Below are 144,179 nucleotides of genomic sequence, written 5' to 3'. Positions count from 1 at the left end.
GGCACAGTCATTTTCAAATAGGAACGTCACCAAAAATAAAAAATGGCATAACAAAACGATTTGAATGAGTGTAGATAGGGTGGGAGTTGCTTTGGATTATACACTGCAGCAAAAAAAAAAAAAGACGCTTTAAGACAAACGCTAACGATTGATAATAAATCGAGTCAGTGCAAAACATTCGAAACCATGTCGTCTGGCTTGACATTCACTTTCATGGGAGGATACCTACTTTACTGGAAATTCTTGCATGTATTTATAGACTGTCATGGCATGCTGATTCTATTCAAAAGTTTTGAATTCTTAGAATGTCAACGAAAGTAAGTTAGAGTGAAATTTCAGTTTACTGAACTTGCTGCAATTTATTGTTATAGTAATGACATGTCTAACCACAATCATGTAATAACTGGAAATTAAAGGTCGTTCTCTGAAAACATAATCGAATATGAGTTAATCATTATTATTATTACAGCAAGTGATTCGGCAAGTCAATTCATAGAACAAAAAGTACAGAACGTTTATATTTCCTGGTTAATTTTCGGCAATTATTGGAGCGTAAAATGTAAAAGCGAAAATTGAGAAGCAATGCACTACTCCATGCTCACTAAATACAATCGAATTCAGTAAACAAAATGGTGTCAGTTATACATCAGATCGGCCCAAAGTAAAAGAGCGGAATTGAAATTTTGCAGTTTCAACTGCAACATTGACGTTAGACCTAATGATAATGTCATCACCTCACCATAAATTCTCCCGCTGGATATACACGAAATGTTTCTGATCATACACTAGTCGTTCAGGCTGAGTTGACGCCGACCCTCGAAAGTCAGTCGCATTTCCAGGCGCTCGATATTGGTCTTTACTCGTAAATTTTTTACTTGCACGTAAAAACAAAAATATGGTACAATAGTTGTTGCATTAGTTAGACAGCATCCTATCACAGTAGATCAATACAGAAAGTGAACGGGGGGAAAAGCAAAATCAATCAGCAATAAGGTCTGGAATAAGGTACGATTCCATACAATATCATTATTCAAGTTGGCTTTGATAAAGAAAAAAATCAAATTCTGTACGGTAAAGGTCTTATCAAAATCGGAACTAAAATGAAAAAGTTTGGAAAGTGTTAAAAGTTTAACATGTTTTAAGGAACCGGAGATTTTCATGTATTTGCATATTTGTGTATTTGCATACTTTGTAGCAACAATTAAAATATGCAAAAAATGGTGATGTCACGGTCTTACACAATCTTCCCTATTTTTTTTTTAAACATGAAATTAAAAAGTAAAAACTCGTATCAAATTACTCAAATACGTGAGTTGTGTTGCAGCAATTACGTAATGATGACTGCCATAGGGAAAGTGTTGTCATTGTGGGAACAGATGAATTAAAGTATTAGCATTTCTATTTCTATTTAATAACTTTGTTCAATTGACTTTGTGTTCCATTCTCGCATTCAATTCAACTCAAATAATTTTATTTCCATATAAAGTAATACGATACAAGGTAATGTACATATTACCTTATTTACATGAGTAAGGAATTTCAAATCACACATATTTCAATAATACATAATACAGTCATAATAATATTGTCTTTACATTTCCATATATTAACAATTAAGCAGCTAAAATTACATTTTAACTGTACATGGAAAAGAGAAATCAACAAGAAAAGCAAAGCTTGTAAAGTTTGTGAATTGCTGTAGAAGATAAGGGCATCTCAGGGTCAGTCGAGGACTCAATGTATGGAAATCTTGACATCATGACGTCAGAAAAAAACGGACGGAGAGGAAAGACCAGTAACAAGAGCAAGAACGAAAACAAGGGCGGAAAGGTATGACAAGGAATGCACACATGATTTAATATCAAATCATATCAAATTTAATCAAAAAAATCATAGAGGGAAACCAAAACATGCTGTGTGGTGATGACATCCGCTTATTTTGCAAAATGCAGTTGCAACCAGTATCGCTGTTCAGTGAAAATATCATTACGAATTTTGTACTCCTTATCTAAAGTGTTTATATATCCGATGTTGATAAGGCCTTGACCATTGCGTTCTTCTGATTATATTAGACTTAGTTTATTCAAATTCGTCCCTTAGAATACGGGCTGGAATCGCACTTTATGAAAAAAAAGCTATAAGCTAGATAGAGACAGATGGCAGACCGGATGAGCTCTGTATCTCACTAGCAGGGCGATCGTTTCTATCACAATGCAATGTCAACATCAAGATAATCAGTCAGATCTGTATCACTGAAAAAAATAAAGATTCCGAGAAATAAAAATGATGCAAACACATAAACAAAGACAGTAGTTGAATCTGTAAAAAGGGAAATAACATTGCATCCCTGGAAATGTGCCTGAAAGACATGTGACCAGCATTAACCACTTTTTAGAAGGCGCGATCTTAATCTAAGGGACAAGTTCATCTTCATTTAGTCATGTGGATTGAGTGAATGCAGCAATATCAGTAGAACACAGCGGTGAAAGTTTGAGAAAAATTAGACAATCCCTTAAAAAATTATGAATTTTTAACGGGTTTTTTCCCAGTCACTGCCGGATGAGAAGACTACTACAGTTTAGGATGTCACATGCGAAGAACGATATAACGAAAACATAAAGAGAATTTCACTTAATTTCATTTTTTTAAAGTACACTTTCCCTCGATTTGCCACTGACATATGTTAAGGATAATGTTATTCCCCCTGCCTTCTGAAAGAGGCAAGTCAAGCTCTTTTTTTATCATGTGAGAAAAGTGAAAATATGTTAACTTTTCTTTACATTTTCTTTATATCATTCTACATACATGACGTCACAAACTGTAGTAATGTTCTCATCCAGTGATGGGGGCACTGAAACTTCAAAAATGCATAACTTTTGAACGGATTGTCCGATTTTTCTCAAACTTTCACTGATGTGTTCTATCAATATTGCTGCATTCTCTCAATTATCATGGATATGAAGGTGAACTTGTCCTGAGTTTCATTCAAATAGTAACAAAAAAAAAAAACGAGACCTTGATTGGTAAGTGATAAAGAAGTATCAAATTGCTTCTTTTGCCAAGGAATTTTGCGCTCTGGAGTCAGAGGACGCAGAAACATATAATGTTAATGCTTTTTGTTCTTGTTTTGATGTTTCTACGTCCTGGGGCATATTTATCATATAGGTATCATTTGTAGCAGCCGTCGCATATACTCTACATTTTTTTTTCTTTTTTTTGGGGGGGGGGGTGGGTCAATTTTCAAGATGGAGACAACCTCTAGGCCCTTCCTCCGCTTGTCTCCAACAACGTTTATGCAGGAAGACAATCAAACTTAGAGTTTAGTTTTGCCGGAGGTTGACTTTCTAATCATCTCCTCACTCGTTCTGTGACATTTCATCTATTTCTTACTTTAGACATTGGTCCTTGCATGTGGTGTGCAAGATTGTCATCGTCATGATAAAGAATTTAAATCTAAAAAAAATGCACGATCACTAACGACGATTATGTTCGCAACTAATTGTACCCAAATAAAGACCGGTGGTTAATGCAATAACGACATTTGAATAATCGGAGGAAAAATCGAATAGAAACTTACAATAAACAGAGTTCGAGCAGCAACTATAGGCGCTTGAATCATCGTTCTTTATCTGGAGGGAAATGTTTCCTGATTCAATTTTCTCCTGAAATGAGATGAGTGAGTGCGATACTCGGATCCATGTTATCTGCCTCGTAACAGACCTCATTTCTACTTATTTTTACTTTCTTCGTCTTCTCCTCTCTCCGCGTGACTGAATAGCAATAGCGTAAAACAAGGGACAAACAAACAAAAAGAAAATGATCGTAAATTGGCAATCCTCCTCCGACAGTGGACACAATGTCAGTGACAGCGTTAGGTGTGCTATATTCCCAGGCGACACACACGGTTGTCATTCCAATTTGGCGCTCCTTGTATTTGCCCATGGCGATGCCAAAGAGATTAATGGTTCGGGAGATAATTTTTCGAGAAATCTGGTCTCAGAAATCTTTGGCTGATAATAGAATGTCACTGTATGACGACGTTCGAGGTCAGTTTTCATAGTCGCTCCGAAAAGTATTATTTTCGAATAGTTAAGCGTGCTACCCACGGAGCATTACTCAATTAACCCATTCTATCCCTTGACCGGTGCTGCTTCGGATTTGTTTTTTAATGATGAAGACGTAATTTTTTATTTGATATAGGGTTACAACAGCTCATTCTATATGAGATAACTAAAATCGGACACAAGGTTCGACTCCACAGATGCTTAGTGTGCATAGGACTGATTTTCTTCATTCACTTAATTACTTTATGTACTTTGTATTTTGTTTTAAAATGCGACAGCAGTAATTGACCACTTCAGGCGAGCAGCATAATGATTACCACAGGAACGAGATCATTGCTCCCCATGCTGAGGGCAGACAATCACCTCGCAGATGGGCGCTAAACGTGATAGCAATGCGATACCAAGGTCATGATATCTTCCATTCCAATCTTTTTTTCAATGCGATCAGGACATTGTCTTATTTTGGTGCGTGATGTGGCTTTTGATATCTCTCTTTGCGTATGTAAGTGGCGATAAGAATGTGATAAGACGATAAGATCAGATGACAACATTTGCCTCCCTATCTCGCTTTCAGGGTCAGAATCTGCTGTCATTTGGTGTTACTTACTAGAAAGAAATGTGGATGACAGTGATACCTCGCTCGGTAGTCAAAGTTACTGTCAAATGTACGGGGTAGTCTGCACAAAAGCAAATTCAAAATTAGGAAACACAGTCACGTGACGAGAGTTAAAAATGAATGCATTTTGTGTGACTAAAGTCGAGCTGCATCACACGCTACTATAAAGACAATTAAGTTACATTTCAATACTTTGACAGCTCGTACTCATGGATTCAATACCAATTTTACATAAGTGCATCCAACGTGAACGATCTCTTTCGGTATAGACGAAATGGACTTATACAATTCCTTCCATCCCAATAAACTTCAAATAAGGGTTTTTTTTTTTTCGACGAAGGGGGGGGGGGGAGGAGGGACGGACGGAATTGCTCCATGTCTCTTTGCCCCCTTATTTTTTATCATTAGATTTTATCTGAAGTATTTTGTATTCAGCATTTAGAATCACTGTCATAATGTTGTTCTTCATTTATGAAATGATAACCCCTGAAACGACTACCCCTGAAGATACCGGAGGGGCAGCTGCTCCTCGTGCTCCTCCCCTATGTAGTCCCTACTGCCCTGACCGTCCTCGAGTGTATATGTGTGTGTTTGTCTGTCTGTCTGTCACCTTGCTTGTTTTATTTACATTTACATAATATGATAATATAATAATATAATAATATGATTATGTAATATAATAATTTATCTCGCCCTTATCATATCTTTACCGAATCATGTGTGTTTATATAACTTGCAATACTTTATTCGTCCCCGTGCTCGAATTTCTATCCCCACACCTCCCCCCACCCCCATCGGCTTTCTCCCCCTTCACCCCTGCCCCAAAAGGCAAGCCCGACATCGCCACCTCCCCGGGCGGCAGACCAAGCGCCAAATCTGCCTCGGAACTCGTTGCATCCGTGCTTGCCGACAGCTCCGCGGTCGGCTGCAACGATGCTGGCGGACGGTAAAAAAAGTGACGTATTATCAGTATAGCAATAAGGCCCACTCTCCTTCCTCCTCCTGTGAACAGGGACCAACAACGGGTATCAATTTACCGGGAGGAAGACTCCAAGATGTCAGGGGACGACAGCTCCCGGAGGAGAGAAGGAAATTTCGCATCAAAAGCGATTCGCCGAGAGCCTTCCTGAGTGGCTGGCAGCAAGCGATAAACCATGAACTTGTCTCCCTCGTCATTGGCAAAGAGGTTTGTCTACACTCGTCTTCTAAATCCCTTTTGTTTTTAGGCGTGCGTGCGTATCTGTGTGCAAGCGTGCTCATTAGGGCATTGTGTGTGTATCTTCTTAATACGTGTGAGTGCGCGTGTGTCAATTCATTTGGCATTGTGTTTCTCCGTGTTTCAAACAATATCTCTGAGCATGCTCTGACTTATTTTTTCCGACAGGTATTAAGCGGCCGATATTATCGGCTGGATCGACCGCGAGATAGCCATCGGCACTGTCGATATTTCCCGTCCCCAGACTGCTGCCGCACATTGATAACTGTGTGGCCTAATCAGAAGTGTTTACCCTTGGGAATCGTCTCAATCCACTTTTCTTTTTTCAATTTTTTTTGTGTTTATTTCTTGATTTTTTTAAGATGTTTTACTCTTGATTAATGACATGAAATGCAGCACGTGAATCAATATAATACCATACATTCTCAACCGTGAACCAGTGAATTATACGATCAATCCTGAATACTAGTAGTTGACTTTGATGAAAAGATGGAAGCAAATTAAAAATTAAACCACAAAAAACTTGAGAAAAATCATTCTTAGATTTTATAGAGGCAAAGACGAGAAGTACACAAACGAAATTCATCGATAAAAACGCCTAGATTAGACTTCATTAATTACAGAACGTGTATCAGTGTTAAATGGGTCTGCACTTCGATGGGAAGATAACCCTACCCCTCTCCCCGAAAAAAAAAATGAATGAATTAGAATGAATGAAAATGAAACAAAGTAACGAAAAGACCGAAAATTAGGCATACTAGATTTACGAAGACAGATTCGAACTATTGAGACGTAAACTGAATTTTAATTTTAAAAAAGAGTGAGATTTACCGACCAAACGACGCGCTTACAGTTATGGAAACAACGAAAGAAATGATTTACGTGTAATATACACGTTCAATATATATGATTATATATATATATATTTATCAATTCAATTCAATTCAATTCAATCATAGTTTATTTCCAATCAACGAAAATCAAAACATAGTACAAACTATACATGACATGAAATAATATTGTTCAAACATTTGCAAAAGATTCATAAAGGATCCGAGATAGATAACAACATATATATAATGAGCTATATAATAATTAGGAGGAACAATACATATCTACTTTGTGACCGTGCGGAAAATAGATTCGATTAAAGAAAATAGTGATCCACTAAAAAGCAAAGCTTGTGGGACGTGGATCGCTAGATAAATAATGAGTAAATAATATATATATATATATATATGTATATATACTGTGATGAACCCGCCTTCTCGTCGTGAGTGTATTTGACTGTTTGTACAAATGTCTCCGCGAGCCGTGTCAGGATGGCCGAGTAGGCGGGGTTCGTTTTGTTGCAGTTTACAACGATCCCTTTAAATTATTAAAACTACTAGTCTGTACACAACTACCATGTATTATGTTGTGTCAGAAGCAGCTCACTAATACAAGCGGCACACCATACCAAGTTCAGCATCACTTAAAGTATGTCACTCCCAAGCGTCACTTGTAGAGGATGTTAACTTGGTACACTTATTTTGTTACCAACTTTTACTACCACCTCTTGCTACCAAGTTCTGCTACCAAGTTTTGTTACCAACTTTTGCTACCAACTTTTGCTACCAACTAAGTCACGCTAACGTGGAACACCTTTCACAACCATATGGTGGCACAGTTATCGTTGATGGCACGGGGTAAAGTGCTATATCGCACCGTTACCAACTTCCTCAGGCGACGACTGGAACTTGGATTGGGCATGGACTATGCGACAAGTCACATTACCATTATACCCGAAATCCAATGACGACGACTGGAACTTGGATTGGGCACGGACTATGCGTCAAGTCACATTACCAATATACCCGAAATCCAATGACTTGCTAGTTGGTCTTCTCAGGAACATGTACCACTCCTCTCCGAGCTGTTGTATCGTGGTAGAACACTCAAGAAGACACAGTGAAGTCAGCATTACAGGAACACATGTACAGTTTATTACATATACATGTAGTAGCAAACAATAACAACACATTGGAAATGTATCATACACGGGCTGCTTTTGTTGCGGACTAAGTCACACAACGGTCAATTTATATGCCTCTCCTCCTATCGCGGAATGAGGAGGCAATCCCGCACGACCGTAGGGAATGTGGAAAATACCCGCAGTAGTGGTTCAAATTATTTACAATGTTGGCGTGGTTACAAAATTCGTACAACGATCATACATTTTAGCAGTATCTCTTGTACATGGTTTCTATAATTCGGCATGTATCATCGGTCTAAACCGGAGTTGGTATTGAAATAATCCAAACTTGCCCATGACAAACAAGTAACCACATATTTAATAATAAATGTTAAAACTCACAATAATGCACTACCACATTAAAACGTTTGTCCAACGTTTCGATATTGTGCCCCTTTCTATCCCCTTTTGTTTTAAAGACACTACAGACACTATCGATCATAACAAATAATAATCGAACAGTTAAATCGAATCGGTTCCACCGAATTTCGTTACAATACATATATATATTATATATATATATTTCGTCGAGAGAATTATTCCACATTTGAGATTTTACAAATGAATAATCATTTCTAATACAAGTGTAATCACGAAAAGTTTGTATTCTGCGTTTATTTCACCGATATAAATTGAAGTTATACTTGCCTGGGCCAATCAATAATGTGTAAAATCACAAATCGAAAAAAAAATCAAAATACAAAAAAAAAACAAAAAAAAAACGGGCCGTTCATAGAATCAACCAGGCAGGTTTTTATTCTCGTACTGATATCTAAAATAAAAAAGAATGAATTCCTTAAAATTGCTGATTTGTTTGATATTACTTCTGCTCATTATTTTCGTATCAATAAATCCGCCGACTTGCCTGATATAGTTAATCATGAATTTCAGGAAAAAAAAAATGCAATCCATGCTTATACCTCACGAGACAAAAATATTCGTTTCACCCTCCACTTACTCGTACACTTTTAGATATGATTAATTGTTCCCCTTTGGTTTTCAACAAGAAAAAAAGTGACAATAAAAGTTTTTAAAGTACTTGAAAAAAAACGGTAACATGACAGAATGCAATGAATTTCACCGTTGGCCGTTGAACGTTGCGTATGTAAGCATGACGTATTCAGGTTGGGAAATTCCTTCAGATCTAAATGCGACATAAATAGAAAGCACATCGATCACGAACCTGGGATTAATCGTCATTTTAAAGCCAAACTTATGGAAACATCGTCATCCAATTGTCGTTTGAACCCTGTCGCCCAGGTCGTACATCTTGCCTTCTTAATTCAGCGATAAAATCAAGGACCATGGAACATTGATGACTTTAATAAGAGAGAAATTATTAGTAGAAAAGAGATTTTTTCTTCCCAAAAGAAAAATTAACAAAATGCCCCTTTACTTTGTCAAAAGACAAATAATTAATTCCTTTTTCATGCGAGTTACGGCTGGTTTCACAATGATAACTCTATCTGATCATAATTCACTTTTCTTAGATCTTTTTCTGTAGAGTCACACGTCTACCCCAACCCCTCTCTCCCCCTCTCTCTGTCTGTCTATGGATCGCCATCTTTTTCTCTCTCCTTCTGATTTTTTTTTTCCCTCAGATAACAGGAAGAGATAAGTGCGGGCTACTTAACGTGCACCTTTCCGGACCGAAAATCATACGAACTTCTGAAACGTGACGACCTGTTCCGATCACTTGCTCACGGTGCATGAGAGGTGTGAATCTTAACCTAATATTTATTCGGCGACTCATCGAACACGTCCGACTGTGAACAAGTGAAATGATTACTCGTTGAGATAAGCAAACCATCCCCTTCTTAATCCAGGGGAAAAGGGGGGAGTAAGGAGAGGAGAGGAAGAAGAGGGGGCGAGGATGAAGGTGAGCAGAATGGAAGAGCTCAGATTTCACAGCCAGGATGGAAGCGGGAAATTGTAGAAATCTTAGTTTGTGGTATTTTCGTAACGCCCCCTGTCAGGAACAATTACAGATGAAACTCGGAATTGGTCGTTTCTGCTCTACTCTCGCAAGCAGTGACGTAGCGATTTTCTTACAATTGTAATAATTGTGAATTACTTTGTTTTTCTGTCTGACAAACTTTTGAAGTGTTTTCTCCGTCTGTCTTTCTCTTCGTGATATTTAGTCAAATCAACTGACATGTATAATCATGAATGAACATGACTGTTACCAAGGTAAGCTAATGATGTCCCATACGGCGATTAGAGAGGAGGAGTGTGCGATAGACTGTAATCTGCCTAAAACTTAGAGATTTGATGGCTGTATATGTAAATAAGAAAGTCGTCTTTCCTGTCTGTCCAAAGTTAATCTTTTAGAACTTTGATTTAAACAAACACAAATCTCCAGTATACATTATATAGGTTGTTTAAAAAAACACCTACATGTATAGTACTTAAAGGTTCATTTCCTACAAACATTCAATTCAGTTCAGCTTTATGATTTTCCATTCAACTACAAAGGTATAATAAAAATGTAAAGTATGCAAAGTCATATAGTAAATCACATTGCTGACACTTAATGGGAAACCATAAAGTTAAATACCAAATAATATGAGCAAATGGAAGAATGTCTTCGTCTGAAATTTAAACCTATAGATTTTCTTGGAAATACTTAGCAGGATACCACTTTTTGAAGGTTTCTATAGGGTAGATATTTTTAGATTGAAGAGGGGGAAGTTTATTTTGGAAAACTTATTATAGAAACGGGACAATTCAGAAATGCCACAATTAGGTAATCTATTTTTTAGGCAATTCATCAATGCTCCCGTTATGACTGGTCAAAGCGCATCATACATGCACACAGTCAGTGCAATTATACTCTATCATTTTTATAAAACACCGATAGCTGGTAGTCACGTGCAAAACCCATTCAACCATAAAAGAATGTAACTGCGGTTTCAAATGGCTGTGTATTGCACACAATACAATTTGTGGGAAGTGCATCCCGAGGGAGTTTAATGAGAAATCGATTCGTAATTTCCTGACAGTCTACACAATAAATTTTGATTGTTCATCTGTTCTATCTGTTCATCAGACTCGGGCTTTGAATTCTAAGGCAGTTAACAAGCAAGTCAGGTAAATCCAGTCCAAACATAAGTTAGTCTGATAAAAAAGAGTAATATCTTACGAGTTCAACGGTGAAATATTTGACTGAAATCGGATGAAAAATAAGGAAGTTATGACATTTTGAAGTTTTGCTAATTTCTGCAAAACAGTTCTTGTACAGTAGATAAGAATGTGCAAATGAGTGAGCTAACCATGTCATACCCTCACAATCTTCCATTGATCATGTACACACAAAAAAATGACGAAAATTCAATGTTTCTGTCATTGAAGTCTGAAACATATTGTTATTCCTGGTTGAATAACTTCAGAATAGTGATCAGCTACAGTTAGATATACGAGGATTTGAGCCTCGGCCTTAATTGCGTTTGAATGAAAAACTGGAAATTTCAAAATTTAATGTGCAAACTATATGGTAAGTTGTGAGAGAATGACATGCTCACTTTGTCATTTGCATATTCATATTGACTGTTCAAGAACTGTTTCCCTTAAAAATAGCGAAACTTCAAAATGTCATAACTTCCTTATTTTTCATCCGATTTTGATCAAAATTATACCGTTGAACTCGTAATATTTTACCCTTTCTTATCAGACTAACTTATATTTGGACTGAATTTTCCCCTTAAAGAGTGTCAAGTGAAAGTGACTAAACGAAGCTTTCTAAAACATGTATATTCGCTTCGATGTTTTATTGTCGATCTCCCAGCTCTACTCTGCGCTGCGAACTTAATCTTGGATAGGGGCTGATCGAGAGAGGGCGCCGGGAGGGGGGAGGGGGCTGTGAATCTAAGATTTGAGTAGATAATGATACTTTTATATTCTAGATTTTAGAGGTTTTTTTTTTCTTTATGGTTCTTTTCTTTTTGCTAGATGGGCTGTGAGTGTCCCCCCCCCCCCGCGTTTCCTTTGCACATTGCATGAGTGCATGAGTTCTGTTGACCCAGCAAGTTTAAATTAGTAGACATTATTATAACATCATCACATTATTCAGTCCGAAACATACATGACATCGCTCTGAAACATAACTGACAACTGGTGGTCTACACTTTGCGCAAGGATCGTGCATGAAAACTCAAAAGCCAATCGCATTACCGAATCCGAATGACCTCAATGGTGAGATGTCTAGGAATTCAAGAGCATTTTTTTTTTGGGGGGGGGGTGGGGGTGGGTGGGGTGGGGGAAGGGGTAGAGGTCGAATAGGAGAAACCTCTGGTAGTCAGCGACAATTTGTACAAAAATATCTCGCTCCGCATAGGGATCTTCGTCATCACGTTTCTATGGAAATGAGTCATGGAAAAGCCCTGCTTTCAAACTTATTTTTGACCCCTAAATCATGCTGATAGGGGAAAACAGTTTAGTGATATACTTGTTGAGCTTTGAATACGTGTCAAATACCCATGTATGAGCCGTATGACGTCTAAAGTGATCTATCAACGCCATGTAACGGTTTAACAGAATCCGTAGATAAACATCCTTTACAGTTCGCGACATTCTGAAATTGTGTTACCATGACAATATCTTTATTTCGTTTAGATAACATGAAACAGAACTGTTTTTCTTTGGCTTTTTGACCGTTGTAAAAAAAAATAAATGCAAGGTAAGCAAGCGGCTGACCTTGTTTTCTTCGATTATTTCCTTTTTGTACTGGTTCAACGGGTTAAGGGGTGAGTTTGTGTGGTGGTATTGCCACGGTAAAGACTAGTTAGGGAAGTCGCTTCCGCGTGATTGACGTCAAAAGTAGATCCGGTATTCTTTGGCTGGTTTCCGATGTCTTAAACCTGTGATCTCGAGGATAGGGAAGAATGAACATTGTTTTTTATTTTGTTTCACATCTTTTTGGTTTTGTACAGAGGCACTTGTTCACAGGACAACTGCACTTGTAATTTTTGGCACTTCCCTGGGAAGTTTACGGGAAGGCATGCATGAAAGGGGGAGAGAGAGAGAGAGAGAGAGAGAGATGGAGGGATGAAGAAAAAATGGGGAATTTCATGCAATCAAATGCACAAAACGGATTCATCAAACAGAGCTCACGTTCATAGCAAATACAGATGCAGATGATTTTCACTACTGTCTGTCATACGATAATTAAAGCCGAATCACACTTAGAGCCGATCGAACCAACGAATGTCGAACGAATTTGAATAATTGGAGATAAGCTCACATTCGTTGCTTGTCGTTCGTGACACGTTTGACGTTCGCTGTGTTTGTTAGCTGTTCGTAAAGGTTCGCAGAGATTCGCCGGAGCCAAAGTTTGATTCCGGACATGTCCAAAATCTTGAGCGGATGGCTTGGCGTATGACAATACGCTTTGTCTTGCATTGAACTTTCGCTGTTCGAACGTTTTGCTCGCTGTGTGTCTGTTTCATATTCGTCCGCCGTTCGTCCAAATTCGCCCAATCCATCTAAAACTTTGCTGAACGAATGTATAATGCATATCAAGCGTTACAATAACCAGGGAGGTGTGAGACAAGAAAAAGAATCAAGAATCTCTCCTTTGTACGCCGAGAAGTTGCCCACTCTATCACAGGTGCTTTGACAAAAGACAGCATTTCTGTTAAGGTATGCACCATTCCTCAATCACAACAAACCGAGCCAACAGCAGTTCTCTGTCCCTTTCAACGTTTTCGGCAGCAATTATTTAGTGTGTAGAGAACAGGACTTACGAACAAATTCATTGACAATTGTAAATCTTTAACTGTAGAATTCCACTTAACACTACTTAACCAATCATATATTCCGAAAGATTTTACGTTTAGATACTTAACTTGGCGAACAAAATTATGCAAAAATGTGCGCAAGATAGTTAATTGCTAACTTTGTGTAGTAAGATACTAATATTTTTTTTTTCTTCAGTCCTGTTGTATAGATAACCAAAGGATTTAAAGAAAAACTGAAATGATTTATTCCATAGCAGATTACCAGAGATTTTCAACAATTCCTCTGAAATGCAACTTAATTGTTAAAATCAAGAACCTCTTCTTTGATCTCCAAGTCAAAAATCTATGGAAGAGCGGCTTGGAGCATGGAACACCGAATCCAGTGGAATACTAAGCATTCAATTGTCATAGTACCTATACGCATAAATTTGCAGAAATTGGAAAGAGATTCCACTCCTTCTGCATCACCTCCCTGGTGTAAAAAATAATTATGGAATAGTCCAACGAATACACAATATAGTCTACTACTTCGACGTTCACAAGACGTTCATCTGACGTGCCTGACGCTGGTCAACCGATAGAGTAACGCTCGAGTGTGCACAGTACAGGTAGGGGTTTTAGATGCCAGTAGCTCCTAGAGTTCAGCACCTAGAACAAGCTTGAATTTGATTTATTCAATATATACCTACTGATGGGAGACTTTGTCACTTCAGATGCTTAAATAATAAACCACTTTGGGTTATAAAGTAGAGCATAAAGACTATAGTGCCATTATAAACATAGTCGAATGACTGTATTATGCTATGCATAATGTTGTGTAATCGCTGGTCATTCGTTTCATACGCTCAGCATCTGTTTGATGAACGCTACGCATGCGCTTTCTTCGTTACCTTGTTCGCTAGTAATGCGGTTAATATACACTCATCATTCGGAGGCGAATATCTGAAAACCAGATTATACCTGAGAATTCGAGCATATTCGAGCATATCTGGACTTTGCCAAATTTCGCCCCACCCCCCCCCCCCCAAAAAAAAAATGGTGTTCGCTAGATATCGGCTCCCTACGCTTATAACCTATAATGTGACGGGGCCTATTATTTCACACTCTTCGTTTCCTCTAACATCGGCCCACGAGTGTAGTACTGCTCTCGAGTCACACAGCCCACAAGACAGGCATCATGTGAACAAGTCCCATTAGTGTCTAGCTCATGCACGGCCTGTTTTTCTTGGTGTCTAGGCCGTGGACTGTTTGACTCGTGGGCTGTCCAATGAATTGTATGTGTGTATTAACTCCTTGACATTTTTCTTTTCAAATGTCTAGCCCGTGGACCGTATGACTCGTGGGTGTCTAACACGTGGGATGACCCAGGAAATATGCAGGGGTGATGATAATGGTATAGGGTCCTCTGGAAGAAAAGAGCTAACACTGAACAGGCTACCCTTTGTAAAAAGGAAATTAACACAAAAGTCGAACACGGAGTGTTTTTTTTTTTTACTTTTGACAATGGTTGTCTCATTTTAAATGTGTAAGTTTACGTTATGATTCAAAATCACTGCACTTGTCATTCTTTACCTTTGAGTTTGGAAATTTGTATTCAATTTGTATTTGGTTGAATGCGGAAATAAATCAAATCAAACAAACAAGAAAAAAATGAAGCGGGACAACATCGCACAGCTCTAAATTTAATACAATCAAGACTAACATGTAACACGGCATTCTCAGTTCCCAACTCAACTCATGTCAATGATGTCACCACACTAAAGAGTATCCTTTATCTCTTAAAGGCTTTGATTCAGTTTATTCCTGCAGAAAATGTACGCAGTAAAGGCCTAGTTGGAAACATTGGAAGAATTGAGGGGCTAAATGATATGGAGATAAAGTTAGTATTCTTTATTTTCAACAGATTAAGATGTTCGAAAAGTTTGGATCAAAATGTCCTTCTACTAGAGCTGGTGGAAGTTAGTACTTGCGAAGCATTAAAATTTTGTATCAATAATGTCCTTCCTCTAGAGTAGTCTTACCGTATTATTATGACATCATGATTATGATTATTATTAATTACTGTGTCTCAATGGACATGATTATAACCAAATATCTTTTCACCTTTGTCGTCCATGATATGGGAGTCTAATATTGGAATGAACTGTGCACAGGAAACACTCTTGTTAAGTTCTATATCTTTCTCTATATATAGATATCTTTCCCTTATCGAACCTTAAAACTTTCATAAATTGGTTATTTGGGCCACAAACTTCCGGGGCACTCGCGTTTCCTGTTGAACAAATAATAAAGAACTCAAACTAGCAAGGGTAAAGGAAAATAAAAGAGTGATTACGTATAACTTTTCAATATATACCACAATGGGGAAAAATATCAAAAATTGCAGTAATTAGGGAATGCCACTTTGAAGCGTTTTATCTTTTGTTGTTTTTTTTTTCTTTTTTTTTCTTCCCTTGTAAGAGGGATGGGGATTTTGATATTTCTTCGAAAATGGTAAGGGTTTTCCGAGTGGAATTAGTGTGAATATATCAGAAGAAAAGGAGACAAGGAAGAAGAGAGAAAAAGAGAGGGGGGCGGAAAGCTGCAGTGTAGTTCTATTTAGAGCTCTTTACGACAGTAAATGAATTAACAAAGACAGCAATAATTATTGTAACTAGCTAGGTGCATTCCCCTGTTAGAAATTCTCAGAAACAGTCAACTTTCACTCTTTGTCTGAAATTCTAGAGCGATGCATTCGCAAAGCTCTTGCCTTCGGATCCACGTTTATGTTTACTTTCACTTTTGTTCGTAAGTGTGCATATTTCGACACGTGCACATTAATGTAGATGCTTAATCAATAAGTTATATATATGTATGTATATATATATATATATATATATATATATATATATACATACATCATATATATATATGTATATATATATATATATATATATATATATATGTAATCACATTTTAACATACAAGAATACGAATATATTTATACGTAGAGATTTGTAAACAGGGCCTGAGTGACCTGTTATAACAGCGAAAGATTAGATTAAAAAGTTAAAAATTGTTATACCGAAAAAGTCTTCAGTTAAGGCGATTTCGACGAAAGTAGGCAACTTCGTAGCTTATAAATCAGAAATGTTTACTGGTACCCTTAACCACCTTATCTACAGAATTTTTAAGTATGACAATTTAAGATGACAAGAATCAATTTTGTTCAGCAAGGTGATATTGTTCTTCTAAAGTCTGAGTGGCAATACCGGTGATAAAGTATAAGATCGTGTTAAGAAACCCCGTATGAACTATTCGCAAGTTAAATCAAAAGAATGCAACCTGTCACCACAAAGCTTTTAGGAAATAACGAAAGTAATGCTTTTTTATTTCATTTTCCATAACCCCCCCCCCCCAAAAAAAAAAGATAATTTGTCCCTCTTTACGTCCAAAACAGAGCCTCAGAAGCGGACTCCAAACACAGTGTAAGGAAAACTGGCGAAGAAGAAGTTGAATGCAATGAAACAGGTATATAGGGGATTTGGCTTCGAAGAACGCAGTAGCAGTAAGTCAACTCAAATTGTGGAAAAATATTAAGGTTTCTTACGATTGGAATTTGAAACGGAGATACTTCATATACCAAACGTTCAAGTTGTGAGCAAAAAGATTACATTTCAAATATAATTTTTGTTCAACCAAATCGTACCAGTTTGTAGTTTGCTCGGGTATAGTGCCTTACAATGTCATATCATGGTGAAGGGTCATAGATATTTTGGGAAATTCAATCAAAACTTCAAGTGAATTGATTTTCGAAAGCTCATGAAACGCTCCATAATAATCGAGGACATTAATTTCCACAATTCAGTCATAATATCTGATCATTCATTGGAAGCAACATTTCAGAAATCGGGAGTTCGTGGCAAGAGTGGCATCGACATAGAAATAGTAAAATATCGAGAAAAATAGATAGCTGATGTAATGAAATCGTATATACAATAGCTGCAGACAAACAAGAAACGGGGCCTCAATCGCTGCATATATCAGGTCGGCTGTAGCAGCATCGTTCATGACTTTGTAGAAATATTTAATTCGTTCGTTTCATTTTATTTCATTTCCGACGAAAGTATACAATAATTATGACATTTGCGTATAAACAAAGTAAAGTACAATGTGACTTTTGCGTATTCAAATGAGATTTAAACGCACGTCATTTGTTTGCAATGAGACAGAACATACTTTAGATGAAGAAATGCATGGACAAACTGTAACTGAATCGTAACAAAGAAAAAAAAAGTCGAAAATGGAGGGGAATGCTAAAAAGCCTAGCTTGTAGAATGCAGTCCCCTCGTGAGTAGTAAAATGTAGCACATGTTAAATCAAACGAAACGATAAGACATATAGAAATATACTTGTGTATGCATGTGTGACAATCTTTCTCGCCATGGATCACATGTTGCGTGTCTCTGGTCTATTGGAGTGACATGGCGCTCTCTTTCTCCTAGGTACGCTTGCCTGCTGCTTTATTAGGTCTTCCTCTGCGCTGTCAGTCTTGAAATGAAATGCTGATTCGGGATACGGACGAACAGTGTTACAGAACATTAATGAGTAGACGGCATGCATACACACAGACACAAAAAAGCACGTTATAACAGGCCTTTGACAGTATATATACTTGATATGAATATATATATATTATATATATATATATATATATATATATATATATATATATATAATACAAAGTAAGAGTAAATTGATTATCAAGATGGAGACATGAAATCATATTCGCTTTAATTCATCATAATCTCAGACATGTCAGACAGAATAACCCACTAATTTCTCTAAGCACCAGTGGTAGTGAAACAGTTATCAATTAAATATCTTATAATCCTCGACATGACATATTCTTCTCTTTAACGGAAGAATGAGTAACCATTTAAAATGGATAAATCCCTGTTCAACCCTTCACCTTGAAAGCTCTTACTCTTTACGATTACTCGTAACTCGGCGAGTTTTCTTTCCTCTGCTGATGTGTAACCTCCTCCGAAAATGCACACTCTGACATCCGTCAGTGAGTGGACGGGGAGGTTGAAGTGTTTGGCAACGGGGAGGTCGTTCCTATTTTTCAGGATGGACGATTTATGATTATTAAAGCGCATCCGGAATTTGGTGCTGGTCTCACCAATATAGACAGCGTGAGGGCATTTTGCACACATTAGACAGTACAGTACATTACTGGAATCGCAGGTAAGTCTCTGTGGACGGAGGGTGACATTGTTGGAGATTTTCACCCTGGTGTCAGTAATAAGGTGTTTTCACACTGTCATCCTAATTCTCATATATATATATATATATATATATATATATATATATATATATATAAGTTAACGAATCAGTAGAAGAAGAACGCCGTACAAAAAAAAAAAAATATAAATAAATCCCAGATCTTGAAGATCTTAAAAACGGAGCATAGCTCTCAAATACTGAAAGGCAAGGTCACACTCTTTATCAGTGCCCATGGTGTGACAAAAGATCTTAATCAAACCCGTTTCTGAAACAGACATGAAAACACGTCTGATATATATATATATATATATATATATATATATATATATACATGTGGGTGCGTGTGAGCTTATGCTTGTGCATATCTTATACATGATGTATTTTCACAGTAACACCGTTGGAGGTGAGACGATCAACCTCCCTGGTTGTGTGTATGTGTGTGTGTGTGTGTGTGTGTGTAAGTGTGTGTGTGTGTACGTGTGTGTGAACATCATGACCTGTGCTATCAGTTGAAACATCTCGACATGTTTGCCCTCAAATGTTCTCCCATATATTATCATTTTGTCACCAATTTCAATCCGTGTATGTTGTAACCAGGAAGGAAGCAGTACAGGTCACGACTCTGGCTAGATTTCAGCATGATTTTTTGTACTCTTTAGCCTTTGATTTGGTTCTGCAATCACACGAACTCGTGCGGAACACAGGCATTAACTATACACCTCGACGAGTTCTTGCACGAGCTTGCAATAATTATTTTGAGTTAGCATACATATCCTGCAAAAACGGTGTATTTGCATGAAGTACTCCTCAAAGAGTCATCGCGTATAATACTAATGGGTGACTAATTGTTTTCCTGATCGGCTATAGCTCAGAGATGTGACAGTGAATCGCAAAGAAAATAAGACTAGACTTGTCGTCAATACGTTTACGTCGCGTTGTTTTGTTAAACAAGCGTGTATCAAATCGTAGCATTCAGCTGATGGTCAGTAATTACAGTATGCATAGGTTATACCTCATCAACACCATCGAACTCACTGGCAGGTACTTCATGTTATTTAAAGTGTCATGGGAACTACAGTGTGTATAGTTACAAACACTTTGTGACAGAAACTCGTACGATCACTGACTCTGTCCAACATATTGCGTCGTTGACCCTCTACTAGCTAGTATTTTGAGCCATATCCGAGAGCTTCAATTCCTTCCACATTTGTAACTGTATCAATAAATCAATTTTTTACCAAAGAGCAATGCGATTCAAATAAAAGAAGAACATGTGTATGTGACTGAAAGATAAAATCTTGTAAATTTTAAAGGTATGAAAGGTCCTGTTTCCCTTTGGGAGCAGTGATTTAAAAAAATGTTCAAGGTATCACTTTTGATGCATATGTGTAGGTCAGTAGTATCACAAAACATCCTACTTTGCTATAAACCCTAAAATATAGGGAAATATCACTGTTTTCATCATTAAACCATAACTGTAGACAGTTTAGTCGTGGAACATTTTTATTATAACTGTTGTTGACATTTTTGTATATTTTACAATACTTAACATCGATTTCACTTGTTGACATATCTACATTGGTTGTTTCTATCCTTAACTCACATTTTAAACCTATTTTGAAGCACTAATGCTGGGTTTTTGTTTCATCTGCGAATGGTAAATGCCTTTTTAACGCTTCTTCCCACAACCAACAAGCTCATAGTATCCACGACTTGACCGTATAACCCGACTTTGCTATCCGTATTAAATAGGACCATCCCTGGGCAAAAGCTCTGGGTATGACGTCAGTCTCCTGGCTTTGTCGTTTGTCGAGTCTGCGGAAACCGACAGATCATCGCGCTGAAGATCTGTAGTCGACATCGGAAATGGCAATGGTCAAAAACTGACCATTTGGTTCCCACGATTTGATGAGAAACGGCTTGCTTTGCTGGAGATTCATGATGAGTGTACATACGTGTAGCTTGTTTGGCCTTTCTATTGTAGCGATGTGTCATTATAGGTGGTGATTTTCGTAGCAAAGAGAGTAGGCCCTATACCGCATATCCCCCCCCCCCAAAAAAAAAAAAAAATACAATGGTACCCTCCGCAACGATAACTTAAAAAACAGTGAATCAATCCAAATACAATATGAAACTGTAACTCATTACCCACGTCTTACAGAAAGCCCCATTCGATTTGCTTCAGTGGTCAAAGAGAAATGAGGAATTTTGTAGAGCATATCAGGAATCTCCCTCCAAGTTCTGTCTATTGTGTTCACACATAAATATGCAGTTCCACCAGTTCCAAGAGCATCCAAGTGCTAAACTTGGAAGAATCAGGCTCATGACATGCTTTACAACAATCCACATTTCTCTGTGACCGCTGAACCAAATTGAATGGGGTTTTCTGCAAAATAGAGCTAAGATGTTTTATTTTAAGACCCTGAAGTAGCATTTAGACGGTTTAATCATATTGGGTGTTATCGTGGCTATCAATGCAAAAATCCGATTGTATTTTTTTTTTTTTTTGGGGGGGGGGGGACGTACTGTATATACGTGGCGGGGATCACGTGGCTCGTTGGCGTGTTAATCTTATTTTGCAACACCACACCACATGCAAGTAGTATTCAAGAAATGAAAAGTCAGAGTATAAAATCCGACAAGAAGATAGATTACAACGATTTTATCTTCGGTTATAGACTGGAAATGTATATTGTACGAAGCCACAAATAAACTCCTCAAGGTGACGATATTACCTTATAATTCTTTTTGTGGATTGTGCACATAAGTGTAATGATGACACTGGTTACAAATGAATATCAAGATCAGCTTCGCTTTCCAAAATAAAATTTACAATTTTATACAGCTTTCTCCGGACTCATACAATCCATTCATAACCAAGTTTGTTTAGAAATGTTGAGAATTTGGCATCACTGTGGAGCACTGTACATTATTGTGCAATGCTCCGTTTGAATGTGAGCAGGCAACGTGTGGATCGCTGATGTAAATTAAGCTGAGATCTTCTTTATTCCGTCTCTCCTTTTGTGTAACAAACTTAAAAAAAAGACATTCATTACGTCGTGAAGTAGGCCTATGTTACACATGTAGTCCCTGCTTAACAAAATCCCTGAGTTAATCGAAGCTTGAACGTAGAAGGCTAATGTAGTTGATCTGTCATTGGTATAATTACGAAATATAGACCTCTTTAACCGCTCTGATGTTGTTTTCTCATTCTGCCCTGGATAGCGGAAACTAACGCATAGGTTCATGACCTACGGATGTGGTCCACATACCAAAGAGCTATAATAGATGTTGAAAACAAATTCGTGAAATACACATGTGGGATCATGCGTTACAGTCACACGACGCGAAGTAGCATGTTGAAGTAATTATGTTGAGATTATTCGTAATCGTATTAAAATCTCACAAACTTTTGCGGAGCAAAATATATACACTCAGCAAAACAGAATGTAAACACTTTTTCAAGTTTAAATTTCTCATGCAAGTTTTGGCTAAATGTCAATGTATTATATTTAATTGGCTATTAAGTGAGTAAGTCAGAAGAACGGGAAACTTTACGCATAAGTGAACACCCTTGTTTTGCTCTTCCAAGGCACAAAAGTTAAATTGCAAAAATGAACAAGTTGTCATACATTTGTAAGTGCTCTTCGATGTAACAATAAGAACAAAAAAAACAAAACAAATTTAAGGCAATAAAAAACATGTATTCAGTTGCAAAAATATACCCATGATCTCTATAATATCTTTGAAGCCCAAAAGATCAATAAAGGCTGAAAATATAATGAAGGATGATAAAGAATTTTCTGTCAAATCCAAATTCAAATGAAATGAGAGAAGAAGCAATGTTATGAAAAATGGTAGGATTTGAATCGATTTCTCAAATTATGAAAATTGTAGATTATATTTGGTTCTTCAATTTATCACATGAATTCTTTAATAACCAAATTGAATGAATGAAATAAAGATATTTTGTTCATTTAATCATCTTTATGCCCTTACTCCCTATGTCATTTGAAGTTTGAGTTGACAGAAAATTCTTATTCCCCCCCCCCAAGTTTCCCACTTTGATATTTTTTGAGGTTGTAAAGACACAAGGAGAACGAAAACTTATTTTTGCTATTTAATTAATGTCTTAAACTGGTCTTTTGTTATCACTATTATAAAGGGTTTTTGCAAATGAAAGACAATATGTCAATTTTTGCAATTTTACTTTTGTGCCTTGAGAGACAAAAACAAACGTGTTCACTCATGCGTAAGGTTTCTCTTTATATTGTGACCTATTTGGTTGATAGCCAATTAAATTATCTTTGATATGGTATATAATACATTGGTTTTCATCACAATCTTCTATGAAAATTGTGAACTTGAAAAGGTGTTTACTTTCCTTTTTTGCTGAGTGTATCATACCTTTATAAGGTCTATGAGTACGACAATCTATAATGACTACATGTGAACTTTTGATTCATGGGAACATAAGTTGTTAGATTGATAAAAACATAGGAGATGCAAATTACATAATTCCAATTTCATTTTCATTTCATTATTTCCACTTTCATAATTACAAAATTTGCATAACAAACAAACAAACAAACAAACAAACAAGAGTGCGTGGTATCAAATATGATAGTGGCGGAATCATGAAAAGCACAAAGTAAGCTTATTGAAAATGATCCCTGAACAAATATCATGATGTAAATGTGTTTGATCATTTATTATCATTTGCAATTAGATTGAAACAAATAAAAAGCATTATAACCGACCAATAGTTTTGGACAATCAAAAATTCTCCTAGGTTACGAGTGCGTGGTCGACGGGTCGTTGGATGATGATGAAAGAGCTGTGTCGTGCACCATCTAGTTCAGAACAAACCTCCTACCCTCAAATCGAACCCGTCTTGAGTTTGTGTTTTGTGTGAGCCTAGTTCCTGAGCACCGAGTATATTTCAAGATTCAGCCATTGTTAAAGGTACTGTTTACCATTGGGTGCAGTGATTTAAAACATTTTAAACTTTTTTGATGCATTTGTGTAGGTCAGTTTTATCCCAAAACATCCTACCATGTAAAAATTTCGCAATAAAGCATAAACTTAAGGAGATATCACTGTTTTTCTCGATAAACCATAACTGCAGACGGTTTGATCTACAATCATTTTTTCAATAACTTTTGTTCACATTTTGTTATGTAACAGTACTGATCATTAATTATATTGAATCAGATTAAAATTTCTCCATTGGTTGCTTCTATCCCTAACTCACATTTTATAACTTTTTTTAAAGCATTAAAGCCGGTTTTTGTTTCATCAGCAAATGGTAAATTATGCCTTTAATACGGTATGTACACAAAAATGCGTTACCTTGGTCTTTTCATGTGACTTCTGAACTTTATGCAACCCCTGCGCATTGCAGAGTACGACAGCTATAGCTTAGCCTTGTCTGTGCCCACGCCCCTACTCCCACATGGGGCCGGACCGTGTTCTATGTTTCGTAATGATTGCTAGAAGCTTATAGACGAAGTAAATGTTATCACAACATCTAAAAGAGATATTGACAAGAAAGTTTAACATTGAATTTTCAGGAAGAAAACATGGAAATCCTTGAACAGCTCAACAGTGGGGTCAACACATGCTGAGTGATTCCCTCCGTAAACAGATTCATTCTTTTTTTTCTTTTGTGGGTTCCTGTTTTGATCAAAATTTTATGAATGAGATGTATTTTTAGGCTTGCTAAATTCGTCGCCCAGTCATAGAGTGAGGCTTTTCCGTTGTCCTGACGAATCGTCGGTCATGCCGCACTAGGTGAAAAAAAAAACCCTACCATGCAACAAAACACAAACTATGGACTGCTGCCTACACATAGCAGGTGTAGCCCAACAGGTGTTCAAACATGATCCCAGCTCATCCACACACCGCCATCTCGGTATAGACAATACCTGACTATCATAAATGGATTTTTAAATGAAATGAAATGAAATGAAATGAAAAGTTTTTTTTTCCGAAATAGCATATTATCATATAAAATCGTTATATAATCATATCTGCATACAATTCGTTATTGTTTATGGAGTAAGGTTCGCCTTATGTGTGACTTAAATGTTTTGGGGATTTTTTTTTCTGTGTGTTTTGTTCCTAAACCTCCTGGATCTTCAAGTTCAGTGTGAACCCCTTAGCAGCGATGTAATCCTATGTTGTTGTTAAAGAATTTCATGGAAATTTGTCAGCTGTGAAACTTAACATTACTTTTTTGATGATTTGTAGATATTGATGTCATTTCAAAACTACATATCAGGTTAAAGATACCACAAAGAGATGAAATACCAGACCTCCAATTACTCATTATGAAAAAAGAAACAAGAAACCACACCCATTTTTGATAAGCCCACAACATAGTTATTAAAACGTATTTTCAAGGTATGTCTTTTTTTTGTTCCTCCCCCCGTTAGTCAATCCTATCTAATTTTCCCAATATCTCTCTCTCTCTCTAACTCCCTCTTTTTCAGTCATCCATCCTCTCTTTTCTCCCCCACGTTCTTTCTCTTTCTCTCTCTCTCTCTCTCTCTCTCTCACACACATACACACACGCACATTCTCTCTCTTTCTTTATTTCTTCTCAATCTACCTCGATCTGGAGGGCATTTCATGAAGCGTTTTGGTTGGATACTTTTTCTGACAAACTGTTACAAGCTACAGAAATCCTTACATCTGAATGGCTGAGAGCAAATTTGTCCGACAACTTTGTCGGACAAAATGCTTCATGAAATTCCCCCTGGCGTCCAACAGGTATGACAGAGAACACCGCTAGTCCAAAGCAGTCAGAAAGACATCGATTTGAGTCATGCCATGTTTTTCACGTCGGGCGCCCTGGACTCGTTTGACGTCACACAAAAACAGCGGTGAGTCAGGGAGGAAAGATGAGTCAGTGTGAACAGGGCTTCCCCGGACTATCATAGCCCTGTTTACGTGAGTCACGCTGGTCCAGACGGTGGGTATCTATGGCGTCAGGAATTGTTTGTCACTTTTATTTTCCCAAAAAAGATGAGTTACTAATGACAATGCCATTCCTCAAAAAAAGGTGGTGAACCTATACCAAAGTCACGTGGGGGTTACATGAATCAGACATGATTTTGCCCGATGATAGCTAATTACTGGAAGTGTCGATTTGGGCAGAATAAAGTGGTTTTGTTTCTCAGCAACAAAGATGCACATTCCATTAACAAAAAAAAAAAAATCAACCGCAATGACACTCTGATGACGGAAAATCATAAAGGCAACACAGTGACCTACAAATTGTAGGTCCAGCACTGAGAACGTTTGAGATTTCCCTCTGAACAAGACACACACAAAAAGATTACTTTCGTAACATAAAAAGGAGCATTTTAGACTTATGCAAGTTACTTGAAAGCTAAACTGTATTGTGAGTTTAGTCAGCTCATCAATAAAGGTGTACGAGGTATGGGGAGGGGGATACGACTGGCAAACAACTTTGCTTAAAATGGAGAGGACCAACACCTTGTTCGAGCTTACCTTCACTTTACCTTCATAGCGGAATGTAACCAAAACATACATATTTTTGAGTAACTGCGACGATCTTTGTAGAGCATATCAGTGAAGTTTGAGGAAAATCTGATGAATCGTTTAGAGGTTATAGATTCACAGGATACATGGGAAGGTTACAACAGTTCGTGACGACATCCGTGGACAAAGATATAAAGAAAATGTAAAGAGAATTCCACAAAATCTCATTTCTTATGAAAACTACTCATTCCTTCTTCTTGATTCTGACATTAACGGTATGATGATTATTCCCCCTGTTTTCTGAAAGAGTTGGGTCATGTTGTTTTTCCTTTAGCAAGAAAAATGAAAATATATTGAATTCTCTGTATATTTTCTATAATATCGCGGTTCATGCGTAATTTCCAAAATGTTTCAGAGTGTAGTCTCCTCATCCAGCGATGTCGGCACCGAAACATTTAATACCCATAATTAATTGTCCGATTTTCCTCAAACTTTCACTGATGCGTTCTGCTACACATTGTTGCATTCACTCAATCCACATTATAATTATCTGAGTTTCATTCTCCTTTGAATATTCTAAGCCATGCTCTGGTTTTTCTACAATTCATTTATTCTGTCGTGCAGTATATTGTGTTCCAAATGTGTTAAAAATCTCCTTACCAGTACAAGTGTAATTACGGTCGGAATTGATTAAAAAAAAGGCACGCTGCAAACAGACCGAAACAGCCTTGTCGTAAATGCTTCGGAATCATTCGTCCCATGGCTATAGGTCATGAAGGTATAATGTGATGAATTGCAATGATGATGAGATCAGCCCACCACAGAGCGATCAAGGAAAAACTTCGGAATACTTTAGACAGGAAAAAAAAAAGCAAAGGTTAGCCGAAATCCTTCTCCATTAATTTTGTCATGTTGAATTTACTGGCGCTATAGTCCGATGACACATGATATCCGCAAATGTTGTCCCGACAAAAGATTGCAACCGTAATAGCATAATCAGCTGATAATCACACTAACAAGTATACCTGCCAAAAAAAAAAAAAAAAATCAAAGGACGATCTCTCACTACCAACTCCCCCTTCTCTCTTTCTTTCTCTCTCTTTGTTTCTCAGTCAATGACAAAGACCACTCCTTTCTATCCAGCGAACAACAAAACACACACACATAACACATACATACACACACACAGACACACACACACACACACACACACAATGGAAGTTAACTCACCACGGAGACAGAATAATCGTTCGCGGGGATGGGCTAACGCTAATCCGACTGGAAATGATGCTATGACAACATCAAACATGACCAATGAATATTATAGATGAATGAATAAACACCATGTAAACACATGAATATATACGTCAAGATGACACCAACTGTTGTCATGAATAAAAAGGTATGTCTTGTAAATGTCTTAATCATAATCTGACAGCAGTGACTATTTTTGATAGAAGAAGAGCAGACGATTATTCTTACTGCAAGGAAAGGATTATTGCCACTGGCCCGCTCAATTCATGACTGAACAACGCCTGTGCATTACACGCGAAATCATATGTAACAATATACTTTACTTTCACAACAGAGCGTTTGTCTATGTATGTACAGTTTTCAAGACTTCAAACTTTCAGAATAAAATTGTGCATGGGCTGTTCAACAGGGACCACCAACCTTTCTTTTTTTTCAGTCTGCGCGTGTATGTGTGTGTCGGGGGGGGGGGGGGGGCGTGGCTGGGATGCAGGCCAATGGCCGATTTCTGACAAGGACTCGTATAAATCGGTGTGTTGAGATAAAAGTATGATCTCCGTTTACATTCATTCACGTTTGCCGACAAGGGGTAGACGCACTATTTCGTGCTTTACATGACTGTATGCCATCGAAACGAAGATAGATCTCAACGAGGCGAGAACAAAAACACACATTTTCCCCAAAGTATTTGGTGTAAGAAATGTTTCCGAAACTCAGTAGGTAAATGGTGGTCATGGTAGGGGGGGGGGGGGAGGGTATGTGGGTGAAAACTTACTTCCTTTAAAGCATAGTGCCTACATGTGTAAAGCGGCCACGTTGTTCGAACGGAAATTGGTGTAGTCAGGATCACTGGTAGATTGTTTTGGATAAGAGAGTAGGGAACCCCATGTCTTATCTGCTAACACTGAGTAAACACTGCTTTTGGCCGATAATAAAATTTGATGACACTTCAGATAGATCATGGTAAGGTCCTACGCGAGAGATTCTATGCTAGGGTCGATGTGCTGCCCTGGTGTTGCCATGACAACTGGTGATGTCGCTGTTCAATAGACCCAGATCCAACTGGACAACTCGTTGAACAATTAACGTACGGCAACACTCAATCTCGAGAGCACTTAAAACGCATTCGTTTTGTGGGTCTGGAGCACATAGTACATAGGTTATCATTATGTCTGCACTTGCACCAAAAAAAAAAAAAGGGGGGGAGGGATGATCAGGAAAAAATTATACGTTTTCTGACGAGTATCCAAACGTCTCGAGTAATGAATATCAGTAGTTCGATTAATCACTGTGTATTACGGCGTTAAAAACGTGGCGACGATGTGCCAACGAAGCGGCTGTACATCTTATATGATTTTCAGTATTCATTTATTTCTATATTATCCATTTATTCAGTACAATACGTATTAAAGAACAGCGTGTTCCTACACAGCTTCCCCAATAGAGAAAGTGATAAATACTTTCAGGTAGATTTATGAAAATGTGAAAGATATTTTTACCTCAAAGTAATCAAGAGCCGATAGGTAAGAAAAATCTAAGTCGGTATGACAAAGACGTGTAATTTGAACGTCAGCAAGGCGCATACTGAATAATTTGTTGGCCTATACGGCGATTCCCCTTTCCAACCGTATGCCAAGATTGCGCTTTCGATGTTATTCCAGTGTAAGTTGGATCAAAATCGGATATTATACAAAGAATGAAGTTGTAAAATGTTTTCACTAAACAGTTCTTAAACAGTCAGTATGAATATGCAAACAGCGAAATGATGATGCCGTCCCCTCACAATTCGCAATATGTAGGCATACAGTATGTACATGAAATCATGAAATTTCTAGTTTTTTTTTTTTAATCAAAAGCAATTATGCCCTCGTCTCAAATCCTGATATATCTGACTAATCATTATTTTAAAGTTATTCAACCAGAAGTAACATTATGTTTTATCTTTAAGACAAGAAAATTTTAATTTTTCCATTATTTTTTCTCTTCACAGAAAATTGTGAAATGATGACATCATAGGCTCACTTATATACATTTTCATATCAACTGTATAAGAAATGTTATACAAAAAGTAACAACTCTATGGACTTCCTTATTCTTAATCCGATTTTGATCAAATTTTTACTTTTGTACTTGTGTATTTTACACTTTCTTCTTGAAATGAAATAAAGCCCCTCGAACGAGGATAAAGAACAAAAACATTAATATTGAGCATCATTAAGTCATTGAGAGCCTGTGCTGCTAATATCTAAAAGATATTTATAAGACCATATCTTGTTAATTGTAAAAACTACATGTATACATAGTTATTAAGGTATATTAATATTTGAAATCTTTGATATCACTATCATAACATTCAGAATCACTTTGCATACAAGAATACACAGCTGATTTTATTCGTTAAAGTAGCGGGTGAAACTTTGGTAGGAAACTTATGGAGAACAGTATCGCAGTTCAATTTATTTAATGCTAACAAAATTACGTTGGGGTAAAATGGTTCTCTATAGGAACGTTTGACGGAGTAAGTACAAAGTTGTTATGAATTTTTTAATGATCAAGTGATTATTACTAAACAATTGCCCAAAGGCTTGCTTACGTGACTATGACGTGGTGAGATTGAAAAAGAAAAGGTCAGAAAAGCAAGCAAAGAATTTAATGAAATGGTAAAAATTAATCATCTTAATTTCCTGAACATAATTTGTCAAAAATGAAGAGACAAGACACCTGCAGGGGGTTTCATGATGTAAGTGACATGATTATTATTATTGCAACCCTGCTGTGATATTGGTGGAGATTATTCCACTGCTTTTGTGGCGGTTTTATGACAAAAATGTCGCGACATCCGAGTATACGTTGCAGTTGTTATCATTTTATGCAAATTCTAATATTCTGGTTGTCACGGGCAAAGACAGGGCTACAATTTGTCCGAAGCGGTTATTGGTATATACCCACTGGGAACACCGATTTCTCATTTGACGAGTTGTTGGGTACGCCTCGTGAAATTTTATGGGTGTATGGAGACGTTATCTGCTGAGAAGCATTTCCGCTTCCCCGTGTGCATCTTTGTGAGATTTTTATTTTTTTTGTTTGTGTTCGTTTCAGAGGAGAGGGGACAACAAGGTCACGATGTACTTCACATTACTGATATTCAATAGGTCAAGAAAATAGGCGTTATACCGTTCCCCACTCTCCATTATGGGGCCGATATCTGGAATAGCTATTTAAAAGTAGGCCCACTACATGATCAGTGTCAAATTTTTAGTTGATTATCCGATTTATGATGATGGCAAAACTTTTTGGGTGCTTGGCGTGGCAAGGTACACAGTTGTGTGAAAACGAGCATTTATATCATCACATCAACTGTTTATATAATTCTTTAAAAAGATAGTGTTTACAAAACTTGCTTCAAGGACTGATGATTCAATGATTGGTCAATCGACTGATCTATTGATTGAAAGATGATTAATTTACCGATTGCTTGATTAAATGACTACGAATTATTTTTACTGGGTAGCAATATCAATATTGTTTAACTTTTTAACTCCTGTCTTAAATCAATCACGATGCTCATAATCAGAAAGATTTCGATATGAAGAAAGTAGATTGAAAGTCGAATCAAATCTCTTAGGAAACAAATCCCAGCACCAGTGTAGACTGATATTCAACAGTGTTTACAATGTTTGAGTTCCCTGAATCTTTCTTTGTCTTTCTGAAGCACTGTTGCTATGTAGATATTTTTTCTGCTATTTAATCATGTCTTCGGTACTGTTTTTGTTTTGTTTGCTTTTCAATTTGGTTAAGTATACGAAATGAATTACACAGAGTCTTAATACTTGCAGTTTCAAATGTTTCAGAGTAACCAGTCGCAGCCAGACATGAAAATTAGATGAAAGTACCCCATTGGCTACCATGGAAATCTTCATTTGACAGGAACTAATTTTTTATGTCTCAAATGAATTATATCAATTGTATTATAACTATATAAGTATTAATCAAAATTGAGATGTAACATGCTTTCTTTCCAAAGTGTTGCATATACCTATACATGAATATAATAATATTATATTCATGTATAGGTATATGCAACACTTTGGAAAGAATACAATATAATATGTATATATGTATATACATATATAAACATATATATATATATATATATATATATATATATATATATATGTATGTCTTATTTCCTCTTAAGTATTATATGCGAATACACATCATGTCTGACTTTAATGAATAGTATTATCCAATGTTGTGCTACGTCTGATTGGCAGTTACATACAATATCTCGCCTTGTTCATTAAGTTGTTTTATTTTAATTCATTACGGCTTTGTAAGCAATAAACATTTTGACGCATGTAAGACATTCATAACATTTGTATAATACTGATCAGGGAATTCATTAGTTGCTCTTTTCTGTGCAGAATAGAGATAACTGAATAAAGATATAAATGAGTAAATATCTAATAAGTCAATTTTATATGTATTTCCTTTTTTATAGTTAATGAATAAAGTAATAAACATGTATGTTCATAAATGGCTATGTGAATAACCTGACTAATAGGAAAGCTTACATTTGGCAAGGAACTAACAAAATCAATGAAATTGTATGGCATTATGTAAAAAAACAAAATCTCATCACTTAGTATGCAGACTGCATTGTCTTTCCGTTTTTGCTGTTCATGTGACATGTTGGCAGCAACAGTTTAAGTCCGTTAGAATCTTCTATCTGTCCTGAAATGCAATATTAAACGTGCCTTTTTAAAAAGTACACATCTGTATACCACGTTAATAGTTAGCTAGTCAATTATTGATACCGGAGAAAAGGGCACAAGCAACACGATTCATTCTGTTCAATGTGTCACGTCAGTTGAAGCTTCTGCACCTGTATAGGCCTATGCTTCCGTGCAGTGTTTACTCTGGGTATATTGCACACATGAATATTTTCTTGTTGGTCTGTTCTCATATACCGTAATTACCTTCATTTTCCAATATGCTAACTATATCCCAATGAGGCAATTTATCTCCGGCTTGATGATGATCAAATGACTTTTGCTTGTTTGTTTGTTTGTTTGTTTGTTTGTTTGTTTGTTTGTTCTGCTTCCACGATGATATCATGAGTGATTGATCGACAATGAACTCCCGTGACACATTCGATGTACATGCTAATTTTTTCTAACATGGCTACCAGATAGATGCAAGTTTTTAGAAATAGCACAAACCTGACGATGTGACCAATAGCGTACGTGCTTTGAAATAATGTTTTGTCCGTCGACGGTCAAGGTAATTTGTGTGGTCGGTAGAGAGGAGGACTAGCTGGAATAACGTTCATGGTGCGAATCGGTTTGCATGGCTCTGATCCTATTTCTGCGTTAGCAATCAATGAACAGATATAATATCGATTACAGGTTCGCAACAATGCCAACGGACCTTGGGCTTGAACTCGCAGCGATCATGAACCAGATTTTAATTGCTGATGTAATTATGACATTTCGGACTTTTATCGGTGTTGTAGTGGTTAGCTGATTCCCCCTTCAGACCTGTGGTGTTATTTTACTATGCGTTTGTGCTCACGTGCTGTTTGTCCGTCAATTTATGTACATACGTCTCTGTTTCTCTGTTCAGTGGAATGAAATTCTCAGAAAAGTTTCTCAATGATAATGTGTTAAAACAAACATACACCCACACACATACCTTGGCATATTTTCTTTTTCTTAAAAAAAAAAGAATATCTCTGGCATTCCCGTAATACAAACCATATTTTTAACTCACGTTTAGACGAGCGAGATCATCTTTTTAAGAAAAATCTTTCAATCTACGAGGATGATATTGATAATGATAATGAAAATGTCTGTAACCACTTTGACTATTCATTTTTCTTCATATCAAATCGGCAAGCTTGTTTTGAAATCTTTAAAGCTATCAATTTGAAAAGACATATATGAAAAGATGTATCCATTATATGCACATACATATAATCGGTTTGAAAGGTTGAAAGGTTGGTCCGTCGGGTAATCATGGTAATCGAGCTTGGGTCTGCCTGAACCGCTATATGACGTCTCCGTGGCCGAGCGGTTTAAGGCGTTGGCGTTCCATGCCAAAGACCTGGGTTCGATTCCCGGCGGAGACCTTTTCCGAAAAGGAGGAACAGTAATATATACAGTGCGTATCCAAAAAAAAAAAAAAAAAAAAACGCAACAAGATTTAATTTCAAATTTGTGGAGATTGTATTAACTTTACACCAAAGTGAGTAGCAACATCTTAAAGCCACATATCTCCTCTTTCCAATGGTATCTTATTTATTCTTACACGGTCATGGATGGCTGATTAATCATTCTTTTTGGACAATGGGTCAAATTGGACTTGGGACCAAGTTTCAGTTTCTGCATTTAACTATGACGTCGATTCTCGTAGAGAAAAGCTGAATGTCTGGGCTGGACTTTGTGGAAACGGTTTGCTCCTAGGGCCCTTCTTCTTCAAAAACAACATGAATGGAAATGGATACTTACAAACTTTAAATGAAAATGGGATTCCTGATTTAGGCCTAATGGAAAATTTTTCTGTGCAACAAAGGGATGTGTTCAGATGCCTATGGTGGGCACAGGATGGCGCACCAGCCTATCGACTAGTTGCAGTAAGAAACAGATTGGCTGAAGTATTTGGAAATTGGGTGATTGCCTTGTATCATGATGTGGAGTGGCCACCATGATCTCCCGATCTGACTTGTGACTTTTTTCTTTGGGGTTATCTCAAGAGCAAAGTGTTCATTACCCCTCCACCTGACATTGCAACTTCGAGAAAAAGAATCACTGTTGAGTTTGAAGCTCGACGCCACCAAGCCCCAATAATTCGCAGGGCTGTGCGTGAGATGGTGAAAAGAGCTAATCTCTGTGTGGAAAGGAATGGTGCCCATGTTGAGGGGCATGGGATGTAATGTTAAAAAGAGATACTAGTATCCGAAAGAAGATAATGGTAAGTTGCGATCATTAATTTCATCAATTTCACTAAAATTACTTTCATTATTCCATTTGTTTAGTTAATTTCTAATAAGGTGCATTGATTATTGCAGTATCTAAACTTGGTCCCAAGTCCAATTTGACCCATTGTCCAAAAAGAATGATTACTCAGCCATCCATGACCGCGTATGAATAGATAAGATATCATTGGAAAGAGGAGATATGTGGTTTTAAGATGATGCTACTCAATTTGGTGTAAAGTTAACACAATCTTCACAAATTTGAAATCGAATCTTGTTGCGTTTTTTTTTTTATACGCACTGTATAGTATATCATATCATTATATACATATTTGTAGTACGTCTATTAGAGCCTTTTACTCGATCCAATAACGCGATCATTGTTGCTTCAGTTTTGCACTTCACGTGTGTGTGCTCGTCTTGCACGGACAATAACGTATTCGATTTTCCAAGTTTTCGAGACACCCTGTTTCCACGTACATTACAGTTACTATCGGGCAATAATTCGCATTAGATAAACATACGTAGAGGTGATACTGTTCGAAATAAAATACAACGTCGGCAGATATGTGTAAGCTAAGTGTTTAAGTATTTCCTTTCGAAACAACGAAACTTCCGTGTACTTGCATACTGCACATGCACACGGCAGTCACTACCAAAATGAGTTGTGCTCTGCCAGAAATTATATGTCGACATTACTATAGGGCAGGTAATGGTGTGGGAAATTTTGTCTATAGACTTGTAGCTGCCAACGGCCAGTTCATTAATTCGATGCCATCACGAAGTCAACAGAAAATTTCAATTCTTTTTTTTTTACGATGTAATAACCTTGCCAGAGGCTGTGGGAAAATTCTTTTGACTTTCTGCCACGATCCTATCCTTTAACGTTTCAAAACTTCAGGCATACCGCAGCCAAGCAAAACAAGGAAAAGTAGAAATTACGCGGTGCGTAATATATGTCCCCGCCGGAAGTAGCATTTTGTAACAAAATGTACAATACAGGTCAAAAAATCAAGGTCAAAGGTCAAAGAAGTCAAAGGTCAAAATTCTGTGTAGAAGTGTTGAAGCCCTCACCTAGTGCCATCACATAAAGCAAACGGCATCGAAATCGGGTTAGAAATGGCGAAGGAGCAGCATTTTGTAGCAAAATGTACAATATAGGTCAAAAAATCAAGGTCAAAGGTCAAAGAAGTCAAAGGTCAAAATTCTGTGTAGAAGTTTTGAAGCCCTCACCTAGTGCCATCACATAAAGCAAACGGAATCGAAATCGGGTTAGAAATGGCGAAGGAGTAGCATTTTGTAGCCAAATGTACAATACAGGTCAAAAATCAAGGTCAAAGTTCAAAGAAGTCAAAGGTCAAAATTCTGTGTAGAAGTTTTGAAGCCCTCACCTAGTGCCATCACATAAAGCAAACGGAATCGAAATCGGGTTAGAAATGGCGAAGGAGTAGCATTTTGTAGCAAAATGTACAATATAGGTCAAAGGTCAAGGTCAAAGGTCACGACTGAAATTCTGCGTAGAAGTTTCAAAGCTCCCATGTAGTGCTATCATATAAAGCAAACAGAATCAAAATTGGCTCATAAATGACAGAGAAGTAGCAAATTGAAGATTTTGATCACACACGGACGCACACACGGACGCACACACGGACACACGGACGGACGGACGGACACACGGACACACACACGTACGGAGCCCGTTTCATAGTCCCCTGCTCGAACTCGTTCGGCGGGGACAATGAAGGCAGGTAAAGAGTAATGTTCCCAAATTATTCTTTCGTATATGTTTCGATTAATGTTAGTGTAAACAATTGTCTCTTGAAAGATTACCACAACCAATCTCTAATGCTCCTCGTTTCCTGTCTAATGGAAGAAGAACCGACGTCAAACAAACAATCTTTTTTTTTTTTTTGTACCTGTCGTACCTTTTTAATAATCGCAAGCATAGATTCAGCGCAATTATACATGATGACAGTACTGCAACATTTCCAACACTTCCTTGAAACTGAGGACTAAAGAAAATGTAACATTTACATCATTGTAAATTTTGTTCATCGTTGAGTTACAACTTGATTTCTCTAATTTACGTAAGTATTCTTCGCAAAATAAAGTTTGTAGCACATGGAAAATGCAAGAGCAATGGAGTATAAGGCTATCCACTACCGAACAAAATATGTACAAGTATTTGTGATAACTGTATCACACCTTCACTGTGCAGATAATATGCCATGGGTTTACAGCACGCCACTTAGATGAAAAAACATTTACATAGGATGAAATAATGTTGAAACGTACGTCACGTACTTATTTTCAATGAGAACAAAAAACATATATCTAACATATCTAAAATTCTTTAATTTCATCATACACAGGCATTTGTGTCTATTGTAAGACGCATGTGATTTGTGTGTGTGTGTGTGTGTGTGTGTGTTATACACAAAATTAATCTGAGTCGACTTATCGATTTATGTCACCAATGACCGATCCGCTTGCCGTATTCTCGCTGATAGCTGTGATTAAAAATAACGATTTTGTAATGTTGTAATGTGTGCTATGCATTTTTGTTGTAATGTGTTCTATGCATTTTTGAAAGAATTCACAAATTACAGTACAGATGCACTCACATAATCAACAAATAAGAACAGAGTAATCTATATACACATGTTTACATTACAGTATTATAGAGATATTTCGGCTATTTCTTAGACGTTTAAACAAAGTTTTTTTTTTTTAAATCTGTATCTGCCTCTACACATCATCTCTGAGTATTCAACAAGTTTATGTGCCAGCATTTATTGTCAGCGTTTCTGAGGTATGGCGCCTGGCCGGGGTCGCTATGTGCTACAACTGACGCCTCTGATCATGTTCTGATTGTCTCTCATCTACTTGAATTATACATGTTATTACAATAATACACGAGTTTCCTCCTTACCTGGCCTGTGTTGCCGAGCTTCAAAGAACAACTAGTCTTCAACTGTAAATATACAATAACTCAGTACAGAAAGTGAGACCACTATAAAACACCTTCGCTTGTACACTTCTATCTGGAAATGTAAATACTTTAACAGTATCATAGAGCTGTATACCTTTCATGCTTACTCTTCCATCATGTCTATATCCCGTGCAGTATCTTTGAGTCAGTATTGGTCCAACCGATCTGCGTAGTCTTGTAATAATTATGAATGATTTACTTGGACCTGGAATCAAACAAATTGCTCTTATGAAAGCTCCTCGTCATAATATTTCTTCCCTTGGTACCTCAGCAAAAAAGCGTCACTGACCATTTGTTTTTAACCATCGACCCTTTGTACGAGTATCTATATAGTACATCATTTCGATGTAGCGTCATGTGAGAATTAGGGAAAAAAATGAAAGGAAGTGTACATGGATTAGGAACACATTGTCCAGCTATCTTCCTCATGATAAATTGTCCTTTTGCCGCTAGTGATGCACACATTACCTCTAGCTCTGATTATTGCTTGGTGTCTTTCATGGCATATGATAAAAATTCAGACAGTCACATTCCTTTCAACCTCTTCAACTGTTTTAAATGTGAGCCAATGTTAAATCTATATCCTGACACCAGAAGACACCAAAACAAATAAAATCAGCGTAGAAGGGCTTTCAGCAAAGTTCGAAATTCCATCCATGATGCCAGGGTAATAGAAGGCATCCACAAAAGTGAAAGGGCGGCGTCAAAAAAACGGTCTTCCTTTTCTCAATCCCTCATCCCGCTGCCTGATGCCTGATCCTGGCTAGTCTGCCTGAATCTTATTCAACGCCGACATCAGAACGACGGCTAGTATGATGGTGGCCATGCAGAAGAGGAGGAGGCCGAGCCGGTCGAAGGCGTGGGCGATGTTCTTCCACTCGTCGTTGATGGTGGCGCGCTCGTCGTCATCCTGTTTGTCCTCGACCATCGAGTGAAGGTCCTCCGAGATGGAGCCGAGGTGCCGTTTGATGGCGCCGTTGCACGTAGGGCAAGTGATCAACACTGCAGGCCCGGTCGAGTTCTCCACGGTGTTTCCGCTCCCTGCCTGTGTAAAGTGGCGCGGCAAGATTGTGGCTTTACATAAAGAGTTAGGTTACTTAAATATTTGCCATAAACCCGACTGTCTCGCCAAGTTTTACATTAAACGTAATCATATTTGCCCTACTGACCTTTCCACACGTTTTGTCGAAACTATATTTGTTTTAGTGTAAGGTTTTTCAATGTCTTTTTACTCCTATATAGGTTAAATGCTGTCAGTTTAAGTGAATGAAAGAATGAAGGACAGTACAGTGGTGGCCACGTTCATTATGATGATAAAAAATATAAAAATACTGTTCTTTATCATTCTAAATTTTCATTATCTTTTGTATCATTGACAATTAATCAATGACTATCGTAATATTTTTTTTTTTTGCTAAGTAGACCATTCCCCCACGCCCCGGGGCTTAATGCTCATTCGAGCTTCAAGACAAATTCAAGACAAACAATTTTAGTACGAACTGATTTGCAATGACAAGTTGTTCACAGTATTTATGCATTCTTTTCACAGGCCGCCATCAAAATCAAGCTTCCGCTTTACATGGCGATCTCCTGTTTTTTCTTGAAATAATTTCATTTATAAATCATTTTTTGATTTATAAATTTATGAATATTTATTTCATTTATGAATATACGAATGATTTTACAACTGTGTTGTATCGTACTATATTGATTATGATTCATGTACATACTATTTTCAATGTATAATTACTTTTGAAAAAAATTCTGTTTTTTTTTTTTGGTGAAAAATGCAGAAATCAAAATCAAAATGAAATGTAACTTTGATGCAACGTCTTCATCATGCCCTTTGTTGAGATTATGTCATCAACTTATTAGACTAAAGGTCAACCACTTTCCCGACCTCGCAGGTATGTAAATTGCATTACATGTATTCTCTACCTACAAGACCATCTACATACATAATTAATCTGTCATAAAATAGGTAGAAAAAAAGATACTATTTGAACACCACGTGAATAACTCTACACTTCCTGCTTTAAAGACAGATTGACTGCCAATTATAAATCTGACCAATACGCGTTTTTAAAAAGGATGTCATCAATGGGAGCCATCTAAACCATATGAACAACAGAGTAACACACATCCCTGATTTTGTCCAGGATAACCGTTGAAAATAAGTATTGAAAAAAGGTCCATTTACAGCTTTTTTCCGTTTTGTTTTGTTATGCTTTTGTCGTTCCTTCTATTTTGAAGTCCAAATATTCCTATTTAACTATCTTAACTGCATTCGTCAACGCATTTTGATGCGTATCATTTTGGTGCGCTTGGTTGTACGTGTTATCACCGTGATCACAGAGTTAACGTCGACACTTGTAAACCTTCATCTTGACTTTGTGGTTTATCATGTTTCGTATCTCCGTTATGTTTCGTGCAAACAATTCATATCTCCGTGATAATGAGGAATGTTTCATATAGTTACCTGCCAATTCTGTGTTGCAGCACAGCTCTCGTAGTGACTAGCGAGACGTCGGGTAGCCGCCGCCGGCAGCTTCGGACTGGGAGGCGCCTGATGGTAGTGGTTGGAGGGGACTCTCATTGGGCCGACAATGTCCCCATTACAGTCCATGATTCTACGCAAATCGGCACCGCCTCTATTTTCACCTAGTAGAAACGGAGGAAAAGAATATTAAGTTGATTTCGTCACACATTCAAATCAGTGACTAAAACGTCTTTCAGCGGCATTTACATTCAGACAAAATGATGTTATTGGAAAAGTGCAGTTTTCATGTTTCAGATTTCTACATTTGGTTCTTGTATTCATTTTCGTTTCATGGGTTAGGATGGCGGGTAGTGATAGAAAAAGCTAGAAGTGATAAAATGTAAATTAATATGCTTGCTTCATATATTCACAAATACATGAAAAGTCAATACACATAACTGTTGATACATCAAGCGCAAATCTCAACTTTCGGACAATCTTCAGGTCACACATACAGCACCTAAATGCCTTCAGTAGAACACCAAGAAAAAAAAAATCTTCACGTCATAGGTATCACTGCATTTTTTTTTTCTTTCCATTCAACACATTAATGTGTGTGCATATCTCGTTTAGAATTTGATGTAGCACACACGCATACACACAAACACAAACACGCACACATGCGTGAGTGTCTGTGTGTTTTTACAATGTATATAAATATATAATTGTTATCATTAACATTATTATTATTATTAGCATTGTTATTATTACCATTATTTGTATATGTATTATCAAATTTAAATCTGGCCAGAACAATGAAGAGAAAACATACAAAATGAAATAATGTTGTTGGTTTTTTTTTTGTTGCTAAAAACACACTTATTTATGTAGGCCCAAATTATTGGAATTCTTTGAATCATGACATAAAAAACGCCCCATCCATATATTCTTTCAAGAGGAGACTGAAGTCTTTTTATTGCAATCGGTATGATTGAACTAGCCATTTGGCCTTCTTTCTTACATACTGACCTATTCAGTTTGTCCCCTCTTCGAAGAATTAATGGTATTTTTTTTTCCTGGATGTTTGTTGTCATCTATGCCATTTTGCCTAAAGCGTCTAGGAGTTGAATTTCCGTATGTTACTCCTGTTCATACGTCCCTCTATTTCCTTGACCTTTTTTTCAGGCGTTAAAATATCACTTTTTCCCCCAAAACTATTATCTGTTTCTTTTGGCATGCTTCTGCCGAAGATCGCTGTCTCTGTTGTGCATTTTTGTCTGCTATTTTGTCTTCTGTTTGTCAGTCTTGTCCATCCCGTTTTGTCCCGTACAGCCTTTTCTTCAGTAGTTGTTTTGTTGTCTAGTCTTGTTTCCTGTTTGTTCGCGTCTATGAAACTTAAAGTGTATTTATCTGTTAATCTAATTTTCAGTGGGCTTCCAGACTTCTTCCTCTTGTTTTTTGTTTTTGTATTTACGATGCTTCAATGTATCTTTCCATCGATGTTCTTTTCCAGAGGGGCCCACATTCTACAAGCTCTGTCTTTTTGTGGGTCCCTCCATTTTTCGCACTTCAAGGAACGGTATATATACATTTCTGTTTCTTTTTTACTATACAATGTATAATTACTATAGGTCCTCAATTGTTGTACAGTCTTTTCATTTCACAATGTTCTGTTTACCTTATTCTCTGTTATCAGAGGAAGTGAAACATATATGTTTTGTCGAAAAATGAAATAAACTTTGAAATTGAAAAAAAAAATGTAACAAAACACTCAAATAGTAAAACAAACTCTGTAAAATTAACAGGTGTTTCAATTACTAAGTATTACTGTGGCTAAGAAGTAATAAAATGAATGATATAAATAAGATGATTTCCCAAAAAACATACCAAAGACTATAAACCCTGACATTTATGTGAAAAGTATGATAAAGGGTTTTGAATACTACGTACTGCAACTCCGTTTACAAAAGTAATAAATTCACAAATTGAATAGAGGCATAAACATAATTTTCACTTCTCTACGTATTTATGAAATGATTATATCTAACATAGGGGTACACCAACTTATGATATTGAAGAGCTAAAATATGACTGTGAAATTTGGCCGAGAGAACAAAATGGTTTGGCCAAAACTGCCATTAAAAATAAACTGAGTTCGGCGGTGAAGACTAGAGGTGATTGGACAAACCTGGTCGCGGCGGTTTACTGAAATGAGAGCAATTATCAAGCAAAACATATCATTTCCTGAAAAGTGGCGGTCCGAAATCTAGTTCTGGTAGCCCCGAGCCAACGGGCCACCAGTTATGTCGAGGCTTGTATAAAGATTATGACTGTGTATTTATTTTGAATATGGAGTAACATGAACTATAATTTATTATAAATTCAAATGTTTTCGCAACAAAGTTGAACGGAAGAGATGGACGTCTTCAAATATTTTTTAAAAAACACTTTTAATTTGTTTCTTTCAGCCAAAGGCGAGGGATCCTTGGCTCTGATGTCCATGATTTTGGTGATAGAGCTAGATAAAGTGTTTATTTTTCTCAATAGATCACACTAATTAATCTTATGTATAAGACTGCAATAAACCTAAAATCACCAGTGCTACAAGGAAGGGAATGGGGCAGAGGGGAAGGAGACCCTTCTGTTTAAGTTCCCTAAGCTGTTTGTATTTGTTTTGTTTTGTACTAAAAACTATGTGTCGATATACTGTTTGTCATAAATGACTTACACAATCATATCTGATGTAAGGGAACTAAGCAGAAATAAATCAAATCAAATCAAATCAAAGTGACGAATATGCACACCCGCTGTGATCACCAGGCAGACGAAAAATTGACGGATGAAATTTACTGACGTGATTTCAATTTCATTACTTCGTGTTAACAGCAAACAACCGTGTTAATCGATTTCAGCTTTTTCCTCTCACCAGCTTTTTGTCTCCGATAACCTAGTTCTTCTTGTTGGCAATCAAAGCTGATTCACGGGCATACATAAACTATATTTTACATAACATCATATACACCATTCGAATGTGCTTGCAGATCTAGATATCTAGATCTCAAGTCCAAGTGTTTTATCAGCCGAGTTAGCTGCTCTCAGGCTGGCTCTAGCATCAAGACGGTCGTTTCATAAAACTATACTTCGGGTGTTTGTTGCTTCCTGGAATTGTTAGCAACCTTGCGACCTTCACGTTTTTGGATATCACTGTCTTTTGTCTCTTTCATATGAACAAATCCTACACAATATTGATTCGCTTTGTGGAATCTAAAAATGCTGTCATCTTGCCCTTGTTTTTAAGTTTTTTTTACCTGCCCAAAATGAAATTATCCTAAGTATTTTATGCACTGGCAATTGGACAAGCCCTGGCGTCGATCCCCCATGTATATATATATATATATATATATATATATATATATATATATATATATAGAAACGTAATAAGAAAATTGGTCTGCTCGGCATCTTGATGATAATAAGTTAACGAATCAGTAGAAGAAGAACGCCGTAAAAAATATAAAAATAGAAATAAATAAATAAATAAATAAATAAATCCTAGATCTTGAAGATCTTAAAAACGGAGCATAGCTCTCAAATACTGAAAGGCAAGGTCACACTCTTCATCAGTGCCCATGGTGTGAAAGGTGAGTTTCAAAATCCGTCTGCCCATGATCAGACGTGTTTTCATGTCTGTTTCAGAAACGGGTTTGATTAAGATCTTTTGTCACACCATGGGCACTGATGAAGAGTGTGACCTTGCCTTTCAGTATTTGAGAGCTATGCTCCGTTTTTAAGATCTTCAAGATCTAGGATTTATTTATTTATTTATTTATTTTTATTTTTTTTACGGCGTTCTTCTTCTACTGATTCGTTACCTTATATATATATATATATATATATATATATATATATATTTATATGTATAATATATATACGTGTACATGTGTGTATATATATTATATATCATAATGTATATATATATATATATATATATATATATTATATTCATTACATAAACTGCGTGTATATACGTGCATACATCCGTACCTAGTATAGATACATACGACAAATAAGACACCGAGGAAAAGCAGAACAACAAGAAGATCTATTGTAAAGCTGGAGGGAATGAGCGATATCAAGTTATCAAGTTTAGATTGGCAATTTCGACAAAGTTTCGAAGTAGGTGGCTTACTGCTAGGCCGCCTCAAGTAGCACAGACCACACACACACACACACACACACACACACACAAAAGAAAGAATGAAAAATGAAAACCTTTCTGTGGCCAGGAACTGGGGTCGATGACAACAGCGAAATCTTACCACTTCCTGTCGTTAAAGAAGTTTACGATGTTATAAACATAATATTACACAAAGTAAGATATAATATTTCTTGAGGAGATGTGAGATTGTACAGTGTCTACCTCATTTACTAGTATTCATTTATACACACACAAACACACACACACGCATATGATTATACATTTTTCACTCTCCGATTACCCAATTGCTGTTGTATTCGCAGTTAAAGTTATATATGATCCGCGAAACAAACGAAAAAAAAAAGCTGTAAGATTTTACATTTTCACGTCTTGATAAGACAGTAAGGTAAGCTTCTGGCAATTCTTTCTCTAAATCATCGATTAATTCGCTGATGAGACAACAGGTACTGGGGAAAGATTAAGAAGAATCTAAACTTTTTTTAAGCAACAATCCCCATATATTGATAATGAATGTATGTGAATAAATAGACGTGTGGGCGAATGAATGAATTGATGTATATTCGCTGAAATGTTTTCACAAACCATCGTATTTACACGAATTTTGTTTCAGATGATGAAAACCTCACAGTGCGCGTATATTAACATCATAACCGTTAAGCTGGCGGTATCAAAATAGCAATAATAACCAAAGTACATTTATAATGAGAGCTCGTAAGATGCAACACATATACTGTGTACACATAAACAGTTAATATTTAGTACAAATTTTCAACTCCAATCCATATCCCATGTTACATAAAAAATACTCATAAGTACATACTGTATGTATGTTGTTTGTATGTATGTGTGCGGTCGTGATACAACACAAAATGTCAGTTTTCGTGATTGTTATTTTTTTCATAAAGTTTCACCTATACTGACTTTAATTAACTTTGATCACAGTCTATTCAAGATCTATCTGTTGATTTTGTGCTGTGTTCATATTACATTTCCACGAGTTGCTTTGCGGAAGTCAAAGTTTGTGAATTCCCGCACGTTTGCACGTTATCAAAGAAGTTGTATGAAGTAAAGACTTATAGAACCCCACGTGTCCTTCAGCCCAACACTAGGACTCTTTTGTCTTGAACACTCCAATGGTAGTTTTCGAAACTAGAAATGGGTCGCCAATAGAATTTCTCTTTCGATGTATAATTAATAACAGGATAGAGATTGATATTCACGTCCACCATTAGAACCAATTATTATAAGACACACCCACCACCCCCTCCAACACACGCACACACACATACACACAGACATACACACACACAAAGAAAAAAAAAGAAATGAATAGGTATCAAGGATCGGCTGCCTCTTTCACCAGTCCGTGGAAGAAAGCCATTAATTAATAAAGTGCATCCAATGATTGACGTATATGGAATAACATCGTCTTTCTCCACGAACAATTGATGGTCTGGTTTAGTTTTTAAATGATGAGTTTCTCTTTCGAGTTGTGATGAGAATTTCCTCCTATTTACTTCCGTGAGCGGTTTGACCCTATACCTTACAAGAGAAGGGGAAAATCATATGCAGTGACAAACTTTTTTTTTTCATTAAAGCAAATACGCTGTACAAGGCTGACAAAGAAATATCGATAAATGTATGTTTAAGCTTTTCGTAATTTACTAAACATACTAGTGTCTTATCTAAACAAGTTTGTTTGGATAAACCATATATATATATATATATATATATATATATATTTCTCCGCTTGTACAAATGAAATCATTATAACACATCAACAACGTAACAGCAAAATCTAGAGAGTACTTAATAGAGAATACTTAAATGAAATAGATATAATTACGTATACATGTTGAGGACTGTAATCAATAATGGCTATGGTATTCAAAGTAACAAAACAAACACACGCACAACACACACATATACACACAAATAAAAACTTGAACCTCATGTACATTCAACAGCATCAATCCAAGGAGGACAACGCAAAGGGAACATAATTATAATCCAACTGAGACGAACAAGATAAAATGAAGAAATGTCGTGATCCATAATACATGTATAATGCCTGAAGTATTTCCATGAAAATACCAATGGCATGTCCTCTTTCACAAAGAGATTTAACACTTCTATGTCATTATTGAATGAGAGCGTAATCAGTTGAGTGTCAGTTTGTAAGCCAAAACTGAAAAGGACTAGTTGTGCCTTATCATTAAAAACAATTATGAGTATTATCTCTTCCAAGACTTTAGATAAGGCATGAATTAGTGAAGAAATTGGACAATAATTCTTTTTCTACGTCTAGTCGTCTTGGCTGTAGATTGGTATAGCCTTACCAACTTTTAGTGAGTCGTGATGTTGACTTGGTAAAAGAGATTAATCTAAAATGTGAGACAATTGGTCAGCTACGTAATAAATCAAATATACACACATATTGTTTGGGGAAAAAAGAAAAGAAAGATTATCATGTTTTACTCTGTCCTGTCCGAATTGACATTTTTCAAACAACGAAGATTGCCGTTTCTAAATCATGTTGCTTTGCAATCTTGATCAGTTGAATAAATAGGATCATAACATGACGGTTTCTGAGTGCATCAAAATATAATACAAGCCTTATTTAAATGTAATATTACAATCAAGGAAATTACATAAAACAAGTTATAATTCTCGTTCTGTAATCACGGGAAAGATGGCACGTAAACGACGCAATAAAATGACTGTTGACGACAGTACGTTTTCCAACAATTCATTTCTGCTCTCTTTTCTACCTACCTGCCTGATGTTTTGCCTGACCGTGCCTGTAAATTACACTAAAAAGTAATGTTGTCAAATCACGTATGTTACCAATTTGCTGGATTTTAAAACACGTAAGATAAGATGGAATCACATTGACCACTCGTAGGCACGAGTCTTAAGAAGTATGAGTTATCAAACACGCGCACACACACATATAATCATGTATGATTTATAGTTTATATGTATATTTTTTGTGTATATACATATGTTTGCATAGAGTTTGTGCTGCTAAGCACATCACACACCCCTGACACACGCACACACACATACACACAAACATATATATATATATATATATATATATATATATATATTTATATTTATACATAATTATAACGTGCGCTTAGAAACATCCGTATTAAGCGCCTGATTAAATGTATTGTATCATTATTATCATTATACATAAATAATAATTTTGTACAAAGAAAGTGATACATACACATCTTTAATGTGATGTACATAGGGCCTATACATAGGTTCTACTAATCATGGACACATACTGAAAAAGGACTATTTCAGAATGAAAGTCTTTTTTTTGGGGGGGGGGGGGTATGGAACAAGAAATGAGACGATTTAATAGTCATATGGGATTAGGGAGTGAAACATTGGATGTTAAAACGGCAATTAACAGAAACAGAATATTAACAAACCCCTTCCCCAATAAAATGAAACAAATTTTTGCTACTTTTAAAAAGTGGCTATTTATTTTTCTTTGATGTGTGCTCACTCATGCATGGCTGAACAGATCAATCTCATTTTCATTTAGAAGTTCAATTAGTCAATAAGTGCAGAAGTACCCCTGCCAAATTATTTTGCTCAAAACGTATTCGTTCAAAAGTTAAGCCATTTTTAAAAGGGGGTACTTTTTAATGTGTGTAAAGTATTATGCATGATCTCATGATCTCAAGGCCTTGTTGAATAAAAAGGTCAAACATAGGTCAGGCATCAGCCAATCACAACTGAGTACTCAGGGATTAACGATTGATTTTCTGACCTATGTTTGATCACAACTTTTGTGCAACAAGGCCCAGATTGCAGATGATGGTTTTTGTCGGTACACAACCAAAATATATCCGAATCCAAAATAACCGAAAAGTGAAAATAAAGTTTGAATTTGAATTTGAATCTAAAATACATTCTTAGTAGAAAATAATGCTCGGTGTAACATTGCCGTCTAGGCAATTTGTACTCAATCAGAGCCTAAGTATTACATTATTGTTTTCTTTCTGCCAGATGCTAATAGTCTTTTATGAAGACCAAGAAGAAAAATAAATTAAGAAAGAGGCCTTTTGGTCCCGCAGCATATTTCCATAGAAATCTGTTTCCGTTTTTGTTTTGTTTTGTTTTTTGTTTCCAAAGAGGGTGAAGTATCTCTGAAGAAGTTTTCTATCATGTTAACTTTTCTGCTACTACAAAACCTCTTGGACATTTAGAAAGATATATGGCTTGTATGGGCATGATTTCGAATGAGAACATACTTATCCAGCGTAGGGTATCATGATCCGCGCAGTTAAGGATTAAACCGTTGTGGAGTCTGATCATTTTACAGGGTCTAGGGCAATTACCCCCTGGGCAAGTAGCCTACCCCGGACCCTCCTCGTGGCCCTAATCGTAATTCTAATCCTGAACCTAATCGTAACCCTAACCCATACTCCTAACCCTAATCCTAACCCTAACCCTAATCTTTACTCTAACCTTACCATTAACCAGTATAGCCGGGGGTAATTGTCCTTGGGGGGGGGGGGGTAATTGCCCGGATATGCATTTTGCATTATACGAATGTGCGCTTAGAGTTTTGTGACAAAAACCCTTCAATACGGGACTCGCAAGATGATGTATTGAAATTTCAGCCGTGTCATGATATCAACACTCCGTGTCAGTGTCCCTGCTGAAGGCCACTCTTTATTTGATTTGATTTAAATTCAATTTGATTTGATCTATTCTCCGTATGCATCAATTTTCTATAATTTCATTAACACTGCATATACAAATGTGGTATTGCACAGTAATAGGGTTATTTTTTTAAATAATTTCAACAATTTTCGCTATATTTATCATATATGAACTGTAATATAATTACATTGGGTACATCTTACTTTCCACACAGAAGGATTGCCAATTATGCGAAATGTAGGAAATCTTTGAAGATCCCATTCCCAAACACGTAGATAGTTAAGTTTTACACATGTGATACCAATGTTCTAACTTTAAAGAGTCAGTGGGAATATTTAAGAATGAGCATGCATGCTTACAGAGTGGCTACAGCCTTGCCTTTAAATAGCATTTTAAATGACATAAACTCGTCTGACATTGCTGCCATACTGGAAATAGAGGCCGTGATCAGTCCCCGTAGACATTAGTGAAACTGTTTACCCATGAATCAGCGTTGTAGGCATACATGTCTAAATCTCCATTCGAGGGGCACTTTCACTTAAACCTTCCCTCTCTCTCTCCAGTCCCCCCCCCCCCTCAACTCGCGATCCTTTTTTTTTTTTTTTTTTTTTTTGGTAAATTTTAGATTCTTACACATTTTTCCACGACAGCGCAGTCACTTCAATACCCACGAGAGCGTATGCTTTATCATACCTAACACTCTCTCTTAAACTGTATGGTACACGTCTGGCACATTTACTTTGTATTCATTGTCACACACAGTTCATTCTTGTAGAAGTATCCTCGCTTCACACGAATACATAAATGTGAATGTTTGCGACATTTCATACGAGCGAATACATGGATGAAAAAATAATAAATCACACAGAAGCATGCAGCCTTCAGCTCATACTTATGATTGTAAAACTCTCTGGTGACGGAATTGTGAACTGCCTTGCGAATGAAGTAGTTGTATGCACTACAATTTGAAATACGTGGGACTTCATTCTGTTCTCTCCGTCAGTCTTTCTATTTCCATTGCAATTCATCTTAGTCTTACACATAATTACACATTTTTCGTATATTTTTCACATATCTTTGCTAAACAGTGAAAAGGAGAAGAATAAAACAATCATAATCTCCACGGTAAAACACCTTCCGCCTCTGCATTATGTCGCAAGTTTCAACGGATTTGCTGGGTTTGGCAAGATTCAATGGCTTAAGTTGAAACTCCCTATTACCAAACCCGGTTTGAGAACTCAACGCTTTGACACCCGAATCGCTCAAAAGCAACATGCGGAAGGGGAAGCGGCATGCTAAGTCTCGCCAGCTTCGTTGCCAAATTACCGGTTATACTTTAACTGCTATAAGATTATCAGTCTCACAATAGACAGAACGTATCCTTCAATGACGCTGAAATATGCGATATGTGTAAATGTTCGGTCATGATCTCTTGCAAAACTCCGAGAAAAAAAAAATGTTTTTAAGGGTGAGAACAATAATAGTTGAATAGTTGAATGATAGTTCGTTGCATTCAAACAGAGATAAAGCTTGAAGTTTGGCGGAGAGCAGATGCATGACATTTTTTGTGTGTGTGTGTGTGTGTGACATATTTCGGGATACACCTTATAACATATTCAAAGAGCATTGCGACGCATAATCTATATAAACATCACGGTGGTAAAGCGCGGCACTACGCATCATAAACGCACTTTGATACAGCACAAGACATGAAAAGGAGCACTGTAAGGTAGTTTCAATCAAAAAGCCCATCTATGTAGTTTGTCTTTTTAGTTTTGTTACCAAACCCTCTTCCTTAGATTATTCAGAAAGGTGTAGATGTCTAATCCTGCCACATTCGATGAAACTTTTGCGTTTATAAACAATTCCAATGATTGCTCGTCAACACCAATCTTAATTTTCCGAAACTTGCGAGGAATAAAGCCCCACTGCCCTAAAGTGGAGAAGGATATTGACCAAATAACTAAAAACCAAAAAGAAAAGACAATTTTAAGTGTAAAAGCACTCAGGTATATCGCTGTTGCGTAGCCAAAGAACCAGAGAATTCGTTCCGATGCGAGAGAAATTAATGGTGCTACAATTAAACGACGCTGTACTTCCCGTTTGAATAAGTATGCCCCCCAAAACGCGATTTCGTATAAAATAACTTAATCGGGCTGTTTGATGTGTTGGTTCTTTCGGTCGGGGAAGTGAGGAGCCATTTATTATCTTGTCTCTAATGTTTTCAGTGTCTAAATCTCTCAAAGAGAACTTAAAATGCAGTGTCACACCTCCAAAGTAGCTTTAGAAACGGCGAGTAAAAGCTCATCAAATTCCATCAATGGAGTTTATGCAGCTGATAAATCTAAGTATTCCTTACATATCACTGTTCCCTACTTTTGTAGTATCGGAGATTTTAGTAACTTTGAAAAGCGATTTGATACTTTTTAAGAGAATCCCAAAGGATGTTGATTAGTAGGTACTGATAAATTTGTTTAGCTTTTGTTTCATGAATAATAAGTTTTTTTTTTCCTTACTTGTATTTACGGTTTTTTTTTCTTTTTTATCAGAAATAATTTGAAATTTAACTTAGATAATGAGCTAATGCTCTTTACATACCTATATTGTTGGCTTGTCTCTTTCGCCAATTCTTTTTATTGATAATTTTGCTTTGTTCCTTCAGTTTGTTTTTACTGTTTTATGTCTATAATTTGGTATAATTATTTCTTAAGTCTTAATTGATACATGTTCACATCTGCATTTTTGTAATGTCTGCATATGTCTTTATATCTTTATATGTCTTTTTATTAATTTATATGAATTGGAATTGAAGAAAATAGTAAAGTAAGCCAGTTACGAACCTCTGTTGTACTTTTTTTTTCAGGAAACATTGATGTAAGCTGCAATGTTATCTTCATCTAAGCCGTCCCTTGCATCAAGAACAAGTTGTACAATGTATTAATGCGATAATGACCACTTCTTGGGAGAAAGGGGTTGACGAAACCAACATATCAACCCTAAAACGTGACTTTTTTATATTCTGGTGTATAATGGTGATGTTCGTCGCAATTACTTATTCAAACTGACTTGAATATGGCATGGTATGTACTTTTCCCGATAGGCGTGCAACAGTACATACAAAAACAAACAGATTAAATCGTTCTTTGTTTTTTTTTTTTAATTTCAACTCGACACAGACAGCATGACGAATACGTGCTTTCCTGTAAAGAACACATAAACAAATAGACAAGCAAACAAGACCAAAAAAAGGTCATTCTATACTGCTAATCTGACAAACTGACGTAACTCTGATCATATACTCACCACACAGTCTATGCAGTGGAAAGAGAACAGGAGTCAGGTTTTTGAGGAAGAGGTTCCGCAACCAGGACGGCGCACGGGGAGAGCCCGGCGGGCGATGAAAGAAGTTAAGCGATATGACAGCCACCACGACTGAAATCGACACGAGCACGATGGTTGCGGTGTAGAACTGGCCTATTAGAAATATAAATGTTTTAAAAAAGAGGACTCCATGACTCTTCCAATGTAAGGAGAATTAATACATGCCTACACATGAGTCCATACGTGAGGTCTTCAAAATGTTATTCACTTTCTATGTGATATCGCACTAAATACCAAGTCCAATTCACTCAGTTTATTTTGTAATATTTACTTGTTAGACAAACGAAAGACTAAAATTATATGAGTGACAGAAAACAATAGCAAACAAAACTCAAGTGAGCACTCGTAGGAAGTTAATGTGGAAGAATGATTTAAAGCTTTTTAATCTCTCTCTCTCTCTCTCTCTCTCTCTCTCTTATTTTGACTGTAGTCCACATTTTGGATAACCTTATAAGCCTAGGAATTTATGTAAGCAATATTTCGGGAAATAAAACAAGTGAGTGAATATTTATATTTGACAATACGTGCATTTAACGTTAAGTGATGTTTGCTATACTAAACATAACTGCGAGATCTCTTGTTTCCAATTTCTACTCGATTGCCTTGAAAGCAAATGTGATATCTTTTTGTTTGTTGTTTTCACTATGCAACCCTCTTACGAGATACTTGAACGACTTTAAAGTTAACTACATTTCCGGAAATGCCAAGAAGACCTTCAAAATAGGGTCACCTCACATCTGTATTAACATTTGCAAAAACGCTACTTTCATCTTGACATAAGTGGGAGCATTTACAAAATAGTCATTAAATACTTCTCTTGAAAAAGAAGTGTCAAATTTAGGGCTGTCTGCCCAATGATGACCTTACTTATGATAATGTAGTGATTAGAAATATTTCGTTTCTGTCTTTTTGAGATTGAATGAAGGAATGAGCCGTGTGTGATGATACGTTGACGCGGAACACACACTTGATACAACAATAACTAAATATGCAAATGCAAATGCTTCCCCAAAGTCCGTCCCCCCCCCCCCCTCTCTCTCTCTCCGAGTTCATTAGGAGTCATTGACAATGTTTACCAGGAACATAAAATTCGATCATCCCTCAGAATGAACACATTATCATCATGACATCATGACAACATCATGACAAGTTTCATGAATTGCTTGATTTCGATGAAATTGTCTTAAATTGATAAAAACTGTTTCCTCGGGCAAATCGTCGTCAGTTTAACTAAAATTCAATCAGGATTATAAAATAAAAAGAATGATAAATCAATGAAGATCTAAGCTTTCAAATAATCTTCCAAGTTGTGCAGAATTAAAGACATCTTGCTCATCTGCCTCTTGGAACAGAACCCCATAACATAAATGCGTTTAGACTTAGCCGCACGCGTCCAAGATCTCTTAGTAAAGAGAGGCCTGCACTGAATAAACATAGGTCATCAGACGGCGAGAAATAAATATTTGAGTTTGCTGCCGTTTACGCGGGCAATTAAGGCAAGGCATTTAATCTCCCTATATATATACCTACTTAAATCCCTTGGAAGCAAATTACAGAGTAGTTCTGTTGAATCAACATGCTTGAGGGAACAACAAGGGTCGAAATCTAGTTATATGTGCTATCGTTGTTACAATTCAAATACAGTACCGTGTATTTATGTTGAGACAGCAAGTCAGTCAGTCTGGTTTTGCTGTTTCCTATATCATTTGTAAGTTTTAAGTGAAGTCTAGTCTACAAAGTATCTTGACATTCACTTGACCGTTAAAGTGTGTTTGTTTCGCGCTGGCTGACACGAACTGTTTGATAATGATTATGATTCTGATGATGATGAATATCATTATATTATTGTTATTATTGATATTCAATTCATTATTATTATTATTATCATTATTATCATTATCTGTATTATTATCATTATTATCATTATTTTCATTATTATTACTATTATTATTACTATTATTATTATTCATTAATTCAGCCAGACTAAACATCACAATCACATTGAGATATGATACATTCACAAAGAAATGACACAGTTAGCACGTGATAAGTCATAATTTATGAAATGGTTAATGATGCACCACATGGGCTAGGGCCCACAAAAGTGATTGCATGTATTTTACTACTACCCTTAGACATGAGAGCCCTCATGCAATACATTCCCGTACATACGCTTACATAATATTGTAAATACAAGTATTGATATTCCTCAGACGAATGTAATAATTTTGATTATTTTGAAGAGAACTGCATTGTTGTACCACATTAACTCATCCGTCAGTATTACGCACTCCTTTGTCAACGTATCTATATGTACATATATCTATCTGTATCAATATCTAAAATGCATTTGTATATGTTTGTGTGTGTGTGCGTGTGTTAATATTCACATTAATTCATATATATATATATATATATATATATATATATATGTGTGTGTGTGTGTGTGTGATATGGGTAAGTTACCATTTAATACGATACCCAATTGAAACCGCATATCCTACAGCTGAAAAACTGAAAACAATGCAAGCTGATTTGGTTGACATCTAACATGAATACTGATATTATTCCAGGCATCAAAAGAGTCGCAGTTGAATCACAATATCTAAAATACTGACATCCCAAGAGATTTTGAAATACTACAATTTCCTGCTGTGTTTTTTTTTTCTCCCAGAAACACGTTCTCGTTTGTACTCTTCTTCAGAAAGTCTAAAAAAGAAGTTGATCATTATTTTGACAAGTAAAAAAGGCAGACGTGCCTAGAGCAAAATTACCTGACAAATTTAATGAAAATTGAAACGGGAAGAACATTTCTCACTTGTTATGTTCTAAATCAAACAACCATGTGAAACTAGCAGAAAAAACCTCCTCACATCTGATAGGGTACGAAGAATCCATAAAGATATAAATCATTTTTTATCTATGAAATCATAAAATCAAGAGAATGGTACTTAAAGGCATGGACCGGTTTTAGAGAACAGATATTTCTAAAAATGTATACTTAGTCCTCGTGCCAATCATTAAATATATTCTTCGTTCGTGCCACTACATAATAAGTAATTCAACCTTTTAATTTCATCAAAATTGAACATGAAATAGGAATAGTATTGGTAGGCATACAGTAGATATTTGTGTTGCAGTAATGGTCTTATTAATAACATTGTGCGTGTGTGTGTGTGTGTGTGTGTGTGTGAGTGTATGTGTGTGTGTGTGTGTGTACGTGTTTCTTTTTCTCTTCTTTTTTAAGGCAATTTACCTTAGTTTTTTTTTTAAGTTAGTTTAGTAATTTGTTGTCCACGAGGAGACTGCAAAATACAAGCTTTGCCTTTCCGGCAGTTTCATCTATTTCCAACAATTTGATCATAATTTGGTATAATCAGAAAGGTCAACGTATTTATTGTCAGTTCAAAGTATTTTTCTTTGTTACAATATCATTGTACTGATTTGCACTATATGTGTATGTAAATATGTTGTGTTGATGGGAATGGCATAACATTGAATGAACCATGCGTTGTTGTATACGATGAAGCTAGGACTACCAACCTCTGCAAATACGAAAAGAAAAAAGAAGAAGAAAAAATCTGATGCAAAGTACGAGCATATTCTAAAAGCACACATTCTTTCTCTTTTTTAAGCAAGGAGAATCAAGCTTTAAGGAAACGTATGATAGAGAATAATTAAAGAACATTTTTTTTGTTATGATACTTGAATTACAAGATCCAGCAGTTTGATTTGATCATTTGCTAGTTGTTTTTCTTAAGGGATTGCAATAAGCGTTCTGTGATGTATTCAAAGCCCTAATGTAATAATGGTTCATAAAGACAGTCTTTATAAAACTCGATTTGTTTATATAAATGTGTTGATATTATGTGAGTTATCAACTGAATCAGTCCGAAATGGAAATGATCACATGATAAATTATAAATGCCAAACCAGGGATACGCATATTCATTGTATAGATCGCCAATGGCAAAGAAAAACGGTCCGCAGTCAATTTCTATATAGAAAAATATTCAACGTTGTTAGAATGGTAACAGCAAATAATGTGATGTCGATGGTAATGAAAGAATAGGATGACCATCACACGGAGAATCAGAAGGTTGCCAGAAGTTGATCGTATAATGAATTTGACCGGAAATCTTGGGAGCCTACAGATATCTATTGATGTCTCAACGCAGTGTTAAGAAGCATGTGCATATTACTTACGACATTCCCAATATACAGTAACACGTCGCACCCATCTTGCGCTTTTGACACTCATGCCTTTTGTACGACGTCAGTCAACTCTCCCTGCTCTATAATAAACCCCTAACACCATTATTATGTAGTCTTACGGGTAAACTCTTTTAGTAACAGGCAACTATGATCATCTCCATTGTTAAAAAGGAGAAAACACTTCCAGGGCACTGTATCAACCCTTTGTAGGAAAGGTTGCATCAATGTACTCAATTAATGTCAGTAGGCCCTATGTGCTTGTTTGGGGACTTCTCGGATTGGTATTAATCGGTCATTTGACGATTTTCTTTTTCAAATAAGGCGCTTTCTAGGAAACAATAACAATGTTAAAGAGACAAACCAGGTCGAATGTCACATTAACATGTTTGTTTTTTATATTGTTTGTATATATTGAGCAAAATGAGGAGAATATTTTATGTATGCAAAAGCAAATACTGATAACTAAATAACTGGACCTTTCATAACTCACTCGAATGATTTAGTTTAGTTATTGGGGTTCTACGCATTACAACAACATAGCAAAAGGCGTAATAAAAGAAAAGAGACCTACCATTTCGGCCGAATGCATCATACAGATGGTACGACTGCTAAATAGCCTGAGAGTGTGCTCCATATCTGCTCAACGACATACACTATCTCTCTGGGAGTATTCGAGAACCTTTTTATACATTAACTGAGACCATACAATATCAAAAGCAAAACATGGAGAGAAAAAAGCTTTCGTAATGAGAGGGGGAAATCAGCATGGCCAATGTCAAAACGGAAACCTCTTTGGACAAAGTTTTGGTTGCGAAGAAGTCCCTTATGTCTAAGCCAAATGAGTTTACACTCATGATGCGAAGCTTATGCTGCCTGCCAACGACCCAACATTTATAGAGACAAAATAGATAGATTCGATTTGTAAGTTTCTACATGAATGCTATGTGGTTTCAAGATTATTTCCAAAGATGGTACTTAATAACTACGTTTCTTAACGATTAGATTTATATCGGAAGTTTTGTTGTAACTATAGATGAAGATGTATTTCATTTCTATTTGTAATTTCCTCATCAAACCTTTTTTTTTTGGTCATTTAGAGCACTACAATCTAACACGCTGATTGTGTGCAGCAACAATGACATTAGATCTCGATTACACACATTCACTGATTCTATTATCTTTAGTAATTCAACATAATAATTCATATTTTCTCGTTTGGATTGCTTACACTAAAAAGCTGATACATGATTGTATGAATTGAGCACAGCAAACGGACTGAATACACTAAAACGAGAGCTCTAAATGCAAGGCTGCACTTAGAATATCTTTAAAAAGCGGTGTTTCCAGATTAATTCATAATTGCGCTAAAAGTATATCACTTCATAAGTTGCTTGCTTTGGATTCTGTTCGGTATTATTGACGAGGGGTACGTTATGTCTCCTTTTCGTTAGGGATATGTGCACATCGGTTTAGTATAGAAAACATAGTATTGTGTCGGGAGGTTGGCACAGAATCCTAAATAAATTACTAAGGTTATCATTTGAAATCAGAAGAGTTGGAAATTACTGCTACCGTCCCTAGATATCAACAAGACTGTACATCCCACGTCTAAAATGAGCGAAGAAAATGTTAACCTCGAAGAAACATGGAGAGTGCAAAGTATCAGTAACAAGGAGAGTCTCTTATCCTGCCATTCTTATCAAGAGATTTGTGATTAGTTTGTGTTGTCAAAAAATGTTCATCTGATTCAAAATCTTGACGTCGCGTGAAAATTTGAGGAAGTTATAAAAGTTATATAAAACATTATAACCCATATGCAGAGAAAAATAATTAAAGTGTGTGGGGGATGCTGGCATGAGAGGGGACAGAGAACGGGAGGGGTGTAAAAACGGAAGTGAGAAACGAAATGGGCACAAATTTGTTCAAGCTCCAAAGGCGGAAATCCCTTTTATCAAATCTTCACGCTTCACCATGATATATTTGAATTGTGACCATTAGAGTTGATGGATGGATGATATTTCCGTCCATCACGAGACGCATTTTATTTCGGTGGGACACGTCTCAAGTGTCTGACGTATATGCTTGATGGGCAATTTACCTCTTCTCAAGTGTCAAATACACGTATTGCCGTTCATTATTGATTGTATGCCATAAGCTCGTGATAGAAGATTTACAGTTTTGCCAGTGTGAAACAAACGCAAGGAGGGCACGAACAACATTTGAAAGAACTGTCTTATGGGTAGATTAATGTGGGCCTCAGATCTATAGACAACATTCTAACAAAAAAGAAAAATGAAAAGAAAGAAAGAAAAAAGAAAGAAAGGAGCATGATTTATTAAGAATTCTAAGAAGAAGGAACAGACGGAAAAAGGAATCAAATGATTTCCGACTGAACGGGCAATACAACTCTTAACTGGCACCAAATTGATATGGTAATGGAAATTAAGAAGTATGAATATATGCAAAAAAAATCCTTTTAAAAATGAAGAGAGCAATGTGAAAACGAGTTGGTAGAGCACTTTTTATATGTTTAAGCATCTTAATGGTAAATATTTATCTGAAACATATTTTTCCATTCCACTTTTACCTGTAAAAGTGATATTTTTACGTTGCATCACTGGCACAAAAATAATCATTTAAATGTTTCCTTCAATAAGTAGACTTTTCATGAGTTCAGTTACTTTTTACATAAACATTTAAATTCGTTAGATATACTTTTTGGTAGTTTCGTTTGATTTAATTAGGTTTGCTTGGTTTGACTTGGTATGATTTAGTTTTGGCCCGTAACTTTGGAGCGGTTAGAGTTAGGTGGGGGGAGGGGGGTTCAAGTGGTGAGCAGGGTCCGCTTTGATTTATACGCATATGATTACATCTGTCTTTCTCTCTTTTGCAACAACAAAAAATAACTAATGTGTCGTCTTACTATTTTAATTCAAAAATTTCCATACATTACACCCAAACGTTAATGTTCGGTCGCTGCGCTTAGATACAAGATTGTCAAATGATTTCATCAGTAAAGAAGAAGAAAATAACAAGCTATTACAGAATTTAGAGTTTTTTTTCACCATGTTCCGTCGCTTCTTCTCCTCAGAAGGTCCACTATTTCAATTGTTGTCTTTTGAATGGCATGTAGTTATAGTTCTTAAGTAATTCTTAATCAATTTCAATTAAAAAACGACATGTGCACACAATCTTCTGTAAAAGTCTGCTTCATGGTAAAAGTTTGTACATATCATAAAAATACTGAATACCAATGAAATTGGAATAATATCATACATTTTAGTTGATCACTTACCTGTTTCATTTCAACTGATTCAAACAATATTACTCAACGACTTTCTTCAATTGTACTTCAAAAATACAGAAATAAAATCAATCAACTCACCAACCAACCAATCAATCAATCAATCAATCAAACAACAAACCAACCAACCAATCAATCAATCAATCAAACAACAAACCAACCAACTAATCAATCAATCATTCAATCAATTAAATTAATCAACTAGAAAAGCACTCTGAGAGCGCAGACCTCCGCCAGGCATGCAGCTTATTTCCATCACTGATCTTGTTCTTATCAGTGATTTCCACCCATAGGCCTACGTACTTATACTGTATATAGCATGCTGAAAGTGTTTATATAAAATAGCATTTACAATGTACTTACTTATGATACAGGCCGGCAGTGCATGACAAAAGTTATAGTGCACGCAAGATATAACGATTGCAAACGATAACCCACTATCGATTTGATATCGGTTTTTGCTCCCTCATTTTCATCGAGTACTTGAATCCCGCACCTTATCGACGCGATTGCGCCTCAACCGCGATATGCTTTGCTCGATATTATCGTTATTCTCAATTCTCGCTGGCTATACGCTATGCCAGCAACTTATCTGTGTGGGACTAGACTTTCAGCGGTAGATTTAAACATGGAAGCTGATATGAACAGGTTCGCTACTTTTACAGAGACTGATCTATATAAACAGTATCTTAGACAATAAGGACACAAAGGATGCCATCAAATACGCCCTACGAATTTTGGACTCCTACTGTTCTGAAAAAAAAAAGGAATCATTCCGACGGATATTGAGCAAGTCAACCCAAGATTCAATGTGCCGCTTTCTCCGTAAATAACGCGGAAGCGCGCCGTGGAAATGAGCAGCGTGTGTACGGTAGACGCTAAGCGCTCAAGATTTGATTACGCTACGCTATGAACTTTTACTACGACATTCACAACACACTCTCGGAATCCACATGTGCAGCAATGGTGACTTCAATGGTGCCTGGCACGAGCCTTGTGTTTAAATCCAGTAGATCCCTAATCCTACAAAACATCATCTAGTCCTGGTCCTGGACCCACAGTGCAGTAAGTAGGGCGTCTAACGTGTTACTGTAAGTGTTAGATCCATGGTAGACATATAGTATTGTAGCTATGTAGGGTCGCTCGTAAGTGACGTAGATCTAGTATAACGTTAGGCCATCGGTCCCTAGACCTAACCTATCGTAGGGCCTAGCTAGAAAACGTTAGATATAACCACGTACACAGACTCTATAGTTGAATTTGGATCTTCAGGATTTTGTCTACACAGGTTCAAAGAAACTGGTATTATTGCTTGTCTAGACACGTGTAGAGTCAAATGATCTAACATAGGCTTTTGTATTTTTTTTTCAATTTATCTTGCCTGGTTATGTATGCTATTTTATATAGCACATAGTGCATGACATCTTATTGCACTATAACAAGTACCAAGCACCTCCAAATTCTGAATTTGCCCTCAGGCAATTATATTCAATTCGGCCTGCGGCCTCATTGAATATAACTGGCCTTCGGGGCAAATTCAGAATTTGTCGGTGCTTATATTGTTATAGTGCATTCAGCCTCATGCACTATTATACAAATGATGCACAGGATAGAGTGCGTTAGTGGAGGCGTTTCGCCTCGTGCATGTTTCACAATTGTAAATACCCTCGAGTGAGCTGCATCTCCACTAACGCCACGAAATAATCCTGTGCATCATTTGTTTTATAAAATGGGTCGAAAACTAACAGCATTTTTCACGTACCTTTGTGGGTCAATACCAGTCAGCTACATGTAGCACTCGCTCGAGAGAGTCGAGTCAAGCACGTCGCACTCGGAAATCCCGCACATGTAAGTACTGTACGTATATAAGAGTACTGTATACGTGCGCCACATAATATGTTATGCACACAAGAAAGGCCGGCCGGCAGCCCGAACTAAAGTTGTTTACAGGATTGACAGCGCGTATAGTAGCGCGCGACGCACTTGTAACAACTGATTGAGTGCGCACTGGTACTGCAGTGCAATGGTACTAAAGTAATCTAAGCCCACGTGACTCATTTCAGCGCTTCTTATTGGCTACGTTCTTGAACCCATTTTATAAATATATGATAGTGTTCTGAAGGTAACCCGATTTCCCAATGTAGAAGCCTTTGTTACGTCATAAACCCTCAGCTGCACGGCGCGCCTCGCCCTAGCAGAAATCATACAACACCTTAGAATGATGTGGAATTGTGATTGGCCAAGAACATGTCACATGACATTCATTAGAAACTACCTATCAAACTCATTGAGAGTGACAGCTGTGCATTAGGCCCCCTATTGCACGGCTCGCAGGTACTAATGCACGGCTTCGCGGGGGGCTAATAGGGAGCTTTAGATTTTAGACGCGCGGACGTTCAAAGGAAAAAAAAACATGTTCTGAGCGTGCGCAGTAGCGCGCGTAAAGTCGATCTATTTTTAGCTTGCGTCGCCTGCGTTTTTCACTACGCGTACTCGCGCGTACTGGGCTATTTTCACGTCCGCACAGTTTGCGACGTAGAGAGCTTCTTCATGCACTGATCATATGGGGGCGCGATTTTATGTTTTTATACGTTGCGTCTCAGCGTAATCTAAAGCTACTTTTCCACACGACGCAGGGAGAGCTAGAGGAGAACGTCCAGCGCAAGCGTCGGCTCAAACGTCCGCGCGTCAAAATCTAAAGCTCCCTACTAATGCACGGCCGCTCGACTTCACAAGCAAAGTACATGCACTGTACGTGCTGGCTGCAGCGCTGCACAGGTTCATTCACAGGAAAGGCGCAGCGATCGAGTACATGCAACGTGTGCGCGCAGCTGCAGCTAGTTAATTGCATGTACTGAGTGATATGTATTGCATACTCGGTATACGGGCCTTAAGTAGAGCCTACGGCTGTGTTTTTACTTTTGACTCGGATCTGCTACGTGGACCACAGTGATCTCAAAATCAAGATGAGAAGCCGTTATTTGATTTTTTTTTTCCTGTGGTTTTATACAAAATCATTGTCGGAAATAGACATAGTCTAGACCTACGATCTACCGACATCTCAGATCGGCTTAGACCTAACATTAGCGTTCTCGATCCAACGATAGTGTGATCAGTAAACGCCGTAACGGTTAGAATGGGTAGGTAATAACGTAATAGGCCCTGCAGAGTTTGCGATTCCTGTGACTGTGTGGTCGAATCATTGCGAGTGTTTGGTTTAGAATTCTCGGCCTAATTGTTATATTTATTTTTGGACCTTCCCGAGTTGCCGTTCACTGATTTAGTACTGTGATTATGGACAAGGTGTTGTATAAAACGAATAATTTATGATTTTATCGCACTCGGCGCGTGATTCGCCACTGGTCTATTCAACGCGGCGCTACGCGCCTTGTTGAATAGACCAGTGGCTTATCTCGCGCCTCGTGAGATATTCGTGCCTAATGCACTCATATGCACTCTATACTAGAGCACGCACTTTAGTGCGCGCATGCAAACCTAAAATAAGCGCAGCTTGAACTCCCAAGATCATTGACCCTACCTGCAAAAATATCAAAATCCTTCATAAATTCCCCCAAAATTTTCGGATCACTACCAAAAGTTAATCGTTTGGTACTTGTGTCATTTTCAACCTTTCCTGCAAGTTTCATCCTAATCCGGTAACTACTTTTTGAGTTATTTTGCACACGGACAAACTAACTAACTAACAAACCAACGGTAACGAAAACATAACCTCCTCCCTTGGCGGAGGTAATTAATCAATCAATCAGTCAAAGTAATCAATCAATCAATCAATCAATGAAATCAATCGCTGTCATGGTTTATCCTCTTACCAATGACAGGGATGCTATCTGAAGATGGAGGCATCATCTCGGCTGAAAGCAGCATGAAAACAGTTAGGGACAGGAGGATGGTGACGTTCAAAGCAATCTGTAAAGATAAAGACATTATCATATTCTCTCGATTGCTGGCAGTGACAATACCCTTATTGTAACGATTTCATACGTTTTATAACATGGTTCCTTTTACACGTGCATCATTCAGTATAGTGTCCGATGTTCAGTTTTGTTTCTGTTGTGTAATCTATACCAGGAAAACTGCCGGCTTAGCGACTTCTTTCTTTCTTCTTCCTCTCTTTGTCTTAAATAGCTCGTCTAATGTACAAGTATCATATGTTGTTCTTTGTTTCTCGTATCGTCTCCCTTCTTTTATGTTGTTCTTTGTTTCTCGTATCGTCTCCCTTCTCTTATGTTGTTCTTTGTTTCTCGTACCGTCTCCCTCCATTCTCTTATGTTGTCCTTTGTTTCTCGTATCGTCTCCATTCTCTTATGTTGTTCTTTGTTTCTCGTATCGTCTCCCTCCATTCTCTTATGTTGTTCTTTGTTTCTCGTATCGTCTCCCTTCTCTTATGTTGTTCTTTGTTTCTCGTATCGTCTCCATTCTTTTATGTTGTTCTTTGTTTCTCGTATCGTCTCCCTTCTCTTAAGTTGTTCTTTGTTTCTCGTATCGTCTCCATTCTCTTATGCTGTTCTTTGTTTCTCGTATCGTCTCCCTTCTCTTATGTTGTTCTTTGTTTCTCGTATCGTCTCCCTTCTCTTATGTTGTTCTTTGTTTCTCGTATCGTCTCCCTTCTCTTATGTTGTTCTTTGTTTCTCGTATCGTCTCCCTTCTCTTATGTTGTTCTTTGTTTCTCGTATCGTCTCCATTCTCTTAAGTTGTTCTTTGTTTCTCGTATCGTCTCCATTCTCTTAAGTTGTTCTTTGTTTCTCGTATCGTCTCCCTTCTCTTATGTTGTTCTTTGTTTCTCGTATCGTCTCCCTTCTCTTATGTTGTTCTTTGTTTCTCGTATCGTCTCCCTTCTCCTATGTTGTTCTTTGTTTCTCGTATCGTCTCCCTTTTCTTATGTTGTTCTTTGTTTCGCGTACCGTCTCCCTTTTCTTATGTTGTTCTTTGTTTCGCGTACCGTCTCCATTCTCTTATGTTGTTCTTTGTTTCTCGTATCGTCTCCCTTCTCTTATGTTGTTCTTTGTTTCTCGTATCGTCTCCCTTCTCTTATGTAGTACTTTGTTTCTCGTATCGTCTCCATTTTCTTATGTAGTTCTTTGTTTCTCGTATCGTCTCCATTCTTTTATGTTGTTCTTTCTTTCTCGTCCAGGACCAGTCCCCCTCCCCTTTCTCTCTCTCTCTCTCTCTCTCCTATGTTGCTCTTTGTTTCCCGTCTGGCTTCTCTCTTTCTCCTCCTCTCCCTTGCTGTTCTTCGTTTTCTTGTTTGACCTTCTACGTTGAAAGTGATTGACAGGTAGCTACGGACGATCACTGCCAATGTCCAGTGTCCAGTATAGTGTTGTATTCGTTTTAATCATAATTCTTACTACTCGTTGTTTGTTGTTTTATAATTCTTTGAATTCTGTAAATAATTTTTCATGTGTGCTCTTTGTTATTCATTTACGATTATTCTTTCAATATTTAAGAATTACAAAATGCTAGTTGTTAGATCTATGGCTGATTCATAAATTTGCAACATATCTCAGAAGATTTGGGTTTTCTATATGGACTTGGTGTACGCATTGTTGAAATCAAGATTGTTCTGGAATCTTCTTGAGTTACACCATAAAACAGCTGCGTGTGCAAGGATGCCCCCTCCCCCTCATCTCACAGAAGAAAAGGGCGTTCCTAGTTTAAGGCATCCTAACCATCAACCCACCTACCTTCTCCCCCGACTCTCCGGGTAGGCAGAAGCTGAGCAGCGTCAGACCGTAGATGAGAACGCAGGGGAGGATCATATTCAGGATGTAGAACAGCGGGCGACGTTCGAGGTGCACCACCACGTCGATCTTGCTGAAGTTGCCGTGGTCCAGAGACTCCATCCAGGGCGAAGACTCGATCTTGTTCACCGTCCACTCCCCGTTGTCACCGGCTCCGAACCTCTGGCGTCAACACGAGATTTAACATTTTCTTGATTGTTTCAACTTTTTCATTCAAGATCGTTTTATTTCATTCATTTCATTTCATTTATTTCCAATTCTCATAAAAAACAAGAACAAAGTGAGAATAATAACATTATATTAGGTAACAGTACACATGTACAAGAAAGAAAAAAACACATTGGAGAGAAAGAGAAAAAAAAAAAGATTGAAAAAAAAAATTCTAAGAGAGAAAATGGAGGAGCCAGCAGAGGCCATTAGCCTTTCTACGGCTGGCCTCCCACTTGAGATTTTATGTAAATTATAAGATACGCTTAACAAGAGGGAAAGATAGACAAATGAAACAGGCAAACTATAAGTGAAAAATATGTTTAAGAAAATACACATTGCAGACATCACATGAACGTTTCATTAAATTTCTGCAAAGACTTCAATTATAGCTATTCGACAAATATCTTTTATATCTACGTTTAAAAGAGGCAAGGGAAGGACATAACTTCATTTCATCAGGCACAGAATTCCAAACATGTACTCCTTGGTATTTAACAGATCTTCGTGATGTAACATATCTGAGAAGAGGCAAATATAGGTCACCAGTTTGTCTAGTGTTATATCAATAAATATCCCTCGTATATGTCACTGGCATGATTATATACAATTAAGCAATGGAACAGCTTGAACCATTGTGCATATTTAGAAGACGCAAAGTAATAATTATTGTGTAAAAGAAGTGTGGATCTTAAACAGAAGGTCTCGGGGTTTGAATTCCATCTAATGCCTCCATTCGTGCCCTAAGCATCCCTCTAGATTCTGCTATACGGATATGTTCCTGACAATGGCTTCGGTCATAACCATGGCAGGGGACGTCTAATACAACTGTGGTAAAAGTGAAAAGGCTTTGCTGGAAAGCTAAGACCTGATCCTTTTTTTTTTAAATTTTGCACAATTGTTAGTTTCAGCGTTGCTACTATGACTGTTATCATCAGTATTACTCTATTCATTATTACCATATTTTAGTAGCAGTAGTGTTAGTCAATAGTAATACTTAATCGACAATGTAATAAATCAGTGTGAAGTCGAACACTTATTTGGATGCTTCTCACGGCAAGCTGACTACTTGATTATCATGATTATGCTATAATTTTGCTGGCATTGTTACTACAAATAGGAAAGGTATACAAGTAAGGAAAGCAGTAATAATTTGGTTACTTGTCAATACTGAATTCTATTGTACAATCTACACTCTGAGATAATTGCATAAAGATTCTTCTTTTCCGGTGAAACTTATGATACTGCTGAGTAAATTGCATAGATATCCTTCTTTTCTTTTCAGTGAACATTAACGCGATACCGGGTCTAAAATTCAGAGGTATGATTGCTATTGTTATCAAACACATGTTATTTTGTCTTCAGGATTCATCATCACATTGATATCTGTAGGTTTTGTTTCTCTATGGAAATCAACTGAATAATTTAAGCGAGTATGCATGAAAATGTAATTAAGAACGATGAGTATCGATTGTTTTATTTGAGCAAGAACTAAGTCAATTGATATGAACAAACACGCTGTGAGACTATAAATCTTTTATGCAGGGATGTGTATGAAATTATGAACAAATGGATGAATAGAAAAGTGAATAAAGAAAACATATTGTAGGGAAGCGCGTCAGGGAATGTCTGACATCCTGTACCCTTGTATTACCCTTGTTTTGTTTGTTTATCTGTTGTTTGATCATTCCTACTTGTGTATGATTGTCTTACAAATATCGAATAAATGATAATGATAATACTATATATATATATATATATATATATATATATATATATATTATGATAAAAACAATATACGTGTATGAACAAACGTTATTTAGAATAATATAAGCATATATGTATATGAACGGTAGATTATAAACGAATGAAGAGTACTGAAGAGACTCTGTACGCCAACCTCGGGTGGTTCTCCATTCACCAACTTGACGTGGTTGTGCTTCTGGGTCCAGGGCCGAAACGTCAGGTTGCATTTTTGCTCATCGTAAGGGAAGAAGAAGAAGTCAATTTTACAGAAGGTCTTCACAATGACGAGGCCACTCCATGTGACTATGCCCGTGTGGCTGACACTGACCACCGTGGAGTCCATGAGCTGCGTCTCCTGAGCACTGTGGTGGAGATTAGGAGGAGTGGATGAGAAGGAGAAGGAAGAGAAGGACATGAGGAAGAGGAGGAGAGGAAGAGGAGAAGGAGAAGAACAAGAATAAGGAAGAGGAGAGGAGGAAGAGGAGAATGAAAAAAGAGGATGAGCATGAGAAGGAGAAGATGAAGAGGAGAAGAAGAGGAGTAGGAGGAATGAGAGAGGGAGAAGAAAAGGAAGGAGAGAGAAAGAGGAGAGGAGAAAGAGGAGAAGGAAGGAAAGAGGATGAGGAGAAGGAGGAGAGGAAGAGAAGAAGGAGGAAGGAGAAAGAAGGAGGAAGAGTAGAAGGAGGAAGGAGAAAGAAGGAGGAGGAGAAGATGAAGAGGAGGAGAGGAGGAAGAGGAGAAGGAGAAGATGAAAAGAAGGAGAGGAAGAGGAGAAGGAGAAAAGAAGAACGAGAAGAGGATAAGGAGAAGGAAGAGGAGATGATGAGGAGAAGAGAAGATGAAGAGAAGGAGAAGAAGAAAGAGAAAGAGGAGTTGAGGAAGAGGAGTAGGAGGAAGGAGAGAGGAAGAGGAGAAGAAGATGAACGAGGAGGAGGAGAGGAGAAAGAGGAGAAGGAAGGAAAGGGGATGAGGAATAGGAGGAATAGGAGTAGAGGAGAAGAACAAGGAAGAGGATAAGAGGAGGAGAAGGAGGAGGAGGATAAAAAGAGGAGGTGGAGGAGTGGAGGAGGAGGAGTGGAGGAGGAGGAGCAGGAGAGGAGAAGCAGAAGAAGAAGAAGAATTAGGAGGAGGGGAGAAGAAAAATCGCCGAGTGTCAAGTATTTGGCGACGGAGTCGGAACGGAAGAAAAATAAAAACAAACAGTAGGATCATCATGCATGAGAAAAAAATCGAAGAAGAACAAGAAGTACAATCAAAGGAAAGACATGAATTAAGGGTACAGGTGATGAGAGATCATTATGATTGAAAAGGAGAGAAAGAAAAGATCAGGCTAAAAGATATGATCATCAAAATGACGTTGAAAAAAGGAAAGGGGAGATGAATAAGCGATGAGGAAAATAATTCAGAAGAGAATGATGATGTGGATTACATTGATGAGTATTTACATTTGATTGAGAAGCAGTGAGATGTGATGATATGAAGTTTTCGGGGTTAGGGAAGAGACCGACAGATAGAAATAGGAGATTTAAGTAAGGAAACGGAACTGATTACAGCAATAAACGGCATTTAGTAAGGAAGCTATAAACAAAATAGTATTGAAGGCACGTTGGCAAATTAATGACAATCCAAAACGGAACTAGAATTCGCACGGGATACAACTGGTTCTATACTTAAGTATGCTTTACCAGTGATTTCAGACACCGGTAAAGGGCATTCATGACTGATAAGCATTACTTGTACGATAAACTCTTGGACGATATGATTATGTAGGAAGAGTTAGTGCAGTAAATTACCGTTTTGAAATTACTTATAAGGCGCTTTCACTAATCCGAGTAACACTGCCGCTACTAAACAACTGTTTTAGACTTTAACGCGAAACATGTATGCTAGTACATTATCTTGTGCATTATACCCTACGATTCATTACGACAACTTGGCATAATAAACACAAGACGTCAAGGCACAACCGTACAGGCGGAAGTCTTATAAACCCACCATGATTTTTATGCAATAATAATGATGATGATGATGATGATGATGATAATAATAATAATAATAATAATAATAATAATAATAATAATAATGACAATAATAATCTCGTCATACCAAAAGACTCGCTTTTGAAATTACATCTATACATTTCCAATGCGTAGGCCCTATAGTTTTGGTGGAGATGAGGATTGAGCTTTCAGCTTTTATAGTAAGAAAGCGCTTATGAAATCTTACAGAGCATATCTTTCTAAGAGGAATTCAAAGTTCATTTAATAAAAATTGGTTTTGAAATACCTGAGATATCTAAAAACAGATGTTAATATATATATATATATATATATATATATATATATACATATATACATAAATATCAGCCATTTTGCAATCAATTTTCATCAAATAAACGTTGCATTCCTTTTGGAATTGCATGCTCATATTTCAAAAGAGGTTTCTCTTTATCGTATCCAAAAAAGCTCTAAACCTGAAGCCAGATCTCAACCAAAATGTTACCATCCCTTCATGTAGGTATCAACAGGAGATTTGAAACATGGCAAGATGCTCTTTCATATTTCATACGAGGTTTTATGGTATCAAAAACGTTCCAAACCTGGAACCAGGTCTCAACCAAAATTTTACCATCCCTTCATACAGGTAGCAACAAGAGATGTGAAACATCGCAAGATTACTGAGTAGGGCCTATATGATATCCTCTGGCGATCACCTGTTCGCTAGTGTAATGTCTGGCAACCATACATCATCGGAAGACATCCGAAGGTGGGATACATTGTAATATTTGTCATCTCGCCACGTCAAGTACTCATCCTTCCATTCCTGAAAGAGTGTGAGTGATGGAAAGGGAAAAAAGAATAACATCAACAGCGCGGAAATTAGTGGCAGGGGAGAGACGGGGAGGGGGCTTTGAACAATCATAGATATCGAAAGTATTCTTAGCAATTGAAAAAAAAAAGTTAGAAGAGAAAGAAGAGAAATGATACCCTATAGCTTACGATATCCAAAATAGAACACATGTGCTAATTTTTAAAGACATTCATATACATTTTTCATCATTCACTTTATCAGCAAAGTACGATATGCATGTGAGAACTAGAAAGCGGGAGCGACGGGGGGGGGGGGGGGGGGGTGGTAAACTCAATGCCTCCGGCTCTTGAACATCTCTATGAAATACACTCAGATGTCTATACTACGCACTAGTTGCACTAATTGATACGTTTTCCAATGATTCCATTGCAATTATTGTTCTTATTTATAATACATTACATTAGTTCCACTATTTTCTGTTTCTTTGTTTTCATATTTGTTTAAGTGTAAACGAAAACGATGCTTACAAAAGCAGCCTATGTCAAGATTTAAAGCTGTATCCTTTGTCAGTGAGTCGTTATTGTCCTTTGCGGGAAGAGAAGTCAACACACGCGACAGAAATCAACACTGAATAATAATCGAAGCAAAGATAATTCTGTTTCTAACTCTAGTCAAATGCTCTGCAAATTTGCTTGCAAGGAGAGCGATAGACCAAGACGGGACTATTTGATTATAAGACGATCTATTTCAGTCACATTTTCAATTATAGATATAGAACAACGATTCATTCGGCTTATTCCCCGTCGATGAAGGCTTTTAAGTGGAATGTAGCCACAAATAAAGCCAACTAGATAGATGAAGAAAGTGAGAGCGAGATGGGGGGGGGGGGGGTGAAAGAAGGAGTGGAGAAGGAAGATACAGAAATTGATTCCTGGTTATTTCATTTCATTTCCATTTCCAATGAAAGTATGAAGTACAATATGACATTTACATAATTATACGAGTGAAATCAATGCAGCTCAATTTTTTTTTTACAATAATACAAAGCACATTTTAAGAAAATGCATAGGCAAACTGCAAATCTTGTTTGATTTTATCAACTGCGGGTAAAATGTCCAGTATTACTCGCTTGAAAAATGTACACAAAGATTTTCCCTTGAAAATATTTTGCTCTCGTTTTAGGGCAATAAACTCCCCTGTTCGAAAAAAAAAAAGGTTACAATGTCACCCTAATCAAGGAAAACAAACAAACAAACCACCATTCTTTGTTCGTTTTTTACAGTTTAAAAGAGTCCTGAAATGGTTTAATCAGTTGGATATCGGATCTGTAGCAGCAGGCACGATGCTTGCTCGTCTTATTTCAACAGAGGTTCGTATTTCAGGAGAGATAAGCGGCAGAGTGTGTGTAGCCGCCACGCGAGCATATCCTCGACCCGAAGAGCAGCCGCTCGTGTGATGGTGCCGTTGCGCAATAATCTCCCAACGACTCCTCAAAATGATGAGAAGCATGCGGATATGTGCCACGCTCCAAAACCCAGAACCCATGCTAATGTTTGCACTATCGATCGACTACAAGAGCTTTAAAGGAGGGAATACATCCTACTGATAAAATCGCCATTTATTTCAGTCTAAACAGAGTTAGAAATAATAGTTGTGAGTAGCGTTTGGTGAGTTTAAACAAAGAGTTCTTGTTAGAAAGTTACAGAATTGAAAGAATAATCAGTAAAGGTAAACAAGCTAGACAAAGAAAGTTAATGTTGAACTTTGCTATGACTCAAAAACATCAACTGAAAGAAACAAAATAAGTTCAGTTTGCTTTATTTACTCACACACGTGATACTTTACATATCCATACCAGTGTAAGAAATTTGACGTAAAGAATATCTCGACATGTTATCCCTAAATAAGAATCAAACAAAAACAATATTCCCTCTTCGCTAGAAATATAAATGTTTCGAAAGCCATCGTTGTATCAAATAGAAATCGGTATCCTATTTCTCTATTGAACACAAAGAAAATAACACAAATGCGAGAATTAAATTCATATTGCATGCAAACGGGAATATTATTTAAATTTGTATACACAGAGGTGTGTTCTTAGCTATATTAAACATTGATATGAATATGACGTCATACTTACACACCATTTCTGCCTTTTCCCCTATTTCAGCAGATATTAAGCCGATGCAAGTTATATTCATGAACAATCAAATTGCATTAAAGTGGTTCTTACATTGTTTGTTTTAGAAAATGAATAATCATAATCGATGCCAATTAGAGAGGATTAGGTATTGTTTAAAACAAAAACAAAAAATCATTTGTAGCATAACTCTTTGTGTAATAGTGTCAAACTAACTGAGCAGTGAAAAGAATCATTAATCCAGTCGCACATGAATGTTAAACATGAACTTGATTAACAAAGCGCCGAGCGTTCAAACGGCCGTAACTGATTAACCGAACTTTCCGTGCTCCGTGCAGATGGACCGAGTAGCCGAGCGGGAATCTCCCGGCGGTCTCCGCCACTCAGTCTGCGAGCAGAGGGAATGAATGACACGGCTCCGTGAAATAGCTTTCGTTAGCGCATGCACCAATTGGGCAGCTGTAATTCATGCTAGCATTTTTTTTTTTTGTTTAACAAAAAACCCACGATGCTATCTTCAATAAAATACATCAGTTTACCCATGTGTTCCCATCCGTAGATGGTTACCCCGAAAGAACCTGTTGGTAACAAGCTATTCCAGCTTCCTATATACGGTCAAATTTAATGCACTTAGTTGTTGCTATGTCGGGCAGGCCTAAGGTCACCTTCGTATAAACTTTCGCGTTGCAGGGACGTGTTTAGAGAAAGTTTAGAATCTCTTTGCAATTTGTGCAAAGCTGCCATGTATTCTACAGTAATCATCTTGAGCACATTACTTTTGTGCAGTTGGCCAGATTTAGCACTTTAATCTTCAATCTTTGGGATAAAAGTAATTGGCTTAGTATGCGTGTTTCTGCTTGCGTTGAATAGCATCAGGGAGCATTGAACAGTTACAGAAGTACAAATTTTTTCAATGGTTTTGTTTGCGTGACCTATTTTCTGGAAACTAAATTATTGCTGCTTGAAATATTGAAAGGGACATGGAATTGCTGCTCGTTATGTATAGGCCCGCTGTGATTTAGGAATTATGCGTACTTGAACAAAAGTGGTGTCTTCTGTCAAAGTAACACGTGCGACACGCACCACAGGTACAAAGGATAGACTGATTCATGTTTCTTCTCCTTTTCTATTACACCTCCCAACTTGTTGTCAGGAAAGAAAAATGTTACTAAGGTGTCCTAATTAAAACAAAGGGTACGTCAGTAATTGATTTATTGTGGTGAAAATTTGCAAAACATTCAATAATGTAATGTAAGTCAATTACATTCCTTCAAATAATTCAAGGCATTACTGTATTTTTTTTTTCAATTTTCTGCACATTTTCTCAGAAACAAAACAAATCGAAGAAATACCAAATATCCCCAACTTTGTCCAAAAATTTCTCAGGAAGAATTACCCGCGCCACAAGCAACTATCATGTCCATGGTGGAAGATAATTTCATGGCCACAGTTTCCGGTCTTTTTTTTTTTTCGAACAAAAAGCTTCACTGACGCAGTCACGCCCCAAGAATAACATTTCATTGAAACCATGCCAAATAATCATAAATGACACTCAAATGAGTGTATTTTTTAATAGTCTCACCAACTTTGATCAGCAATAACATTTCGTTGAAATTGTTTCATGTTATTTAACGCCCCCTTTAAATCACGAAATGTCAATGCGATCTCACACCAGTTTATGACCAGATCATTAGGGCCATAATATACGAAGACCTGACATTTGTTTTATTTACAATGGGCTGTACCATCAGACGGTTGCGTCATTATACACTCAAGTAACGCCTTCAGCGGCAGATCACCTGCTACACTTCAAACAGGCTTAATTTCTTGACCACTGTATATGGCTCGCGGGCAACATATTTTCTTGAAGTTTGTCATGTATGGCGATTTGTCAGCAGCTGTGTTATCTTTTGCAAATAACTGAAATACAGCTCCTTGTTGTGTATGTGTGCGTATGTTTGTGTGTGTATGCGTGTATGTATGTTTTAACGCTCTTGATGCATTGCTTAATTGATGTGCTTGATAATCCATTGGACTCTGTGTCTGGCGGAGCTACAAGGAAAGACAATGTACTGTGTAACTTTGTTTGCATTTAACTTTAACGGTGCAAATGTATGCTGTCGTAACATTATCAAAACAGTAGCCGTTAACTACGGTCACAAAGGTTCGTACGAACGATGCGTTCATACGAATGTCACTGTTCGTACGAATTCTGGAGTTCGTTGAGATTCGTAGATGGGGCACAGATTCTTACGGCCTTCTGACGAATTTCGTACGAACGCTTTTTAATTCGCAAGAACAAATTGTGTACCTACGCCTTACGAGTCCCTTACGAACGCCTTACAAACTCGAAGAGTTGTTCGTAAGAACGCCGTACGAATCTCTGTTCGTAAGGCATTCTTACGAAAGACGTAAGAGTTCTCTATGAACAACTTAAGGCGTTCTTAGAATCATCGTAAGAATTGAAGGCTTCAAGAATTGTCTCTCGACCCTGCAAAATCTTGCGTAGTTGTTACGATGTTTGTACGACGCCTTACGAAGAGAGGGTTTCGTACGAAGTTAAAAAAATCTTGGACAAGACCATCGACCAGGCTACGAACTTACGAACGGTCTACGAACGGTCTAGAACGCTGGTTTCGTACGGCCTTCTTAAGAAGATCTTACGAAATTGTCTACAAATCGTTCGTACGGCGTTCGTAGCAGTTCTTAATGGTATTTGTGACCGAGCCTTTAGCGGATATATTATTTTGTGTTGGCCTATCGGGTCCCCGTTGAGCGATGTGATTGATCAAAATCACTTTAGCATGGAGATCGTGGTTCAGTATAGCTCCATGAGCATAGTAAGCGAAGAGAAACTGGCGTGTAGGTCACCAGACATATGCAGGTATTGTAAATCAAAATTAGCATCATCCAATATTTATCCACGAAAGGCAGCTCTCATATCAAAGGTGTGTTGATATTTACAACGGTTTGTATCAAATATTCACATGCAGAGAAATGTTTTACACTTCCTTTTCCCCTTTATTTTTTTTGAAATAAATGCAACATACCGCATTTGTACAATTTTTCATTATATCCATAATCATGTACATTATGAAGTATTCCTGTGAATTGGCTTCCTTGTGTAGAGAACAGAAATAGAAAAATGAACGATTAATGAATAATTGCATTACGAATAGAATTAAATGCTAAATAACAAATAACTTTTATTCTTATTGTTTGACTTCAATATAATGTTACTGGTCTGATTGATATAAGAGTCTTTTCTGTAATAATTCCTGACACTATTATCAATAGAAATAATATCTCTCATCAATTTGTTTTACACATTATTCTTTACAATGTCATAATCATTTTTCTGTCTTCATGTATTTTCTTTCCTTTCGTAGTTTTTTAAGAGTCTGAAGATCAGTCATCTCTGCTGGTCTAACAAAACAGCACGGTTGAAAGGTCTGTCCGGAGATTCTGGAATAATACTAGCTGTTTGAATCTCCCTCAGTTTTTAGTAGGCCTACGTAAGATGTTGGTACTACAGTTTGTCCATGATGATATATAATGCTGCTGTATATTCCATATCTTTACTTACTGCTAAAGAATTCTGGAGACTGGAAACATGCGAGCTGACAAAATTCGAATACAAACTGAAATCAGTTTGACAGACAGAACATGCTACAACTAACTAACTCAAATAATGCTTGTTGAGGACATCTTATGAGGTCGTGTGTGCATGCGCGCGCGTTTCTGGTGTTAAATAAAAATAATAAACCCGTCATATCCTGTACACTATATTTTCTTTTCGTTTTCTCTCTTTCTCCGCATCTACCTCGCTCTAAGGGCGTTTGTGACTTGTGTGTATTGTGTGCGCAAATAGGCATAGGTATGCTCTTTCAACTGACGATTTTTCGTATTCTGTTATGATTGGTTTGTTTTTGTGTGGGGTTTTATTCGGTACGGGCTTTTTGTTCGAAATCATCACAGTTGTCAAAATGCATTTTCCCCATAGAAATCCGTGCGCCAACTACAGGCATGTTCACCAAGAGCAGGTTGCTTCTGAGGAGTCCTGGCCACAGAGTTTATTTTGTGATGTTCTAATTTTTGTTATTAAGATGTAATAAATGAAAATGACGAGTAGTTCTTAGTACACTATAAGAAATTAGATATCGGTCTTACTGCAGTAATTTGCGCGTGTCTGTCGGTGAGTTTTTGTGTGAGTGTTAGTCTATTAAGCCAAAAAAAAAGATGCTATCATCGTGTTTCTATGGGTTCCACAATCCTAAAAAACTGTGGATATGCCGTACAGAATATTGTAGAAGGCATGTGACGTGGGTTTTGAAAAACATTTAGCACCGCTCCTCCAGTTCTTCATTCTCACCGCTGTATTACATTATGCTCTCAACTCCTACTTATCGAACATTTAAGAAACATGTATTCACTTTTATTTATTTATATTTCTTGGAAAAGTGAGCAAAGAAAATGGGATTCCATCGGGATTCGAACCCGAGACCTCCGGATTGCTAGACCGGTGCTCTACCGACTGAGCTATAGAAAGCCCTAGTGCAGTGTTCGTCCCAGAAACCCTTAATTCTCAATGCTCGGGTGGTCAGAAGCTATAGCAGTGTGTTTGTGTGTGACACACACGCACACACTTGAACCTGGCATAAACCCGAAGGATAATTCAACTTGGGGATAAATGCGAGGGATCACCGAAGTGATGCAGCTTTTTGAGTTTGTAACAAATAAAGACAAAATAAACTGACCAGAAAGAATATAAATTATTAGTGGAAAAGTGAGCAAAGAAAATGGGATTCCATCGGGATTCGAACCCGAGACCTCCGGATTGCTAGACCGGTGCTCTACCGACTGAGCTATAGAAAGCCCTAGTGCAGTGTTCGTCCCAGAAACCCTTAATTCTCAATGCTCGGGTGGTCAGAAGCTATAGCAGTGTGTTTGTGTGTGACACACACGCACACACTTGAACCTGGCATAAACCCGAAGGATAATTCAACTTGGGGATAAATGCGAGGGATCACCGAAGTGATGCAGCTTTTTGAGTTTGTAACAAATAAAGACAAAATAAACTGACCAGAAAGAATATAAATTATTAGTGGAAAAGTGAGCAAAGAAAATGGGATTCCATCGGGATTCGAACCCGAGACCTCCGGATTGCTAGACCGGTGCTCTACCGACTGAGCTATAGAAAGCCCTAGTGCAGTGTTCGTCCCAGAAACCCTTAATTCTCAATGCTCGGGTGGTCAGAAGCTATAGCAGTGTGTTTGTGTGTGACACACACGCACACACTTGAACCTGGCATAAACCCGAAGGATAATTCAACTTGGGGATAAATGCGAGGGATCACCGAAGTGATGCAGCTTTTTGAGTTTGTAACAAATAAAGACAAAATAAACTGACCAGAAAGAATATAAATTATATAATTTATATTCTTTCTGGTCAGTTTATTTTGTCTTTATTTGTTACAAACTCAAAAAGCTGCATCACTTCGGTGATCCCTCGCATTTATCCCCAAGTTGAATTATCCTTCGGGTTTATGCCAGGTTCAAGTGTGTGCGTGTGTGTCACACACAAACACACTGCTATAGCTTCTGACCACCCGAGCATTGAGAATTAAGGGTTTCTGGGACGAACACTGCACTAGGGCTTTCTATAGCTCAGTCGGTAGAGCACCGGTCTAGCAATCCGGAGGTCTCGGGTTCGAATCCCGATGGAATCCCATTTTCTTTGCTCACTTTTCCACTAATAATTTATATTCTTTCTGGTCAGTTTATTTTGTCTTTATTTATTTATATTTCTGTAAGTAAATTGGTTCTTTCAATGACTGCAACGAAAATCATATTCCCTTTACTGGGCTTAATTCTTTCTCATACTATAGATAACACAGATATTTTTGTATCCTCATTCTTTAGCGGACTTTAGATTTTACACGTGTAACACACAATATTGGTTTCATTTTCTTAGAAATGTATAGTGAAACATTTATCCCGTCTTTTATTCCTTCCTTTATATACATAGCAATGCAGTAATTATTATTTTTCAAGCTGCTTAGAAACATTACTCATGAACAGCATCATGTAAGCATCGGTAAAGTAGGCTTTGTGGGAAGAAAACTTTCGGTTTCCACACCGAGTGTGTATCAATGAAAATTCAGCAAAGCGCATGTCTTTTGTTCGACTACTGCTACATCAAAGCGACAACTACAAAAACTCATTGCAGTTATTATCTCTTCGATCTTTTCAATGCAGATCAATTTTTTTTTTATTTTCTTATAATTTCACAATCATAAGACTGCTATGATGTCCATGATTCTGATGCGAACCACCCTCTATGATTAAATCCACTTCTGGTGGCCATTACTGGTAACCAGGACAACGCCCTTTAGTCGCGTGCGCCTGGCCCGACTTCCAGTGATGCCCACTAAGATGATGGTGATCGGCTCTTCTCATACAGACTGCGATAGATGGATTAGTTTAGTTTAGCAGCAAACATCTAGGCGTGAGTCGTCGTACCCCTCGCGTGATACAACCCGCTAAAATAAGTCGAACTACAGTTTTTGTTTACTCTCTGTATCTTCGAAGGTGCCCGCTCCGCTCCACATCCTATTGGTTATCTCTCTGGCAATAAAAAACGAAGTGTTCGACAAGCGAACTGGTGTACTATCTGTGCCAGGGCTAAAATGACTGAAGTGTCGCTAAACGCGTAGAATTTGCACTTGGTCCCTTCCTACTTTCGGTTTTGATGGCACACCTGCACTGCACAAGACAAAGACGAAATATAGCAAAACAAGAGACGATGCATACAACAAAAATTGACGATATCTGCTCACTCACTGATATATATATTTTTTTCATGGTTGACTCTCCACCTCTGTATCGCGAGTAGGTTTATTCTATTTTATTCTCTCTTTTTTCTTTTTTCTTTTTTTTTTTTTTTTGGGGGGGGGGGGGGGGGGTGTCTAATCAGTTCTTACTTTTTAAACAATTCAACCATGACAGCCATCCGTAGGCGCGCGAGCCTCCTTTGTTCAAGGCGTGGTGCAGTGATCCCTGTCTCGTCACCTGATCCTATATAAGACCAGGCATCCCGCTGAAGCTACCATTACGACATAAAAAGCTATGCAATTGTCGATGGGCAGATTAAGGAGATTATCGCTATGCATCAAAAGGACTTGGAAAATAATGTTACACAACCCAAGTCTTGATAAGTGACTGTCATGAAGTTCAACTCAAACGTTTCATTAGACTTATTTGAACCCATGAAGAATACAATATGCCACTGCGTGAGTAGGAAAATCAAACTGCAACTAGTACTGATTAAAAAAATAATACTAATGATACCGGTGAAATCGACGGGATCTTACTGTTGAAGAAGAAGAAATTAGAGTTTTGTTCTATTTCTGCATACCGAAAAATAAAAAAAAAAGATATGTAGAGAGAGAGAGAGAGAGAGAGAGAGAGAGATGAATTATTTCACACTTGGGTTAGATGGCTGACAAAATTTTTATCTTCTATTTTTCTGCAAACACAATGTCGAAAATAATATTACACCGTGCACAACAATTGAAGATTAATTGAAAAAATCACAAGACCCGTACAGATGCTGTGGGTGTCTAAATAGTTCAGTACAAAATACAATATAGTCACGGAAACGTGACATATCACATGAGAATAACCGAGTTTGAGCGTAGATGGCGTGATCACGATTTGTACACTGGACTGCTTCACAGTCCTTTTACCGTCAATGGTTGGAGCCATTTCTTATGGCGTGAGATCGCGTTTATTTCACTTTTACTATACTTACTCTGTTTAAAACACTGTAACTTATGTCGGCGACAATTTGGGGGGTTCCAATATGTAAAGAAAAGATGCAATGAGTCAAGTGCATTATTATGACTGTACATAATTCGATATCAGGCAAACTGAAGCCCGCACCCCTCCACCACCACAGCAACATCCAAACCGAACCGATGTCCTCAGAACATAATCATCTTGCTTTTCCATCAGCTTATAGGAGAACTCAACAAACCTGAAATCGGGTTTTTGATCACTCTTGTAAACGTATATTGAATTTTCAAATACAGTTGTATCTTGATCACGAATCAACTTTTCTTTTCTTGGTTTACATAATACTCTACTTAAGGTATTCTTCTATTACGTTTCACTTAATGAAATATTCTTTCTTCTTCATTTTTCAAACGAAGAAGAATTTTTTTATCCTCTTTATAAAGAAAAGTCTTCTCAGAACATGACAAATCAGCATTTGAAAACTTTTCATTTGCCAAATTTGCGATTTCGTCAAATAACTTTGTCTTCTGAGTGCCTTATGAAACGAACCCCACGGAAGTTTATTCACCCCTCACATTTGGTAAAATGTCTAACAAAAAACAACAATACCTACTTTCCCTTTTCCCTATGTGACTGAAAAGTCGTCATCTCAAAGTAATGCCATTCTTCACATCTGCGAAGATGAGTTCAATGACGAAAGGGCAAATCCCGCCAGAGCTGGTGGGACAACGAATGCGGCATCAAATATTTGGCCCTCGTGACTTCTCGGACTTATCACAATTAAGCGAGCAGGCGGAAAATCAAGCGGGCTACCGCAAAACTAGTGGTGCAAACAGCCAAAGGCGCTGTAATTGCTGGTTTTTACGGCTGAATAACTGCATGCATGTATACAACACAAATTAACGCAAATTGAATATCCGTAAATCTTGTGATCAAACGTTAGAGAGAAAACTATAGTGGTAAGATACAACGGCAATTTAAGAAGGAATATCGGTCCAATTGATACTGTTCAGTTTAAATGCCACTGCAATTATATTATAGATTTGTTTATGCTGCATTCGATTACATTAATACCGTTAAATAATATTCAGCTCTCCATTATACAGTGCACTTCCGACATTTAGAAATGTCTAGAATAGAGCTAAAACAAGCGCCAATAAAACAAATTCTAATTATCTAAAAAATACTGAAAATCTACTACAATAACAATAACTTTGTGCGTTGTAGTGATATCACTATTTTGACAAGAATTGAACCATACCGATTGTTACTTTACTTTACCATACCGATTACTACTTTACTTTACCATACCAGTTGTCTCCGACGGCGATATCGAAACTTTACTTTGGTTCAGTACTCCTGTTAGCAACGTTGTGATTTTATTACTTTCGTATGTTTATCGGATTGAATATGCAAAACTACAACCTCTTTGCTAACTATAGATTGACATTTGTAGCTATTTTTAGTGGTAATTATGACTTCCATCCGTCTTCAACGACCATCGTAGCAGCTTATTAAGTCATGAGTTGGTTTGACTTTCGAGATTATTCAGGACACATCCACTGAACTTGAAAATGACACGATTTTCCGATCAAAAATTTGTTGCAACAACAATTACAAGTTAATTCAAGGAATTGTTACATCGAATAATAAGTACTTCCAGCGAAATTGATGTTAGCCATAATTTTGTTCAAGGAGCATTCTTTTAATTGCCGTCTTTAAGAGAATAAAAAAAATAACGACAAGGAAAAGGCGTTCCCTTCTAGAATGAAAAGAGTGCCCTCTGTATATCAAACTTTGGATTACGAATACAACAAATGTGTTATTAGATAACGATGCCTATTTTACTGTACATGGTTTTTCTCGAGTGCATTTATGCAAATTGACATAATATATTATAGGCATATTCCGCAAAATTTCTATCATCGATTTGTAGTTTCATGAGGTTAATCAAATACTTTCTGTATGCTTATAGCTGCTCAGATGACCTTTAAGATTAACCTCCTTCGCGCATTTGCTGGGGAGGTTTGGAATAAGTCCACGAGTCGATATTGCTGTCAGACGCATGCGACAAGCACATGGGCTTGTATCGAAGAAAAAAAAAGCATATAGGGACAAGCCCCAAAGCAAAACAATAGATCCACCAATGACTTCGGTCATGTGAAACAAGTAGGATTAGAAGACCAACAAATATCGGCTAGTTTCGAAAGGGAAATATTTCGGGGACGTGGAGGGGATAAAAGTACATCACCAGGTGCAAAACTCGTCGCTTGGTCTGTCTCCTTAATTATCATCTAGTTTCTCACGGATTTCTCGTCGTGCGCGCTTTGGTCTTTCTCCCTTGGCATTGCCTGGCGGCTGCGCGTTTACTCGTGCATTTAAAGTCATTGGATTGCTTATCATTTGCAATTAATGGGGTAAACATGGACCAACTTTTAGCTAGACCTTCCCATGCTTTTCTTTTTTGTCTTACTCGCCGCCAAATCACAGAGCCTTTGTTTGGTCGTCACCCCCTATGTTCAACTCCACATTCACGCTTCCCCCGTCAACATTTGATGCACGCAGGAATAGGGGACAAACAAAAAAGGGCTTCTGGTAGTTCACTAGCAAACAAAATCAATAACGCTGTCCCAAGTTTTTTTTCCTATGCGCTAAATAAAGGATTAATGGTCCTAGATGAGAAGGCGCACGCGATAGTCCTAGCGGAGGAGAGGTGCACCTGTAGAAGGGGAAAAGCCCGAATCTCGGCGGGCTGCTTGCCGGCTTTCCCGCTCGCCGTCTCCTTTCGCAGCCGACAACCGTTTGGCCGCCTGTCCGAGGTTGTCGACTATAATGAGAAGAATGGGATGGCGGAAGGGCCATCGAACGCTGATAATAATTTGATTAATACTTGAAGACAAGGGAATGATGGTTCTTTGCTCATCAACTCCTGTAACTTGCACGTTGATGTATCGATCCTCCTTACATCTGCCACAATTAATCAGGGCGGCAGGTGACGGCGCAGTGTACACGAGAGCAGGGTGACGAAACTCGGCAATGCTCAGATTCGTTCCCCGTCTATTTCCCACACAAGCAGAACATAAATCATTCACCACATTTTCTTTGTCACATTGGGCATATTGGTTTTGCTGCTATTCTTTGTTTGTTTTCATACTATGTCTTATGTGTACATACACCAATCAAGCGCTGATGACACATCGTATAGCTTAGAATAAAAAGTGTGAGTAACAGAGAAAACCGGTCAATTCATCGAAAAATTCAGAGACGAAATGTCCTTTGAAGACTGAAATACAAAGATGAGGAAGAAAATCTTGCTTCCAGATTCTGAATCGATTTAAAGGATAGAATGCTGTATCCTTCACGATTGAAAATGGTGGCAGCACGTTTTTGCGAGGTTTGGGGAAATACTGTCATTTGACATTCATTCATAGACTTTTTTTATTAGAGTGTAAAATAAAGAGGGCCAAGCCATTCGGTTTTGTATTATTTCAAATATTCTTATTGGAAATGGAAATTGCGCATTTGGATCATTCTCTATTCCATCTATCGAACTATCTTTCACTGTCGACATCGTAGCTTGAACTCAGGGCGGCGAGATGGCTCGGTCGAGATCGTATATGACTTTCCATCAAGTGGCTAGGGTTCAGGATAGGGTTCGAATCCCACAGAGTCATGCTTGGCGATGTCGTCATGTTGTCCCCTCTAGTAAGAAGCAAAGCACTCTGTCCCTCGGATAGGACATAAAATGGGGGTCCCGTGTATGAGAGAGTCGCGCCCCACGCACTGAAAAGATCAATTATAGTTATTCATCGCAAAAAGCAGGGAGCACAACCCTGCGAAGTGGTCCGCTCCAAGTACATACAACTGGACCGACCCCATGGAAGACCATCAGCATTGTGATAGTGCAGCGGAAGATGGGCTATCTTGCAATCTTACCTTGCAAACATAGAAAATGCAAACAACCAAAAACAAACCAACCTATATGTTCTCGATCAACGACATAAACGGATTGAAATTCGATAGGCCTATACTAGCGATATAATACCAAAATATTTAGCTTTAATGCAGAAAGGGTAATGATAAAGGAACGCTGATGATTCAGAAGCGAATTGCCTTGGCGATGACTGAAATAAAAAGAACAACTTTTGCTTTCGCTTTTAATGCTTTATACTTAATACTTTAATGCTTCCAAAAAGCACATGCATGCGCGGACAAAAAGGACTGTGGGATATTAACTTTAATTCGTAGTTCACGTGTTGGCACAATAATATCAAAAGTACAACAGAACTCGTGCTCATGTTACCAATACCAACAGTTTATATTTTGACACACAAATTTTCGGGCTCCCTGCCCTGTGATTTTGATTCGGAATCAAAATCACTTGACAAAGGGCAGGGAGCCCGAAAATTTGTGTGTCAACAAAAATGAACTCTTGGTATTGACAGCATGAGCTTGAATTCTGTTCTGTATAGAGATATAGATATATAGCGATATCATATATCATAAAAATCAATATTGATTGTCATTGTATAGGATGAGCCACTTCTGGAAAGCAAAAGTAGCGGGCCGCAGTGTAACAATGCAAACTATCGTCGGGAAGCAAATGCGAAGATCTCATCAGATAACGCAGCGGAACGAAGAGGGTGCTCCCACAGCGTGTTTGCGTTTAGACCCAGGGGATTGATACTGTCAAACGTAGACAAGTCATCACGTCGACAATGAAAATACAGCATGGGCCCATCTTCCCCATGACCTCGCAGAATCATGCTTGAATGGGGATGGAGAAAGGGGATAAACAGGGCTTGCAGTTTTTCGTAACGGATGATGCCCGACTGCCATATTGTCCAAATCACGACAAGAAAGTGAGCTAATTATATTCCTTTGTCTGTATATCATTGACGAGAAATAAAACAATTTCCACATCCAGTACAAATTGTTTATATTTTTTATATCGTCATTGTTATAAGTTGTACTGTCGTTGTTTATTCACCAAAAAAAAAAGTGAGAAATCGTTTTTGATTTTTCACATTTTGTTGTACGCCATCAACGGGATTCGGCCCTTAACATGATTTGATTCCATTTCTAATATATTAAAAACACAACCGGTTAAGAGCGGTCGAAGATACCAATGGCTATGGTGTCAGTGGAAACACCATAGTTCTGAAAAGTGTCCTAGCGACTACTCTTCACGCTGGTTGAGCTATAGGGGGCGCGCATCGAGTAAACTCGGTCCGTCGTCTGCAACATGCCCGGAGGAGGCAAGAATAGATTACTGTCAGACAAGTCGAGCCCATAGTTGTCGGATGGTTGCCAAGAATGAAAACAAACGAACGAACGAACGAACGGACGGACGAACGAACGAACAATCGAACAAACGAACAAACAAGCAGACAAACAAACAAACAAACAGATAAACAAACCAACAAAGTATTCATTTACGTTTTTATAACTATGCAGCTAATTCATGTATTCATTTATATTCCCTTATCCACCTGTTCATTTGATTACTTTTTCACTTAAAAAGGGGTAATAACTGTTCCACACGAATCAGGTCTCATGGATCAAACCAGTTCAAGATCTGTGCCTGGTGAAGTAGCTTGCTCTACGAGCGAGACTGGATCAGAGGTGATGCTCTAAAATCCTTTACACGAGTGTCTGTTTGCCAAGTCGGTGTTGTTTCCAAATAGTCAAAGCAATACAACATATCATGCTCTGGGGAAAAAGTGTTTTGAGCGAAGTCACCAATAACGAAAATAGGCAATGAATAAAAGTGGGTCTGACAGGATAACAATTTATGGAAAATACATGTAAAAACTAGACGTTAAGATTTAAAGCACTCGGATAGTGCCCTTCCAAGGGCTAAGTTACTAACGCCGTAGAACTGCGCACGCATCTTTTGAAAACATCCCATGTCAGAATCATGATCCGGTTCACAAGCATGACAAGCGAAAAAAAAGAAGAAGTTATCCTGTTCCTTTTACCACTGTGGACCTATCCTGCTGCAAATTCGATCGTAATCTATCTACCATACTAGTATCTAGCATGTGAGGTCACGGAGTGCAACAAAACAATATTATCAAACAATAGATGGCGCTATTTCACTCCATTCTTTCACGACCACTGATCTTTGGTAGAGGTCCGTCATAGAGAGTACCTCGTTAGTTTAAAAAAAGTGACGTCAGAATATAGCTCGTATAGATACATATATAAGATACTCTGCGGTTGGTGTTACTTACCATGCTAAGACCGATGTGTGCAGTCAAGATTTGACTAGCTTCGTCCTGCAGAAGGACAAGAAAGTAAATGAAAGTAAAGGAACATTGTTCTTAAGTTGGTTTTAGGGAACTTTAGATTTTCTGCGCATGCGTACATTCGCCCTAAAAGAGGACATCCAGTCCAAAAATAAATTAATCGGATGAAAAAGAGTAAAATCTTACGAGTTTAACGGTAAAAATTTGACTGAAATCGCAGAAAAAATGAGGAAGTTATGAAATTTCGAAGTTTTGCTAATTTTCGCAAAACAGTTCTCGTACAGTGGATATGAATGTGCAAATGAGTGAGCTGATCATGTCATATCCTCACAATTTTCCATTGATCGTGTACAAAAAAAAAAATGATGAAAATTCAATGTTTCTGTTATTGAAAGCTGAAACATGATGTTATTCCAGGTTGAATAACTTCAGAATAGTGATCAGTTAGATATATTAGGATTTGAGCCTCGGGGATAATTGCGTTTGGATGAAAAACTTGGAATTTCACAATTTCATGTCCAAACTATATGGCAAGTTGTGAGGGAATGACATGCTCACTTTGCCATTTGCATATTCATATTGACCGTTCAAGAACTGTTTCCTCAAAAATTAGCGAAACTTCAATATGTCATAACTTCCTTATTTTTCATCCAATTTCGATCAAAATTTTACCGTTGAACTCGTAATATTTTACTCTTTCCTGCTAAACTAACTTATATTTGGACTGGATATCCCCTTTAAAGATGGACCTTGCGTCGTCTGAGCTTGCACGGTCCGTTCTGGGCTATTTTTGCATCCGCTCAAATTCACACCGTGCTGGATGAGAGAGAGCTACATGTACTTGATGTAATGATCCGTATGAGGGCGCCATTTTACTTTGTATACGCTGCGTCCTCGCGTAATCTAAAGCTACTTTGCAACACGACGCAGGGAGAGAGGAGAACGACCAAAGCAATCGTCGCCTTTAGCGTCTGTGTCTCAAATCTAAAGCTCCCTATTGCCATCCAAGCAAACATTAAAAACACAAAATACTCGTATTCATTTGAGTCATAATTCTAAAGACAGATCCTTCATTGTTAATCAGACAAAGCGAATAAGTCGTACCTAAATTGAGAAAAAGGACTATTATAAAGAAACAAGTTAGTCAGAAGTCATTTGCTGCTGTCCTTCATCGATGTAAGATTTAACAGGGATCGATTATTCAGTCATACGAGTAATAGCTATGATAAAAATCATTGGCATACATTGTCATGAATGTAAGTACTAGTAGATATTGTGTGGTTGCTTAAATCTGAGTATGTAGGCCCTACAGGTTGAGCAGATTAGTGGAGAAGTTTCTACGTGGTATAGCTACAGTGCATGCATGTGAAAAGGAAGAACTCGTCCAATCCAGAATGTTCTAGGAAGTGCCTACATATTTTGCTAAGTGATGCAATACAGACACTGTACAATACATGTTTACTACAGTATCCCAGCGTTTTGCGTTTTTGTGTATTTATACTTTGGATTACAGTAACCCGTGCCCATTGATTTACGTCGGAGGAATCATTCATCGGTGCATCAAGGATCATTCATCTGTGCATCGAAGATCATCTTTGGACAATTCCATCAGAGGATTATATGGAACTTGTGATTGATGTATTATGGAAATAAAATCATTTGAACTGAATTGAATTGAATTAATACATTTGTGTGTAACACAGGTAAGTGATTGCAATGTTATAGTTCGGATGTGTAAATATTCATGTAATGAATTATAATCATTGATCATTGTCTGTACCCAAAATATCACTGTTGATAAACCGCCTGAGCAGTAGTTTATTGGTTCTTTCGTGCTATAATTTTCAGTGTGATTTTGGTCGCAACAACATATTCTAGTGGGATTCGAACCCACGACATCCTGACTGCTCGACAGGCGTCATATCCACTTTATGTCTGTAGGCTACCGAGCATCTGCCAAGGGGGCATTCTACGAGCCATACAGCCCATGAAGTAGACATCAAGTAAAACAGGCTTACGAGCCAGGCACGAAGTAAAACAGGCCCGTGAGCTAAACTCTAATATAGGCAAATAAGGTCCACGAGTTCGACACATGAATAAAACCACGCAATGACCGTGTCGGCTCGTGAGTCTTAGTATATTTGCCTATGTGTAGCTCATGAATTGTGTACTTCATGGGCCTATTTTATTCTTAATCTTACGTCCAGATCATGGGCAGTATGACTCTTGAGTTGTATAAATTGTGAGATTTATGACTCTGGGCAGTATGTCTCTTAGGCTGATGATTTATTGGTATATAGCTCGTGACGTGCACATACCCTATAGTCAGTGATGTTTCTTATCAGTTATTACAGCGGTTACTGCATAATATTCATTCAAAATGATGATTTGTGCGTCGAACTGTTTTTATCGAAACTGATGGACAGATTGCCCTTCATCAATGTAAATTAGAACCGACTGTTCAATGCTTACATCAACAGACACGACTAAAAAACAACAACGACAACATGGGCATTACACACTCAGGTGGGATTCGAACTCACGACTTCCGGTTTATAAGACAGTAGACACGCATCATATCCACTAATAAACTACCAAGCCAATGATAGTTCTAATCCCCTCGGGCCCTATCGATATAGCAGCGGGTATAGCTTTCCTGTTTCTTCATGTCTACCTGTAAATTATGATGTATACTACCTGTCACCCTATTACCGTATCTTTCACCGGCTATCTACTGCTGCTATAATGCAGTTGCTACTCTTTCTGCACTAGTACAATTATTACTTGAGGGAAAAAAATAACACTATGCCCATCAAAATTGCAAGATTAACAGTCGAAAATATAGAGTGAAATGATTCGGAGATGACATGATACTAACGTATCCATTTTTTTTTTTTTTTTTTGGGGGGGGGGGGGGGGTGGTGGGGGGTCCTTTGCTATAACCTGGCATGCGATAACCCAAACAACCTGGGGTGAAAAGATATGGCTGTAGAAAAACATTCATACAGGGAATGTCGTAACAAGCATCGTTAAGGCATGACTACTGCACAAATAGAGGTTTTATCAGACCTAAACATTTTAACTATCATAAGAACGTTATGGAATCCTAATGCTGCCCATATGTTCATGAAACAACGATATGCACTGTGGGTGTTAAAAAAAACCCTCCCACTTTTGATCCTTAATAGTTCAAAAACTATTATATCAGATAACACTGACATTGATATGAGAAAAAGCTGAGCAGTGTACAATTTTGTTGGAGGTAATTTGAAAATGATAGCATAAATCAGTTTCATTAAATTCAAGATTTATTTTTAAGTTAGGTTTCAGATTTTGCTCTGTTTTCAACCCTCTGTACCAAATTTTGATTTTGCACAGGAGTCCATTGGTGTGTATGGGATTGTGTGGTTAACACCCTGACAATGGTCCTGAACAATAGCCAGGATTGGAATGCTCTATTACATATTCATGAGAAATTCCAATAGCACAGCTAGTCTTTATTCATCCTGAAATGTAGTGTATGCAAGCACATGAAAACATGTGTTTATTATTTTTTTTCCTGTGCATGCATTTTGCATTTTACCTTTTACCACGAATGCAGACTAGCAGTGTCTAGGGCAATCCATCATGAATTATTGATAAAGCATTCATGTGCCTTGGAGCAAGAGTCCAGAAGCCTAGTAAGCAGAGCTCTGAAAAGGTGGTATTCGTGGTATTCATTTATATTGTTCAGGGTCATTGTAAGCACACACTCACATACACATCATTGGTTCTTGCGTAAAGTTCAATTTTGTACAGAGGTTTCAAATTTGACCAAAATTTGGGATTTAACTTTAAAATTAATCGTGGATTTAACGAAACGGATTCATACTCTCATAATCAAATCACCTCCAACTATTAAAATTGTACACTATTCAGCAATAACTCATATCAATGGCAGTGTTATCTGATGTATAGTTTTTGAACTATTAAAGGACAAGTTCACCTTCATATACATGTGGATTGAGTGAAGGCAACAATGTTAGTAGAAAACATCACTGAAAGTTTGGGGAAAATCCGACAATCCGTTCAAAAGTTATGAATTTTTAAAATATCTGTGCAATCACTGCTAGAGGAGAAGACTACTACAGTGTATGATGTCACATGCGTACAACAATATAAGGAAAATAAAAAGAGAATTTTACAAAACTTTATTTTTTGAATAAAGTGCACATTTCCTCGATGTGTTGATGTTAGGGGCAATATTATTCCCCCTGACTTCTGAAAGAGAGAAGTCGATTGTTCTTTTATTATGTGAGAAAAGTGAGAATATCTTGAATTTTCTTTATACTTTCTTTATATAGTTGTACTCATATGACATCACAAGCTATAGTAGTCTTCTCATCCAGCCATGACTGAGCAGAAACTTCAAAAATTCATAACTTTTGAACGGATTGTCCGATTTTCCTCAAACTCTCATTGATGTGTTCTACTAATATTGCTGCATTCACTCAACCCACGTGTCTATGAAGGTGAACTTGTCCTTTAAGGATCAAAAGTGGGAAGTGTTTTTTGTAACACCTAATATTTTGCTTTGTTTCTGTTTTAGTCATTTTCCTTCCAACATAATTGTATACATGAATCAAAATTCTTTGCAGTAATATCAAAGAAAATGTTGATATACAGATTACAATGTACATGATTCGAAGAAAGAAAATAAATGTGTAAATTAATTCTATTAAAAAAAATATATATATGGTATTACCAAATTTACAAATATCTACCTGAGAAATTCCCCGAGAAAGAAGTTCCACTATACATAATGTACGATTTTGACAAGATCGTGTTTCCGGAGAGCCCCTGCTTTGTTTTTATGCATGAACTCAATCAAGGAAATAATTACAGATTACTTGCAATAATCAAGCAACGATCATGCCATCTTCTGGAAAGGGGCTGTAGCTATTAGATTATCGACCAAAAAGATGATTTTGTATGAAAATGAGGGAAAAAAAGGTTTTCCTGATCGAACCAGTGAAAGAGTTATGAGGTAATGACATCACTACATCATGTAGCTATATCTTTATTCGGTGAGAGAAGAACAAGTGCATGGAAACTCAATTCCATATATTTATCGCAGGTTTCACTTCAATAAGTCGACTTAAACTTGCGCTGCACTTGCGCTTATCAATGTCCATTGTCCATTAATATCTAATTTCTACTTATTTCTGACAAGGATATTTTGTCCTTGCTTTTGTCCTTTTTGTCCTTTTGGGACTGATATGGTTGCACAAGGGGTAGGAAAACAAAGATTATAAAAGGTTAAAAAAATATAAATATACATTCTATGAAAACCTGTTCTTTATATGAATTTCTTCCAAGCTTGAAATCAGGAGCTTAAGCATTATATTAAGCTTATATTTTTCTATATTTTGTTGAAAACTGTTATCAAGCTGTGAACTTGCTTGTGTGTGTAAACAAATTAATGATCAATTTTGGCTGATAGATTGTGTCAGTGAAGAAAATAACTGGGAAAAAATAACTTTCATATCTTTTTCTAACTTTTCATAATTTTCTCTCAGTTTGATTTTTGAAAATTCTTCTTACAATTGAATGTGATAGCTTTCAACAGTATTTCATTGCATTCTTGACCACCGTCATATTTCTTCAATGGACGGGGGATGAATACAATAGTTAATTAGGAACTTATGGAAATGACATTGCACTTACCTATTCTATGTACAGGATAATTCATTGTCAACCCTATCTTCTTTTCTCTTTTTTTCAGACAGGATGCATACATTATTCTCATATTTGCTGCAGAAAATTAGTGCCAAAATGATGTTACCAAAATATTGAATTGAATGAGGCCACTATAGGAGGAGTCAATAAATGAATTGAGAAGTTTACACACCTTGTATTGATAATTGAAACTTTATCTTCCTATAGGACATATCATCTATTCAAAAGAAAAATAACGAAGAAGCTGCACATATTGTATAGCCAGTCAACTATAGCATACCTCATCTCGCCGCAATGCCGTGTTTATATCCCACACACTTACACACTAAATCAAGAGATTGACGTATAGTAGAGCTGCAACTATGGGCAGAACGTGTGACGTTCACGCCTGCCTGGTTGTACAGAAGTTATCGCTGGCGGAGCCCTCTGGGGTATAAACGCGACAGAACGGGTCTTCACAAATTTTTGCCCCCGAGATGGATGCGCTGAGAAGATTGTCCTTTCTCTCTATTACTAATTCATTTCAATCTGGGGCATCGAGGGAGAGTAAGGGCCATGGGAGAGGGTAATTCACCTTTCACTTGCACTAGCCTAACCAGCCTTGTTGTTGTTGCTGCTGCTGTTGTTACCGTTTAGATGCGCGAATACCAACAATCTTCTCAGTAATATATGTTGAATGTGGGTGTATGTGTGTGTTTTTGTGTGTTTGCAGATTATCTTGTCTCGTTTTTGGTTCTCACATTTTCATCAAACACATAATATGCGCCATCACGCACAAATAGGGAAACATGTTAAAGTAAAACCATTACAGACCAAAGTCAGCAATGCAAAAGAAAAAAAAAAAGAAGGGAAAGATGTATATTACAGACATAGAAAAACATTATACGAATGATAATACAATATAAAATCAAGGTGTAAAGATTCAGGAAATGAAGTAGGCATGTCAGCAACACTTGGGGTTACGAAAAATAAGTGCAGTATCACATACTCGTGTTATCTATCTTAGAATTTAGCAAAAGTTCAAGTTCAAGTTCAAATTCAACTTTATTTCGTTTTTCCACGATGAAATAATAATCGTAAATCTCACTTTCATCAGTGAAAGATGTAATGCATGTAAATTTGTACAAAGAAAAAACTGCAATAATTGCAAACTTACAGAAGCGATACATTGCCATAGGTGCTGAGGTAACGAAAGTGAAATGATTGTCATGATGCACTCTGTGTAAAAAACACACCAAACAAACAAACGGAAGGACCCACTGAAAAGACAATGCTTGTAGAGTGTAGGTCCCACTTGGATAAAAAGATCGATGCAGAGCAGACACTGAATAGTAAGGCTGTGTAGTTTGCAATTTTACATGCTTTTATCTCGTACTATAAAATCACATAATGTTATGAGCTGAAGTGATAAAGTCATCAGTTGAACACACGCTGTGTCATAAGTTGTGCGCATGAAAATTACATTTCTGGCCGACAATCCACGAAGTTTAACACTCTCCCTATATTGTTAGAAAATCGTTAAAAAATTATAATGTCATTGTTTTTTACTACGATATTCAGTGAAGCTTAGTGTATACTAGTACATCATTTAAGGTTTGTGAGGCCAAAATAAGATTACTCATATCAAGTTTGCGTATACGCTTACTACTAATATGACAAATTCTGGATATGTTGCATGCAATATAAAGTTCCAAAATTCTTTTAACTTGTTCTATAATGTTCGATAAACATGGATAGACGGTGATCGTTGCAAAATCTGTTTCTGCTTTTGAAGTGACGAGGGAAAGTACTTTCGTATTAATTTCGTTTCGTTGATATAAGATGAACATGCATTTTACGTAAGGTGTGGAATTAGACAACCTATAATTATCAACATGCACGTGTTTGAGAGAAAGCATGTAAAAAAAAGTGCCACGTACAAAGACGCTTAGAAAATCACACAGAGAGATCCAGAATAAAGATCAGACGATCGGTCAATATTATATAGATGATGACTGGCGGGTGAGGGAACATACCGAATGTTCCACCCGAAAGGTTTGACATGCTATTGAGGGACTTCTAGCCTCCCGAAATAGCATTTCAAACCCTGAGGGTGGAACGTTTGGTACATGTTCCCGAAAACAAAAGTCATCATCTGTTATATTATATGGGTTAGTCAAATCTGCTTTTTCACATTGTATGGAATAGGCAAATTTATCCCATCGATTGCGTGAAAAATAAGATCGTTCAATCGTTTGGTATCGTTTGTCATTTGTTAGGTGAAAATGTTTTCCCATGGGAGAACATTACAAAAATGTTCTGCCCATGGGCGAACATAACCAATGTGCCTCCATCACGTAACTGTGTTTAGCCAATCACTAACCGGTATTTGACTAACCCATTTAATATGATTATATATTGCCCCACTTCTGCACTTTGTTGTCATGTCTGTAGGTCTACATGATGTTTTGGGTTGTACGGTGAGTAATGTTGTTTGGCCCATCCTTATCTTCATCCATTCCCGTTCGTGGTAGTATATTTACTAGCCTGAAGTGTCCCTGTACTTGCACACACAATTCATTTTCAAGACGGTAACTGATAATTTTGAGTATGATGATTTTGTATATTATCTTAACTTTGCACAATTTGCCAATGGATTAAAAGAACATTACCTACAGTACAATCTGAAAAACTACAGTCCTTTGACTGTGTCAGCGGATGTATTCCAAACAACGACATGAGATACATTACAGAGAGAGATCGAAATAGAGGACGGGGGGGGGGGGGGTAGGGAGAGACTGACGGATATGACAGTTTTCATCATATCTTCAGCTGTAAATCTCATATCATTTTTTTTTTTTTACAAGACAGTTTAATAAAATACGTATAACATACACACCAGGTTGATGACGTTCCCGAGCTGGAAACTGAAATAGATTCTGGTGGTGGTGTCCTCCTCGCGTACTGGACGGACGTACTTTGAGTATCTGGAACCGTTGAGGAGGTCTTTCACCAGAAACAGCTGAGCCGAGTGCTGGTTGTAGTACGTGTCTTGAGCGAGTGTGATACACCCTACAATATAAACGTTGTCAGCAAGAATATCATGATCAAAACGATTAAAGTATCATCGCGCATCTCATACAATGTTATTGTTTTCCCTTGTCTGCCCCATGAAACGATTTTTCCAGGTGCACTTCACGCGAATTCGACACACACGAATCATACAGCCCAAAAGTCATACAGCCCCTGATGAGTCATACAGACGAGTCATACAGCCTATGAGTCCAATACTACGATAGGGAAACAAGGTCCACGAGTTCGACACTAAGCACACAAGGTCCATGAAACCGACACAGTAAGCCCCGTAATGTACTGTAGAACTCTTGGGCCTTACTTGCCTAGTTTTGGACTCATTGGTCTTACTTGCCTAGTGTCGAACTCATGGGCTGTGGATGACTCGACATGGGCCGTATGACTCGTGGATGTCGGCCACGACCCTGATTTTTCTTACACATGTCCACAGCCACACCCGGTGGCTTACCTTTCCTACTTATAACAGTTTGAAGAGATTGAGATTCCAGTTTCAAACCTCTTCATGAACTTAAAGTGGCTAATAACGGTACACCTTGACCTGTAACTACGGATTAGCATAATGATATATCAGGGCCCTGCTGCTTAAAAGTTGAGATCAAACATAAATAAAAAAATCAAACACTAGTTTCTCAATACTCAATTCTGATTGGCTGGTTCCTGACTTATGTTTGACTTTCTACTGAGTGTTTTATTGCATCTGTTTATTCAAAAGGGCCCAGATCTCATCTACAACGGTTAGGGTTAGGAGGTTTAAGGATTAGGGTTAGAGTTAAGGTTATTTGTGAATTATCCGTGATTTTGATATACTCTTTCGTATATAGTTGTTTTTTTTTCGCATAACAATTGATTCTGACAGATCACTGAAAATGTGTCACGGACACTATCATCCTCTCAAATAATTGTTATCCTTCTTTGGTTGTTTGTACGAAAATGTCCTCATAATTATTGCATTATACATTGAATCTAGGGATATGTAGAAAACAATGGAGAGCAGAGATAACTGCCCCATGGGTTTTACTGCGAAGCGTCGCAGCTGAAATCTTAATACCTGAACCTTCCATCCCATCTGAAAGGGAGGGATGGCATAGTATTGGTGGAAATGAGGATGGGGCTTTTAACTTTTACCAAGAAACCACTTATGAAATAGTACAGAGCATACCACTAAGAAGGATTCAAAGTTTATTTGATGAAAATCAGTTTTGGAATGGTTGAGACACCCAAACAAACATCCAAACATCCAAACATTAAAGCAAAGCGATCGTAATAAAAGGTGGATCCCACCTTTTATTAAGATTGCTCTGTTTTGGGTATCTCAGCCATTTAAACACCAATCTTTATCAAATAAACGTTGAATTCCTTTTTTAATTATATGCTCTTTCATATACTAAGAGGTTTCTCATTTATATCTCATCTGGAAGAATCTTCAGCCTATTAAAGGAGGCACACTTAAACAGAAGAAGAAGAAAAAAAATGTGAGAAGCCTGAAGTTTGGTCTCAACCAAAACTACTATTTCTTTGATAAAATAAATTGGATGGCATTGAGAAGGGAAGAGAATAACGTCTGCCCCTAAACACATGCGCGCGCACACACACACACACACACACAAACCAGACAAACATGAAAAGTTCCAAGTTTTTCCAGGTTTTGTGAGAAAGACGGCAATTCTGAACGAGAGAGATGAGATGTACTCACTTCTCTTTTTAATCAGAAGTTGTGTGGCTTAAGCATTAGATTTTATCGTTCTATATATACCAATTTTAATTATGTTGCTTCAGAATCAGGTCAATTAATCCATTTACACTGACCACAATGTCTGAAAGTTTGAAAAAAAGATACAATGTTGCCTTGTTAATATGATCTCAAATACATGGGTAGATATTGTTGTTCATAAATGTAAAATACATGTAAAACCAACTGACAGCCTGTTTTCATTGAAGGGTAATGAACAATCTAGTACAGATATCACTTACCTCTTAGATGTATGATATACACTAACGTAAGAAATGTTTTCCAAAGCATGTTCATATTCTTCGTCCACAGAGTCTGTTCAGTTGCTTGATATTTCTTTCCCTCGCTAAAGATGTTTTCTTTGCCTCAACGACTATCTAGAAAGATTGACGTGTTTGAATGTCAGTCCGCTCTCTCACACGTCTGTCCAGCGCTCAAGTGAGGTTGCACTTGAAAGCGGGATGATTATAAGAACAGGTAATAAAGTGATATATTCCATCGGCAACTATATGCCAGGATCACTCACGGCACGTACTGCAAAAACGCACAAACGAAGAAGATAGAAGACATGCACACGACTGCTCGATTAGATGGTGTCGACATACCTAGGGAATAGTGGCCGTGCTCCGAACTAGACAAACTCACGAATCGTGCGCACCAATAAGCAATAAGCCAGTTCCACTTTGCGCATGAGCAGAAAAAAAAAGAACACGGTCATTTTGTACCAACAGATATGTTTTAAATTCAGCAAGTTAAGCATCTGAAGTAATCATTATGATTATTCATGAAATACTTCTAAATGGTGTTTGCCACCCATATCCCAGCACACCCACCTGACAGCATGCCTGACATTTGGAATGCATGTATTACTTTAAAAAAAACAACAACAACAACGATAACAAATGTCATTCATTCAATGTAAAGTAATGAAACGGATGCTTCTCCGATGTTAATGGAAGGATCACTCTATTACCTGGCAGTGGCGGATCCAGAGAGGGGGCGCACCGGGCGCGCGCCCCCTCTTTATATTTTGTTAAAACAAAAGAAATAAAAAGAAAAATGGGAGGGGGCGCGTGCGCCCCTTTAATTTCTTTAAGGTACCCCCCCCCCCCCTTTTTTTTTTTTTACGGAATTCCTGGATTGGCCCCTCCCTGGTCAACGCTAGTTCATTCTCTGTCTGAACATGATCGATGAATTCTATGAATTGTTAAGTCGGGCAAGCTTGAGGATGTCGCTTTTAAAACCAGCGAAGTTCCTAACCAACTGAGAGAGAGAGAGAGAGAGAGAGGGGGGGGGGGGGGGGGGGGGTCATTAGTACCAGTGTACACATAGCTAACTCAAGATTGGCTTGGCTTATTTGATTGGAACAATATTAGGCGTGAGGGGCGTCGTTGGTCTGAAAGCATAATGTACTTTCGCGCTGACCGTCTCTCGGCAAAGACGCGGCCCTACTTTGGGGTAGATTGCGCGCGCGTAGCTATTTCCCAGAAACCATAGCTCGACGTGAATATGACACCTCTTCGTCTATTGGTCTGGTATGGGGATGATCATCATGGGTATGATGTGACTCAATCTTACACGAAAACTTGATTCACTATTAAAGATATTAGCCAAACCGAAAGGATCAAAGCCGTTACAATTAAAAAGACGTCTTACACAGTAAAGATTTTTAATATACTGTGTAACACGCATAATTTCTCATCTATCTTTTTTTTTTGTCTTCATCGAACAGCAAACAAACAACAAAGTTTTGTTTTTCTTTTGTTTTATGTTTTATGTTGGAGATTATGGAAACGAGACACTGGCACCAGGATATGAAATTAATGCCACTACAGCGATTTCACTTTTGACATAACACGACTGCTTAGACAGATAGAATACATAGTCTTACAGACAGATCTATAAAGCATTAGAATTAGTCCTTTGTGTCCTATCTCCATTGCAAAACGAAATTACATTGATATTTTTTTCTCCCCTGGAACCCGCGATTACAAGCTTTGCTTTGGCGGTTCCTCCATATTTCACATGTTATATATTGCCATGTTTCACATTGTTACCCTTGATTTAAAGAAATACAAAAATTGATTTTTTTTTTTACTTCTCATGAGCAAATGATTTTTATGTGACAACAATGATTCCACATGAGGCATTAATTAGCACACCATGTTATACCAAGGAGTTATCACAGACCCTTCTGTGATAATTCCTTGGTTATACATCTTAATTACACGTACAAAAACAGAAAATTGCCTGTGCCTTGATTTGATATAATACAGATATTAATCACAGTCTGAAAAACAAAAACAAAAGCACCATTACCAGAACAGGGTTAATACATCCTCTTTCCTTCCTGCAGGTGTGTGTGTGTGTGTGTGTTCGTGATTATGTGTGTGTGTGTTTCTTTTAGGAAGTTAAGAGCACTTTTGGTTACCATGTTCAACCTGCCAACGCACGCTTAGTATCTTACTACTGTAACTAATATGATAAACTCTTGTAAGAAATTATCAAGCACGTACATGAAACCATAAGAAGCCTCATGCCTGTAAACAAAATGGACTACCTCAAGTCCTAATTGTGAATGTCCTATTGTTTCAAATATTGAAGGAATTAGATATCTCTTCCTTAAACTAAAATTTCTTCGAATTTGAACGGAATAAAAAAATAGTGGCAGTTTGGAGGCTGTCCCATTTTCAAAATCTCATCAAGTATCTTAAAACGCTGAATCTGGGACAATTTTGTGTACAAAACGAATGGCTAGAGAGCAAATCTGAGAATCAGTGAGCCCTTAAAGGGGAAATCTAGTCCAAATATAAGTTAGTCTGATAAAAAAAAAGAATAAAATCTTACGAGTTTGACGGTAAAAATTTGACTGAAATCGGATGAAAAATAAGAAAGTTATGACATTTTATAGTTTTGCTAATTTCAACAAAACAGTTCTTGTACAATTGATATGAATATGCAATTGAGTGAGCTCACCATTGTCATAACCTCACAATTTTCCATTGATCTTGTCGAAAAAAAAAAAACAAATGACGAAAATCCAATGTTTCTGTCATTGAAGTCTGAAAAATGTTATTCTTGGTTGAATAGCATTAGAATAGTGATCACTTATAGATATACGAGGATTTGAGCCTCGGGCATAATTGCATTTGAATGAAAAAGTAGAAATTTCACAATTCTATGTACAAACTACATGTTAACCCACATAGCAGACTGACGTCGAAAAGACGTCTTAATTTGGTTGCAACTGGTCAAACTGGTCGCACGTCACAGAATGACCAGAAAATGACGTGATTTTAACGTCTTTTTACAACGTATTTATCACGTCATGTTAGGGACCTCATAATGACGTAAAGTTTACGTCAGTTTTCCGTCATATGTTTTACCAATTGTTAGTGACGTATTCATGACGTAGAATTTACATCAATTTTAGTTCGTATTTTTCACGTCATTATTAACGACGTAGTAATGACGTAAAATCTAAGTCGCTTTGAGACGTATTTAGCACGTCATGAAAACGACGTAATAATTACGTCAAATTTACTTTGTTTTGCGACGGTTTCCTGACGTCATATGAGCGACGTTTTAATACAGTGATATCTACGTTAGTTTTGCGACGTATTTATGACGTCTTATAACCAACATACAAAGGACGTAATATTTAAGTCAGTTTTCCATGTATTCTTCACGTCATATCAAAGGGATGGTACAGTATTGGTACGGATGAAAATTGGGCTTTTAAATTTTTGCGAGATACCAAGAAAACACTCATGATATAGTAAAGAGCATACCATTTTAAGAGGAATTCAAAGTTTATTTGATGAAAATCGGGTTTGGAATGACTGAAACATCCAAAAACAAAGTAAAACAAAGCGATCGTAATAAAGTGTGGGTCCCACACTTTATTAGCATTGCTCTTTTTTTGGATATTTCAGCCATTTCAAAAACCAATTTTCATCAAATAAACGTTGAATTCCTCATAGATTTACATGCTCTTTCATATTTCATAAGAGTTTCTCATTATCTCACCAAAAAATGTTAGAAACCTGAAATTAGGCCTCAACATAAAAACTGTACGATCCCTTTAACGACGCGTAACTGACGTAAAATTCACGTTGCTTTGCAACTTATTTATGACTTTATATTAGCGACTAATTGATGATGTAAAGTTTACGTCAGTTTTGCGAAGTACTTATGACGTCATATTTTTAACGTATTACAGACGTAAAATTTAAGTCAGTTTGGGACATATTTCTGACGTCATACTAACAGCGTCTAAATAACGTCAAACTTACGTTGCTTTTTGTAGTGTTTATCACGTCACACTAGATTACTTTTGTTGAGCCTGTAAGATTTAGTCGAAATTGCGAGTATTTCATGTAATTTTGTTGCCTGTCATTTAGAAGTGTTGTAAGATCTGAATAATATAACAAGTGCAGGTTTGTTGTTGATTTTTGGTGCAGAAATCGAAATTCCTCTTACAATTTGGAGGTTTGTAGTTACAATCGATTAGTATGAAAAATAATTTAAGTTGAAATTACTATTCAGATATGTTGACAAAAGATTAACATGTGTTTTATAAAAGAATAATGTTGTTTGTTCACAAATCTCTTAATCATGGATCAAAGGACATCGTTTTAATTGCCTATGTCTGGGGAACGTCTACGAGTGAAACCTGAACGTCTCTGATCAAAACATGGCTTACTTTCAGCATCTGTAGAGGGCTTTTATAGTGATTTGATCAAACAAAATGCACTAAATTCATCATTAGTATCTACGGAACAATAACATTTAAACAAATGAGACCCCTGTTAATCGTTTTGTTCAAATGAGATGAAAGTGAAGATATGAATATGAAAATCTCTGCCTAAATGACAAAAACTCCACTTTTTCTTTAACTTCCGTGTGTATTAGCTTTTGCAAACTTCACAGGCGGTAAACAATACTTTAGGAACAAATTATAACAGTCTTCGAAAGGATGAAGTAGATCAAAACACCCAACACACCCAAAACACCCAAAACACACAAGCACATAAACACACAGACACACATTAATAAAACGATCTTTTCATATCGCTTCAACAAATGTGTATATTACTTGAGAATCGTAGCTGTGGGTTGCATTTCTTTTACTCTCACACAGTGGACATATAGTTCTGCTGATATTATAAAGTTCATATTCATTCATTCATTCATTTCATTTCATTTATTTCATTTCCAACAACATTTTCATACACAAGATAACACAACATCAATACAATGTAGTAACAAAGAAAAATACGTGACGTTAACAATAGTACGCATTACAAAATCAAATGCAAATTGAATGAAAACTAAAGTTGCAGGAAATGGAGGAGACATGCTAAAAAGCTAAGCTTGTATTTTGCAGTCTCCTCGTGGACAAAAAGACTAAATAACATCAAAAAAGTAATTAGCTAGACAAAATATAAAAGGTGCACAACACATACAGACCTATACAAACAAACAGACGGACAAACAAACACAAGTAACCTCTCTTGTAAAGAGAAAGATAGAGAGAGAAAAACAAAACAGTGAAGGAAAAAGAGGAAAGGAGGAAATGCTATCATAGCCCCATTATATCATCACTTTCTCTGTGTATACACTATTCTTTTGTGTGTGTTTAAGTACGATACTGCACGACTTCGAAACAAGAAATCATGCTGTAGGTCGACGATAAATAGTTTGTACACATTTAAACTCATTAACCTAACTGGAAATCTGATACTAGTAAACGCTTGAACTTGTCTTCTCTTGGTTTCAATATTGATCATGACGAGTGTATGCGTGCAATTATCGTGTATGATATTTTTTAAGTATAGGAATTATAGACACAATGATAGTCTCAATATCTATTTTGTACTAGGTGTATTTTGCAAGATGTTTGAAATATCACGCAGCTAGCAAACAATAACGACATACTAAATTTGTAATCGAGTATGAATGATGGAATCGAAATGATTGTTTTTAAACATCATAAAAGAGAATCTACAATTTGGAAAATAGTGGAAATAAACTTTAGATAAAAGACATCAAAATACTTGTGAAATTAAAATTGAATATGTTACAGTTGCCTAGATCAATAATCTTTTCGTAATTATATTGATATGACATGCTTTTTACCAGTTCATGCTTGTGACTCGTAAAGACGTCAGAACGACGTAATACGATACGTTACAGTATTGATCATGAATATGCATAAGATTGAATCTAATATGCAAAAGTTAGTGAAAATATGGAAAACATTGATAATTAGAGTATTTATGCTGGGTTTACACTTAAACTGTGCCAGAAATTGTTCAATTTATCGTTATCTTATTTGAACTAATCCTAACTTATGCTACGGAGACATAATTTCATAATTAATTGGGTTTTTTCACAAAATTGTGGCCTTGTTTAGTAACCATGCCATGAAGCATTACAACTTTTCGCCCGTTTATATAGAAACGTGCTACGTCAGTCCAGTAACTAGGAATAGGTGGTACGTAGGCATAGGCATATAGGCATAGGGTTTAGGACTTTAGTCGTAGTTAGGTGAGATTGGTAGGATAGGCCTAGTAGCTGAAGATGCCCACACCTTCATTAGACTTTGTAATCAACGTAGTAATTAATCTTTCTCGGCAAGCGACGTCAAACTGACGTATTTTTTCTTTGGTAATTTTCGTCAAAAAGACGTCTTTTAGACGTCTTTTTGACGTCTAAATATAAGGTCTTTTTTTACGTCTTCCATATGAGCAAAATGACGTATTTCTGTCGACAGTTTACGACGTCTTTCTGACGACAGCGCTGACGTGAAATAGACTTCATTCTGACGTGTCTCTGCTATCAGGGAAGTTGTGAGGGGATGACATGCTCACTTTGCCATTTGCATATTCAAATACTGACCATTCAAGAACTGTTTCCCGAAAAAAATAGCGAAACATCAAAATGTCATAACTTCCTTATTTTTCATCCGCTTTCGATAAAAGATTATACCGTTGAACTCGTACACTGTAATATTTTACCCTTTTTTTATCAGACTAACTTATAATTATTCGGACTGAATTTCCCTTTTAGAATCGCTGTCTTGTCCAAAATTTTGATGCTATCTCTTGGGAGAGAGAGGGGGAGGGGTAGGAGGAGAGAGTGAGAGAGAGAGAGGATATCAAGGCGGAGATCAGTGAGAGAGAGAAGGAGAGAGTAGTAAAGAGGGTTGGAGGAACATTCCGTTACTACTAAGTCAAATTACCTTATCACCATGGTGAGCTATTACCATGCATGAGTTCGTAATATACGCAAGAACAAGAATGTCGAGTATATATTTCTTAGCGCAGTTCGTATAAGGTGTCACTCAATTTAATTGCACATCAATATTCATAATGAATGTGAAACTCGCTCTCCCTCTCTCTCTCTCTCTCTCTTGCACTGATGAGCAATGGAAAATGAAAGTTGCATACGTAAAGAAGGGTAATCAACTTCGGTATAAAAAAAGAAGAAAATACGATATAATCAGCGATCAAAGTGGGGGGGGGGTGGGATGAATACATTTGTACCACTAGTTAAGTAAAGAAATTTCAAGGTCACTGCTATGACTTGTGGCTTATAATGAAATTTGGAGTCAATTTCTTTTATAGTTTCCATGCTCATTCAGTGGAAGTTGATAAGAACTAATAGAATGAAATAGGATTTGACAGAATGCATAGGCCTACTGTACAATAATATTGCCCCGCCACTCCACGAAAAGAATACAACACACACTCTAATTGTGCGAAAGAATAGCACGTTAACTAGTAGTAGTGCAAAAGGAAAACTCCTTTTAAAAAATCGCTAAAACAAACATGTAATCGACTCCATATAGACCTCCGTCTGTGTAGGAAGACAATATGTCTGACGTCATAGACTTTCTCTGTTTAAGTTGCTTTTGTTGTTGTCGCTGTTGTCGTTCCTTTCCGTTTTGTTCTTGCATGGGATGCACCGACTCTCTTCTTTGAAATGCCACTCTGTATAGTATAGTAGTGTAAGCCGGACAGAATATTATACGTTACCATCTCGTCAGGATGACCAACCACTTCTTGTCGCTTGCCAATGAGTGGTGAGGTCGCCGCAGCTTTGAAGGAAACTCCCTGGTGGCGCGCTGGTGACACCTTCACGACGAGTCTCTCTCGTTTATCGTGTGCTTATAATTAATAGTCGCCGACAAGAACGTGACAATCAGCAAGCCAAGAGGAGAGGCTGTAAAGCAAGACTCGACTGCCGCGCTCTTTCCCCTTGCTTCTATCCCTTCTGGCCTTCTGTAATGCGCGCCAACAAAATCATAACGCCTATGCTGAAATCTGTCGAGTTTGTATGCTGATCTGTTGAATACTAACACGATGTTTTGTTCGCTTGTTCGAAGTAGATTTCATGAGTAAACACGTCACAAGACAGTCAGTAATGATAATGACCTTCTGAAACAGTTCATTGCGTTGGGGTCGCAGGAAATTGCAACATAATTGAATTGTCAAATGTGTTTGTTCATTCAAGACAATTGCATTTTGTGTGAGTGTGGTGTGTGATGTCCAAAGTAGATATTGAAGTAGCATACGATGTCACCCCCCCCCCCCTGTAAAGAATGTTTTGTAACACTAAAAATTCCTATATCGTGCTAGCATATTCAAAATCGACAGGCATCCAATCTTACAGTAGGCCCTATCATCTTATCTTGTGCGGAAGATATGTCCTCCAGAAACGTGGAGAAGAGAGTGTTGCTACTTAGCTCATCCCAAAATTACAAGGTCTCCCAACCCCCACCCCCAAAAGAAACAAACACAAATAATCACATCGTGATACTGAATCAAAAACAAAACAGTGCAACACACTAATGTTTTTGCGCATTTATTGATTACGTTAGGATTTGTTAATCTAATTGTGTCAATAAGCCATTTACTCCCGATTATCGCAACTCACATCACAGAAAAATTGGATCAGCACAAAGACAGGGCAAAACTGTATTTTCATCATTAACATAATGGAGAGAGTGATGTTACAGTCTATGCTAATGTTGATCCACAACAGACAAAATCCGGCGGACTATAGTTGTGATCAGATTAATGGCATGATTTGAGTGAGTGTAAAGCGATTGGTATAAAGGGTTAAGAAATCGAACTGATGATCGTGACAATGACATGTGCTTAAAGGGACTCCGGTTTGATTATGATGTTCTGTATGGAAACAGAAATATCAGAGAAGTAAGTCAGGAAAGTTTCTCTTTTTGGGGGGGAGGGAGATCGAGTGAGCAATATTTGGCAACTCTGTGTGATTTAGATGTATCAGCTTGTCACTAATATGTCACTAATTCCATTTTCCTCAAATATTTAGGCAGAGGAGGACTCGTAAGAACATATTACTCTTGTGATATTATGCCCAGAACATTTTTTTTTAATCGGGTGAAAATGGAAAGTATTCGATTTTTGCGTGCACATCGAACGGAGACCTGCTCAACAAAGATATCACACAGAGATGCCAATTTGCCTTTCTCTCTGAACTTTTTACCATTCGTAACGGTTTTTTGTGTGTCTGATTGTTACCCAAATTTTCAAGGAACTGCCTCTCTGCCTTTTCTATTTCAAAGCGAAGCAGTTATCAAGAAGTAATTTCCCTTTAAGTGACACTTGTTATCGTCCATCCTAGGTATGACCCACTGGTGCGCTGAAGCTGTTTTAGTCTCAAGATGTGGGCCTACACACCCCTTCTATAAAAACTTCAGTATCTGTGATATTTCTGTATCGAGTTGACGTGGCACAATATCAACAAAGTATGATGTCAGCAGTTTAAAATATGGATGTCCTTGATTGATCTCACTGTCTCCGATTTGTGAATCTTAGATGAATAGGGGCTTGGGAGCGAAGCTGCCGGAGCACGGGACATTTAGCACCTCCCGACGGGAGAGCACCAGGCTCGATCGTCGATCAAAACGCGAGCCGGGCGACGCTAGTACTTGCTGCTACGATTGTTCTGTACTGATATTCGTTTTTGTTTCATATGTGTTCACCTACGTGATTTGATTTGTCGGCGCAATCTATACATTCATAGAAATATGAAATGAAGAACATCCGCCAGCCTGTACAACCTCCCTAACCTTACACTGCAGGAAAGTGCTAAGTTCCTTCGATCAATAGTGCAAGGAAGGCATACTAGTAGTAGAACTGACACGAGAATCGCTGCCTGTGTAGTCATGTATTAGCAAGCAATTTAGGATTTCTTTTGATACTTCGGTTATTCCTTTGTCGTTCGCGTTGACGTTGTTTTCTTTCTCTCTCTCTCTCCCTCTCTCGCTCCAGGGGCGGATCCAGGAATTCCGTAAAGGGGAGGCGCTTTTACAAAAATTAGGGGGGGGGGGGGGCGCACAAGCGCCCCCATTAATTTTTGTAAAAGCGTAGTTCTTTTTATTTCTTTTGCTTAAAAAAAATGAGGGGGCGCGCCCGATGCGCCCCCCCCCCCCCTGGATCCACCACTGCTCTCTTTTTATTTCTTTCTTTTTCTCCGGTGAAATGTAATCATGTCATAAGACCCTTTAAAAATGAATAATTTCGTTCTGCCGCATCAAAAAAGTAAAATAGTCCCAAAATGGCGCCCGCTAATATTTCTGCGAAATTCACAAAAAGTTGTGATTGGGGTACGTGCTCGACAGTTTGCTGTCGTGTGCATCTATAGGCTGAGTGGCAATTTGTGTCACAGCGTAAATCGAACAATAGTGTCCCCCTCGAAAAAAAAAAAGAAAAAGAAAAATGGCCCCAAATAATTTTGTTACCGCATTTGGGGAAAATTTGGATATGTATAATAATGTATGTGTGTATGTGTGTGTGTGTGTGTCTGTCTGTCTGTCTGTCTGTCTGTCCGTCTCTGAGTTTACACGCTGTATGTTCTTGTTTGTTTTGTTTTTGTTTTTGTTTTGTTTTGTTTGTTTGTTTTTGTTGATGTTGGTGGTGGTGTTTGGTTTTTTTCATCCGCGGTGACGGTGGCTTTGGACCTTCAGTGCCGGCGGGCACAGTGTTGTACCCCTGCAGGCGGTATAGGCCTGTATAACTGTATGGGCTTCAGATATAGAATCTAGTCGTATGCATAGATATGCGTTTGTCATTACGCTCTTGTTTTGTGATGTATTTATTTATTTATTTATTTTACGATGACGAATCTCTCTGCTGACTCATGTCGCAAGGTGGGATGTGTAACTTGTACATTATTTATGACGCTTCCCGGCGTTGTTAGCCTGATGTAACGTAGGCCCTACATCTTGAATCGAGATGGTGTCAGTCGCAGCATGCCTACCTGAAATGGTAACCTTCTCAGGCTATATTGCCAGACAAAAGTTTAGACTAACGGTATCTTTATTGCAGGGAGCTAATCGTTAGTGGGGCCTATTTCATACACGAGTATTGCGGTCATGCATGTACGGAGGATCAGTAATAGATTCTGGGAATCTTCAAGTCATGAAACAAACATTCAGTATAATGAGAACCAGTGATAAGTCTGACGGCACAAACTGAATAGAACAGACTTTTGCTAATACCACAGTTTCTTCATACAACATTACATGAGGTGATAAGAGGTATGTGAATGCATTAGAGATAATTTGCAGTGTGTTTTTAGTACGTTTTTTTCTAACTTTCTAGAGGATCCCAATATGGTTCTTGGTATTGTTGAGTGAACTCTTTATGTTATGATCGGACCATGTTAAGTGTGAATCAGTGATTACCAGTGGCGGATCCAGAGGGGGGCGCAACCGGCGCACGCCCCCCCCCCTTTATTTTTCGTTAAAAACAAAAGAAATAAAAAGAAAAAAGAATGAAATGAAACCCGGAAATAGCACCAGAAATATTAGTCACGCCCCCCCCCCCCCTTTACAGAATTCCTGGATCCGCCCCTGATTACGTCCCAAAATTGAACGCAAGACTTAGATCTAATTCAAAATGTTTGCTATCTACGTGAATAATGTTCTTTTAGTGGTGTTGGTAATTACCACGCTACAGTGGTTGCCATGGGCAATTGAACCTCCTGTGTTACTCAGTGTGCACCTGAATAAAATCAGAACCTCAGAGCCACTTTTCTCAAAAGTAACAACTGTATACCAATTTTATTTGAAAACTTACAATCTACTCTTTAAGCTCTGCCCTTGGCTGCTGTAAACAAAAACAAAAATAAAAACTTATACTTGCCTATTTCGACTTTTTTTAAAATCTTATATTTTACTCTTGAAATGGTAGTAAATAAATTGAATAAAGTTTAATTCACGGTCACATGTTGAAAATAGTGGTGGGTTCCATATTAGCAGAGGCTATGTATAACTTTAATGATGTGACAAATTCAGTTTTCGACACTCTTTGTCTAATGAATGTTTCATCGGGGGAGACGGTAATTTTAATACGAATAGAGATAGAAAAGGACTGACATACAGACAGATAACAACTCTGGAAGTGCGTGTCTATACACAAAAACACAACAAAAAACATCAAAAAGATCCCATGGGTGTGGCATGAACACTGTTCCGGTGTTTGCTTATTCATTCGTTCTCTAATTAATATTTTGCATAAACAAAATTTTTCCCCAAAATCTTCCCCACAAAACATAAACTAACCAAACACACAAACAAACAAACAAACTGGAAGAGCTCTTGGTATGGTAGTCCATGCACCGCAGCTACATAATATAAGTCATTTCCTTTTAACGAGATTTTGTGTGCAAAAGCCCCTTCTCTCTCAAGGCTTCTCAGAAATGCCGAGTGTTCGAAAATGCGGTCAATGAGAAAGCTATCAGTGAATAATTCAACGCGACATGCGCTTTCTCCGCAACAGTTAATCAAGTGCTATCTCTTCTAATCAAAATGCGTGTCGCGGAGTTCTTTTCGGCGGACGTGCAGCGTGCACACAGTGAGAATGGAGATGACATTCAGTGTGCTTCCATACAAGCAGTTATAAGATTACACATGAATAGCATACACATGAATAGTCGCACGTTTTGTGATGTGTACATCAGTTTTTTCCCTTATTTTTAATGGCTGATAAATAAACAGACAATCCTCACAAATCATCGGCTGAAAACCATCCTCTAGATTGGCCAGAGGACGTATACCTTTCAACTTCAAAGAGAGATGCAAAGAGGACAGGAATGATTATCTTTGCATCACTGCCTTTTCATGTCATTTTGATGATTTGTTTCGGTTGTCGTCTGCCAAGTATCTTCCCCTCGCGCGCTTTCATGGTCCGCCATGCCTTGCGCAATTTCACGGCTTATTGTTTATTAAAATTGGACTTGACACCCCGTCAGCTTTCCGTCCTCTCCCTTCCTTACATAAAAAAAAAACTCGTGCATTAATTAATGATAAGAACATACAGTGCAAGTGCTGAAGATTTCTGGTATGTAAAGCACCACGCTGGTATTACATTACCTGCATGCCTTACAAATTATGCTTACCGACTGAAATCTTAAAAACAAAATATCGGAATAATCAAGCTCGTATATAATGAGAGCTCTGCTACGTGATTTCATTGAGTTTCTTAAGCTTGTCATGCTGATACCCGAAGTGATAAGGATGAGGAGGAGGAGAAGAAAAATTAAAAGAAAAGAATTAAAACACAGCAAAACAGTGATGCAAATAGCACTTGTCGCAAGAAAACGTATAACGTATATGTAAGGACACAAAAGGTTCTAAAGAGGATTAACTTGTCAGTGCTATATATGTCACCACACGGGCCATTGATCACATTGAGTTGACCTCAATCTCTCAAATGATTTGCATAATTATGCAAATAAAAAAGGAAAAAAAAAACAACCGCAACAAGAAACCATTTTTCTTCCATTGTCACCTGAATGCTAGATCTCGATTCGAATATGATCGTTGATTCATAGTGAGCAGAGTTTATAGCAAAAAAGAAGAAGAAAAGAAATAAGAAAAAAGAAGTGTCTCGTAAACAATCACAAGATAATTGACATTCTCAAAACAAAATTTCAAAATGGAACTTGCAATGCCGATATCATTCAAATAATATGACCACATCTATGCTATTTTGAAACTATGTCCAAAATATTCTATTTTAGGGGGCTTTGCAGTAAGATTGACCCTTACACCACACAAGCAGTATCATTCTTGATTCATCTATCTCCCTCCCCCCCCCCCCAACACACACACACACACGCACACACACACATATACACACACACACAAAAAACAAAAAAAAAATTTCTGAGACCCTGTCATTATGTACGTACTTCAGCCTTAATGTGGATGCAGCAGTAATTATACTACCACGGAAACGAAGAGTACAGTGGGTGGTGTAATATCATTACTATAATTCTACTTGTGGTGAAAAGATACATGAACACAATTGTAGCGTGGTAAAATACTTTAAGTGAATGTCATGTGGGCATGCGATTGCACGAACAAAAAAAAAAAAAAAAAAGACCCACGCACCAAGAAGCCTTAATCAAACAAAGTATCTGACAAAAAGGGGGGTGGGTGGCTTTAAATAGCAATACATCCAACAAGACAGGGGATGCATGTGTGTGCTTCCTTGTAACGACCAATAAATTGAGGAGTCTCATTGTGTGCCATATTGGAAGTAATTTCACAAGCAATGCAGAAGAAATCGTCGCTGATCAGCTTTACAACATTTAAGTTACAAAACAAATATCCAGACGATATCAATTTCCCAGTTATATCTGTCTGTCTGTAATTGTTTCAGCTATCATATATTATGTTCAAAGTCAGAGCGCCCATGCCTATAAATTGTGTTGAGAAACTTGAGATAGAATGAGAACAACGAACGTGTATATAACTGAACAAGGTGTAAAACATTGTATCATACGATCCCCACATACACAGCCAGGTCACGTACTTTCATGAATGCCATATCATTACATAGAATCTCTGATGAATTCGAAATGAAATCCAATCATAGTCCGGATAACGAATGTTGCTGTGATGTAATTACCCTTCTAACAGGTATGAAGGTACAAAAAAGAAACACACAAACAAAAACAACAAACCTCATTCCACAAAAAGGTGTCATGCATAGAATACATATATCCATAATGTGCGCAACCGAAATGTCAGATATACTTGGACACAAATACATACATTACGTTTACATTATACGAAAAAGTTATATTTTGCATCACCATGTTCAATTATTAACTTCACTGGCTTGTAGCGGCTAAATCTCATTATCAGTACATGTCTTCCTTTTGAATAATATATAAAACTCTGTCGAACGATATTTCCCCTGAAAAGGTGTGGAAAGATCGGCTGCCAAACGTGTCTTTGATATCTTTTCAGAAACCAAGCTAGGACAAACATTTGTGGTTTAAAGTGATCTTTAAGTGACTTCAAACAGAAGAAATTTTGTGGTTGTCCTATGGCAGCACTTCTAAAGTCTAATTGATTTCAGTTGTAGAATCTACTATCTTTATTAACGAGAATTTAGCAAGGTTTTGTTTATTCTGAAATATCATAGAGGGCATAATTTCAAATGTTTTGTATGAATGGGATTTTTTTTATTCGTCCACTGGAACATGTTTACATAGACCACTTAACAAAGTTCAATTTGTTTTCATTTTTACCTTAAAGACCAGGTAGAGTGTGGGTACCACGACCATGTAATCGGGAGGCTGCCTGACTCGGATATAATATTACATACATATTCGGGTATTGGCGTCGTCTTGGCGTTTGCGTCGCATATCTAAAGCTCGCTATACTACACTGTATTCGCAGACCGGCAATTCTACTCTAGCAGGCCTTACATATTCGGATTTGTGTGTGTGTGTGTGTGTGTCTGTGTGTGTGTGTGAGGGAGAGAGAGAGAGAGAGAGACTGTGTGTGTGTATGTGTGTGTGTGTGTGTGTATGTGCGTGTGTGTGTGTGTGTGCGTAAGTTATAAATTGTATGAAAGATATTGGTAGGATTTGATATTAGGATAAATGTAGATTTGTTTTGGTTGGGAGGTGAAGGGTTGGTTGGGGTTTTTTATGAATGATTTCATTCTAGATATGTATAACGTGTTTTTTTATTCTTTTTATTTATACGCCCTTGTAAGTGAGAATGAGTTACATGATTCAACATATTCAAGGGATATAGGTTCGGTACATGTCAATACTTTCTCGTGAAGGAATTGTCAATAGGGTTGATTTATAATCGAGTTATTTATGTTGAGAGATTATTTGCAGTATAAATTGACAAATGGATTTGTTTGTGTTTTGAATTGCATTTGCACCGTTTTTGTTCATGTTACATCCAGAATGGGTTGATTTATGAATTATTTGAATGAAATCAATAAATATCAAGGAAAAACAAAAAAAAAAGTAAGTGTACCCCAGTGGGTGGCGAATGGAAATCAATTCAGTCGCAACACCCTCCTAACCCACGCTAGCGAGTCCAAAAGTCACCCCAATGTTAATCAGCGTCTTCCAGTGTAGCCTCCCTCCCAGATACTCAGGGTTAAGAATGTGTAACCATACCCTCATGACGCCTGATGATTGTAGACAAATACGGTGACGCCAGCTCTGATGTTCGTGATCCATTATCGAAGGTCCAGTTTATATAAATTTTGCAAGCCTCAAGTCGGCGTGCTTCATGCCCTAAAGGCCGTATCATTACCACTTTGAAAGAGACGATGTTGTCAGGGTTTAAAGGTACTGTTTACCATTGGGAGCAGTGATTTAAAAAAAAAATGTTCGAGTTTACATCACATGTGATACATAATGTGTAGGTCAGTTATATCACAAAACATCCTACCATATATATGAAAATTTTGCAATAAAACCTAAAATATAAGGAGATATCACCTTTTTTTTCTCAGTGAAGCATAATTAGTGTAGACGGTTTATATAGTCTAGAGACAATTTTTATCATAATGTTGTTCACTACTGTTCACATTTTGTACATTTAACAATACTTAACATAGATTATACTGATTAACTTTTCTTACACTGGTTTCTTCTATCCCTAACTCACATTTTTGAGCTATTTTGAAGCACTAAAGCTGCTTGTTTTTTTTTTTCATCTTCAAATGGTATATAATGCCTTTAAAGGAAAAAAATATATATAAACATAGAGGATAATGACCGGTACCTCGTAATAGAATCAGCTTGAGGCGTGATTTAGGTTGGACTACTCAGTATTAACATTATCTGTTGTGTTATTCATATTTTTTTGCCCTTTGTCTGTCTGTCTCTCTCTGTCTCTCTCTCTCTCTGCTGTTTCTTTTTTCCCAAGAATTTTCGATCACGTATCAACCCTCCTATATCTGCATTTCACGTCGTAATTGTGTCTATGTATGTGATATTTCCCAACGTGTATACGCTCATCACATTGTACCCGAATATCAAAACCGCGAGATCGGATTTGAGTGTGTCATACGTGACCTGGAATGGTTGCATCTTGTTACCAGCAAATACAGCTACACTGTTTCAAGTTAGGTTTGGTAAAATGCCTGGTCTTGTCATCTTCTTTCATTCTTTTTTTTTTAACCTTTATATGCAAAGAGAGAGAGAGAGAGAGAGAGAGAGAGAGGGAGAGAGAGAGGGAGGGAGGGGTGGGGAGAGGGAGAGCTTGTGGAATGTCACAAATTTAAAATCACAAACGAAAAATGTATATGTTCGCTAAACAAACGAGCAATATCAAAGATACTTACACGGTAAACAGCGCCCCCTTCGTTGATGTTGCGGATGGAGTGACGTGACGCGCAGATCACTGGGGGTGCTTCATCAATTTAGTCAGCGCTGACAAGTTGTCAGTCACTGACAATTTCAGCAAAATCCTTGGTTTTGATTGGCTGAGATGCTCTGGTCACTGACTGTTACCATGGTTATTGTCAGAGACTGACAACTTGTCAACGCTGACAACTTTTATTAAACGGTACCCTGATCTCGGAACTTCTTATCGATACAAAATCAATGGCGTTGACGCGTATATGAACAAAGTATGTTGCCTTTTTTTTTGGGGGGGGGGGGGGGTCTGGAATCTACGTCATTGATGATAAACTGCAGAATGACGGAACTTAAAAATCTACCGAAGGCTTTGTTTGTTTGTTTCGTTTGTTTTGTTTGTTTGTTTGTTTGTTTGTTTGTTTGTTTGTTTGTTTGTTTACCCATCCACCATGAATCCGGCCACACACCCGCACCCACATCTCCAAAAACTGTATGTCAACCTTCTTCTCATCTTTTTCGTTGTGCTCGTGTACTCTTCAAGACCATGCCCAACAAAACAAATTCGACCTTATACATTTAATAACGAGGTCTTGTAAGATACAGTTGTACCACTCTACCCCTCACTAGCTGTTTATTTACTTCAATACTGTCTTCTCTTTTTTTTTCCTGCTGATCTTCTATCTCCTTTTCATTTTGGCGTTATTCCTATTCCGTCTGCTGAACCTTGGCCAATGTCCGAACCATCAATGATGTGGATGGGAGAGACTTTAACTCTCCCACTGACAAGAAAGGCGTAACCCCTTACTTTGGTTACAGGAGTAGGTATATCGGACCGGTGACAGTGTGCAGTGTTGTCTAACACATATATGAAAATAAAGATATTAACACATGGTACCATTCAAACATAAGATTTAATGCACACACACACACACACACACACACACACACACACACACGTACAAACATAAAACTACCTATCTTAAAATCTTATGTTGCTATAAAACTTATCTATTGCACTTTCAGCCACGCAGAGAAGCACAATAGCAATTGTTGAAGTGAGTATTGTTAAGTTTGATCATAATGATGATAATGTACTGACTCATATCGTTTTGTGACAATATTGTGATAACAAAGAATATAAAAAATGGTGAAGTGAGACAATCACAAAACTTTTTTAAAGAAAACACTTGGTTAAATCATTTCACACTCCCTCTCTCATTCTCATGGTTTCAAGGCATGTATGCTAACTATATGTATAAAGCCAAATACAAGCTCTGAACTGAAATGACACTTGGGAGTCATATGACGTCATTCTGCATCCTCTACGCAACTCGCTGTTCTCTGAGTGATAATTTGGGGGCGCTCCGCCAAAGCTCGCATCAATACTGGACTCTTGAAGACTCATCTATCAATGGGTTTCAAGAAGAGACAACGATATCGTCTGCTCATTATTACTCCCGCACCATCTGTCGACCTTGGCAGCTTCGCTCGGTATACAGAAAGATGATCTATATCACAATATATACAAACAGAAATATAAGATACACAAATCATATTCGAGTTAATCCTTTCTTGTTCATGTTGTAAGGGATTTTTAATATCACGTAACATTAGGTGATTTCCTTGTTGTTTGGTATAAATTTTGAAGACTTTGAATTCGCATAAGAGACAGCAATCCTCATAAAAATGTGTGACTATACTGGCTGATTTGCTCTGATTCTCAACTCCTAATATATGGTTAAGGCAGATGTTTAACTAACTGCTATTTTCAGCAAATCTGCAATGATGATAAGAACATTCTGCTCATGATAAGTGATTCTTAACAGCGAAGACTGCACGCCACGGTTTCAAACTGCAGAGTCACAAGACTGACAATGAAATGTGGTGTTCTTCGATGTTCCATCTTGGAACCGTTATCATTATATATATATATAATGTATATATATATATATATATATATATATATATATATATATATGTGTGTGTGTGTGTGTGTGTGTGTGTGTGTGTGTAAATGACATCATTACATTTTCTACTTATCGCGAATGATACCAATATTGCATTTTCTGAGAGAAATATTGAGACTCTTTTACCATTTGAACTCGTAATATTTCAAACATTGATTTTTGTTTAATTCATTCATGGTTTAATGTAACTGGACGAACTTCCACTACATTTCGCGAGGCAGTTTGGAATAACAAGTTAACTTGGCATGATTATATAAGAAGCATAACAAGGTTTACAGATAAAACTAAATATCTATTTTCATCACAATCATTATGCATTGTACATGCTTTATAATGCACTTATTCTGCCTTTACTATAGGACTAATTGCAATTTTGTGTGTGACAACTGTAATAAAGCGCAAGTAAATTTGTTGTTTTTATTGCCAAAAAGGCAATCAGAATATGTTCACATATTTTTTTCACGTATCTAGCGCATTCGGCCCAGTCATTCAAGCAGCTAAATACATTACAAAGATAAATTTCAGATTTCTGTATTAAAATTGTATGTACAAATATGCCAGGAATTCGCTGCTGCAGTCCTTTCAAAAGTTCTATTATAATACAAGCTTTCACTCGTATATATTTATACATCCGTTACATTTTATACACGACAATCAACAGATTTCCACTTATATAATCCAAACGCCCTCATAGCACACATGTCTGTAAGGCATCATGAACCAGATACATAGGGCCTACATGGATTGCTTTTCCCAACTCCCTGAAACACGAACATCACTGTTTTCTTTGAATGCTAACACTGAGTAGCTCATTTTGACTAAATGCACTCTGTTGAATATAACATTATAATTCACATAACACTTTTTTTAGATTCTGGTCTCATTCCTTCATCATTGTCTTATTGTTATTAAAGAATAATTAGGCCCCTATATCATTACATGGGCAAGAATGTTCACCGCAATTGTCTTGAAATACTACAAACTTTGTAGCAGTGCAATATCTTCCATGGCGAAATTTCTAAAAGCTTTCTCTTAACCAGCAGCAGTCAACACCTACTATCACCGATGTGACATACATCTCTTTACGGTTACAGTCCATTTTTTCGAAGTTTCGTTATTCCGAAGGTTTGTTAATCCAAAAATGAAATAGAATTTGTCACTTTACATGGTTCGTTAATCCGACAACGAAATAAGTAGAGAAGCTTCATTGTTCAGAACTTTCATTGCTACGCACATTCTTTTCATTTTCCGAGTAACAAACCTTCGGAATAACGAAATCTATTTCATTTTCAGATTAACGAATCATCGGAATAACAATCATCACCCCTTATAAGAGGTGTTCTTAGGAAAAAAAGAAACAGATACATAACAACTTTTTGTATTATCTCATTGTGAAAGATGCATTCTCCCAAAGCGCTTGTTGACAAATTCTTGCTTTGACTATAGACTTCGACATCTTTAGAGTGTCAAGACACTGCCCTGATTCACATGAAGGTGCTTATTCCCTCATCAATATGTAACTGTTTTCCATAGTGAGTATCGTATAATATGAACTGCGTCGCCGTTTACGAACATACAGTTCACATTTTAGGTTTATACTATAGCATTTGGTGTAGTCAAGTGTATATTTTTTTCCTCAAACTATATTTGCAACAAACAACGACACATGGCAGGGCGGACTGAAGTGACTTATCTGATTCTAATGCTGCAGGCGTCAAGGGAGAGTGCTGTGTTTGGGTAAAAGTACATGGTGACCTGATACTATACTGTTAATAAACACCAATTGACCATCTTGTGGCTTTAATGCTGGGCCTAGTTTCTTCCTTTAACACCTAACATGCCTAACGTAACATCATTGAGAACACTATCGACACTAGAATAAAACACTGCTTAACATTTTTCGTATAAAAACGTCCAGTTCAAAATAATCATATGCGCCCCTTTTGTTGCTTGTGTCTCTGTAATTCCTTTCACATACCGAAAACCAGTTAAGACAACTCAAAATCGTTCTATTCATAAGTTTATGAGCGTTCATCATTTTCCTTTTCACTAAAGTGATGTGTTGCGGGTCCTGCTTGGAGTGTTAGTTATTGTCGTTCCCAGTGGAAACGAATTGCTCATGGTTGCAGCCCTCACTCGCTTCAGTTGAAGATAGCGACCACACTTGAAGGCGGCCTTAAAGGCATCTCTATATCTTCTGCTCATGACGGTGTATATGACGGGATTAATCACTGAATTTAGATACTCTAGAGTGCGACCTGCGTCGAGGAGTATTTTTCTCTGTTTCACCGAGAGAAGCATTTTCGATTTCGTTAGTACGACGATCGTCTTGGAGAGAGAGAGAAACTGGAAAAGCGCTAGACACAAAAAGTACGCCACGCCGTTAACGACGAGCATTCGTATCGTTTGAGAGCGGAGCGCAGAATCCGTTTCGCTCCTGCGACCGCCCCATGTACGATGCATCATGGCCGCATCCAGACCACGAATGATGCGGAAAAAGAAGTACGTGTTGACAATGAAAGTGATGAAAAAGGGGATTGTTTGGGCAATATTACTGTAGCTACTGTGCCATTGAGCAAACTGTCCAATGAGTAGAACACGGCTGGGCCATGAGTCAAAGTCAGGGCTGTCGGGCCACAGTACGCAGGCCTCAAAGTACTTGCCATAAGCTGGAATGATCGTTGCCGACAATGCCGTCGCCAGCAACCAAATCGTTATTGAAACCGTGATCGCGTATGAACTGGTGGATCGTCTAGAATATGGCCTGCAAACAGCACAGAATCGCTCCCATGTCACGGCTGAAATGAAGCCCAGCGACGCAAAGCGGGCAATGTTTGCAACTGTATAGAGGATAATGCAGGCGGCCGGTCCCAGACCAGAAACATCTCGGACCACAGGAGACGCTCTCAGCTTCGAGAGTTTAAAGACCAGGACAGCCAGGAGAAAGAGGACATCAGCAATGGCAACGTTCACGAGGTAGACGTTCGTAATGGTTTTCATCGTCGGCACACGATGGACAACGAACAGGAATGAACAGTTGAGAATGACGCCGGCGGAACAGAGAAAGGGTAAGAGTACGGCGATATAGAAGAGATCTGACTTGGAATAGGCGAATGATTCGGCCAAACGTAGATGTGATGTCAGATCAATGACAGAGCTTGATTGGTAACACACATGACTTATATTCGACCACTCCGTTGGCTCCATCGTGATGATTTCTTGGCAAACGTTTATGAATTTCTCTGCGAAAGGTTAGAGGAGTGATTAAACGAAGAGACAATTTAATCGTTTTGTTCTGCGGTTTCTCCAAATCCGTTCCCTATCATATCGTTGATGTAAATCAGTGCTATGTTTAGACGTCCTTTTCAGGTTTCAACTATCACCAATCTTTTGGAAAATCAGTTCGCTCATTTATCTGTTGATAATGACAGTTATGCCAATGTAAGCTGGCGATAGCTCAATATACGTTCCATTGAAAAACGCCTGTCATTCTATCATGTTAAAACACAGCTGGATTGTCACTGGTACGGCTGAGTTCGAGTAATGTGAGATTTTCAATTTTATCCTTCTGAGCAATGAAGCCATTGGGCATCCGGTCTCCTTTTCCTCCGTCTTTTTTGCAGCGTCGTTTTACTTACTTTTAATTGTTCTTGCTTGATCAATTTGAAGACAGCCTCGTGGTATATCCCTACGTCCCAGTTAATGCTCTAGTAATTCAGAGACGAAACTAGCAAAAATTTGAAGTTGGACACTGGGCATTCAGAACACAATGAAAAACAACGCAAGTGAAGATCGACATTATTATACAGCAGTGTCTCTTTCTCCGTCGTCTTATTCCAGGAAGCCACTCGAGGGTGTGAGCAATCGTCTCGTACGGGCGCCCACTTTTGAAGTGGCGAGAGAACAAGGCGAAAGAAAAGAGGCAGAGGAGAGGCAAGCGATGAGTGCGACCATCGATACGTCCACCAATCAATAGCTGTGGTAAATTGACAGTGATTTATCACTATTAGTAGACTCGGAGACACGTTGTGCCGAGGCAGTAAACAGTCCATGTCAGGTACACGCTCGCGATGGCGGAATGCGATTTTACCTAAATGACCTTAAATCTTGTCGGTCTGGTCAAATAAACAGAGGCTAATAGCATCGAGACCGCTTTCTATCTTGCTCCCTTTAGAATCGCTTGTACACCAAGAAGAGAGTAAGACATATTGACCATGCATGATTGGCTATCATCCCTCTTCTCCAACAGGAGACGGGGTAAAATAGATTGAAAAGGGAGCAAGAGGGATGAGGAGGAAAAACAATCGGACGATGTATCGTTGATACGTATTGGATCCGGTTGATTCAAGCTGACAGATAATGGTCACTGCAATTTTGTCAATCGCCCTGTGATCGTAAACTCACCTTGCTAATCAGATAATGGGTGTTGGTACAATCATAACGACGTCGTGGCGCCTTTAAACATAAGGTTACAAACTGAGTGGCTTTTTATTTATCAATTTCATGTTTTAACAGTTTTGGCGCCAGATAGGAAGTGCATAAAGGAAGTTTCCTGTTACTGAAGTAAAAATGTATAGTAATTGATGCGTAAGCTTCCAAATAAATGTGTTGAGATGCAATGGCGGAGATGATGATGTGAAGACGTTCTATACTGAGGACGCTGAATAGTTTATAAGTGGCATTTAGTGATGATCATTCCAAAGTTGATTTATTCGACAATCTAGACAGAGTAACATCAAACATACAGAACATTCGTTTTGCATTTTTAAATGAAAGTGCTATTATGATAAAGTAGAAAAACTAAATGATGTAAATTGTCCCACAATAAGTATCCCATGTGAATAAGGTAAATAAACGCACTTCGTCGCTGAATTTCTTCTCTTTACCTGAGTTCAGGTGCTTAAACGACATTATTGATAATTTTTTAAAGGGAATAGGGCTTTTAGTGGCTTACACCTCTCCAACTAATATCCCATAGTGTCATTTGCAATTTCCCGATTTGGAATTGATTATTGACAGCAAAAGTGAATTGTGACACGAGTGGTTTAATTACAAACCAACTATAGCGGACAGAGTTGTGACGTTATGACATGATAGCCGTATCTAATTAATGTGATTATGATCAATATCAGTGATCAGTATCAGTGAAACATTAACTGTTACTGTTTGACTTTATATGCTTCATATTAAAGGTTAATTAAGTTTTTGCACAATGATTTTCCCTTTAAATCAAGAGAAACTCCCCTCTGGATAATCAAGAGGATAAAGAGGTAAATAAAAGATAAGAATGAATTTAGAAATTTGCGTGAGACGATGACTGTGATTACAGCTCAAAACTTTCTCATTGTTTTATACGTAGATTTACAGGAATCACTATTGTCAAAATTTCTCAGTTGATAATAATAACCTCTCCCTTTTGATAATCATTGCATAATGCCATGGTATTATCAGATTAAAGGAAAATCTTTCTTGAGTCATGCTATTTGATAGCATTGCTACTTTCAGTTTGTCTATCTCTACATAAAGAGTAAAGAAAAAATAATACAAAATGAAGAGGAAAATTATCTTGGATATAGAAATAACCAATCAACAGACAGACAGACACACACACACACACACACACACACACACAACCCAACATGAAAGAAAACTGATTCAGGACGTACACAGAGAAGAGACTAGAGAGGAGACAGAGGGGAGGGCGAGGAAGCGAGCAAGGTAGAGGGAGGGGGTGAGAGGAAGGCGCACTGCCGACCAATTGGGAGAGAGAGAAGGGAGATTGATGACCGAAGATGAGCTCCACCGGAAGTAATCGTAGGGCGGTGATGGATGCTAGTGTATACAACGGTTGTGTAAGTGCATGCCCAATTGCCGTCAGTATACCTAAAAGACTGCAACGGTGATTGTTGACGAATCTCTATCGGTTAATGATAACCGCCCGCAATTTTACGAACATAAGAATAATGTGCATTGTGATGTCCTTCACTCCTAAATGAACATCGCCTTAAATGATTATTGCTCGGATGCTACAATCAATTTAATTCAAGTGATTTTATTTCCATATACACGTAATACCAAGCAATATTCATAACGCTTACATGAGTACATAATATCTTAAGGTACTTTGAATCACATAAGTTTCAACAAAACATGGATACAATTATAACTAGAAAAGCACTCTGAGAGCGCAGACCTCCGCCAAGCATGCAGCTCATTTCCACCACTGATCTTGTTCTTCCATAAAGATATCAGTGATTTCCAACCATACGTACTCATAGCATCGTGTGCTGAAAGTCGCCCGATTTCCCAATATAGAAGCCTTTGTTACGTCATAAACCCTCAGCTGCACGGCGCGCCTCGCCCTAGCAGCTAAAAGAAACTAGAGCACGCACTTTACTGCGCGCATGCAAACCTCAAATACGCGCTTCCTGAACTCCCAAGTTCATTGACCCTACCTGCCAAAATATCAAAAATCCTTCACAAATTCCCCCAAAATTCTTGGATCACTACCAAAAGTTAATCGTTTGTTACTTGTGTCATTCTAAACCTTTCCTGCAAGTTTCATCCAAATCCGTTAACTAATGTACTTTTTGAATTGTTTTGCACACGGACAAACTAGCTAACTAACTAACGAACAAACCAACGGTAACGAAAACATAACCTCCTCCCTTGGCGGAGCCAGTGCCGTATTAAGAGAGTCTGGCCAACTCATAAATTGGACGCCATGTCGTTACCCAGCGTACAGTGCGCTTAAGGTTTTAGCGTGTGCGCTTGGGGACTAGCTAGCGTAGTACGCGCAGGCGTCCCAAAGGCGCAAGACATTAGCCGGGTTCACACGTACACCAATTAGCGGGATACAAATCTCGAGATTTGCATCGCGATCGTCATCCCGAGTTTTTTGCACGTGTGGACAGAAAAAACCCGAAAATTAGCGGGATAAGCATCGCGATGCTAATCCCAAGAAATCTTGCGCTGGTTCGTCAATTAGCGGGATAATTGGCCCCGCGCTGGTACGTGTGAACGGTCGGGATTAGAATCTCGAGTTTTTATATCCCATCATGCAATGCGCACATCACAACAGCGAGGCCTCTGCGAAGAGGTCCTTCACCTCTTTGGAGAACAATAACAACAGCGCGCGAACCACACAACAGACGCGTAAAAGACAATGGACAAAGGTAAGTGCGCGCAGGCAGTGATCGAGAAGGGCGCTGTGTGACCCAGTTTGCAGGCTTTGCTGTTATCTCTATCGGCAATTAGCGGGATAATTTGGTACGTGTGGACGCTCGCCAAATTAGCGGGATACCGATCGCGATCGCTATCCCGCTAATTTGGTACGTGTGGACGCTCGCAAAAAAACTCGGGATGAGCATCGCGATCGTCATCCCGCTAATTTGTACGTGTGAACCCGGCTACTGTGTTGCATGACTTTTTTTTTCCATAGAGAGAGAGAGAGAGAGAGAGGGGGGGGGGGGAGACAGAGAGAGAGAAAGGGTGTAGGTTGGGGGAGGGACATTCTTTCATTCCATCCATGTTGAACAAAGCCAACAATCGTCAATCATTTTTACACATTCAAATAGACCATTGTAGACACAAGCACCCAGGTATAGGGAAGCTGTCTAAAGGACATAACTCCTGAATATAAATATGATAATTTTTTGTTGTAAAAATAAAAGAAGAATGAGTATGCCGTGTCGTAACTTTCACTAGACGGTATGCTCTATTGTATTTAGCAAGCTGTGCAGGGAGCAAGAATATTGTATAACAAAATAGTGATAAATAAATTTAAATTTCTAGCAGTGCACAGGTGATAGACGAATTCCACAGTTATTACTGTTTTGCACGTAAATAACCATCAATTACCATCCTATTTAGTACCATAGTTATGTATGAAACTGACATGAAGGCCTACTATAATTCAAATGGAATACGCCTATGTACAATGTACAACATCAAACGTCATCGGCAAGTGCGTATTAAGGTATGTAAAATGATCTCAAATTGTTTAGAAATATTTTTTTTAAAGACCTGTAATTGAACGAAAGCACAAATACCTGGATAACATGATAATGAGGGATATCCTCAGTGACATCCGTACCAAATATAAACTACGATCAGGACCATTTAATAGATATGAAATAAGTAAAAAAAAAAAAAGATTGTCCAAATGGCTACCGGTATATACCTCAGCCATATTGTTCTCTTAGCAAGTGTACAGTATGTCCCCCCAAAAAAATTACAATCAGATTTTCGCATTGATGATTAAACTGTCTAAATTCTACTTCAGAGTCTTAAAATACAATTAGCTCTCTTTTGCAGAAAACCTCATTCAATTTGGTTGAGCGGTCACAGAGAAATGTGGATTGTTGTAAAGCATGTCATGAGTCTGATTCTTCCAAGTTTAACACTTCGATGCTCTTGTGTATGAATACAATAGACAGAACTTAGAGGGAAGAGATTTCTGACATCCCCTACGAAACTCCTCATTTCTCTTTGACCACTGCAGCAAATCGAAAGGGGTTTTCTGTAAAATGTGGGCAATGAGTTATAGTTTCATACCCTGAATTTGTATTCAGATTGATTCACTATTTTTATAGATATCATTGCGGAGGGTCCCGTTGTATTTTTTTTTTGGGGGGTGGACATACGGCAGAGTACGTCTTGACAATGTTACACGACAGTTTCATATAATTGACAGAAAAAAAAATGGCATGTTTGTCATAAGATATAATGCGTCGAGTGTTTACTTTCCTTGAACTAGGTGTGAATTGATGATTTTTATTGTTTAAGGGAGCAAGTATCAAGGGATTTGAGAAATTTTTACTCGTAAGTTGACCTATATCTATAAATTTTCCTGGCAATACTTTGAGTGGTTATTTTAAAAACATGTGGAAAATCTTGTCATTTTACTATTTTCACTTGACTTTTGACCATCAGTGGATGACCAAAATCTTTCCCTGCGCGTATGATGGCATGCAAATACCGTGTTTGGTTTTAAGTTTTTGCATTGGGTAATCTCCAAGGTATGGAGGAACTGGGTAATAATATTTGAACAATAGATACTAGAATTTTAACATTTTACCTGACATTGATCCTTGACCTTAGCCCCCCTCCCATAACCCCCACCCCCACCCCCCACCCCCCACCCCCCAAAAAATCAATCTATCTATCAATAAATCACAAGAGAATCACAGTCGCCGCAGAAAGTTTCGTCTGGAAATACATGTACTCACCTTCAAAAATTGCATATAGATATGTGGGAAATAGTAATATTGTTATAAGAATTTAACCATTATGTACATGATTTTGACCTTTCACTTTCAGCGTGTTTACACAAAAGTTTATAAGCAAAAGACAAAACTTCGTCCACTCACACGTGCATCTTATGTCAAGTTTCATTACAAACGGTGTCCACAAAATTAATTACGGAATAATGAAGGACAGACAGAAGGACGGACGGACGACCAAAACAAATGCCTCAGGCGACATTTCGTACGTTATGGCGGTGACATACAAATGTAAATCAAAACTTGGATAGTCTGAAAGACACCGTGAGGAATTCAAAGAAAACAAAATTAATCATATAGTTTTCCCGTCGAACTCTGATTTCCCACTTTTTTTCTCCTTCGTTTTGGATCTGTCGGAAAGCGGTGCATCATTACACTTGAGTCAGGTCGGTTCAAGCAACGCCGTGCTGGGCAGGAATTAAGGCATGACAAATCTTCAGTTTTTCGCAGAAAGATATCAAAACAACTTTAAAATATATCATATACCTTCTACTTCAATACAGTAGACAACGGCAATGACAATTCACTATCCCCACTGAACCGTGACTGATATTGGGGATTTCCCAAAGGCAAACAAAATTAGCGCGTAGTTGCGCGTAATGAACAATGGGCACTGCGTATGAGCTTTGCTCGCGCCCGCGTGATTGACTTTGGTAACGACATGGCGCCTGTAGATCACGGGACCAGCTTTTGACCAATCACAGGCTTCAAAACACATAAGCCAAAAACCGAGTTGGCCAGACTCTCTTAATACGGCACTGGGCGGAGCTAACTAGAGAAGCACTCTGAGTCTGAGAGCGCAGACCTCCGCCGCCAAGCATGCAGCTCATTTCCACCACTGATCTTGTTCTTCCATAGAGATATCAGTGATTTCCACCCATACGTACTTATAGCATTGTGTGCCGTCCCAATATAGAAGCCTTTGTTACGCCACAAACCCTCAGCTGCACGGCGCGCCTCACCCTAGCAGAAACTAGAGCACGCACTTTAGTGGGCGCAGCCTGAACTCCCAAGTTCATTGACCCTATACCTGCCAAGATGTCAAAAATCCTTCATAAATCCCCCCAAAATTCTCGGATCACTACCAAAATTTAATAATCTGTTACTTGTATCATTCTAAACCTTTCCTGCAAGTTTCATCCAAATCCGTTGACTGCTTTTTGAGTTATTTCGCACACGGAGAAACAAACAAACAAACAAACGAACAAACAAACCAACGGTAATGAAAACATAACCTCCTCCCTTGGCGGAGGCAACTAGAGAAGCACTCTGAGAGCGCAGACCTCTGCCAAGCATGCAGCTCATTTCCATCTTGTTCTTCCATAGAGTGTTGTCAGTAATTATAAAATGGGTTCAAGAATGTAGCCAATTGGAAGCGCTGAAATGAGTCACGTGTGCGTGCATTATTTTCTTCAGGTAAGCACTAAGAAGAGTCTCTCTTCCACCTCCCTGGCCTGACGTACGTCACAATGTTTTACACTAGCAGTGCGCACTCAATCAGTTGTTACAAGTGCGTCACGCGCTACTATACGCGCTGTCAATCCTGTAAACAACTTCTAGTTCGGGCCGCGGGCTGCCACAACAGCCGGCGGCCTTTCTTGTGCATAACAGTACGTGGCGTACGTATACTCTTATACGTACGTACAGTACTAGGTGAGTGTGCGGGATTTCCGAGTGCGACGTGCGTAAATGTTTGGGACGAACATCTGCGGACATCTTGACTTTTGAGCGAGTGCTACATGTAGCTGACTGGTATTGACCCACAAAGGTACGTGAATAATGCTGTTAGTTTTCGACCCATTTTATAAAACTAATGACGCACAGGATTATTTCGTGGCGTTAGTGAAGGTGCGGCTCACTCTCGAGTATTGACAACGGTTGCAAACATGCACTCGGCTGCGCCTCGTGCATGTCGCACTATTGTCAATACTCTCGAGCGCGCCGCACCTTCACTAACACACTCTATCCTGTGCATCATTATTATATTATTCCACCCATTTGCTGAAAGTCGCCCGATTTCCCAATATAGAAACCTTTTGTTACGTCATAAACTTCCAGCTGCCAGGCGCGCCTCACCTTGGCAGAAACTAGAGCATGCACCAAAGACGCTTAACTAATAAGACACGAAAGTGCGCGCTAATCCTGTACAAAACAAATGGACAGTGCGCGGTCCTCATGCGTATTACGCACGTCACCTGAGACGCGCTGTCTTGACACTTGATAAACAACAGCAGCGGCTTCAGGGACAGCGCGTCTCAGGTGATGGGCGTCTTTGCCTGAGACGCGCTGTCTTTGAAGATGTTGTTGTTTATCAAGCGTCTTTGATTTATTAGCCGGGTTCACACGTACACCAATTAGCGGGATACAAATCTCGAGATTTGCATCGCGATCGTCATCCCGAGTTTTTTGCACGTGTGGACAGAAAAAACCCGAAAATTAGCGGGATAAGCATCGCGATGCTAATCCCAAGAAATCTTGCGCTGGTTCGTCAATTAGCGGGATAATTGGCCGCGCGCTGGTACGTGTGAACGGTCGGGATTACAATCTCGAGTTTTTACATCCCATCATGCAATGCGCACATCACAACAGCGAGGCCTCTGCGAAGAGGTCCTTCACCTCTTTGGAGCACAACAACAACAGCGCGCGAACCACACCACTGACGCGTAAAAGACAATAGACAAAGGTAAGTGCGCGCAAGCAGTGATAGAGAAGGGCGCTGTGTGACCCAGTTTGCAGGCTTTGTTGTTGTCTCTATCGGCAATTAGCGGGATAATTCGGTACGTGTGGACGCTCGCCAAATTAGCGGGATACCGATCGCGATCGCCATCCCGCTAATTTGGTACGTGTGGACTCTCGCAAAAAAACTCGGGATGAGCATCGCGATCGTCATCCCGCTAATTTGTACGTGTGAACCCGGCTATTGTGAGATCATGTTGTTGCCAAATTTTTACCTCCACGAAATAATCCTTATTACTTTAAAATCCCGTTCTTCAAAATAATACCCTTAATCGCAAAAAAGCTACGACTATAATTTTTAAATCTTTTTAAGATAATAAAATTACCACTGTCTTTGGAAATGAATGATGTTCCTAGGTGTACTGAGTTTGTACTTAGCTCTCTTTTGTATCGTCATGTAGGGTAGCCATTTTGTGTCCATTGTTATCACGCGCCTTCGTATCTTGTTATCTCTACTAGCCGGGTTCACACGTACAAATTAGCGGGATGACGATCGCGATGCTCATCCCGAGTTTTTTTGCGAGCGTCCACACGTACCAAATTAGCGGGATAGCGATCGCGATCGGTATCCCGCTAATTTGGCGAGCGTCCACACGTACCGAATTATCCCGCTAATTGCCGATAGAGCTAGCAGCAAAGCCTGCAAACTGGGTCACACAGCGCCCTTCTCTATCACTGCCTGCGCGCACTTACCTTTGTCCATTGTCTTTTACGCGTCAGTGGTGTGGTTCGCGCGCTGTTGTTGTTGTGCTCCAAAGAGGTGAAGGACCTCTTCACAGAGGCCTCGCCGTTGTGATCAGTGCCTTATATTAAGAGAGTCTGGCCAACTCATAAATTGAACGCCATGTCGTTACCCAGCGTACAGTGCGCTTATGGTTTTAGCGTGTGCGCTTGGTGGTTAGCGTGTACACGCAGGCGTCCCAAAGGCGCACAGCACTGTGTTGCTTGACTTTTTTATTGAGAAAGAGAGAGAGAGAGAGAGAGAGAAAGAGAGAAAGGTTGTAGGTTGTGGGAGGGACATTCTTTCATTCCATCCATGTGGAACAAAAGCCAACAATCACTCATTTTCACACATTCAAATAGACTCAAGCAAGATTAAGGAAGCTGTCTAAAGGACATAATTCCTGAATAGGTACCCTACCAATATGATAAATTATCGCTGCAAAAATAAAACAAATTAAGCCGTGTCGTAAACTGACTTTTATTTTTGGTGGCCCGATCGGGCCACCAAAATCATTGATTTTCATTTTCTTAGTGTCCCGAAAAAAAAAATATCAAGAAAAACATAAGAAAAACTAAATCGGTCCTACTTAAGATAGAAAAATGATTTAATATTAAGTATTACTGAAGTGATACAGGTACCCATGTTTAAAATAAATGAATAGAAAATTCAATCATCTTAACCGTTATTCTGAGTTCTAAGATTTAGCAAACAGGCTTATAGATTTTTATAAAAGTTGATGCCTATTCAGGTGGTCAAAACTTATGTTTGAAATGAGAAAGTGGGAGCATTTGCGGATATTTGTAAACATCCGACATTTGTTTTTAGTATTGTAAAGAGCCGAAAGCTACCGTTATTCATTTCTGATAGTAAAAGCAATCATCCAACATTTACTAGTATTTTAACACCTTACGGAGCCGAATGCTACCGCTAGTCATTTTCAAATATAAAAGCAAACAACCGGCATTCATTTCAGCATTTTACGGAGCTGAATATTATCCTTATTCATTTCCCAACGTGAAAGCAAACATCCGCTATTTATTTTAGCATCTAACTGAGCCGATTCATACCCTTAATCATTTCCAAATGTAAAAGCAGCAATCTATTATTTATTCTAGCATCGTACGGAGCAGAATATTACCGTTATTCATTTCCAAATTTAAAAGCAAACATCCGACATTTATTTTATTATCGTACGGAGGCAATATTACTGCTGTCCACTTCCGAAAGTGAAATTAATCAATTATCTTAGCATCGTACGGAGCCGAATGTTACTGTTTTTAATTTTGAACATCAAGGCATACATCAGAAATTTACTTTACCATCAAACGCAGCTGTATGTTACTGTTATTCATTTCGAAATATAATAGCAAATATCCGACACTTATTATAGCATCATATGGAGCAGAATATTACCGCTCTTCACTTCCAAACGTAAAAGCAAGCGTTTGACATTTATTTTGGCATCTTCCGGAGCCGAATATTATTGCTATTTACTTTCGAAAGTAAAAGCAAACATCCGACATTTATTTAACCCTATTTTAATTGGGCTATTTGAGACCAAGTTTTTGCTGGGGGTTAATTGCCCCCCCCCCCCCCTTCAGATCTCGGCCGCCGATCGCGCGATCGCCGCAAAATTTTGCCTGAACATAGAGCTGGATGTCAACTACAAGATTACATGGTCATACAATAGAAAAATGTTGATTTTATATTTTTTGATAAATTAATTATGCAAATTTCTGCATGAAATCATATTTTCACCTATAACTCCATCAAAAAGAATGAAGGATTGCTAAATTTTTGTGTCAGAGTTCCTCAAGACACATCAAACAATTTCTTCTAAAAAAATAGCGCAATCAAAATCAGTTTCTTTTGTTTTTTATTGTTTTGTTAATTTCTTATGTATTTTATTGTTTTTTCGACCTTTTGTTTTCCTTTTTTTGCCAAAATCTGTTGCAGACACTTTTTCAAGCTTATCTACATTAGAATTGATTAAAGTTCAATGTTCAAAAGTTGAAATAATCTAATTTATATCAATTAAACCAAAAACAAACAAACAAACAAACAAACAAACACACAATTTGCATTGGATAAGTTGCACAAGAAATCATGAATTTGAGCTGTTTTCAAGTTGACATGCATATGCAAAGCATTGCGTAACTTCGAAATGGTGTACCCGGACGTCGCAAATTTGGTCTCAACAAATATGCGGCAGATAAGATTCAATGAAAAAAGTCATGAAACGACGCGGTAAAATCTTTGCGCGCTGCCAAATCGTGGCGCGAAATGTCGAGGGGGTCAATTTGACACCCCCCCCCCCCCCAGTTAAAATAGGGTTAATCATCGTACGGACTTCAATGTTATTGTTATTCATTTCCGAACATCAAAGCACATATCCGACATTTATTTCAGCATCTTCCGAACATCAAAGCAAATATCCGACATTTATTTCAGCATCTTCCGAAGCCGAATATATCCGTATTCATTTCCGAACGCAAAATCAAATATCTGACATTAGTTTTAGCACCGTTCGGAGCTGAATCTTAAGGTTATTCATATCCAAAAGTATAAGCAAACATTCGGCATTTATCGTAGTATCATACGGGGTCGAATATTACCGTTATTCATTTCCAAAAATAAAAGCAAACATCTGACATTTATTTTAGCATCTTACGGAGCCGATTGTTACTGCTGTTCATTTCAAAAAGTAAAGGCAAACATTCGCAGAGACTCCAACTCTCCCGTTTTCGACGGGAGATCTCCCGCCGAAAACTCATTTTTGCAGAATCTCCCGTTCTCCCGCTTGAGATTTAATTTCTCCCGCCCTGGCTCTGTGTCTCCCGTTGGAAAGGATTTCTTACTTATTGCTATTGTATGCTGAAAAAAATAAGCCTTAGATAGCACCAGAGAGCATCTAGAACCCTAGGAACTTCGCGCTTCGCACACATCAATTTGGAGTCTCCCGTTTACTAGGGGTCTCAGGCGGGAGAATCTCCAGATCAGAAGGTGCTTGGGGTTGGAGTCTCTGCATTCGACTTTTTTTGGGTGGGTCGATCGGGCCACCAAAATCTTCTGAAATTTTGGTGGCCCGACGTGCGTTTTTGGTGGCCCCGGGCCACCGGGCCACCGGGCCACCGGGCCACCGTTAAAAATCTTTCCCTGTTCTTATACGCGTCATTGTGTAGTATTAATGATGGCATGCAAATAGGGCCTATAAATGTTTGGTTTCAAGTTGGTGCATTGGGTAATTGGGTATGGAGGAACTGCATGGGTAATAATATTTCTACAATAGATAGTAGAAATTTTACCTGACATTGGTCCTTGGCCTTTATCCCTTCCCATGCCCCCATCCCCCACCCCCACCCCCCCCCCCCCCCCACCCCAAAAAAAAAAAAATCACAAGAGAATCACGGTCGGGCAGTACATTTCGTCTGAAAATACATGCACTCACCATCAGAAATTGTATATAGATATCGAGGAAATAGTAATGTTCTCAGAATTTAACCATTATATACAGGATTTTCTCTTCCCACCTCCCTGTTTTGACCGTTCACCTTGAGCGTGTTTACACGAAAGTTTATAAGCTAAAACAAAACTTTGTTCACTCATTACATGCATACATGCCAAGTTTCATTACAAACGGTGTCCACAAAATTGATTATGGAATGAAGGACGACAGACGGAAGGAAAGACGGACAACCAAAATAAATGCCTCAGGCGACTATATGTTATGGCGGTGACATACAAATATGAATCAAAACCCGAATAGTCTGAAAGACACCGCGAGGAATTCCAAGGAAAACAAATCATGTAGTTCTTCCGTCGCACTCTGATTAACCACTTTTTTTTTTTCCTTCGTGAAGGAAAGCGGTGCATCATTACACTAGAGCCAGGTTGATTCGCGCAACGCCATGCTGCACAGGAATTAAGGCGTGACGAATCTTTAGTTTATCGCAGCTAGTTATCAAACTATCTTTCGTATATCCTTCTACTTCAATAAGTGGACAATGGCAATGTTTCCCCCCCCCCTCCCCCCCCCCCCCCCCCCCCCCCCCCCACTGCACCGTGACTGATACTGGGGATGTCCCAAAGGCAGGCAATATTAGCGCGTAGCTGCGCAGGATGAACAATGGGCACTGCGTATGAGCTCTGCTTGCGCCCGCGTGATTGACTTTGGTAACGACATGGCGCCTGTAGATCACGGGACCAGCTTTTGACCAATCACAGGCTTCAAAACACATATGCCGAAAACCGAGTTGGCCAGACTCTCTTAATATACGGCACTGGTTGTGATGTGCGCATTGCATGATGGGATGTAAAAACTCGAGATTGTAATCCCGACCGTTCACACGTACCAGCGCGGGGCCAATTATCCCGCTAATTGACGAACCAGCGCAAGATTTCTTGGGATTAGCATCGCGATGCTTATCCCGCTAATTTTCGGGTTTTTTCTGTCCACACGTGCAAAAAACTCGGGATGACGATCGCGATGCAAATCTCGAGATTTGTATCCCGCTAATTGGTGTACGTGTGAACCCGGCTACTATCTTTGGCATGCACTTCAGTGCGCGCATGCAAACCTCAAATACGCGCAGCCTGAACTCCCAAGTTCATTGACCCTACCTGCCACAATATAAAAAATCCCTCATAAATTCCCCCAAAATTCTCGGATATGGGGGGTGTTTCATAAAGCTGTTCGTAAAGTTACGAACAACTTACGAGCGACTGGTGATCAGTTGCGATGTGCTACACTTACTAGAATTTCAATAATTCACCACAAGAACTGATCACCAGTCGCTCGTAAGTCGTTCGTAACTTTACGAACAACTTTATGAAACAGGGCCCTCTTACTTGTATCATTCTAAACCTTTCCTCCAAGTTTCATCCAAATCCGTTCACTACTTTTTTGAGTTATTTTGCACAAGGATAAACACACAAACCAACGGTGACGAAAACATAACCTCCTCCCTTGGCGGAGGTGATATGAACTTTGTTTTTAGATAATTAACAAGTAAGCCATACAATTTTATTTAGTAACTCTATGGAAAAGAGGAATTCACAAGAAAAGCATAGCTTGTAAATTCTGTGAATTACCTGTACTCTAGATGAGGGCATCTCAAGATCCGTCAAGGACTCCTTGTATGACAATTTTGATATCAAGACATCACTACTTCCATGGTGATCCATGATATTAAATTTTGTTTGAATACTTCTCGCTGAAGATTTTGTAAACATGCTGATGTTGTAAATTGTTTTCTACCAGACGCAGTCTTTCTTCTATACTTTTTTTTTTTAAATTTTACTTAAATGATTCACGGTCTTTCTGCTATACTTATATTGTATTTTGCTTTTTTCTTACTTTTGCAATCACCCCCTGAATCATGATAATGCTTCGTGATGATTAATATGTTGTGAATCTGTTAATATCATACATAAAAGTAAGCAAGACATCAATGCATTGCGATTTAATGACCACACATCGAACTTGGGTTTTAGCGGGAAAGCTTTTTTGACGAGTGGGACCTACATATGTGAAATATAGTATCTCGGAATAATGGCGGTTTATAATCAAAGGAAATAATATTGTATTTCAAAGGCAAATAATATACTTGTCTCTGAATGATGATGGAGTGTTTTCTATGATACTCCTTCGTTCAGGTCCGTATCCAAACATTAGTTTGCAAAGAAGGACATGACCTAATAGAATTACGAATTTACAAACTATAAACGTATTTTTTCTAAAGTGACGACAGAAAGAAATGATTAGAATTTTTACCATGGGGGGGGGGGGGGATCGCAATTCACAATGAGGGGAGGACACTGGAGGGTGGCAGTTCTCCCCCCCCCCCCAAAAAAAAAGCAAAACAAAACGAAACTAAACAAACAAACAAAAAACTTAAAAAATGAGAAACATCTAAAACACACACAGAGACCCGCAGCTCCATTGAAACTTTGGTATATATACATATATATATATATATATATATATATATATATATATATTCATAAATATATATATATATATATATATGTATATATATATATATATATATGTGTGTGTGTGTGTGTGTGTGTGTGTGTATCAATGAGCGAGGGGGAGGAAAAACGTTGATACGTATTGGATCCGGTTGATTCATCCAAGCCGACAGATAATGGTCACTGCAATTTTATCGATCGCCCTGTGATCGTAAACTCACCTTGCTAATCAGATAATGGATGTTGGTACAATTCATAACGACGTCGTGGCGCCTTTAAACATAAGGTTACAACCTGAGTGGCTTTCATTTATCAATTCTATGTTTTAACAGTTTTGGCGCCAGATAGAACGTGAATAAAGGAAATTTCCTGTTATTGAAGTAAAAATGTATAAAAATTGATACGTAAGCCGTTCCAAAGAAATGTGTTGAACACTCGAAGATGCAATAGCGGAGATGATGATGTGAAGACGTTGTATACTGAGGACGCTGAATAGTTTATAAGTGGCATTTAGTGATGATCATTCCATAGGTGAGTTACTCGACAATCTAGACAGAGTAACATCAAACATACAAAACATTAGTTTCTATTTTCAAATGAAACTGTCATTACAGTAAAGTAAAAAAGGGTAAATTATGTCATTTGTCCAAAAGTTCCAATAAACGCAATTCTTAACTGAATTTTATTTTATTCTCTTTACATTAGTTCAGGTGCTAAAACGACATTTAAACGACGTTATTGACCATTTTCTAAAGGCAATAGGGTTTTTAGTGGCTTAAACCTCTCAAACTAATATCTCAGTGTCATTTGCATTTTCCCGATTTGGAATTAATCATTGAAAACAAAAAAGAAATTGTGACACATGTTTTGTCATGTAAAATTATAGAAGTCATATAAAGATTATCGAAAAAAAACACACACAAAAGTTTGTGCTTGGGGTGTACGTTTGCTTTGGATTTTAGGTGAATGGGGTTAATGGGACTGGGATTTGATCTAAAGTGGACGAAAGTTATAAATTGTACAATTTTTTCTCTGATTTATCATCTAGGATAATAATAGATGAAGATTTGATTTGGTCGGGAGGGGAGGGTTGGTTGGGCCAATATGAATGATGTCATTCTTGATTATAATTTTCTTTGTATGTATGTTCATATAAATGGAATACATGTACAATATTATTCTACCTATTCAAGGAAAATTTGTATCATTATTTCAATATATATATATATTTTTTCGTGAAGAATTGCCCAGTGGGATTCAGTGATTTAATGAGTTATTATCCATGTTGAAGAGATAGATTATTTGCAGTGTAAATTGAAAATTGAATTGTTTGTGTTTTTTTTAAATTGTATTTGTATTTCATTTGTTCATGTTATGCCAGCATGGGCTGATTCTTGTTTAATTTGAATGAAATCAATAAAGATCAAGGAAAAAACAAAAATGAAGGGGTGAGCGACATCACCTGACCCATTACTTCAAACACGATGAATCAATGTATATTACGGCACCCCCACGAACTTTGATTCCATGCCGCACGCAGTTGTAGATCGTATTTAAAAGTACGCTGATGGCAACTGATGTACTTAATTAGACCAGAGTGCGCGTTTGGTGAGAAAAGTACACGAACTTTCGTAGTGCAGGTGCACACTATCAACCAATCGCAGAGCTGTTGTCACGTCAGTCAGGTACACGAATTCCGCGCACATGCGTGGCGTCCATGTAGATTTCATTGCGCCTTCACCTGTTTTCTCAGATTACTCAAATACCATCAATATGAGGTCGATCGATATCGTGTCGGCCGCAATTAGAGCTTCGAGAAGGTGAAGTATTTAGTCTACTTTGTTCAGAAGACTGCAAGACAGGTTTACCCCTGTAATCAGGCGAACAAAACAGAAATAAGATAGGTTTTTCTGTAGCCTATCAAGAACTTTAGGGGACGATCTAGGAGAAAGCATAAACATGGTCCATTAGCAGGATTGTGTCTCGACAAGATAAAATATCAACCTGCTAATTTATTGGCGAAGACAAGTAGAACAGTGGCCATAAACTACGGTGAAAGGCGCCGGAGATTATTGTTCCCGCTATAGAAGAAAGCGAGCAGACGGTAAATCACAAACAACGAGTTGCTTCGGTATTTTGGAAAATGGCCAAGAACCAAGGATCAGGTTGGTATTATGTTGTAAATGTAATAATGAAATTCAAGCGATGTCGAGTATTCTCGCGGCGGTGTATTCTTTCATTCTCACTAACTAATGACCTATACTATGCCCCTTGGCCTGGGGAAAACCGAATGATTGCCGATTTTTGGTGATATTTTTCGTTGATGAAATTCAAGTTTCGTAAATCAATGTAATGAAAGCGGGCACAGGGAAAGCTAGGCTACTTCATACGACGACACTTTGCGTTTGATAAACGTTTGGATGGAAACAGTGTTGACCTCAATTACATCCCGGTATCTATGATAATAACTGTTATAGAACACGATATCTTTGGCGTAGCAGGGCAATATTTACCCCCCCCCCCCCCCCGGCTAAATACTGGTTAGTGACAAGGTTAGAATAAAGATGAGGGTTAGGTTTAGAGTTTGGGTTAGGGTTAGAGTCAGGGGAAGGTTCTGGGGTAATTGCCCAGGGGGTTATTGCCCTAGACCTAACCTCGGGGCGCTTCTTCACACAGGCGTCCGGGCTGGTCGCAGTTACTCAAGACCCATCTTGGGTATAATAGCTGCAGGAATTATCCCGAATATTTACCCCACGAAATCACGCACGGGGTATGCTGTAGGGTTTTTTCCACTTTTTCTTCAACTCGGCACTCGGCAGGTAACTAGTGTGGGTTGTAGCAGTCGGTCTGTAAGACCATGGAGTATGGACCCTACTTGAGTCCATGACTCCATGGTAACACCAGATAGCTATCAACCATGGTATAAGACAGAGTTCTATAGTTATCCTGTTACAGTCGTTCGTATCTTTGTGTGTGTGTATGTGTGTGTGTGTCTGGACATATACACACTTTAGATATTACCACTCATTATGTATAACCACTTCTAAGGTGATGAAAGAGGGTGCTCGATTAATTTTATTGATACAGGCCTGTATAGCTGGTGATGGTTTGTGCATGAATCCAGTACATGAATTAGTACTAACAGTGAATGGATCTAGGCGCTAGCTAGTAATGCAGTGTCGAATCCAAGTTATATTTCATGTGCCGAACAGAACTATACCCAAATCGCACAAAATATTTTCCAACATGGATTGTATCTGATCGCTTTTGTAAATTTGACCTACAGATTGTACTCTGGACCACCGAAAGTATAAGCGTTAGCTTCTATAAGGTGTAAACAAGTGGCTTAGTCCACTTGATCTTCATTAGATAACTCAGAAAGTATGCATCACATAATACTGAAATTGATAAGTGTTACAGCCGAATAAAGTACAATTTTGTCGAAGGTGGTTCGGAAATGATACGTGTCATCACTTTGACGATTTTCTTTTCTGAATGTTAGGTTTTAGAAATGCTAATTTGCCAACACGCTGTTCTTTATAGAAAGACTGATGTATCCAAAGAGAAGAACGGGGAATTGAATTTTGAAGCAATTTTTGATTTTTCGTCATCATTTTTCAGCAGGCATTGAATAATCCCTTATCACTCGGATTTCACAGCCCCGCTCACAGACATAGCTAATCTTGTGTAGTCGTTAGGTAAACTTTTGGTACACGCTTTATGTCGAAGTTCTAGTAGGAGTGTACAAAAACCACATGGCACTACGCACATCATCAGCACGAATTATCATCCCTTGCGGCCGGGGCGTTAAGGTTGTGTAGGTGCTGGATTGCTGGTGTTAGCTCAGCCTTTAGTTTTTGAAGTGGAGCTACAAGCTCCATGGTTTAAAATATAAATGCATATGACAACAGTAAGATTGGGTGGGAAAAAGATGAATTTGTAGCGGGAATAAAGCATCTTAAGCGAGAGATACACAGCAGGAAGTTCAAACTCGAAATTCAAACTCGAACTGGAGAGCGAGAGATTTGAGAAATGTAGTAGAGCTGCAGATCTCCCACCGAAAGTGGTGGAGTCAGAGTTTCTGGGGTTGGAAATTAGGGTGCTGTTCGTTTTTCCGAAGGTTCGTTATTCCGAAGATTCGTTATTCCGAAGGTTCGTTAATCCGAAACACACAAATTCCGTATACCTAGAGGTTCGTTAATCCGAAAATGAAAAAAGGTTCGTCAATCCGAACATTTGTGGAGTTATTCTGAAGGTTCGTTATTCCGAAGATTCGTTAATCCGAAAATGAAATAGGGTTCGCTATTCCGAAGGATCGTTTATCCGAAAGTGAAATAGGGTTCGTTATTCCTAAGGTTCGTTAATCCGAAAATGAAATAGGGATCGTTATTCCGAAGGTTCGTTGATCCGAAAATGAAATAGGGTCCGTAACGAACCTTCGGAATAACGAACTTTGTTCCATTTTCGGATTAACGATCTTCGGAATAACGAACCTTATTTCATTTTCGGGTTAATGAACCTGCGGAATAACAAATCTTATCACATTTTCGGATTAACGAACCTTCGGAATAACGAACCCTCGGACTAAAGAACCTTTGGAATAACGAACCTTCGGAATAACGAACTGCAACCAGAAATTAAATTGTTGAACTGGGACAAGGCTAACAAGGACATCAATCTGTATGTTCATCTTAACAATTAAAGTGGACACTTTGTCATTGATCAGTTTATTTCCTTTCGCAGACATTGGTGTTGAAAAATACCTTGAAGTTTTTCTTCACGAGGTTTCACTCGACAATCGCCCGCCAGACCATGTGCGCATCAGTCTTGCTCGCACGATTTGCACCGAACTGGCCAGGAGAGGACGATGGAATGATGTCGACCTTCTGTTTTCTACCGCGCTAGCGCGAGACATCGACAGCTATCGCGAAGTCGAGGACATTCTCCGTGTCGAGATAGCAAATGAACACAGAAAGGGAAACTCCACGAAAGTGTGTGTGTTGTTGGAGGTTAGTACGTCATTGACCGTTTTAGTTTCAAAGTTATTTTTTTTCGCGAGGTTTCCTCACTGCATGTTTGTGTATTAGCAAGACAATTTTTATTCATGTTTTTAAAATCAATATAATATGAGTAATAATTGATTTCACCAATCATTTTGTATTTCCATTCTGAATCCAACCGTCATATTATGTAGGTTTAGTACTTCTGTGAAAATAATTCAACAGCGTTTCATAGAGTGGCCAAAGCACGGATAAGTAATAATCCATCTATACACAAAATAATGATTGATATTTGTTACATTCCCCGTGTAGTCTATCAGGAAATTTGTTAATGATTTCATACAAGTAATTTTGAAAGTAATTGATAGTTGTTCTTGTACGTGTATGCTGTTAACCTAATGTAATGTTATCATTCTCACTTTTTCTTTGTTTTTTAATGAGAATTGGAAATAAATGAAATTAAATGAAATTACATGAATGAAAGTGTATGCTTCTGTGGAATTTGGTTAAGATCCAACTAAAACCTTTTAAAAGCTACCATACATAATTCCTTTCGAAGTGGATAACTAATAGAGATTATCAACATGAAACCAATAGGATCGCAATGAAAACTGACAATGAAACTGTGTGTGTGTGTGTGTTTTTTAAATCAATGACTTCATTTAGGCTCTGATATTATTGACGTGGCATAGGGCCCCATTAAATCGTGTGTTTGCCAATAAATGCAAAATTCATGAGCCCTAACATTGATTTGCAGTGTCGAGAGGTCATTTTGAGCAGCGGTTATAACCTTTATCTGCCTTACATTTTCCATTATAGATATCGGTTATGTTAACCCTTAATTCCATAAAGCTAAACATTTAGCATGTCATAATGTGTTTTCTGCAATTCAACCTGTATTTTTAACGCATTTACCACGTTTACGAATACGCAATCGAGAGTTGATTTCGTGTCCTACATCCACCACACAAATTCTTCCCGGCGACGTTGTTTTCAATGACAAATGCAACCCGTTCTATGAGGACAAGAAACTTTAAAAAAATGAATGTATATGTGTGTGTATAAATGAAACATATTGACCGCGAGATTGTCAAAATTCTCCCACAGTGTTGACACCATGCTTGAATATTGTATGCTATCTTTGTCAATACTGTAATTTAGGTAAAACGTAAACACGTTCGAGTGTGGTACATGTACAGTGTACATAGTATAGAAGACAATAAAAGATTGATGTAAAGATCGAGCTTGGCTGTTCATTATATTGATCATCTTGTTTTCTGCAGAATGGGTTATTCCGCGACGGGAATGATCTTGTCAAAGTCTGGGATGAATGTCAGTATAATCTGAGAAGAGCGCCACACCTACCAAGTACGGCATTGACTAAGTACAGAATCAGACAAAAGTAAGAGAAGATTAATGCTGTTGTTGATGATTTTTTTAATACAGTCAGACATGTCTTAGCGACCACCCGTCTATAGTGGCCACCTGCCGTATAGGACAACTAAAAGCAATTCACTCAGAGAAAAAAAAAAAGCATGTTAAAGAACCTGTCTATAGCGGCCACCTTCCTATAACGGCCACTTTTTCGTCTCCCTTGGATTGGCGCTACAGACAGGTCTGACTGTATAATTCATCGAATAACATTTTTTCCCTTGATTATATAGGCCTTATATGCAAAGCTTTCCCTGTTGCTGTATTGTTCCTATACCTGGCATGTTCTATGCATTTGCTGTACAATTGCCTGCCCCACTGCAGGCGTGTTTTCTTCACGTTTATCTCAAACCATCAATGGATTTTTTTTCAAAGTATTTTCTAACATCTATGTCTGCGAAAAGTAATAAGAAAGAACATGGTGAGGAATCTATAATCATTTTCAAACTGTATTTACCTGAACAGATTGGTAAATCGGTAAGAATGAGGAAGTGAAAATCATGTTAATTACACCAAACTATCAATAATATTTTCGTTGAAACTGAGAGTGGCGTGCGCTAGTAGTAAAATCTAAGTTGATTTGAGAAGCTTGGAAAGCCTAGTAAAGTTTGACGAGCAAACGAATAAAAACCAGTGTTCAAAAATAAACAACAACAAAAGAATGAAGATGATTAAAAACATTCTCTTATCTTCACTTCCCCACATTGAGGTTCCCTCCGCCAAGGAGCATTTGCCCCGCTGGAATGCGTGAAAAGATGTCCATCAAACCATTTTCTCGCAAAGTGTTGATGGAATTCTACGAAACAAGCACGAATTACCCCTCCACGGCCCAGAAAGTAAGTGTGCCAAATTTTCACAACGCTTTGTTGATATTATACCAACACAGAGCCCTAATAAAGACAAGCGTAATCCTTGTGTTTGAATATACTATCCGGTAATGGGCAACAATAACAGTTCTATATTTGTCACAGCTTTGCGATAGTTATACACTTCAAAATCATATAGCGTTTTATGATAGTTGCCATGCAAACTTATGCTCTCCATCAAAATTAATTTCGATTTGTACTAGTGGTTTAAAGGGAAATTCGGCACCAGTTAATGGTAGTCTGAAAATGAAGAGTAAAATATGGTACGGACAACGATGAAAATTTGGTCAAATCGGATAAAAAGTAAAGAAGTTACGAACTTTCAAAGATCCGCTATTTTTTTCCTTGATTTTTTTTTTTGACATGAAGATGTAACTAAACGAGTTGATGATCTCATTACCTCACAATTTGTCATTAATCGTTCACAAAAATGGAAATATCGACTTTTCTGCTAGTAAAATGTAATATATGATGTTGTTCCTGGTTGAATAACTTCAACTTAATGATCAGCCAGATATTTCTAGATTAGAGACTGGGGCACACTTGCGCTTGAACGAAAAAAAAAGAGGACATTTCAGAATGTTATGCACAAACTGCACTGCAAGTTGTGAGGGGATAACATCATCAATTCACTATTTGCATATTCATATCGACTGTTCGTAAAAAAATAGTGAAACTTCATAATTTCATTACTTCCTTGGATAATTTTATTCTATTTTGATCAAAATGTTCATTCTAAAACTTCCACTGGTCCAGAATCCCCTTTAAAGAGAATTATAAGCCTATGGTCTTCTGCTCTGAGCCAAACTGCAGTCTCTACGGAGGAACGAGTTGTACAGTCAACCTCGTAAAAGTTGAAATAAAAATGCTAAGTCGAGTAGAATTCTACCCTAGATGGATATACGCATGTATATTGTCTATTGTGTAAGTCGAAATTCACGTAACTTATAAATGGTTTTCTCCGGTCCCTTTGGATTCGACTTTTGTAAGGTTGGATGTGCAAGTGGATATTTTCTAAATTCTGCCTGCCCTGCATGTCATTTTTGCAATTAGTGTTTGCATCTGTTAATGCAATTTGACTATCTAATACTACTACCTGATGTTGCCAGTATTATTAGCTCATTCTTAAGTACGGTGAAGGTTGATTACACACTGTAAAAGCACCGTTATAAATATCACTTTTACGTTATCTTCTATCAATTCTCACTCAAAGAAGCAGTTGGCTAAGACAGCAGGTCTAACTCCAACTCAGGTCCACAACTGGTTTACAAACATGCGAAGAAAAGCCAGGAATAAGGCAGGAGAAATGAGAAAAATATCAAAAGTTGAGTCTGACCATTCGATGCAGGAACGGCGAAG

General features: G+C 37.9%; 2 protein-coding genes across 2 annotated transcripts; both read right to left on the bottom strand.

Annotated features, from left to right (window-relative positions):
* Positions 1-37,440: 37,440 nt before the first annotated feature.
* Positions 37,441-98,015, bottom strand: LOC139711616 (neuronal acetylcholine receptor subunit beta-4-like). The gene is made up of 10 exons (XM_071623473.1): positions 97,997-98,015; positions 95,241-95,413; positions 86,630-86,674; positions 70,360-70,469; positions 67,797-68,008; positions 65,637-65,845; positions 63,762-63,858; positions 52,335-52,505; positions 40,121-40,302; positions 37,441-38,686 (listed from the first exon to the last, which is right to left on the bottom strand). Exons 1-10 carry the CDS (start codon positions 98,013-98,015, stop codon positions 38,405-38,407), a joined length of 1,500 nt encoding a protein of 499 aa, XP_071479574.1. The 3' UTR covers positions 37,441-38,404.
* A 20,840-nt stretch (positions 98,016-118,855) lies between these two features.
* Positions 118,856-120,013, bottom strand: LOC139711615 (neuropeptides B/W receptor type 2-like). Its single transcript, XM_071623472.1, has one exon. It carries the CDS (start codon positions 120,011-120,013, stop codon positions 118,856-118,858), a length of 1,158 nt encoding a protein of 385 aa, XP_071479573.1.
* Positions 120,014-144,179: the final 24,166 nt, after the last annotated feature.

The sequence above is a fragment of the Diadema antillarum genome, unplaced genomic scaffold (genome assembly GCF_040938485.1).
Source record: "Diadema antillarum isolate AM-2024a unplaced genomic scaffold, OU_Dant_1.0 seq00001674_RagTag, whole genome shotgun sequence".
Classification (NCBI taxonomy): Eukaryota; Metazoa; Echinodermata; class Echinoidea; order Diadematoida; family Diadematidae; genus Diadema; species Diadema antillarum.
This window is presented reverse-complemented; position numbering and strand designations above follow the sequence as displayed.

Bases quoted from the DNA above. Each gene is read 5' to 3' on its own strand.
- LOC139711616 (XM_071623473.1), bottom strand. The intron at 86,675-95,240 runs GTGTGTATGTTA...GTCCTTCTGCAG, and splicing joins TCGGGAACGTCATCAACCTG to GACGAAGCTAGTCAAATCTT. The intron at 68,009-70,359 runs GTGATCGCCAGA...TCTCCACCACAG, and splicing joins GACATTACACTAGCGAACAG to TGCTCAGGAGACGCAGCTCA.
- LOC139711615 (XM_071623472.1), bottom strand. From the start codon at position 120,013: ATGGAGCCAACGGAGTGGTCGAATATAAGTCATGTGTGTTACCAATCA.